The sequence below is a fragment of the Blennius ocellaris genome, assembly GCF_963422515.1.
Source record: "Blennius ocellaris genome assembly, chromosome: 1".
NCBI classification, from domain to species: Eukaryota; Metazoa; Chordata; class Actinopteri; order Blenniiformes; family Blenniidae; genus Blennius; species Blennius ocellaris.
In genome coordinates, this window is record NC_137650.1 from 29,477,858 (window position 1) to 29,612,611 (window position 134,754).

The 134,754-nt window shown below is 41.4% G+C and overlaps 7 protein-coding genes across 9 annotated transcripts; 2 read left to right on the forward strand and 5 right to left on the reverse strand.

The window, feature by feature from the left end:
* Positions 1 to 250: 250 nt before the first annotated feature.
* On the reverse strand, positions 251 to 22,250 carry pla2r1 (phospholipase A2 receptor 1). 2 transcript variants are annotated; one of them, XM_080498360.1, is made up of 30 exons: positions 21,929 to 22,250; positions 20,472 to 20,852; positions 20,206 to 20,379; positions 19,245 to 19,409; positions 18,798 to 18,911; positions 18,333 to 18,482; positions 17,812 to 18,006; positions 17,561 to 17,724; positions 17,306 to 17,416; positions 14,418 to 14,530; positions 14,131 to 14,300; positions 13,834 to 14,042; positions 12,838 to 12,983; positions 11,864 to 11,948; positions 11,624 to 11,759; positions 11,498 to 11,533; positions 10,201 to 10,361; positions 9,119 to 9,183; positions 7,795 to 7,901; positions 7,571 to 7,707; positions 7,170 to 7,287; positions 6,899 to 7,038; positions 5,728 to 5,869; positions 5,043 to 5,278; positions 3,754 to 3,940; positions 3,517 to 3,651; positions 2,742 to 2,864; positions 2,468 to 2,644; positions 1,517 to 1,552; positions 251 to 1,234 (listed from the first exon to the last, which is right to left on the reverse strand). In XM_080498360.1, the coding sequence occupies exons 1-30, from the start codon at positions 22,056 to 22,058 to the stop codon at positions 1,017 to 1,019; spliced, it is 4,461 nt and encodes a 1,486-aa protein (XP_080354486.1). In that variant the 5' UTR covers positions 22,059 to 22,250; the 3' UTR covers positions 251 to 1,016. The 2 variants fall into 2 exon arrangements, with proteins under 2 accessions (XP_080354486.1, XP_080354487.1); XM_080498361.1 differs by lacking the exons at positions 20,206 to 20,379; positions 20,472 to 20,852; positions 21,929 to 22,250 and having other exon boundaries at positions 19,256 to 19,393.
* Positions 22,251 to 25,096: 2,846 nt separating this feature from the next.
* On the reverse strand, positions 25,097 to 34,934 carry itgb6 (integrin, beta 6). The gene is made up of 15 exons (XM_080499796.1): positions 34,794 to 34,934; positions 34,435 to 34,514; positions 34,054 to 34,252; positions 33,714 to 33,960; positions 33,459 to 33,624; positions 33,182 to 33,343; positions 33,003 to 33,098; positions 32,615 to 32,704; positions 31,212 to 31,346; positions 29,362 to 29,782; positions 29,040 to 29,262; positions 28,466 to 28,560; positions 26,374 to 26,490; positions 26,125 to 26,291; positions 25,097 to 25,688 (listed from the first exon to the last, which is right to left on the reverse strand). The coding sequence occupies exons 1-15, from the start codon at positions 34,846 to 34,848 to the stop codon at positions 25,590 to 25,592; spliced, it is 2,352 nt and encodes a 783-aa protein (XP_080355922.1). The 5' UTR covers positions 34,849 to 34,934; the 3' UTR covers positions 25,097 to 25,589.
* A 6,317-nt stretch (positions 34,935 to 41,251) lies between these two features.
* LOC308141616 (RNA-binding motif, single-stranded-interacting protein 1-like) lies at positions 41,252 to 58,857 on the reverse strand. The gene is given in 16 exon segments (XM_080511823.1): positions 41,252 to 43,428; positions 44,502 to 44,576; positions 45,046 to 45,114; positions 47,089 to 47,190; positions 48,016 to 48,066; positions 50,361 to 50,451; positions 50,546 to 50,595; positions 50,879 to 50,924; positions 50,926 to 50,977; positions 51,113 to 51,192; positions 52,282 to 52,396; positions 52,399 to 52,438; positions 53,544 to 53,635; positions 54,621 to 54,679; positions 56,113 to 56,255; positions 58,572 to 58,857. Coding segments are annotated over 15 exon segments (1,110 nt in total). The 5' UTR covers positions 58,623 to 58,857; the 3' UTR covers positions 41,252 to 43,428; positions 44,502 to 44,507.
* A 5,767-nt stretch (positions 58,858 to 64,624) lies between these two features.
* psmd14 (proteasome 26S subunit, non-ATPase 14) lies at positions 64,625 to 68,585 on the forward strand. Its single transcript, XM_080496555.1, has 11 exons — positions 64,625 to 64,740; positions 65,644 to 65,699; positions 65,883 to 65,954; positions 66,041 to 66,160; positions 66,585 to 66,655; positions 66,905 to 67,055; positions 67,162 to 67,269; positions 67,571 to 67,645; positions 67,750 to 67,875; positions 68,146 to 68,208; positions 68,411 to 68,585. The coding sequence occupies exons 2-11, from the start codon at positions 65,652 to 65,654 to the stop codon at positions 68,507 to 68,509; spliced, it is 933 nt and encodes a 310-aa protein (XP_080352681.1). The 5' UTR covers positions 64,625 to 64,740; positions 65,644 to 65,651; the 3' UTR covers positions 68,510 to 68,585.
* A 15,596-nt stretch (positions 68,586 to 84,181) lies between these two features.
* fn1b (fibronectin 1b) lies at positions 84,182 to 105,768 on the forward strand. 2 transcript variants are annotated; one of them, XM_080495828.1, is made up of 46 exons: positions 84,182 to 84,477; positions 84,759 to 84,884; positions 85,179 to 85,316; positions 85,659 to 85,790; positions 86,182 to 86,319; positions 86,411 to 86,557; positions 86,658 to 86,840; positions 87,591 to 87,773; positions 87,914 to 88,090; positions 88,984 to 89,139; positions 89,275 to 89,403; positions 89,499 to 89,642; positions 90,718 to 90,839; positions 91,541 to 91,709; positions 91,803 to 91,979; positions 92,151 to 92,279; positions 92,378 to 92,467; positions 92,549 to 92,743; positions 93,820 to 94,098; positions 94,187 to 94,450; positions 94,538 to 94,632; positions 95,279 to 95,447; positions 95,653 to 95,739; positions 95,961 to 96,152; positions 96,997 to 97,275; positions 97,480 to 97,671; positions 97,791 to 97,880; positions 98,090 to 98,356; positions 98,459 to 98,575; positions 98,662 to 98,823; positions 98,910 to 99,065; positions 99,164 to 99,280; positions 100,057 to 100,326; positions 100,412 to 100,599; positions 100,691 to 100,778; positions 100,867 to 101,046; positions 101,128 to 101,217; positions 101,890 to 102,078; positions 102,230 to 102,319; positions 102,723 to 103,177; positions 103,268 to 103,406; positions 103,838 to 103,999; positions 104,092 to 104,217; positions 104,315 to 104,421; positions 104,532 to 104,624; positions 105,038 to 105,768. In XM_080495828.1, the coding sequence occupies exons 1-46, from the start codon at positions 84,342 to 84,344 to the stop codon at positions 105,113 to 105,115; spliced, it is 7,392 nt and encodes a 2,463-aa protein (XP_080351954.1). In that variant the 5' UTR covers positions 84,182 to 84,341; the 3' UTR covers positions 105,116 to 105,768. The 2 variants fall into 2 exon arrangements, with proteins under 2 accessions (XP_080351954.1, XP_080351955.1); XM_080495829.1 differs by lacking the exon at positions 96,997 to 97,275.
* A 525-nt stretch (positions 105,769 to 106,293) lies between these two features.
* On the reverse strand, positions 106,294 to 114,929 carry atic (5-aminoimidazole-4-carboxamide ribonucleotide formyltransferase/IMP cyclohydrolase). The gene is made up of 15 exons (XM_080501058.1): positions 114,793 to 114,929; positions 114,488 to 114,614; positions 114,253 to 114,396; positions 111,910 to 111,998; positions 111,646 to 111,797; positions 110,359 to 110,515; positions 109,748 to 109,873; positions 109,548 to 109,655; positions 109,387 to 109,472; positions 109,221 to 109,310; positions 108,390 to 108,515; positions 108,217 to 108,309; positions 107,943 to 108,125; positions 106,797 to 106,952; positions 106,294 to 106,652 (listed from the first exon to the last, which is right to left on the reverse strand). The coding sequence occupies exons 1-15, from the start codon at positions 114,809 to 114,811 to the stop codon at positions 106,533 to 106,535; spliced, it is 1,776 nt and encodes a 591-aa protein (XP_080357184.1). The 5' UTR covers positions 114,812 to 114,929; the 3' UTR covers positions 106,294 to 106,532.
* Positions 114,930 to 119,891: 4,962 nt separating this feature from the next.
* On the reverse strand, positions 119,892 to 122,756 carry mnx2b (motor neuron and pancreas homeobox 2b; the record flags this gene model as incomplete). The annotated part of the gene is made up of 3 exons (XM_080499049.1): positions 119,892 to 120,320; positions 121,013 to 121,170; positions 122,321 to 122,756. The coding sequence occupies 3 exons, from the start codon at positions 122,754 to 122,756 to the stop codon at positions 119,892 to 119,894; spliced, it is 1,023 nt and encodes a 340-aa protein (XP_080355175.1).
* Between the last annotated feature and the right edge of the window lie 11,998 nt (positions 122,757 to 134,754).

Here is a 134,754-nt window from a genome sequence, read left to right on the forward strand (position 1 = left end):
AAAAAAAAAAAAAAAAACTCAAAACTGGTTGGTTGTGTAAAAGTGTTGACGATTGTATCCTGTCATGGCTTGTTTTTCTCCTGAGACTCTAGGTGTGACACTACTATGGGGAAATTTGGGGGTTTTTTTGTGTTTGTGTTCATACAGAAGAAAAATGTGTGTAATATTGAGCAAACAAGCGACTCACAAACTGAGAGGACACATCATCTCCCATATACCACAGCACGACTGAGTGGTGAAACTTAAATGATTCAACCTAAAATTACTTTAATAAAACAAACAATTCCCTTATTTTGTTCTGCATCAGCAGACAAAACTATAGTTTTAAGTCTAAACATAAAAAAAAAAAAAAAGAATCCATCTGTCAAACCTTTACACATCTTCAGACATTTCTGAAAATCCAGACATCTCTTGTATCAATATACAGTATTGAATGTAAGAAAAAGGAAATAAAAAATATTGAAATAATACTGACAAAACTGCTACTCCACATAATTAAATGGAGCAGCTCGTGAATTCAGAATAAAATCTACTTAATTATATATTCATATGTGGCCATCCATGTACCTCTTGTTCAGGACATTGAGTTTATATGTGACATGTACAAAAGTGTCAAACTTTTCCTTCACTGGTTGGAATTTTATATAGAAAAGCCCTTTTCATAGAACTTCAATGCTTTTCAAAGTTTAGAACTGAATAAATCGAGACTTGAACAAACTGCTTCCAACAAATATGATGATTTCTGATCCTGTTACTTCAAACTAAATATATTGGAACGCGGCTCTTCAGTGTCCCCACTTCAAATCGCTTCACACACCACTTCAGTAATTCAAAGGTGTACGGAGACACTAGAATCCTTACAACAGGTCCGATTTGAAACGCCTGCCTCCGCTAATTGTCCCGAGGAGTCGGCATCACAGCTTTAACGAGAGTCCCGTGGCGTTTGGACGCCCCGGGCGGCGAGACGAGCGCCCGGGTCGGAAGACGTCGGAAACGGAGGCGGGACCCGCTGGGTGCTATTCCCCCGAGTGAGCCTCCAGGTCGGTGATCAGCACGTTTCCGTCGGACTCTGTGGTCTGCGAGCCGGTCTGTCTGTAGTAGGCGCTGCCGAGCGTCGGGAGTCCGTGGAAACGTGCGGCGCTCCTCCGGTACAGGAACCACGTCGCCCCTGCCAGCAGGGCAAAGATCAGCACGGCCACCAGAACCGCCGCGATGATGACACCGTGATGCAGACCTGAAACGCCAGACAGGAGAGCTTTTCTGTAGCCTTGTTGCTTTTCTTTTTCTTTTTCTTTTTTAAATGTGCGGTGAGATGATCCTATTAGTGATTTACATTGGACAGGATTAAATAATGGCGGCAGTATCGACCATGCAGTGGACAAGTCACACTCAGTGGTGTGAGCATTTCCTCACAATATGAAACAGTCGTCTCCCCCCCCCCCCCACGGCGGTCCCGACAAGACACGCCGCGACCGCTTAATGTTTTCAAGTTATTTGATATAAGGGTGCACTTTACCGTTCAGCGGTTTGGCCTCCACCTCCGTAATTACATCTGCAAGAGAACCACGCACAGCGAAGGTCAATATCACTCATCACGCGTCGTCTCGGGTATTCAGATCACGTGATACAAGGAGCGGAGGAAAATAATCTATGCGGGCATTGCTTCTTGGAAATTCTTCCCGTGGAATGTGATCTTGTTAGGAAAAAAAAAAAATTTGTCAAAACGATTTGTGTGAACAGAAATTTTCTGATTTCTCGGCGAGTTTGTGGACGCCACGCTCATCACTGTGTGCAGGTTTCTGGTTGGCCGGGAGAAGTGAAGGTGTTTTCATGTTCCATATCACTCCTACCATCTACCTTTACCCCGGTAAACTAAGTTTCGTATTTCACACGTGTGCCTCGCTTCCTCATTCGATCCGATGAGCTCACAGGCCACAACGTGTGTGGGTTTCAGGCCACGTCATGCCATCGTGATCTCTGAACGGTGAAGTGAATAAATGAGGATCTCTTTTATCACAGCACTCTTCAGTGGAGGGGTTTAATAGAAAGCAAATTAATGGTTTTCTTCTTATAGTTCATGGTTAGAGGAAAGAACAAGAAAGTGTCTCCAAAACTGGAGAAGAACTCATGGCCGACTCCTAATTCACATTGTGTGTTGCAGCATTCACAGTGACGCGTGGGTTCAAGGTAATGCTTGTGTTCCCGCTGAGAGATGCATTCCACGGATAAAACATCTATTATTTATCCAAAGTAACGTCAATTTGTTGTCAACAGTTGTTTGCAAATTCAAGCGTCTTGCGTTGAAAACAGATTTCATTTCACGTCATTTCATATCTTATGGCTACAGGGAAGAAGTCAGAAGGGGATAAAAAAGCATAAAAATCTGAAACTGGAAGCACATTATTCCGGCGGGTTCTACCGGTGTCAGGGTTTCCAGTGACAAGCCACGGCGCTTCGTTCTACCTACCTGAGATCGTTTTGCAAATAAAGCCGAGCCTTTCAGTGCACTGTGACAGGTGCCACGCGCCGTCGCGCACCTTGGCGGTAACACAGGTATCTGCCGTCAGCAGGTGGGGGTCCGGGGCTCTGCCGGGCCAGTTGGTGTACGATATTGGTGAAGCGTCCACCCAGGCCATGGAATCAGCTGAAGTCAGATGGATTGGTTTAGTTAGACGAGTATGTGGGTGTCTGATGTGCACATGAGAGAGAGAGAGAACTAAAAAAATAAAATAAACTCTCACTGTCGATGTTGAAGTACATCCCCAACCACAAGGTCTGGTGGAAAACCTCCAACGACCAAAGCTGCTCCAAAACAAAGCGGTTCTCCGTCTCGCTCTCGATGGTCAGGACATCTGACGTGTTGACTGGAAAGTGACAACAGCAGGACAAAGTCACAACAAAGCCTCCGCACAATTTAAAGTAGAAGTTGAAAAAAAAAAAAAAAGAACTCGTAAAAACATAAAAGACTGATTCTCTTTAACGATTAAATATTAAGCAACACGGGGAAGAAGAAAAAAAGGCTCCGTCCTCAATTTGAGGTTTCCTGCTGAAAATCTGTGACTTGGTCAAATAGTATCATTAATAGAAGAAAACACAACATTTAGAATTCAACACATCCTCATTCAGAATTTGAGAAATTTGATTAGTAATGATTTCTCATCTTGTTTGAAATTATATTTTTCTAAAATGTTGAACTTGTCCGTTTTGAAACTTTAAAGTAACCAATGTAAAGATTTTCAAAACAAAGTAAAGTGAGAGTACTGGTGTCAAATCAAGAATTTAAATCACCAAGTTGTTTAACATCAGCAGTCTTTGCACGAGAATTGCACATTTCAGTGCCGTTCCTATGTTTCACATATAGGGGGCGTCTGCATGTCGTTGAGCAGAGAAAACGATCAAGGACTCAGATACTTTCCTTTTTGTTTTCTTTTCAACATTCCATTCACGATTGACAAAGACAAACATTTGGCATGCAAGGCAGGGTAACACATCTACACATTCAATAAACGGCATCACCTTTACGCCTGCAGTGTTCCCGTGACTCTTCAAACGTGAGTTTCTCCACAACGGGCTCGAAGTTGTAGCAGCCTTGTCCAAATTTCACCCAAGTGGACGGACATGCCAGCTCATACGAGACAAACGGCTTGTTGGCTGTGAGCGGGGGGGGGAAAGAAAAAGGCAGACCATTTGGAAGTGCTGTGACATATTTCATGTGAAGAGCAGCTGAGGGGAAGACAAGCGTTTTGCACTGACTTGGCGGCGGGACGTGACACAGGGCTCCTGTCAGCTGAGTCTCACAGTCCGCTCTGCGCCAGCCTCCGTTCACGTCCATGTACGCGCACTCCCCGGTCACAAAGTCGTCGTCGTCGTCGTCGTCCGCGGCGTCCCAGTGCGTGTACACCGTGTCGCTGCCGTCTGACCACTGGTAATTAATGCCACTCTGAAAGAAAGCGCAGTCACCGTGTGAGGAGTCAGAACGCCATGACCACGGCTGAAGCAAATCCAAAAAAGCAAAATGTTGCATTCATCTTCACAGCATATTGCCATTTGAAACGACCGTGCCAACTCAGTCACGACTAAATGTTTTTATCGTTTTTTTCCCCTGAAAGTTTATGCGATGTTTGTTTTTCTAAAAAAGAAATCTTAATATAAAAAATGGAATTAGCGAGCTGTGAATGTCTGAATTCATCAAACGATTCACCAGTGTGTTTCACAGTATCGTGGCTTAAGTAACTCGAACATGTATGAGTTGGCTGGTATGTGTTAATAAGATGGCTTTATTCGGGTGAGGGGTATGATGAAGACTTAGTGCCTCACTTCCTGCGTTTATTGCTTTCTATGAGCAGGACATTCCTCAGAGGATCAGCATTGCTTGAATTCAGAGTGTCTGTCTGCTCGTAAAGCTCAGGGCTGGGATTAGAAGCCCTGAGATTCATCAGAGAAAACACCGCCACTGTGGATTAAACCGCGTTCGGTGCTTCAACGCTCATTTAAAATATCAGTTTTCTGTATTTTAGAGTCATTCTTTTGTTCTTTTCTTGAATTTGTGAATTTTAATTTTAAGCTCATTTGTTCTAATAACTATGTGCAAGACCAATGCAGCTAAAAAAATATATACCACATGTATTAAATCCACAATTTTCAGTCAAATTGAATAAATTCAAGTGTGAAGTGTCTGAAATTCATTTAGATTGATTTTCTGTAGGCATTTTTGTTATTGTTTTGCACCGTTTGAAGATTTTGTATAAGAGTGAAGTTCAATTTTTTAATGCAAATGGGTTGAAAATGTTTATTATTATTTTGGATTGGAAAAGACATGTGTGTCTGCTTGCGAAGATTATCTTCTTGAAGAATGATGAAGTTTTCATTTCTGACATTTTTTGCAAAAATACATACAAATCAATGAAAAAAAAGTCCTGAAGGCATTTCTTAACAAGAACCAGCAAAGTCCCAGATTTAAATAGAAATAAAATAAAAAATGTACATGACATCCGTGACACACAGACACAGCACACACAGATATATTAGAGAGGGATACATACGTCATGGCTGTACAGTCCGATCCAGTGGGGAGCTGCCAATCTATTGACAAGGACAGTAAGGAAAGCCTGGTGGTAGGCATCTGTAACGCTCACTAGGTCAGAATCATTCTCGATGCACATATGCATGGCGTCGTACCAGCTCATGTTGCCTGACACAACCCTGTAGCTGCGGCTCCTGTACTCAATATTTTCAGGCAGAGGGTGGTGATAGGAGTGTGTGGGAGGTTTGGACGTGTCTGTGAGGAGACAACACAGGAAATGAATCGGCTGTTCGAGGAAAAGTTAAGATACCGATAGGATGGTACTCGTCTTATTCTTATTTGAAAGAAAGTAAATGAGTCTTGATATAAAGTGAAGATTCAGAAGGTTTCAGGTTAATAAAAAAAAATTAAAAATAGAGGAAAAGCCGCACGGGAAGAGGAATTTGAAGTGATTTCAGTATGTGACTGACAACTGTCAAAGCGGTGTTAGATTGCAGCTCGAGAAAGCGAAGCGACTATTTCTCACTCTCTGACAGGAGAAAAAAAAAGAAGAAGAAGAAGAAGAAAGAAAAAAAAGAGTTTAAAAGACCATTGAGGGTTTGAAAAGCTTGAGTGGTCTGACAGCAAAGGGAGGAAATGATGTGCTGGAAAAACAGTCAGGGTAGCAATGACAGACAGAATAAAACCCGAGGAAAGGCCTTTACCTTGAGGTTTTTGACAAACAAAGCCGTACCCACTCTCGCTGCATTTCTCGTCGTACCACTTCCCAGTCAGGTGGAAGTTGTGGTTGTTGGACAGAACGGTGCACAGGGGCTCATCCGCAAATCCACCGAGCCACTCGTCCTCCTGGAGAGCACAGATTACATTTCATTACACCGCACACAAAGCTGCCGGCGCCGACTGAGTTTGTCTGCTCGCTTCAGACCTCCTCATTTTGACACTCAGTTCAGTTGTGACGTATCGTTTGAAATTTGTTCATAATATGGGATAAAATAAATAATGGCACCTCCTCAGACATATGATAAGTTGACCCCATTCAATTTGCTTTGAAATCCCATGACTTGTTTTAAGTTGTAGCTTTGCGTCAAATCAATGATCCAATGATATTGAAGACCAGTAACTACACTAAATGTGTTTTTTTTCCTAAATAACACTCCAAATAATTAAAGTATCGTTCATTAATGAAAGAATATAATCACACTCATAATATACTTTCTAATGACAGAGTGACAATCAGCACTACAGAAACATTTTGCTATTCCAATACTGAGCTTTTCTGCCACTCTTTACATCTGAGAGGATCGTCTTCCATATTATGTTTAACAAATTATTTTTTTCTTCCTGCAACTGTGAAATGTGATTGTCAAGCTCCATTTTGCTTTCAGAAAATAAAACCCCAAACAATTTCAATACCCAAAGTGTTGCACATGTTCAAATCACTGTTGTTCATAGTTCATCACCAGCAAAATGCACAAACAGTAAACCTGTTTTCTGTTGGAATGGTTCAGCTCAAACCTTGATGGGTTTTCAGTAAGTACGGCTGAAAGATGCATCGAAATTCACTCAATTTAATAAGATATTTCTACCATTTGGTTGTGCTAAGGCTCAGAAAGAAATGCTATTTGAAATTATTTGACACATTCCTCTTAGAGAATACTATACCCTTGTCTGTGTGGAACAAACAAATAACTTTTTTGTTTCTTTTGTGGAACAGAGGAGCAGTAATATGAAACACTATGGCACTGGTCCACTATTTGAAAATCAAGATACAATTTTAGAACCTTTTTAGTCACAAAAAAATAAACACAAGTCCATACAGGCTCATTCTAGCAGCTGACATGGGGGAGATTAAATGTAGTTTTCAGAGTGTCTTACAGTGTGATAGTTCTTTGGTTCGATTGGAGACCAGTTGGTGTAGCTGACTGATTTCCCATTGGTCCATTTCATGGAGTCCTCGTCCCAGAGACCAATCCACACCCCGACAGAGCTTCCCTGGAGCAACATGGTGATGTAGGCTGCAGGAATCGTTACAACACAAAGATAAATGACAGAGCTGCATTGCAGTCTAAAAGAAAAATTAAAAAAAACTACAAAGACCAGCACAAAACCGGAGAGAGCTCCATTTAATTTTTTGTTTTATTTCTACCTTGTTCAATCTCATCTTCTATGGCAACGAGTGAGCCTTCAAATGAGGAGCAAATGGACTGGGCGTCTTTCCAACTCTTCCCCTCTTTTGGGCTGTCGGGGAGATGAAGCAGTAGACACTGCCGACACACACACACACACACACACACACACACACACACACACACACACACACACACACACACACACACACACATGAAACATGAACATCATGTTATGAAATGCAAACGAGTGATTTCACAGATCACCAGCAGGACTCCTGTGAGAACGATCAGGATTCACTGTTAAAGACTTGCAAGAATATAAAGTGTTTTGGTCCTTATAATTCAATTTCATGTGTGTGTGTGTGTGTGTGTGTGTGTGTGTGTGTGGGTGTGTGTGTGTTCAAGCATTGATCCAAACCTTGTGTCCAAAGTACAGCCACTTCTCTGGACATCCTCCGATGTAGTGCGGCTCTCTGGGGGTCTCCACCACAGACACAGTCCTTCTCTTGCACACGTACCCGTGAAGATCGCTGCACTTATTGAAGGACCACCTCCCTGCAACAAAGCCGGAAGACGTCAACCCCGGGCATGTGCAGGCGTTCCCAGGGCGTCTCTCGTCTCCCTGCTCGCGCAGCGGCTTACCTGACGAGGAGGACATGGTCGCGCACATCCTGTTCCTCTTGAGGCCGTCGTCAGCGGCGCTCCTCTCGGCCCAGTTCCCAAATTGTATCTCTGTCTTATCAGTCCACCTGCGAAAGGAAAAAGAAAAACAATTTCAATGGCATGGTCAGTGAGCTTTTATCAAGGTTCCTGGGCCACATCCCCCCCAAAAAATATCTACTCTGGTAATGATCTCGTGATGAGTTTATGTCGGTTGGAAATCTGCTTGCCTGCTTTCTTACAACACTTTTAATAAAACATATTTTCATCGTATTGTAATTACATTTTCACTGATGCACAACAGTGGATCAATTCACGCTAAATTGCAAGTCAGCATCTCCTGGAAGGTGTTACGGGGCCTTTGGATCTTTCATCTGCCAGGATCAGGAACAGTGTAAATGATTCCCCATCGCTGTTTCGTAAAGTCTACGAATCCTCCAATAACCACTATTGCATTACTGTGGAATTATTCAGACTGTACCCAGATAGTCATAGTATGTACATACCTGTAGCCACATATTATTCATATATTCTTTCATAGCATTTTCTGTATATTACTGTATTTATGATTCCTCAAGCACTTCTGGTCAGACTCACTCTGCATGCTGTTGCTTTGTACATGTCACACACAGACGATGACAAAGACGAAGGGTCTGAATTCTAATACAGCTGAAGAAAATGCAAGTTAATATCCATTTCTCGCACGTATATATTTATATGTATTATTTAAATATTTGTATATTTCTTTTCCACATATCTGGTCTGGTAATGAATACATAAATGACAATGTGCATCAAACCAGTGAATTTACAAAGAATTATACTGTTTTGTGTGTTTGCATCTTTACAGATTTGTCCTCGCTTTGTCTCCAGGTTTTGAATACTCCATCTATATGTATTCTCTACTGCTTTATCCATTTCAGTCACAGGTTGCTGACCCTGCACAGGTCAACAGTCTCTAATCTTTTTTTAAATTAACCATCTTCAATATAATTATAAGTTTTGTTTTCCAATGCTTGCTCGTGTGTCTCCTCTTTAGTATGGTATGTTAAAGGCATCATTTGTAATGTATATGTCTGATATATTCATGGCTTATTTTAAGATGAGGCTATGATCAGCACCAATTAGGCAAAAACATTTTTTTTAATCATTTTGAATTATTACTTCTTTGCCAAACAGATAGAACCTAAAACAAACCAACAATTTACTCTGTCCCGTATTAATCGATGAAACAGTTTAAAAACATCCACCCAAATCACTTCCCTCATATTGTTCACTAAAGAGAGCGGTAGAAAAACCACAGTCACCTGGCTTCCTCTCCCGGGGCTCCGACGGACACACCGATCCACCAGTCGGTGGGGCCGAGGGAAAGCTGCGGGGACACAGTGAAAAGAACTGGACTTAGCATTTTAGTGTGCAATCTCACTTTTTTTTTTCTCTTTTTTTTCTATCCAGTCTTCACGGGCTGAAAGATCAGCTTTTCAGAGCCTCGCTGACATGAGCTTCCATTCAGCGCCCTCGTTGGCCCGTGCTTCCCTTCTTTCATTGCCTTGTTTTGTTCCCATTTATCCCCTCACAAGGCTTGACACCACAAGAGACTCCTTTCGCTCTGTCCAAAAAAGCTGCTGGCATTACTCGGGGGGGAAAAAAAACACACACAAAAAAAAAAAACACAACAAAAAAAACAAAAACAGCCTTTTCTGAACTCCCAGTGTGTGGAGGCACTCGAGCATTAAAGCTTCTGTATTTGGGTGTATTTTAGCTTTTCAATGTGTCTGTAAACACTTGAAGTTGTATGAGGAACGAGTGTGTCAATTGTGTTCACACTCTTTGGTTATTTTTTTTTTTCTTCCTTCTTTTTTCCAGCAAGTGTGAACAGTTGAAAAGAATGGAGCCACTGGTCCATTCAGCGAGGACAGACTTTTGAGATTAGGTACATTTCCCGGACTGTGCTCTTTGTGCAGTGTGTGAACAGGGGAAACAACGAACTTTTGCCTTTAAATTCATGTTATAAATGGCAAAAAAAGAGGCAAAAACAGGGGGGCGTCAAATAAAAAAAAAAAAAAAAACTTTTCAGCGGATAAGTCTCTATATCTCACTGAAATCTTAGAAACCAGCTAATGTTACTTTTTTTCAGATTTTCTGAAGAGTATTCAGAATTTTCAATAAATTAATTGATGTACTTGTCGAGCAGAATTTCGGATTTTCCACATAATGAGCGTTTTCCTACTAAATCCTCACCAACAAAAATATGATAAAAAAAAATGTTACTGAATAAACATGATCACAATTGATTTCAATGTTGTTGCCTAAAAGTTATTATGAGATTTTTTTTTTTACTAATTTCATAAGTGGCATCCTGCTGTTTCTGGTGTGGCAGAAAACCGACCCGCCGCAGACGCTCCTTGACGAAATGCAGCTCCTCTCTGGAGTGAACGGACAGCAGGTGGGCTCCCATCATCTGACAGGCCAGAGAGACGGCGTCCCAGTTGAACGGCTGCTTGGCCAGCAGGTACTCGGCTCCGCGGTAAAACACCCAGGGATCGCTCTCTGAGGCGGAGAGCAAAATTTAGTGACAGGAGCCAAAATAATAACAATTGGCTTATACTCTTATCGGTTAACATTTAATAATGTATTCCCACAGTTTAGCCTGATTTAAAACACTTTGCTGCTCATTCACACCTCCGAGGAAATAAGAGTCTCCGATTAAATGCATGATTTATCAGGGAGAAGTGGGAAGTCCAGCATCTTCGAACCGCTTAAGTAGTTAAATGTCAGCTCGTGTTAAATCGGGGGTGTCAAACATGCGGTCCGGGGGCCAGAACCGGCCCGCCAGAGGATCTAATCCGGCCCGCCATGTGATTTTTTTTTTTTTTTTTTAAAGTATAAATATGAAAACTGACAGAGGCTGATCTAAAAACACTGGATTGGCAAAAATGACCGCCCTTGGTCAGAATTAATTAATGCATCTGTGGAGGTCACGTAACACAACACCTTTCACAATAAAGGTGTCCAATTTATGTGAAGTGATACTTTAGACACGTAAACTCAAAAAATATTTCCAGATGATGACAAATTGTTTTAATCCTGAATAAAAATATGACATCCAGATACAGGTGACTGAGGGTTGTTTTTTTTTTGCAAATATAATAATATCTCATTAACTTTAATATGTAAATTTCAGAATAGACTGGAAAATTCTTGCAGTTACAAAAGGATCAAAAGAAGGAAAGACTTTGACATTTGTCCATATCTGCAGTTTAACATGTTATGTTTGACTTGTTCGGCCCTCCAGAGGTCAGATCAGGTTGGATGTGGCCCCTCAACTAAAATGAGTTTGACACCCCTTAAATATTTACACTCCGGATAACGTACAGGCCCTTCAGTTCAGACACAAGGAACCAAAATCTCTGCAGCAACTTGTCACAGGTTTATCCTGTCTTCACTGCATGTATCCACCAGAGGGCAAGAAAACTAGACCGTTTAAAAAAAAAAATTATATATATGAAAAGCAGAAGTCAATGACAACTATGATTGCAGTGCAGAGAAGTAGAACTAATGTAGATATTGAGAAAGATTACTGCTGCTGGGAGCACCACATTTCCTGCATTTCTTCAACTATTGTGTATTTAGTTTACAACTTTTTTTTTTTTTTAAGCTGATATGAATTGTTGCAGTGTACTTACGCTCTGTGTACCAGTAGGGTTTTTTTAGTTTATCACCTGCAAAAAAAAAAAAAAACACACAGATTCAATCAATAATGTTGTGTGTTGATACATCAAATCACTCCATCGACATGTTGGATCGTTTACCTCTGGACACTTTGCAGATCCACTCGTGTTTGGTGTCGCAGGGCTGAGGGACGACCGTGTTGGTCAGGTCACTGAACACGCCGCAATCCCGCCGGTCATCCTCGTCATTCTTATCTTCAATGAAGGACATCACCACCTGCACGGGGTTCAGACACATGGGACGACTCCGTAATCCTTTATATCTTCCCAATATGTGGATTCGAGAAGCTGCCCCCCCCCCCCCCTGTACTGTCCACTTACGGGGGAACCATCGGACCACTCCCAGGATCCAAGATATTCAGGGTCTCTCTTGTTTAAACCCACCCAGAAATGGCGACCCTCTGTTCTGAAAGAAGAGAAGGACACACACTTACTGCAACACAAGTGTTCACAAGCAAGGCAAAAAAAATTTTTTTAAACCTCATGCAGTCAGTAATTGTTATTATCATATTAAATTCAACAATATTATGTTTGGAGCAATATTCTTCACCGTGTTCCTAAAACAGCCACTGTGTAATTAGTACAATATACATGATCTTTGACAAAAAAAACCTAATTAATCTCCACATTTTTGTAAATAAGTTACTTATTTATCTTTTCATTGGTCACTAATGTTTATGTGGAAAGTAATTATTCTTTTATCAAGATTTCATTGAAGGTCCTAACTGTGTCTTGTCACGTTGTGAGTCTGTTGTATAAGACGCTTGATACGACGCTTGATAAGTCAAATCAAAATACTCAAAAAAATTCTTATTTTATTATTAATATGCTTTAAAATGCTAAATAATTGTAAACATAAATTGGGCTCAAATCAGGTCACTCAAATCTGTTCATTTTAGTATTTCCTTATATCTCAACAGACTGCATGACGTGCATTTTATTCCTATTTATTATGAATATGCAACATGTCCTGACGAAAGCCTCTGAGGATAAGCATGAACGGCTTGTAAACCTTCCAAAAGTACATTCGCTTAAAAAAACCAAAACAAACATCTTCATAAATCAAGAAAACGTCTATATGCAGAAGTCTACCTTAGTTTTATTTGCTGTAACACTTCTAAGTGTTGCTTTGACTACATATTTATATTATCCCTGCAGACGTACTCATCTCTGGATCACAATTTATTGGACTTCACTGCGCTATGCACATAAAACTAAAGAAAACATCTCAACTGACGCATTTCTCAGTTCCCATCACATTCCTGCACTGATGAGCCCGGCGGGGCTGTACCAACCCTTCAAACATGGTACTGAGGAGCTGCTTGACAAACACCTGCTCCTCATAGTGATGGAAACTGGCCAGCTGAGCTCCCAGCGCCTGGCAGAAGAAGTCTGCTTCCACCCAGGAGCGCTTCATCAGAACCTTTTCGTCGTGGAACACCTATGGGAGAAAACAGCGATCACTGTTGTTTTTACAATTAGTCAAGAAAACTTGAAATTATTCCCCAACTACTGTGACGAAGGAGTCCATATACAGTAGATCGTTGTCATTAGTCTGAAACAACCTCAGCGTGCCAGTGAAGGTTCTGGGATGTAAATATGGGACTTTTAGAGGCGGAATGACAATCAAATTATTAACAAAAGATCTGTCACAAAAAATAGCTTAATTGTAGAACTTTGAAATAAAAAAATTAAAATAAAAAAAAAATTGTCTTTAAGGATGAAAATGTTCCTACATCCCCTGACTTTTATAGCTGAAGGATGAACAAAATCCTCTATTCAGAGTAATTAAAGTTATTCACCAGCAGATCCAAATTAAATATATCGTCATGTTTATCTTATGCTGATTTGTAAATGTTGGACAACCCACTTCCCGTGTGTCGTTAACAACAACAACAAAAAAAGGACTGTGTTTAATTGTGCTTTACTTTTATACTCCCACATGGAACTGTTTTTTTTTTCAGTGCACCTGAGAAAGTTCCTTTCAGTTCCCGGCATACCGATCCTACTGTATCGTACAATAATGCTCAACGCGTTCAGCGTTGTATCCTGTCCGCAAATAAAATACAATGTTGAATGTAATGCGTTGGGGAATTGGAGCAAAAGAGTCTGAGAAGTTTAGGGGGAAAAAAACAATCATTTCACTAAAAAGCCTCTAATGAGTTCGATTTTCTTTTTGTTCTCATTTTCTCAACTCTCACCACGACTTCTTGCATTTCATTTTGTCCCATTTCAGTTACATTCATGCGAGGTTGGAGATGGATTTAATGGCAGGATTAAGATGGTCTCGCCTTAAAGCAGTGGAGCAGGCCGGAGTGCGATTCCCACCCGGGAGGACAGGGGGCGTAGGCATCAACGTGGTGCTGTGGCAGCTGAACGTCGTGGTAACTGCTGACGCTCTGCTTGCAGACTGAAAAGGCCTTGTGCAGTTTGCAGTCTTTCACCTCCCAGTGGCCCAGAGCAGGACCGCCGGACAGAACGACACAGCCGCCAGCACTGACTGGCGAAAAAAAAAAAAAAAAAAGAGGATCAGGTTAAAATGTTAAACACAATATCATTGATGTGAAAAAAAACAAAAAAAAGAGTACCTGGCTGGTGTTTGTTCCAGTTTGAGAAGGTGAGAGGTAAGAAGGAGTCATTATGCCGGGGCCATGTGTACTCTCCCCTCGAGTCCGGGTCTGAGAGCGCCGTCCAGTACGACGTGCTGCCGTTGGCGCCCCTCGCATTCAGCAAGCTGTTGACGAACGCCTGCTCAAACCTGCCGGCACCAGGAGCGAAGAGACGCCACATGAGGAGATGGGCTTCAATGTTGCCAAAACATGGAAAAGTATATATCTTTTGTTAACAAAATACAAGAGGCCGCTCGATAAACCACCTGTTTTCCACAGTGAGAAGAGGAGATTTGCAGTAATAGCCCCTCTGTGCGAACTCAAAGCTCTGTTCATGACTCGTAACCATGTAGCAGGAGTGGCCGTGCCGCTTCCAGCCCTGAGAAAAAAAACCAAAACAAAACTGCAAAGCCTGTTGCTGTTTAATTGCGTAATACAGTGATCCTGTCCAGGATGTACTCTGGGATCTGCTCCAGTTCTCCGAACTTAAGCTTCATGAAGTGGTGTAAATAAGTTTATGATTTAGAAATTAGCCTGAATCCAACACCTTTTTTTTTTTTTTTTGCAGGAGCTGATAATTCTCTCATTTCTGACGTGATCGCGTCAACGAACGATCATAAAAGTAAAGGACAAGGAGGACAAATGTTACACAAATCATTCCAGAAATTTGGTTTTAGGAAAGTTTTTTTTGTTTTTGTTTTGCCAGTTCAGCAACTTGAGTAGCAACAAGCTGAAGATTGTCTGGGAGCTTGTTGTTGCTCCGGTGCACGAGGATAAATAACAAGGACTTGGAACCAAAGCAGATTGGTAGATAAACATGTACCAACAAATCTTGGGAATCCTATTATGTGTGTGTGTACGTGGATGATCAAATGTCTGATATCGTCATATATATACATAAAATTAACTGAGCGACAAGTACAGTGAGTTGAAAAAGCATTCATAGCCGTTTGAACCTTTCAACACACTGCACTAAAACAATTGAATGGTTTTAATTTGAAAAACAACACAAGGTGAAAACGATTCTAAATCGTTTTCACACTTTCTGTACATGTGTTAAAGTATAAAAATAATGGTTAAAGGCCAACATTTTATACTTCAGTTTCAATATTATTTCTAACAAAAATAAAGGTTCTAAATAGAATCCATATTTTATATAAAGTCCAACCAGATTGTTATGAAATTACCTTTAATAAATAAAGTATTCACACAAGTCGGTGTCCTTCTAGTTTTGTAACTCAAATAAAAGAATTTGGGTGTTTCTGGTCAGGTTTACACAACCGAGGCAGACTTTCAGACTTACCCATCCCTAATCTATTCTGCGTGTTGGACGAGACAATATTTCCTCAATAATGTTCCGGTCCATTTGCGACAATAAAGTGTGTGTGAAGGATGTTTTGACAAGTGTTGCTTCTCTTCACTCCGACATGCCGTCGACCTCCAGCTGCACTGAGGCCTGAACTAACATTGAGCCTGAGCTCGCCACTTTCTTCACAACTGAAATGTGAGTTTGAACAACTGACTAATTCTAAGCGAGGGAAAGCTTTACGCATCCTCGCACCTCTTTACCTCACATGACACGTTTAATAGAGGGATTTTGGAGCATAAAGCAAGAGTTCCGTTTGATGAAACCGCAGCAGGAGTCATCACCGGCTGCTCCGGCACGTCTTCTGATACGACGCCTTCAGGGGCAATTTCAGGCCTCATGTTCCAGGGCACGGAGTAGCCCGATGACTCAGGAGTCTGATATTCTTGTAAACAGTGTCAAGGAGCAACGCGAATGCCAGACAATACGTCAGCGGCCAAGTGAATCAGCTCATTGTGCTTGCGGAGGGGCAGCTCGCTCTGAAGTCGAACTGCAGCGGCGGCGGCAGGCGCGAGGCTCGGTCTGGTGTCGGGCCCGGTTTCTATGGAGCTATTGTGACGCTGAACGTCGCAGCACAGCAGAAAATCTGCCTGGAATAGGTCACTTTGAAAACACGATCGCCGCAGTCTGGTCCAGGAATTCAGACCAGTGAAAATAAAAAATATCTTCTTTTTTTTTTTTTTGAACTTTCCGAAGTATTGCACATTTGTCTCGCCATCCATATCTATTAATTGTCAAAACAATATCGGTGTTCTTTAACATTAAACTATTTTGGTTTACCGACTCTGCCTCCAATACAGATTTCATCTCTTGAATGCATTTGACCTTTATCGACCATTGTGATACATCTCAACAGCACCGTGCTTCCCCTTCTTACTTTTTCCATTATTTTACCTCAATTACATACACGAGCTGAATCGTTTGACTGGTTCAAGTGAAACAGCATTTCCAGTATTCAAAGTTTCGAGCAGAATATTTGGTGGAAAATTGTGAGACCATTTTATTTTTTAAGCAGCTTTTGTCTATAGTCGATGCACTCTGACCTCCTGCTAACAGGCCCGATATGTAACAACGACCTGAATTGTGGGAAAAAAAAAATTGTAATATAACCAAAAATGAAATAACTGGCCAATAATGTCAAAAGTTTTAACAAGAATTTAAATGTGATCTTACTGTGTTTAATGGTTGTACATTATTTTGTACTGATGATTGGACAAATAGATTACAGCTTATAGAGAACAGAAGACTACACATGATTTGGACAACAGCAATCATAAATAAATACTATGACCTGTATATAGATATATTTATAATCAAATAGTCCCTGTAACCTGTAGAACTCATTCTTTCAGTTTTATTGAAACTGAAGCAGTTAAATCTAAATGTCCAATCCATGAAATCTTTGACTCTCTTTATGATGTAATTAAATTATAACAGTGTTAGTGGAAACATATTTTACCAGCCCCATAATGTAACATCAAAACAGTTTCATGTTTTTAACTGGATGTCTTGTTACATTATTGACCAGTTATTACACTTCGGGTTTCATTCCAATATATTGTACAACAATTTGAGTGGTTGTTGTATATCTGGCTCCAACAGGCCTGTTTTTCTCTGAACCAAAACCAAATCCAATCTTGAGGACAAAACTGGAGGTTCCCATGAGAGGATTTGATGCAGCTTTGGTTTAGGGTTAGATTAAGGTTAGTTTACAGCTTCGGAAAGTATTATTCAACGTCGCTGTAACGTCCCTCGGGACACGTAAACATTCAGCGGTCATGAGCCTACCTGAGGACAGCCTTCATCCCAGGCGGCACCGTGATCAACAGGATTCCGACTCTCTCTTCTGCACACGGCGGGCAACCGTTTCTCACACGACGCCAACAACCAGGTGCCTTTCTGTAAAACAGGCCGTCACTTTATTCTCACGAGGGCCTCGGCCAGTATTTAATAAAAAAAGACACAGAGTGACTGATCAGATAAGATCAAATCAACAGGCACAAAAATAAGAAAGATGCATACGTTAAGCCACGGGTTTGCTACCTTTGAGTCCACGCTGACACACAGTGCCGTGTCCAGCGCAGGATGAACAGGGTGGTACTGCTGCCACAGGGTGAGAGTCACCGGCGATCCGTCGGACCACTCCACGGCCGCCTGCGACGGCCGTTTCCAAAGACCAATCCACACTTCCAAACTGTCCCCGGAAACTGTGAAACACGGGGACGTCCACACGCAAATGTTCAGCCTCTACAATCTGTGTTTTGGTTTTTTTTACATTGCGTGCCGTCCCTTACAGTTTGCCAGGACGTCGAGGAGCATCTCGACCTCGGACAGGGAGTGGAGGCTCGTGAGGTTTGCGCCCAGAGCGCTGCACGCCCGGGACGACTCCTCCCAGGTGCCGGCCTCCGTTTCCGCGAGCGTGCCGTAGCAGAAGCCGTTGTGAGGCCGCCAGCCGTCTGCGCACTCCGTGTGAGAATACTGCCAGTTCTCTGGGAGAGCGCAGAGTGGAGGGTGGGGAGAGACGAGACGAGAACAGAACAGAATGACACACATCCGCAGCAGACATTGTTTTTGGTCGAGCCGCCAACAGTGCAGCCGAGCGGAAGGTCAAAAGGTGACTCTCCAGGTGCAGCCCAGCTGTTGAAGCCAAAAATTACAAGCCCCGCCCCTAAAAAAAACCCTCCAGTTTTGCACTCGGACACCAAACATATCTATATATATATATGTGTGTGTCTGTGTATAACATTCCTTTCAAGGAGCAGGAAAGCAGTTTATGTGAATGCAAAGTAACCGTGTGTCTCCCGGAGGCTCTTACCGAGCGGCTCAGCTCGACGGCTGTCGTTCGGTGTCTTCTTGCAGATGTAAGGCAGAGCAGACTCGCAGGAGAGACTCTGCCAGTGACCACTGGAGGCCGAGTTGTACACGCCACACTGTTGGTCGGCCTGCAGCGGGCTGGAAGGGAGAGCTGACGAAGACACAGTGAAGTAAAAAAAAACTTTGTTTTCTCATCATTCGGTGTTCAAAAAGCCACAAAGAAGACTTTTTTTTCTTCTTTTTTCAATTGATCCCCAATAACTTACTGTGAATCCACTTACCATTATCACTTTCATTACCCTTTGTTTCGTGTGCAATTTTTTCATGTTTTGGTTGAATGAAAACTTTATTAATCTTTAATAAAAAAAAGTATATGCACGTGATTCTAGTATTATACAAACATGGCCAGGAGTTCAAATCTCACAGAATAGACATTTCCCTCTAAAATAAACAAATAATTCTCTACCTGCGGTGTAATTCACTAAAGATAGAGGCGCTCCATCAGACCACTGCCACCCACGTCCATCTTTCAGGTGATTCAGCCCGATCCACACCATCGCTCCAACACTCGCCAGCCGATCTGTCAAAAAAACATCGAGATACGAGCTGAATGGAAGTCATTGTTAAGTTACTAGCTGGTCACTTTAAATATTACAGAGGAGAAAATAAAAATAGGGTGATATAAATATGTCAGAAATAACCTAACATTGAGATAAAGTACAAGTTAGAATGTTGTGGAAAAAAATACAACAATCAGATTTTTACCTTTGATTTGTCCTCATCAGGTTTACTTGACACTTTGTTTCAAAAATATGTCTCTTCTGAAAATTAACATTCATTTTAACTTTTTTTTTTTAATTTTAGCTTTTTTTTTGCCACCTGTATGTGTTTTTTTTTTTTTTTTCCGTCCTACCTCTGATGTACCTGTGCTCCGCCAGGCTGGTGATGCTGAGCAGGTCTCCGCCCTGAGCCTGGCACGTCGACAGCGCCTGACTCCAGGTTAAGATGGTGTACAGGTTGAACTGGTAACACGCCCGCAGCTCCTGGTTGGACTCCCAGAATCGATCGCAGCTAGAATCTACAAAGAAAATCCACGACAGTCAAAGTCAGACCAAAGAAAAAAGAAAAAAGAAAGAGCTCATTTACAATAATTCAATCAGAACCACCTGAATCAAAACACTTTATTAATTCACAAATGGTGAGCAAGTAATGGGTGAAATAGAAAAGAAAAAATACAGTGTTCTGAGAATGTCTAAAACACAGAAAGAAGGATTATGCTTTGATATATAAGGCTTTTCCCTTCTGTTGCTTGTATAAGATGTTTGAGTTACATTTAAAAGAGCCTTCGTTCATTTCAAGTGGTCAAGTGCTACTCTGTCTGGATTCGCCACGTGAACTTTTCATAACCAAAACTGCAAGGTCACTTAAAAAGTCAAACAAACTAGCAGAAAGCAGTGAATTAGACCTTTGAGCTCACATACCGATCATTATAACGGCCACCAGGACTCCCACAGTATAATCATCCCATCACAGACCAGATTCACCAGTGAGTCATACACTTGTAACGTGAGCTTCTAACCAGATATTCAAAGTTGCAGTCGAAGAAAGGAAGAAGAAGTCGAAGCACTGACTCACTGAACATTCTGACAATTCTATGTCATAAATTAAATACGGGCAGATTATTAGTAAATCCATAAGAGTGTTATGGTTTAAAAACATAAGCTTGTTACCTTTATTTGCTTTGAAGACAATGTTACAATGTAACACCTCACAGTTGTATCTTACATTACTGTTACTTTCAGCCTTTTGTAATCTACATTACTTCCGTTACTTCCGTGCACACACAGTGCTGTTTCGCTACGCATTCATTGTACCTGGCACCGGACAGAAGCCCCATCTTTCAGCGTCATCGTAGCGGGTGGTGGTGGCACACCACTGAAGATGGTCCTCCCGGCCCTCAGTCGTACACTCGTAGAACCATTTGTTGTTGTACTTAAAAGGGAAGGTGCACGGCATCCCGTGTGCGTTTCCCAACAGAGTGTGAATATCTGTAACCAAAGCGATCCATGACCGTGACGTGAAGGGACTGCGTGGAGCCGAGAAGCATTTTCAACCGACTTGCGATGTCTTCAGCGCTTACCTTCATACGGATACGAGCAGGGCCCCTCTCTTGGACTGTTGTACCTTTTCCACTCGTGGTAAATGTTCTTCTTCACCACCACCAGACGGCCGGCCACGGCCACCCTCCAGTGGGACGCCCCGTACAGCATGTTCCTGCTGCAGCGCCACCACAGCAGCGGGAGTTCCATGTCGCACTCGAACGTGCCGAGAGGCTGCGTCGTGTCCGAAATGTTGAGCCCCAGGCAGGTGCTGGTGCCCAGGTTGAACAGGCGGTGTCGGGAGACCCACTTCCACAGCATGCGCCGCGTCGGGCGCTCGCAGTCCTCCAACACCAGGTTGGAGCGATCCACCTTGACGCATCGTTTCAGAGGCTCGCTCTCCAGGATGAACAGACCCTTTTCTGTGCGGACAAACGTGGAGGCGTAGATGAGAAGAGCAGACACAGGAAGAGAAAGTGGAAGGGATTGATTTGTGTTGTGTGGGTGAAAAAAACAAAATGCATATTTGGATGATATGATATGATAGTTTAACATTTCAATAGGTGCAAAAAGACACTTTTCCAATATTTGCCTATGGTTGTGGTTTGTCTGTGTGGCGTATGCACGTTCGCCCTGTTCATGCATGTGTTTTCTTCAGAGACTCCGATGTCCAGACAAAAGGCCCAAAACCTGAAGCAACTTGGTGATTCTGCCCATGAATTCATGACTGTGTTATTCTTAACATGTCTGATCTCTCTCTCTGTGTCCAGGACCTAAACCATTCTTTGTGCTGAATTTAAGTAATGAGACAGATTATTTGTAAAAGGTGTTACTGTAAACATCCAACACAAGATCAAAAGGGTTATTTGCAGTTTCCGGATGTCCTTCCTCTGTGTTTTGTGAACACAGTGCCCCCCCCCCCCAAAAAAAAAAAAAAAAAAACTAATATAAACAATCAGTCTTCACTTGGGATTTAGACACGAGTATTGTGATGATGAAGATGAGGAAGAGGAGGATGTTGCAAGATTGCAGCTGATTTCTATCAAACATAATTGGCTGTAATAGTTTCAAAAATTCAGAGTTGGGAAATACAGCTTTGTTTGTGTTTTTCGATGAATTGTTAAACATTTTAACAGTTTCTACTGATTTTATTTCGAGATGACTTAAGTAGCAATGTCCACCCTGTTATTGTCATAATTACTGTCTGGTCTGAATTGAATGTTACGTTATTTTTATTTTTTTCCCCATGAGTTAAAAAACACATTTTGCTCCACTAAAACAAACCTACCCTTCACTACATGATGATGACAACAAGGCTTGTTCACAACTTATTTTGTGATGAGACAATTCAGCAAAAAAAAAGGAAAAAAAGAAAAAAAACAGTGAAAACGATCATTTCAAAGCAGTTATATAATTCTATTGCCACGTTAGAAGCATAAAAAACAACTGGGTTTTTTTTCTTTTCTTTTCTTTTCTATTTCAGCAGCGGATAACTTACTGTAAAACTCCACGAGCTGTTTTTCCTCCAGCACCTCATCGTCCTCACACGCGCAGCTTTGCGCCAACAAGACAGTTACGCAAACAATCGCCACAAAAGAGTCGATGCGACGACGCAACTGCGTGAACATTTCGACGGCGGCTTGTCGTGTCGGAGCGCAAAAGTCCGCACATTCCGATGCGAGACTATTTCGGGCTCGTCGTGTGTGTGTGTGTTTCTTTTTTTTTTTCCTTTTTTTTTTTTTTTTCCTTCCTCCCGTGCAGAAAAAACTTTGGGGGCCGAGTTGCGTTTTTTTTTTTTTTTTTTTGTTTCCAGCGGGGGAACCGGCGACGTCACGTCTGACGGAGGAGCGCTGCGTCCCTGCGCACCAAAACCTGTACATTTCTCCCCCCCGTTTAACAAAAAAAGAAGAGAGAGAGAGAGAGAGAGAGAGAGAGAGAGAGAGAGAGAGAGAGAGAGAGAGAGAGAGAGAGAGAGAGAGAGAATAAAAGGTTTGCAACAGACCGAGGGACTCGTGATACATTATGTTTTGCAAATGCAAAAATCTCAGCAATGTCCAGAGAACCGGACCTGGACATGTGTAAACCGTGTGTGTTCAGCTTTCTGGAGCACATCGAGGATAAAGCATAATGTTTCAACGTGACACTTTAGAAAAACTCCATGTAAGAACTCTTTAAACTTAAACCTTTATATTAACCTCAGACTTGAAATGTGTGTTTATTTGTAATTCACGGATTTGTTTGACCGTTAGAAACAAACTCCTGTTCTTGAAAGTGTAGATAGACATCCACCCATCCATCTTCTATCCCACTATATTTCAATTTCAGACAGTTTTGGGAGAAAAGGTAGTGTACACCCTGAACATAAATAATGACAATCCATTTTATTTAGAGGCGCCTTTCACAACACCCGAGGTCAAAAAAGTTGAATTCACCAAGCATTGGTTTGTTCACCCACTAATAGAGAGTGTGAGCCAGGATTAGACCACAGTGAGACAGATTAGTTTGACCCTACTGGTGATGTGTTGTTGCAATAGCAATCCTCCTGTGACGGTCCATCTCAGGCAAACAACCACACACTCGCATTCACTCACAATTGCACTGCAATACACAGTGACCACATTTATATATCTCACGTGCACAAAGGAAACTCTAGGAGCACATGCAAACTCCACAATGAAAAGTTCTAAGAATGGATTGACTGTAGTTTAGCCAAACAAGATATATGCTTTAAAACTAGACTTTGGACTTGTTAAAAAAAAATGCACTTGGACTTTGCGCACTCTGAGTTTTTCATCCAGACCCAGATTCTCAAAAGTTACAGTACAGACTCTTTTAAAATCAACTTGAAAATCTTGACAACAGATCTGGACTCTTTTGACACAAACTATTTGAGGATTGTGGATTTTTTGAAATTTCTTTTACACAAGTGAATTCCTCAAGGTTGTGGTTAACTGTATTATTGAATGGCATGTTGAAGGATTAACGTCATACTTAAAAAAAAAAAAAAAAAACCCACAAAAGATTAGATAGATAGATAGATAGATAGATAGATAGATAGATAGATAGATAGATAGATCTGCTCTTTTCACTTCATATACCTGTTGACAAAAAGCTCCCACCCACTTTTTTTATTGGCCAACAGCAGTTTTAGAATTAGACAATGTGGTTCTTATTGTATCCCAGTGATTGTCTGTTGGAGTCTATCATGCTACATTTAATAAAGCTGAATAAATCAACGCATGCAAATTTCTGTGAATCAAAACACCCTGTGAAACAAAACACAATCTCTCAGACTCTCTAAATGGTGGTGAAAACACTTTAAATATGCTTGTTTGAGTGTTTAGGCAGGTTCACTCTCTTCTTTTCGCCACTGAATCCTTATCTAAAACACCTTTCTTAACACCAAACAGCACTATGTCATGCTCAATAGCAAACATAAAGTTACCGGCCTGGCTTGTGTCTCAGCTTGAAAGTTGCAAAATTCACTTAAAAAAAATGCAGGGACCTGAGAGGCCAGCCTGAGGTGGAGCCAGAGGCTCAGTGCTCACACGCCTCACATGAAACATATGAACAAACTATATTACGCATATACAAATCGAATTACATGGCATATTTTAATATGTGCGCGTAGAACATCTATGCAAGTATAAAAAGTCTGCACAAATCCAAATCTCATTACTGAAATACCAGCAGGCAAATGCAGAAATCGAGAGACTCACACAAGTCTCTACATGCATACATCACTCATTTCACGACGATAACAGCCCCACGATAATATTGATGATTTCGCATTTAATCAGAGTACCATAATTCAATTATCTAATAGATTACGACGCAGCACAGAGAAGTGTTAATTAAGAAAAATGTGTGTGCCAAATATTGTTGATGTGGAACCATATTTGAATGCAACTTTTGTCTATTTTCCCCCAACATTAACAAGTTTTCTGTGGATTGTACCTTCAATTATAATATTTGACATGGTGCTTGGTAATGCAGATGTTATATACATATTATAGTTGTTAATTCTTCCGAGTTGGATAATTTTTTTGTCTGCATTTCTTGAATTGTCAATGTTATTGTTAAACAAATTACATTTTAAAAAAGCATCAGAGGACACAATCAGCGAGAGTCGACCAGCAGCTTCACCCATTACACATTGAGCAGCTGCCGATGGTAGGAAGGGCTTGTGATATTTCGTTGGTGCATTTTTGTTCCCATTAAACTGCTTTTTAGTACCTTGGTGATATTTTTTTTGGCTTGTTTTCCACACATGAGGGGATTCGATGAGCCGCTCAGCTGCAGTGGGAGCACCATGCAGCACTCCACTCAGCACATCAACCAACAGCTCAACTATTACAGACCCAGCAGCAGCACTTCGCACAATATCAGGTCCATTTATCAGGGAAGATGAGGGGATATCAAGCACTGTTCCGAGGGTCAGTGCACAACACGTTGGCCTGCACACTTACAAGACACTGATTTGGTAAAATGTGTGCGTTGTGGACCATTTACAGAGACATCCAAGTTAATTTATTCCTGAATTTCTAATAAAATGACAATACAATACACACCGACATGTAGTTGTGCATTAAAAGTGTAGTAGGTGATGCGTCATCAGTGACTCCAAGGTTTGATTTGTACTTCAATAATATCATGATTTGTTAAATTTCCACTTTATTTATGTGCCGGGTGCCACTAAAAAAAAACCTCAAAACAGTCATTAACACCAAAGGCTCAGCCTTGCTTTACGAAAACAATATTTATAAAAAAACAAAAAAACAAAACTCCTGTATATTTACATACATATTCACAAGAAGATATTTTCAGTAGTAGATCACTTGTAGTGTAGACTTCTCCTTTCCTGGCTGCGTATGACAGAACACAAACACTTGTGTAGGATCACGCAGCAGAAACATTCAGTGTTCAACAGTGCATTTAAAATAGTGCACCGTTACAGCAGCAAATACATCATGTAGTGTCCGTCTGTTCACAGTGTTCCCTACTGCGTTACAGCATGAATAACATCCCCCCCCCAAAAAAACAACAACAAATTTTAGTACAAAAACAATGTTGTCTCATCCACACAAACACAAGCACACACACACACGTACGCATTTAAGTGCATTTAGCTGTTGGTTTGCATTGACTCTGGTTTATCCTCAGTAGTGATCCATTGTGATGATTTTTTCTCTTTCTGTGTTCTTATAAGTTACATTTTTAAACGTGGAAGTGGAGCTTCTGAACAGTGGGTTGGTTCCCTGAGGACGAGTGAAGAAAAGACACAAAACACAAAGACAGCGTGAAGATCGGTGATACACTGATACAATGCTTGAATAATGTATTTGTCTGACACAATAAAATGCAAGATTGCCAGCAATTCCCAATTTTAATCAAAAACAACTTTCAATAAGTTGTCAGGGTTGTTTGGCATTCAGTTGTCTTTTAAGAAAGTTACAGTTTTGGTCTTAGTTAAAAACCTCGCGTTAACTTATTTTGTTTTTTCAGGCTTTTATTTTGTTACTCTTACTGTCACCAAGATTTTCTTTAAATGATTGCACACAGTCTATTATTTTTAGGGATATGTTTGCACTTTTTTTTTTTAGAGTCTACTTCATAACCTTCCCAAATCAAAAACTTTTTACCTGAATTTTATTGCCAACGTTTTCCTTTACAGAAATGTAAAAGAAATCTTACCGTCTGCCATTTCGCCTTCGCCCTCTCCGCCTCGAACTTTGCCACCTCTTTCCGATCGTGGACCGACACCAGCACCTTCCACACACCCAGCAGGATGAGGCCGATGCACACGATGGAGAGGGAAACCCCGAGAATGATCATGGGGATGTTGGGAGTCCCCGGGCATCCTGGGAGACGACAGATTACGACATGAGGCTCACAACTTCCTAGAAGCAGTTCGAATGTTCATCACCTTGCTGTAAAACTTACCATACATTTGGAGATTGTACGCCGTGGTCCCTGTCTCACCTTGCAACGTATTAAAAGACACCCAGCACTCGTTTTCCATTATCAGCGTGCAGGGCAGCGACGCACTCTTGTCATAATCTGCGAGGAAATATGAACACATGCATCCATAAGGTGGGAATCTTTTGCATTTCATCTTCCCTTTTAACTCCGTAATGAGAACGTAAAAGGATATCCCCTCCTCTATTGTGCTGTCAGCGTGATTTCCATATCAAAGATTACCATCTGGTGTGTGTACCACGCCATTGTATTTCACATCTGAAGCCTGAAAATCCTCTGTGATAATCAGATATACCTCTCAGCTTGCACAAGTACCACGGGGTTAAAATCAGCTCTTCTATAAAGGAAGACCAGGTCCTTGGGCTATTCACATGCACCACAATAGCTCTGCCTGTACAACAAGGTAAATAATATGTTCCCCATTGTCCCGCGCTACCCAAAAGGACGAGGACGGTGTTGTGTTAGAGAAAGGGGGGGTGCAGACTTCTGAGAGACACCCGAGTCGATGGAGGTCGGCATTCCTCTCAATCACTGACCCACGCTGAAAACTTAGCATGGCTCGAGATTGATACCGCTATCGAAAACACCGGGCTGGGAGCGCGAACTCTTGTGACAAGGAGCGTATACGGCACAGGGAAGTGGCTGCGCCACTAATGAGCTTCCTATCCGTTAGGATTAGAGGTTTCACAGCAAATAAGATGGATAAAGCCCGACACTGACTCACCAAAAGCAAAAGCAAATGTAAAACACGCAGTCACATCATGCAACGCATCACAGGTACTGGTACTTCTACTAACAAGAAACCTGGTAACAGTAGAAGCACGGAGTTACACCGAATGATGTGAAAAAGGCTTCCTGACACTGACATTTTTTTTCAATTATCAATGAGTAAACTTAATCTATTCGTGACAGCCGTGACAGCTTTGTGTGGCTATCTGTTTAATTTTTCAGACATGTGGCTCTGCGGCCTGCTCTCCGCTTTGCAGACGTCACATTCAGTAAATGACTTTCTCTCTCCCTCTTATCTCTTCTATCTGAACGACAGGTTTGAAAGTGTGGGAGGATGAGTCTCTCCCACACACACAGAGGTTGAAAGGCATTACGAACCCAAAACTCTCACATCAACGAGTCTATTTTTTTGTTGTTGAATGTTTTTTTTACACAATAACTCATAAATGTAAAATTTGCTTTTAATCTAAATATATTGTAGTGTATATTGTGTTGACCTGTCACACTTATTTCTACTTTATTACCCTTACAACTAACTCAGTTCAATATAAAAAACAACAACTCATTTATACACGTGAATTGCTTTGATTTCTTTGCATCAACCAGGGATTAAATGTATTGATTTGTAGCTGAAATCAGCAATGATGCAGTGAAAGCACAAACTGGTGCCAAGAAACAAATTCACACTAAACTACACTCATGTTTTATGAAGTACCAATTATTGCGTTAAACTAGTACAGGCATAAAAAAATAATTTCAAAGTAAATGCCCAAGTAACTCACAGAAATCTCAAAACTGGATCCATGATTGATACCAGGGAATCACAACAGTCAATGTTCACTAATGTGAAACCTGCTTGAGATCCTGTTGGATGAGAAACAATGTGTGGTTTTGTGTTTTTGCTGTCAGTGTGATTCCAATATTCCCGCAAGAAGAGAATGTTTTGTAAATTCTTCTTTGTGAAACACTTCCAAGAAAGTCTGACAATCCAGTTTGGATGCCACTTATCAGTCATTGTGTAAACATGTGTGCATGTATAAACAAAGGTCCCATGCAGGCACAAAATTCTGAAGCTGAAAAGCATTTAGGTGGGGTTTTTGTTGTTGTTGTTTTTTTTAAATCAGCCTTGTGTTTTTGTGTGTTGTTTTAGTTTTGTGTAGACAATCAGGAAACGGTCTGTGAGTAAGGGACGCACAACGCCCGTCTTGCAGCCATCACTGAACAGGCAGTTTTATGGTTTTATGGGAGGGACTTTGAACGCCGAGCCGTTTCTCGACGACTGCTGACTATTCCCAGACACAACAGGTGGAACGGACAGTCCCTTTACCTGCTGTTGTGTTGATGGATGTTTTAGAAACGCTGCAACTTTCATTGCACGAATCGACGTCGTCCTTGACTTGAAGATGACACTCGACGCAGGTCCTGTGTGGGAAAATGAGCAATAAAACACAAGCTTGAGTTCAACACAGAGATAGGACAGAAATCCCCAAAATTTTAATGAGGTTTCCATCACTGACACGGAGGGGGGGTCACAGAAAAATGTCAGAGCTGGTCACTTATCAGCACTTTCCCAAGGCTTCATTCACCCTTTATCACCCGGATCCCATGTAACAGTGCTATCGAATGGCACTGACAGTGACAGCTGCTTTACAATCAAGAAAGGAAATCTCTTGGTGCTGTGTTGGGGACATTAGTGTCTTTTGATGTTACATGGAAGGTGTAGACACATATGAACAAGAGGACTCAAACCCGATATGCCTGAAGTTAAAAAGAACAGACAGATCATGTGGTGCCACGAGACAACATTCTACATCTGCCCGTCGAAGACGCAGTCGTTATTAAAAAGTGCGGCAGAAATCCCTGAAGTTGCGCTCTCAACTCAGACGCGGCGTGTTCCCCACCTTGCTGAATTGCAGGCGTCTCCACACGTCGGGCACTTCTCACACTTGTCCCCAGACGCCCCGGGCACGGAGCAGACGCAGCGGCCACACTCGCATTTGCCCCTGCCGCTGCAGAGCGTGCCGTCGTCCGACGTGCAGGCCTCGGTGCTGGTGCTGCAGTTGCAATACTCTCCTATCCAACCGCTCTGGCAGTGGCACTCCCCGCAGTCACACTCCCCGTGACCTGCAAATGTAAAAAAAAAAAAAAAAAATCCTTCAAGAACACACACTCTCACCACAAAAACATGTGAATAATCCATGACACTGGCGTGTCGTTACTCACCTCCGCAGAGCTCCCCGTGGAAGCGAACACAGGAGTAATTGTCACACTCGCAGTAACGCCCGTAGATGCGGCCGAAGCTGGACGCATGACACACGCACTGGCCACAATAGCATTGGCCCTGACCGTTGCATAGCTCAGCCCCATTGTTCTCCAGGCAGTTGCTCAACAAAGCGCTCTCCTCATTGCACTCGCACTGCGCTCCCAGGAAGCCCGGCTGACACACACACACGCCGCACTGGAAAGTCCCCTGGCCTTCGGCGCACTGGCTGCCGCCGGCGGACTGTTGGGGCTGCCGGCAGTCGCAGGAGCAGAGGGACTCCAGTTCCACCTCCAAGGTGTCCTGTAAGCCCACCGGTTTGAGGGAGAAATGGCGAACACCTGACAGGCATCCAGGAAGCTCCACAGTCACATTGAACACTACCTGAGGAGAAGAAGAAGAAGTGTTGCCATCAAACTAGCATTTACTGTAAACGTGAATCTGCTCCACTTCATGATATTTCACCCTACTTAGAAGAATGGGGCAGGCATTTATCTATTCATCTTATTTGCCACATTATTATAAATGCCAAAATCAAATGTGTTTTTAACTCGATTTTTCCTTACGATCACCCTGCATTTTTGCTAAGTACATATATTTTTCTTTTAAATGTCCAAATGACCCTTAAACCATTGCGACTGTCTTCCATCTGAGTTTGACTAAAACCTCAGCATGGGATTATTGGGTCTAACACCCCTATGTGTCCATATTTGGTAGACTTTCTTTGTGCTTATACATTGAAATGTTCAATTTTTTAAATCTATAATACCATTTTCCTTCCTTTTTCTTGAATTATTACTTTATTTTGTCTATTTCCACATCATTTTTCTTTTCTTTGTATAATCTCTTATCTGAATTGTTGATGCACAGTACATGTATTGTAACTATAAATAATGTATAGTTATATGGGTGTTATAAAACTAGAGACTGAGTAAAAAAAAAAAAGAAGTAAAAATGACACAGAGGCTTCAAACCCATGAGCGTCAGGGGTTTGTTTACTAAGCATACTTGAGCAAAATGAAAAATAAGGGAAACTTCCAGCTTTATGAACTAGATTAAAAATAGGCAAAATTGATATTAAACCTCCCCAAAAATGTTTGTTTTAAACAAAAATGAATTAACAACTAATAATAACGAGATGGCACTCATGCAACATATTGTTGTGTTGGATGATTTTACACTGGACTCGATGTTTTTTGCTTCTTTTTTTTCCCACAATTTGAGCAGGTTCAGACCGAGGTACTACGGCTCAGACAAATAATATGTCTTTACAACTCTATTCACTTGATAAGTGATGTCTTCTATGAATTAAACATGGACCTTAGGGCTTAGGTAGGGGATTAATCAAATGATTCACATTTTTAATCACCTGGAAAACATGACTCAGGTGTGACTACATTTCTTTTTTTGGCTGCAGTGCCCAGCAGGATTAATGAGTGTATCATCCCTGCTTGTTCTATCAAAAAAGACCGATTGATCTTTAAAACTGACTTAAGTATGACTTAAAATGGTCTCAATTTGGATCCATTTGAGCTTTACAAGTCGAGCGACAATGGGTAATTCCAAGTACAGAAAAATCCATTTGTCTAAACAAGGATTCACACGGGAACCTTTACATTCCTGCTCCATGTGGTCCTGAAATCATCAAAACTCAACATACTTGGTTGTTCTGTTCATGCCACGTCCTGCAAGACGTTGCACTAGTCTGAGTGCCTTAATGTAAAAACCAGATTTGATTTAGCTTGATCTGAAGTGCAGATAATAAACCTGTGGTGAAGCAAAAAAGAAGCAATTTGAAGCTGAAGCAACAGACCGTCTCTCCTGGTTTGATGTTGGAGCAGTGTTTCATGTCAGGGACGATGGTCCCGTTTGGGCAAATGGACGTAAAGGACATGTGGAGTTCCTCCGTGTCTCCGACAACCTCCAGTTCAATCTCTGAACGCAGTTCCTGGAAAACAGTTCATATATATACATTACTGCAGCCTGAAGGGGAAAGCTGACAAGCAGTACAACTTCACACTGAGGGTTTTTTTTTCCTTGCTAATGTCAGAACTCACAAAGACCAAGCCGTGAAAGGAATACTCTGACTCGCCTGTCATTAAGTGGGATTTCCAAGGCTACGGGTGGAATTATGCTTTCACCCTGCACTGACCTGCCGTGCGCCGACACTTTAAAGCTTCCTTTAATTCTCGCTTTTTAGGTGAATCACCGTCCCAGGTGTGCTGGGCTGCACAAAAGCACCCGAGAAAAGAGTGACGGCTGACCTCAACTCGGCGTTTCACTTGACTAATGAACTCTGTGACGAACTGTCTGCTCGCTGGCACGGCACAAGGGTTAATTGTGTGTTCCTGGAGTGTATAAGTGTCTTCGGTGCAGGTGAGAGGGGAAAACAAAGACGCTAAAGAGACACACCCAAAGTCAGTGGGAAAAACCGCTTTGAAATAACTGTCTATTAGTCCCTGCACGGGATGCACGGCATTTTAAAGTAGGGTGGCTAAAATATCTATCCAGAAGCATTACTTCCAAATTGCAGTCAAGTATAAATACTAATCATGGAACAGAACCAGTAAAAAAAGAAAAGAAAAAATGTGCTTTGCATATTGTTTAGCCGCCACATCTGCTATCAGTGTGATAACAGGGGGCTCTTCTTTTGGTGCGGTTAACGTGGCCATGAATAAATGAAGGTGTAAATGACATAACCCATAGATTAATTAAAGGGCCGCGCACCAATCACCATCTCCAGGTGGGGATTATCTAAGACAACAACAAAAAAAAACCCGACACAGCAACATTCAGGATATAGTCAGATGCGAGAGGGAAAGAAAGCACGAGTAAGGAAGGAGTCAAAGTCAGAGACGAGTGGATCAAACAGCCGGGACAAGCACGAACTTGCTGTCAAACATGCTGATGCAAAGCACTGGGTGTTAGAGGGAAAAATGCAATGGAGGGAAGAAGGAAGGAGGAAAAGCAGGAGAGTGAAAAGGACGGGGGAAGGCAGAGGTATTGTCTATTAGCTGTCGTAAAAAATGATAATGAACAGAGGGGAAGCTGGGTGCGCTCCTGGTGTCTCCGGATGCATTCTGAGCTCAATACAACACAGTTTAAAATAACACGGGTAAATCCAGCTTCCATGCTCTGGTAATAGCAGGTGTTTTTCCAGCCTCTTCCGATCACACAACTCCACTAACACATCCAGCTCACTCAAAAAAACTGTACTTTGTATGCTGTCACAATCAGCTCCAGGATGTTCCTCGAGTCTTTCGCCACGACTCCGACTGTGGCACCGGGAATGAGGTTTGCATAGTTCTGGAGAAGGTGGGAGGGAGGAGATGGGGAAAAAAAAAAAAAAGAAAATCATAAACATAAACAACAAAGTCACTGATATAAATGTGGGTAGACTTGGCTCGCAGTATGACAAACAGTGGTGAGAAGGAGCGGGCTAGTTCTAACAGGCTGAATGTCAATCCTGCTCAATAGACTGAACGCTGCACCAACCTCAGTCAAACCTTGTGCTCTCGCAATCATTTCACGTTCTCTCGGTTTCTTGGTTCACGCATACTTCAACGTAAAGCGAAATAACTTGGAAAACGGGAGATGCGGCTACCTTGTAATTGTGCTTCTGCTCTTCTGTCACAGCGAAAATCAGCAAGATGTTGTTTTCCACCACCTTATCAACCAGCTGACCCAGAGTTGGATACTCCTGAAAAGCAAAAGTTCAAACGCCAATCATTACCGGCCCATTGCATGGCATGAAACATCAAGACAAAACGAAAGCTGGTTTACTTGTACTGTGGACATCGAGTATTCATTGTTGGCATCCAGGTGACACTGTCCGTCATTGGGGATCACAATGCCGGCCATCTTACTGTCCATCCCGAAGTGCGAGTCGGCATCACTGACAAACACCAACAGACGCATCGAATCATTCCTCCAGCCAATCTTGTCCTATCAGAAGGCAAGAAAAACAAACAAACAAACAAAAAAAACCCAGCCCTGTAATGATGTTTAATCGGAACGAATCGGACGTTGATATCTAAGTTTTACAGACATTTATTCTCACCCCACAAACCGAAGCTTGCATGACGGCGTCAAAGCCGCACTCCGGCACGTCAATGTTTGCCGACACACGCTGTATGGCGATGATCTCGTTGAACTTGTCAGTGCTGCTCGTCAGCGACAAGACGTGCTTGTAGCCAAATGTCGGCAGGCAGGTCGCGTGCATAGTGCTGCAACACAACGGGAATATAGAACAAGGAGCAGTTAAGTCTTGTCTGAAGTTTCGCGCCAGGACGTTCTTTTAACGTTCGTTGTATACCTGCAGGGGTTGTCCAGCTCTTCTTCTGTGACTTTGATGAAGGGGAGAACGGGCTTCTCTACAAATGAGCCGAAGCCCATTCGAAATTTACTGGTGAGTTTGGCCATCTCTTTGGACAGAGTGGAGCCTAAGTCTTTGATCATCTTCAGGTCGTCGATCATGGACGCAGACAGGTCCATCAGGTAGTAGATGTCCACCGGGTAATCCTCTGTGTGCTGAATCTTAACCGGAAAGGTCACCTGGCTGCCTGTGCACAAATAAAATCAACGCCTTAGTTCTCTTGAACTGTCCTTGTGGAGGTAAAAAAAAACATTCATTCAAAACACTTTGGACTCTGTACCAGGCCGAAGCTTGAGGGACATTTTCTGCGGATATATCTGGGTGCCGTTAGCGCTGGCCGTCTTCTTCCCGGGTGGCCGACCCTGAAGGACTTCCCCTCGGGAAACAGGGAAGTGAAGCTGGTCCCTGGCACAGCCTTTATCCAGTAAGATATCCAGTGTGTCACATCGTTCGCTGACAGAAATCCAATCTGTGAAGTTCTGGAAAAGGAAAAAGAAAAGTCATAGTTTAATCATGAAGGACAAAAGAGATCAATCATAATGCAGTATGTTGTTCTGTTACACTGAAACTACACAAAAGCCAAGCCAATCTTCAATACATGTAAGAGTCAATCTTCCTACATGGAGTTGTTGCTTCTTGCATGTCCATGCTGGCTGCTTACCTCCTGTGTGCACCAGGCACAGTGAGGACTGAGCTGCAGACACTCATCACAAGTCACAGCACCGCCGGCTGAACATGATCCTGCAGCACACATGAAGGCACAGTTGGGAGCAAACTTGTCAACACTGATCGGTGGATCCCTGATCATTTTCAAACTCATTCCGCGAGTCTGATCTTCTTCTTTTTTTTTTTTAAACGTCACAAGTCAACTCTGCACACTTAAAAAACCCTTTTACAATCTCGTTTCCTTATAAAACTTATCAAGACCATGTTGATCTCCAGTGACTATTTGCACACTCTGATGACTATACACTTGATTTCTTTACTTTTTTTTTTTTTTTAAGCAAAACTCCAGCTTACCCTCCACGGTATTGATCCAGTAGCGGAGAATCAGGCTCAGCAGAATAAGCCCCATTAGTCCGCGAGGTTACTGGTTTGGTAGAAACACAAGAAGACCAGTTGAAGTGTTTTCATATTTACAGAGCTGAAGCTGCGTCGGTGTCTCCTCTCTTGGAGCGAAAGCAGAGCAGAGGAGAGCGACGAGCCGCAGACACCTGAGAGGAGACGGAGTCTCTACCTGCACCGCCTTATATGTCCACTTCCGTCCAGGTGAGGCGGCGGGGCGGGGACAAATCACACACACACTCACCTCCACTTCATATATGTGCTCATTTAATCGATAAAGAAGTCGATGCATAAATGCAATTAAAAAACAAAACAAAATGGAATGTATTCATTATGTCGGGTGCATTAAAAGATAACACTGTTAGGATTCTTCTATTAACACTTTGTCCCTTACTTTTTGTCTGTGTCGTGTACGTAGGAGTTTTATTATTGCTGTTCTTCATCTTACCTGCACAGGGGCCAAGAGCAGAGGCACATTTTAAGTGCTGCATGACTATGAACGAGGATGCGTGTGACAAATTAACCCCTTCAGTCTTGAATTTAAAGGTAAACTAATGATAAACTAACCGCTGCTCCACTATTTCATTGTTTTAAAATGAGAGTTTCCTTCCTATCTGGAGATTCTGCTCACCTGTGGATGCTTCCAATGTCATGTTGTGCAAATGACATGTGATTTTGATGATTCAATATGTCACCAAACAACCCATAAATGTGTCATAAAACTTTATTTCTTCTATTCTCTTTTAGTGAATTACATTTTACACTGTTGTACTCAACTCACTTGTTTATAAAGAACTCAAAATAAGCTATTTCTGCTACAGAAGGGGAGTTAAGGATTTAGAAATCAATTTGTGTATATGTAACAACAAATCTTCAATCTAACATTGCAGAATGATTCATGCACTGCATTTTGATTTGATTTGACCTTTATTATGACATTTCTTTCGATAATTCTCACATGCTCCTCTTATTACTGTTCTTTACTGCTTGTGCATAATCAGGGCATATGGAAACATTTTTGCTCTTATTTAAGATAAAGTCGTAAAAACCATCAATCATTTAGTCTTCAGTAGACAGACTGATCACTCTTTATCACAACAGAAACATTTTCAAGACAACACTAGAAACAATGTTAAATAAAGCCTGAACACAAGTGAAGCTCTTCACCACTGTTAGTCACGTGGAAGGAAATGATACTAATCCTGACTTTTTTTTTTTTACTATGTGAACTGTACTTTGACACATTTACATAACTACGGTTTTACTTAAGTATATTTGCTTCCCCTTGAAGTTCCAACAGAGTGCTGAACCTGAACACCTGTGATGCTCCTTGAAGTTCTCTTGAATTAAAGATAATACACTGACTTACAGTACTTTCCTGACTTGTGTTCCCACAAACTTTCTTGTGTGAGGCTTCTGTGTAAAGTTGCTCACATTCTGAACGCTGTGCGAGGAGGATTCAGAGACAACAGACCGACCCGCCATGAGCAAACATAGCCTCTTAAGTTGATAATCCAGACACCATAACAGAAAGACATGTTAATATTTAACAACACAGGAACATGATTCATTGGCATTGACACACAAGATTTTTTCAGTTTGACTATTAACTCTCGGCAAAAACAACCCTGCTTGACCTATCACAAGATATGAAATATGACTGTGTGTGTCTACGTGTGTGTCTGTGTGTGTGTGTGTGTGTTTGTGTCTGCGTGCATGTGTGTGTGTGTGTGTGTGTGTGTGTGTGTGTGTGTGTGTGTGTGTGTGTGTGTGTGTGTGTGTGTGTGTGTGTGTGTGTGTGTGTGTGATTCAGGGTCTGCGTAGGTGTTGAACCATTGACAGCTGCAGAGCAAATATCCATGCTTGCCCCAACTCAGAAGAATCTCACAATTCAGCACCACACCCCTCTGTATCTGGGCGAGCTCCATCTGTCACCCCAAACCAGGCCACACCTCCTCAACTCCCCAACTCTCGTTCCAGGCCCTCTAACCCCTCGCATGCACGCCCCTTTTCTCCTTGTAGTGACAGTTTTCTGTCTTCAACGTTCTTCGATCCATCCTCCTCAGTTGTCTTTTAGATGGGTCCATCTGAGACGATTATTCTGTACATCATTTTGTTGATGTTGCTTCAAATTCTGGTCAGTCTGCCTGTTACTATCTCCTCCCCTCTCCTCTCCTCTCCTCTCCTCCCCTCCCCTCTCCTCTCCTCTCCTCTCCTCCCCTCCCCTCTCCTCTCCTCTCCTCTCCTCCCCTCTCCTCTCCTCTCTTCCCCTCTCCTCTCCTCTCCTCTCCTCTCCTCTCCTCTCCTCTCCTGTATTTCTTAAAGATTACCTCAAACTGATGCAATCAAACACAATTTTTTGTAACATCTAATTTTTAGGGGATTTTTCTCGCCCTGGATGTGAGCATGATTAAGTGGATCGGATGCCTCGGGTGTAATAATGCATCATAGTTGCATCTTACTGTCTCAAGTGTCATCTTGGCTTTACTTTAAATCTAATTTTGTTTGGCAATAACTGACAGGTTTTTTTTTTTTGTTTTTTTTAAAGAATATCAGGTTCAAAAGTGATCCTTCAAAATAAAAAATAAAAAAAATCCATAACTTATTCTCCAAGATCTCTCTGATGACTATACTCAGTTACTATGCAGATTAAAAGAAAGCTATACATTGATTCTGCAATGAGCCAACTCACCTTCAAGGCTGTCCTCTGATAACATGCTGTCCTGTCTCAGTCTTTCTTCCTTGTCATCAAGTGAAAAATGGGGAGAAACGGAGACGCATCAGGCCAGCACATTCAGTCCTATTGTATCCCTGCATTCGTCAGAGTAACAGTAAACCTATTGTAACGGCGCCCTTTATGAAGCATGGCGCTAGGGTGACCCTGCTGCCCATGCTCCTTGGCTCGTGTGTGTGTGTGTGTGTGTGTGTGTGTGTGTGTGTGTGTGTGTGTGCGTGTGTGCATTGAAAATCTGAATGTGGGTGAGTGTGTGCGCATGCATACGAGGGTCATGTGTGGGTGTTTGCACAAGTTCCAACGTGTCCATATGTGTGTGCATGTGCGTGGAGAAGGGAGGGTGTAATGATAATGAGTGACAGTAACAACTGCTGGCTGTGGGACCTCCACAGGAGTGAGCCTCTTTATTAAGAGACAACCTGACTGATGTGCTGGTGTTGCACTCTAGAGGCAGAAGCTGGTGTGTGAACTGCATTACAAACACTCTGTTTCGTGTGTGTGTGTGTGTGTGTGTGTGTGTGTGTGTGTGTGTGTGTGTGTGTGTGTGTGTGTGTGTGTGTGTGTGTGTGTGTGTGTGTGTGTGTGCGCGCGTGTGTTTTTGTTCAAGTTCAATTACTTCCTGTGGGGGGGCTGCAAAGCTGGGAGAAGGAGTGCCAGTGCTGTTGATACAGCCTCCTTCTATAACGGTATGGCAGGAATGCAGGTGTACACATTCAGTTTGGGAGTGAAACAAAAATATTGGAGGCCGAGGCACACACTCGAAAAGAATTCAGAATGATAGCCCACCTAATTTGTTCCGTAGGCCATTGATACCTGTACACCATTCAGAAATCCCCTCTATGAAAATCGACCAATAAGTGGAATCCTCATCGACGTGCCACCAATCAGGGTGACGTTATAATTATGTGGATGTATGTTTGCCAAATTCATAATCGAAGTCAGATGGGGAAGCGGGAATCTGTAAAAAGATGTAACTTCAGGAAAAAAAGAACCTTCAGGCGGAGCTGCCTTGCTGGTATTTTATCACCTTTTGAAGCAATTAAGGGTTCAGTGTTTTGCTCGACACTTGAACACAAACTTACCAATTTAAGACTAGAAGAAGACCTACTGCAACACCTGAGCAATAGGTGCCCAGTGCAAGCCCTCGCACATATTTACACATTCACTGGTTTATCTTCAATTGCAGTAAATAGACGGGCATCCCTCCATCTGTCTTTCTTCCTGCTTAGTCCTTATATATGGGGTCACAGTAGCATTGGAGACTGCAATAAAGCACAGACATCTCTGTGCCCTGCAGCTTGCTTAGACACTTTTGGATGCTCCCCAAATCACTCCCAGACAAAACCTCTCCATATAACCTCTCCTGGGCCGACCTTATGGCCGCCTCGTTACAATCCGAACAGCCAAAGTTCAAGCTCTGACCTACAAAACTGCAATGCAGAGTTTCATCGATGGACTTAGTAGAAATACCACAACAGGATAAAGGAGAAATTAAAGAAAGCATGAAAATGATCAAAGCAACCATAATATTATCATTCCTTTCCTCAGTTGTGATGAATCAACCCCGATTGAGTAAACAACATGCATGTACTGAGTAAATATCCATGTTTTGAAGGGGTTCATACCTGTCGCTCGGTGTAGTTTGAAAGTCTCTTCATTGGTTTAGTATCGACAAACAGATTGAGGATGAGAAACTGCGTGTGATACTGATAAAATATCAGGAACCAGTAATGGGAAGTTAAAACAAGGCAGCCTTTTATTGCATTGTTAAATGACTGTGGTTTGGCTTTTACCTTGCCTTTACCTTATGTAAAAATGACGTGGGTACTTTCACTCAACAAATGTCCCTTCTCATAGTCCCACAGATAGAAATCTATTTAAATATGGCATAATAAATGTAAATAAACAGAGAAACATTGGGTGGCAGGATCCGTGAACATTGTATTCAAAACTTAATTCAACAAAAGCCAAGATACATAATCTGTTTAAAACCGTTTCATCATCAGGTTATATTACAAATCAGACAATGATTGAGAAAATATTCACATCATTTAGTTTAAAAATGATATCATCTATTTAAAAAGTCCTCATTACATAAAAAAGCTGCTTATCATGGGATTATAGATTGGGGATTCTCATGTTTAATGGATTGATGCGACCTTTCAAGAGCCAACAGTTACACCCATTTCACCCAACCAGCTGTCTTATTGGCAAGTTTATTCATTTAATTGCAGTTCCTGTTTAAAATATTTTGAGCGTTGGCCTTCACCTTGAGTGTACATGGGCAGCCACGGTTCTAATCCTGGTTGTGGCAGGAACCCTATAAAATACAAACTACTGTGTAGACACTCATTACATTATTTGAAGCATAAAGCCACACATTCTAAAATGTGAAAAGCTGGAGTCTTTTTGTTGTACGCACTGTGGCGACTGAGGCTCAGCTGGTCAACTTCTAAACCAGAGGTTTATGGTTCAATCCAACATATTGCCCCGTGCATTACATTTAAAAAGCCTGTGGCCAAGAGCTGCTCTCAGTCGTATGCAGGCGTCTTGTATGACAGCTGTCACCATTGATTAGTGTGCAAATGAGTGAATGGCACTTATCATATAAATAGCATAGGGACTAGAACAATAAAACGCACTAAAATACACTGTAAGTAAAGAAAATTCACTGTATTGTACTGAAAACAAACATTTAAACCTTTTCAAGGAGTTTTTTGTGTTTATGAACAGTCCATGTTGACATGACAAGAAAAAGTTGACAGATTCGTAATTATAATACCAAATAGAAACCTTGGATCCTGAATATCTTATTTTTGGACACTCTTTGACGTAAAATAGATCGTAAGACTCGGCAGCTTTCCGTTGCGTCAGATGCGTTGGATGTTTTTCACACTGAATTGAATGACATCGGATCCCGAAGCGAGCCTCGTCTCTCAACGTCTGTGCCCCGATCCTGACCTCGGTATTTCTCTGGGGATCAGTGCCATGTGGCCCTTCAGCTGTGGAGAATTAAAAGAAAGACAGAGAGCAGGGGACAGGAAAGGGAGAGAGACTCTACTCCGGCTTGTGTCTTATGTTCAAAGATCTGATGCCCTTATTATGTACATTTGATTGACACGAGTGTGTGCTTGAGCTGGAAGGGACGTGTATTCTTGGAGTCAGGGTTAGATGGGTGGTGAGAGTCAGGGGTGGGGGGTGGGGGGGTGGGTTGATGGCTAATCTTGCACCCAAGTGGTTTTGATCCCTTTGACTGGTAAGAGATGTGGGCATGGTGCCTTTATGTCTCTGGGATCAGCTGTGTTAAGTCCGAGCTTAAGGAGCGAGATCCGGTGTGAGTAAAACTACAAAGGCTGTGTGCCTGAAATAGTGCAGGAAAGGCCCGGGGCATGAGCACACATGTTACACTTGTTGCTCATCCGATCCATCACAAGCTGCACACACAAGATCAGACATAGTGGTACAAAAAGGAAATTAGTTCTGGATTGAATTATGGTGGAGAGTTTTTGGCTCACAGCGCCCTCTGCTGCCAGGTGATCAGTACAGTGAAGAAGCGAACACATTGTTGGGTCATTTCAAAACATCCGAAAGACAAAAAGCAACCAAGAAAAAAAAGAAAGAAAGAAGGAAAACACATCCAATAAAGAGACAGCAATCCCATCTGAGAAAGAGTGTTTTATTTTCGCACTATTTTTATTCCAATGTTTTCAAAGGAGAGAACGAGGAGAAGATTTTTCAGAATGAGAATCAGTAGAAGGTGAGAGGGGGGTAAGCAATGAGGGTAACCTTTTTTTTTTCTTTTCTTTTTTTTAACCATTTTCCCAGCAAACGAATGTTCAAAGAATGGTAAAGTACACTCAGTAACAGCCTGGCTGTATTTTTCTGGGTTGAGCATTTGCTGCTTCAGCACTACTGATCAGGAGGAAGCATTGCGACCGAACCTCTTTGACCTTTTCTCTTGTTTTATAGTAGTGTATAGAGGTCTTACAGTACAAATCAGAAAGTTAAAAGAAAAAGAAAGCAAAGCAAACAATAAAACTCACCTATTTTCACTTTTGGCCCTGAAAGTTTGTCATTTACAAATCGTATTCGTTCAGAAATACATGGTCTCCGTCATGTAATTCCATCAAATTGTAAAGAAATATTGCTGTGTGTGATGTACATACATGATTGTTACACATAGTTTGCCCAAGGCAAGGTCTGACTTTCCACTCATCCAAATAGTTTGGCATTTACAAAATTAAACCGCTGACCAAATCATGGCTGACTTGTCGCTGTGACTTCTTGAGGAGCTTTACAGTAGCAGTTTGAGTCACATAAGACCTGTTGAAAGGCAAGAACAATACATCAAATAAATGCACGTGGCGCGCATTAATTTTCTTTTTTTTCTCAAGCGCGCAGTAAGCCAACTGTTTCACAAAGAAGCTGTCTAACTTTGCATCTCTAAAATGGAGCATCACAACTGAACAACAGTAATGTTGAGGAAAAAAAAGAAAGAAACACCAGAACCGAAGCAATGACAAATAAAAGTTAAAAAAAAAAAAAAATCATAAAAAAAATAAAGCACAATGTTTTTGTTGGGTTTTTTTGTGTTGGTTTTCTTTTTTTTTTTTTTTTTTGAAGATCAGGAAAAGTAAACGCTGCATGTGGGAGACAGACGGCAGAAGTCCTGTTTAAGCCGGCTCCTGAGCGGGCTTCTGTTCTGCTTCGTCCGCTCTGGTGAAAAGGGGCTTTACCTGCAAACCCCGCAGCACCAGCAGAGTCCAGCAGAACCATGAGGTAGATCACTGGTCACAGGGACCACAAGAGAGAAAAAAACAAAACAAAACACAAAAAACAAACCAAAAAAACAAACCCTCCTAGAAGATGCCCATTGGGTGTAAAACGTGTAACTTCATAAAAGTACGGCTCTTGTTTCATGTCATGTCTTGACGTTTTCTTTATTTTTTTAAAAAAAGGAAATAGGAAAATAAGGAATTACCTTGCTCTGAGTTTGTCACCGTTCTTTTCTCTCAGTATTGCCGTGGGACTCTCATTGTCTTTATTGCTACCAGACGACTAGATAGCGAAACACTTGATGGTTATATCCAGGATTTCACGCACACATTTGATCAGTCAAATAGAAATATGACACCTGATCAAGTTTGATGAAGAATTGTGGGATGTTGGATGTCACGTAAGGAAGGCACCTTTTTCCAATGATAAATTCATTATTTCCTAAAGAATTGGTCTTCTGTATTAGTTGTCAAGTGCAGTTGAAGTGGAAACTGATCTCGTAAGCTATTCTGTGGCAGCTTAAAAAACCAAAGTGAAGTTTTCCTAAAACTTCAAATTTCAGTGCAAACGAGGTCTGCAAGTTTTTTTTTTTGTTTGTTTGTTTGTTTTTTCTCCATATACCACAAATAAAGGAACTATAAAATCCATTGACACTTTGAAGGGGGTGGGGATATCTCAGTCTCATGCATTTTAAAGTCACATCATACTAGAATGGGGAGGTGAGGGGAGGAGAGGAGAGGAGAGGAGAGGAGAGGAGAGGAGAGGAGAGGAGTGGGTCCTCTGGCAAATGTTTGAGAATCCTTGAAAAAGAGAAAAAAAAGAAGAGCATGTTGTCTTTTTTTTGTTATTTTTTATCAAAATAAATCTTTTTTCTTTTTTTTTTCTTTTTTTTAAACTTTGAGATTAACCAACTGCTCGAGTCCATTTACACTGTCCTCATTTTTCCACTACAAATGTTGGGGGGCTGTGCAAATAAGTTCATGTATCTGGTCCAATCAGAGCAGGCGGTGACTGTTATTCCTGGGATGCAACTTCAGCAACTTCCCACCTGCCCTCTGGCTCACAGAGCAGTAACGTGGCCTGGAAGTGAAGACAGCAAACAGACACACTGTTGTGAGAAAAAAAAAGAAAAGAAAAAAAAAGCAAGTAACACAAGCAACGATGTCAGCAATGTTTTACCCACAAGCGGGTTTCAAACACAAGTGTATGTGTAATTATGAGTTATTTACTCTTTTTAAAAAAAAATTTTTTTTTAGGTTTCCTTTCTAAAATTTAATTCTTCATTCCTACTCTGGCCTTGCTCACGTCGAAGAGTTGGGGTTTATTCTATCTATTTGGCCTAAAATGTGATGAGACGGCTGTGTCACTGGCACTTTATAGATAAACGCAAATATTCAAATACTCAAATTGAAGTTTAGTGATGAAAAAAACGAGTTCACTTCAATTTAGTTTATCAAGAAGCTTATCTGCTTATGGATTATAACTTAAGTTCTGTTCCCCACACTCAAACAACAGAAACATGTTCCCCTTCCTTTTCTCCTCCTTTCCCTGGCAATGCCATAAAACACAGTGACTGACTGAATATTTAAATGAATCATAAACAGTCGCCCTGCTCAATATCACTTGTTAAAAGGATGAAACTGTTGTTCCACTGACCCATATTAACACCTCAACCCATAGCACATGGTTTGGAATAATATTGATAATAAAATAATTCATCAAATTTGCGTGCATCACCAAAGGTTTTTCACAAAAGGAAAATGTTTTCAGCTGTTTAAAAGACAGACCACACCCAGTGTGTCTTCTTTCAGGAAGAAAGGATCTCTATAATCTCGGGCTCTCTGACTGCAAAAACCTCGACCCCCTTCACCCGATGCTACCCTTGGGGTCACCAGCCACTTCCACCAAACCGTAAAAGGCGTGAGGGCAAATACCAGGACGTCTCAGGGAGATTTAATGGTGAAAGAAAGCCCTTGTTTGCTCCAATTTCAGCAAAGGTAAAAGTTTTGGGTGAATTATAAAGAGGAAATCATTGGCGTACTTAGAAGAAAAAAAAAAAAACGCTATCATCGAAGCCCGCCTGTCATGTGGTCGTAACCCTGTTGGAAAAGTCGCTGGCATTAGAGCTTCTACATGCAGAAAGCGAAACGTACCTGTGATTACTTGCTGAGTTGACTGTAAGGAGACGAGTTGTTAGAAGAATCCACTTGCTGCGGCGTGCCGTTTTCCTGCGACGCACAACAGCATCTCTCATTTACAATCTGATAATAACCGTCTTCACTGTGTGCACACTGAGATAATTGATAGTTTGGAAGGACAAACACTTCAAAAAACAACTCAGAGCCTTTGATTGGAGGATGAGATGAGTAGACCAGCATGGGCTGATAGGAAATTTTTAAATCACACTGACGACTTAAAGCATTTTTTTTTCTCTCCAAAAGACAAGAATGAACAATAATACCGCAAAGGTAACAATAGAAGTGTAGAGTTATTGAAAAAAATCACAACAGTAGGATAATACAGTACGACGGCATGATATTTAAAGTGTTATGTTTGAAATTGGCCAAAGTGGCGGTAAAGATCGTCAAATAGGATTTCTTTTTTTTTTTTAATCCCCAAAACACACACAATTATACTGACAACATGTTGAAAATGTGTGTCGTGATGACGAGCAGAGTGAAGCAGAGGTAGACTTACGGGCGCTTGCTGCACAGGAGGATACTGAGGCATGTAGCCGCCCTGGACACCAGGGTTGGCGGAAATATACTGAGAAATAACGAGAAGCAAAATTAGCAACACATTATTATTTAAAGTCAGGACTAAAAGATTCTTCTTCACGCCGACATATGAGATTTTTTTTTTTTTTTTATGCAGACAATCAAACGTAACCCAGCTGATATGAAGTGCTTTACAGTGCAAATATCTTTTGATTTGTTTTGAAAAATCTGGAGACAAAAATAGCGCTATAGAATTGAATCATTTTTAAAATTGTGAATTCACTTTACTGGTTAATAAAATAAAGTAACTCTACTCTTGCTTTATTTTTAGGAATGTCCTAATAATGTGCTTATTGTTATATAACGATTGATTTTAAGGGGTTTCCAATTTTTCTATTTATTTTATAATAGGTGAGTCTGCACTTATATCTTTATACTGGTCTTAACTGACGAGTACACTATTTTACTTCTAATTTTATTCTTATCTGCGGGTACTCTTGTTCATATTTATATATTTATTCCCTGTTTTTACATTTACATTTTTCATTTTTTCTTGTGCTCAGTACAATTTAAATGACAAATAAAAAAATCTTGAATCTTAATTCATTTGTGTCACAAAACCAAAAAGTTTTAAGTGTTTACATTAAAAGTGTACATACAAAAATGTGTATATATACAAGGTAAGCAGCAGGAGAAAACAATATGGAAAAGCGTCAAAACTCAGTCTGTCAAAAAGAAAAAAATTAGACGCCAAGAAACGATGTACAATTTTTTTTAATCTTGTGCGGTGAATCGCCTCGGTTTCCAATGGTTACGGTTTGAATCCCCCAGGAAACACAGATACTATGGAGGTCGCCCTGTTTCGTGCTTCAGGGTTTTGTCAGAAGGACTGAGTAAGTTCTTGACCAATGAGCTATTTCTTCAGTAAACAGGAGCTTCGTGAAATAGCAACGGCTTCTGCTGATGTTAATGGTCAATGAGCAAGGCAGTGAGAGCTATCAGCCCAACTTTTTTCACACAAAAGTCCACAGTTTACCTGAATAATAAGCAGCAGAAATACGATTTTTCATAGGAGTAAATAGTTATGAAAAGAAGGGGTGTTGAAAGAAATGTGAAACTTTATAACTGATTTATTTATATCACTACTTATTTTGTCCTGAATTGAATGAACCAGTGAAAGTTGCCCATATGTACATTATAACACTGTGTCCATGCAATTCTGTATAAAAGACCGACACTTAAAGCTTTGCTTTTAAATAATCATAATGAAAAAAAAAAAATGTCTATGGCACATGTGACTGTCTTTGGTTTGGTTTAATATACCACAAGTTTTTTTCATAATCACCTATTCAGAGAGCTCAGTCAGATGATTATAAAAATAGCAACCCCTAAAATTAATCCGATTATACAACATAAATCATGATTCTAATCGAACATAATACACCCTGACCGCATTTCCTCTTCGGGAAAGCAAATCTGTAAATGTGGAAGCGGAGGCCAAGACGCTGGTGAAGCAAGCTGGCAACCGGAAGGTCTTGTTGGTTTGACTCACTGGACAAGCAAGAAGGTGAAAGCCACCATTTGTTAACCTTTAAAGATCGCCCGGGCTTCACACAATGGCTGCCTGCTGCTCCTGCTTGAATGCAAGGGGGCAAATCTCGCTATACTACAGTGAACGCATGACGAATGAAGCAGAGTCTCTTTCCACAGACTCTGCACTGTTATTTGTCAAATAGACATGAACAGTCTCTCTTTATACTGATCAGCAGAACGCAATTAACTATGGAAATGCACAAATCAAAGATGTCAATTTATCTCACAGCTATTTTGGAAAATCCACCGCGCCGAAAATCCCTCCGTCAAACCGCCGTCCCTGCATGATTTCACTCTAATGGATAGTTGTTGCAAAGATAAATGAATCTGACACTGAGTCATGATATTTGTGAGTGTGGTCTGCTCAGTCATTCTGTTCAGATTTAATTTGATCAATGCAGTAAGAGATGGATCCCAGACTTCCACTCACCGCTCCACTGTTTCCCAGTGACAGCTGGCCCATCTGCTGAGTAATCATGGCTGAGGGGTGCAGTGACATGGAGGGGTCCACAGAGGGAGACATCACAGCAGCCTGGAAGAAAAGCCCCCCTTCAGTATTTTGTGGTATGATAAGACAATATAAATATATTTTGATCAAACACAGAAACCACACGGAGCAGGAAAAAGCAGATATGAGCAGCAACGGGTGTTTTATACTTAGTCGCGAACTTAAGATATACAGCTCGCCAATGTCCCAAAAAACTGGGTGAAATAATAAAAGACTAATAGGACTAATTTTTGATAACACACACTATGTGAGGCACAGGTCAAGTACTCTTATCTTGACAAAATATGTCAAAGGTGCGACATTTTGGGCTCAAGTCGGTTTTCAGATGGCGTGTACTCCTTTAAACATGATGCCTGGAGGGAATAGACCATTTCCTCGCAAAAAGCACGGGGGGGAGGGGGACAGATCAGCAGAGACACTTGTTCCACTGGAAACCATCTGTTGGAAGAGTCAAAGAGTCACAAGACTGTCTCTGCTTCAGGCATTTCCTGCTGGATCCAGAGAGAGGAGGAGGAGGAGGAGGAGGAGGAGGAGGAGGAGGAGGAAGAGGCAGGGGAGGAGGAAGAGGTGGGCAGTGACTGAATGTCTCTCTAGTTGTTCCATTTCTCTTACAATATGTAAATAGACAGCCGTTTCCCAGAACTTGTCTCAGCCTGGTCTGTGCTCTGTGTTTTGGGGAAGTTTAGTTGTTGGATTGGATATGTCAGCAGAACAGGCCGAATAAAATAAGACTCTGAGCAGCAGTGAGCTCACAGTTTTTGGCCGTAGTGGCAACACACACACAGACAAACACACCCATTTCCTGCACACAGAAAAGGAGGCGACATATATGTGCTGCTGTTCCCTTACCGGGTGTTGCATGATGTACGGTTGATGGGCCACCCAAGAATGACTCTGAACCTTCATCAAAGTGAGATGAGAAAGACGGGGCAGAGACAGGAACCCCCCCCCAAAAAAAAAAAAAAAAAGTTATTGAATTGTATTGAGTGAATTGAGCAACTACAATAAGCAGCATTCATTTCACAGCAAGAAGTAGGATAATGTTGACAGTCTAATTGACATTTTGGGGATTTCCATCCATTCAGCTTTACATTTCAAGGACTTTTTTCATGCTCAAAGATTGTGGTTGAAACCCCCCCCCCTCGCCAAAAAATCAACCTCAAAGCATTTTTTTCTTAAAGAGAAAGTTTGCTTCTGCTTTAGCGGACACAGGGACATTTTCAAAGACCTCAGAAACAAAAATGTCCAACAAAATGTAGTTTGTCTTCATGTTCCGAGGCGTATATCCGTCAGATCTGACATTCAGTAAATTCTTTCCTCATCCTCCCCCTTCAATGATCTCAGTATAGGAGTTACTAACAACACCCGGCGGGGTCCTGCCTTCCCATCCTGAGCTTCTCAGTTGATTCCACTCAACCGCCTTCATTATTCATGTAATGTTTGACCTGCATAATTAATATCATGTTTTTTTTTGCCGGTGTTGCCATTTTACAGGCATCATTTTTGCCCATGAGCGTGTGACCTGTGACAACTGCTATATTCCTTTAACACAAGAGATTCAATGCATAACGACGCCTTGTCTCTTCAACAGAAAGACAGAATCGAGGGCATTAAGCGGTAGGAAATGGTCTGGGGTGTGATTACACACAGCAAGCATGTCTCCTAAAAATAGACACGTGATAATGGTACGACGCTGAACTCTATTTTTTGTTTTTTGTTTTGTATGTGGAGCCTCACTTATTTATAATGACACCGCAGTTGTTTACACAGAGGCATACAGAAGGAACAATATCAACCTCCAGACAGCCCGGTGCAATATAGATGCAGCAACTCCAAAAACAATCTGACAACATCAAGCAAAGAGGCGGTCGTGGTAAATTGTGGCTGTGACTGGCTCAGCTCGGTATCAATCAAGGATAATAAACCAATCGGGCAGCAATAACATAAAATACGCAAAAATTAAATGTATTGCCTTCCAATCAACATCTCATAATAAAAAATATCTATTTGATTGTTAATTCAGTATTAACATATATTTCATTGACTAATTAATAATATTTATTTGAAATACAGCATTTTGCTCTAACCCTTATCATTGTTAGACAATTATCTATATAACGATTGATTATTATTTAATTGTACATCAAACAGTTTGTGTCAATCATGTAATTGTTACATTATTGTTGGTTTTTGTTAATTGATTTAATGCTTTATTGGTTTTCTGTGTAATAATCACTGTATACTCTTGTGATTGACTTGAATGTTCCAATATCCTCAAATTATTGATAAAAGTTACATTTCATTATTGTGTTTTGTTCGGTAACATTAAAATAACACAACTAAAGTGTGTCAACCTGCAATTCACTCATCTCCATTAAGTCTGCTTATTCCTACGTGTGAGCAAAAGTCCAACTATTGGCTGCTACTTTACAGTTTTTCATGTCTTCTTGATCAGTGGATCTTTTTTCTATGAGGGCCCCAGATCGCTTTAAGACAGGCTAAAGAGCCCTTCTCTACTCTTTGGATAAATTTGGTGGACTTATTGGAAATACTGTCATTGTCAAATACCAAATAAATGTAGGAACCTGGTCTCTGGATAAACATGAAGAACGAATTAGCGACTTATTACATGACGTGATTTATCACATCTCTGGTCTAAAACACACAAGTAAACACACTGATTCATTCCTCACAAATAGATGAATTTCAAATACCACTTCCTGTTCGGTTCAATGTGTTTCTGCCGCGCAGAAAGCAGAAGATAAAAACTTAGGAGTGAAGCATTAAATAACAGTGAGCAAGAATCTAAATGAGAGAAAGTATGACTCACAGAATATGACCCTGTCTGCTGAAACGAGGAGTTTTTCCTGCAACTTCCTTCCAAATAACGGCAAGGCTTACTGTCGGATTAAATGATTCTTGGTTGACCGAGAGGCTGAGCGATTTCCACTGATAACTCACTCGCCACATGAATCTGCCAAAGAGTGAGGCGGCCCAGAGAAGCTTTTAACACCTATTCTCACGTCTATAGCACCTGAGCAACCCACTCACAGCCAAAAATACACCCTGGGATACATATACACAGCATATTCCCAAATGCAACATGGATGAGAATAGAGAGGAAGCCACAAAAAAAAAAGAAAAAAGAAAATCTGGTTATCTCTGTCCATTAAAATGGTCTTCTGATTATGTACCTGGTAAGCAGAGACTGGAGACATGTAGGGAGACATTGTAGGCTGCACAGTCATTATCCTGTTGGCAACTGGATACGGACAAGGATAGTACCTAAAGAAAAGGGATGGTATTCTTAGACAATGCTCAGAAACAAGCCAACCATTAAATAATGGCCTGCACTGCATTAACAATATGTCTAACTTACCCATTCTGTATAGCAGAAGAGGAGGGGTCATAGGTGAGAGTCATTGCACCCTAGAGGGAAGAAACAATCACATGAAGTCACATATTTTTATCTGTACCACAGCGGGACAGAATAATACAAGATAAGATGGATGGTTGACAATTGAGTTGGGTTTTAAATGGAAACATCTTAAATTTTGAAATGCTATTTTCTCCCCCTCCATTTTGTTTATTGCTTATGATATTGTTTTGTTTGTCTTCTGAGATGCTCCACATTATGTAATAATGAAATCGCGCTCGCTTCGCATGTGGCACAGAGTGAGTAAAGGGTCACAGGAAAAATGTAAAGACATACTAGTCTGAGATCTCCCGCTTGTCCGTTGGGAACAAATCCACCGTGTCATGTTTCTTCCTTGACTATCTGCAAACTTACACAGCAAGGGCTGAGAGGGAGCTGGTGGGGGGGGGGGGGGGGGGGGGGGGGGGGAGCACAGAACCAGCTCATTAACAGCCACTCAACGATTAATCATCAACGCCTCCGTTGCTTCATCAGATGTAAAGTGTACAGAAAGGTAAAATGATTTCCTACCCAGGGCTCCGGAAGCTATCTTGATAAATTTCCCATTGAAGTGGGAGATGACTGCATTACACTGCTCTGTTGTGTCCATCCTGGTAAGAGAGGAGATAACACGGCAGCTGTGACTCATGGTCAGATCACACTGACACCATCTTACAGTAAGATTTCCTTTAACACAGAGTGGCATTGTGTGGCCCGACTGAGATTGCTCTCGGTCTCCGTCATGCAATCGCCATCACTGTTGCTGTGTGTATGTTCCGTATCACCACATCTTAAAAACCAACGCATGTCTGAGCGCAGAAAACAAGGCAGGTTGTCTTAACCCCGCCGCCTTTCAAAAAAAGATAGCGCCTCTTGCAACCGCAAATTATATTTCTTTATGAGAGTGGATGGACCAAGTCGATTCGTGACTGAGTCCAGCTGAGAAGGGTGCAGTTTAGTTGCTCTAATGCAGGGGTGTCAAACATCCGGCCCGCCATGTGATTTAAAAAATTTTTTTTAAAGTATAAATATGACAACTGACAGAGGCTGATCTAAAAACACTAGATTGTCAAAATGACATCAAAACCGCCCTTGGTCAGAATTAATTAATGCAATCTGTGAAGGTCACATAACACAACACCTTTCACAATAAAGGTGTCCAATTTATGTGAAATGATACTTTAGACACGTAAACTCAAAAATATTTCCAGATGATGACAAATTGTTTTAATCCTGAATAAAAATACGATATCCAGATACAGGTGACTGAGGTTTGTTTTTTTTGCAAATATAATAATATCTGATTAACGTTAATATGTAAATTTCAGAATAGACTGGCAAATTCTTGCAGTTACAAAAGGATCAAAAGAAGGAAAGACTTTAACATTTGTCCATATCTGCAGTTTAATATGTTATGTTTAACTTGTTCGGCCCTCCAGAGGTCAGGTTAGGGTGGATGTGGCCCCTCAACTGAAATGAGTTTGACACCCCTGCTCTAATGTGTGCAAAAATTACATGATTTTTTTTTTCTTTTCTGTGTCTTCTTTCAGAAAATGCCACCAAATTATTCACAACACAGTGTCTCTGCTAATCTAGACGATAGCATTGTGAGTGTTTCGCTTGTCTATTTTGTGAAGTGAACGTTTATCCCGCAACTCGCAGGACAAGGAGCGCGTTTCCCCTCACCTCCTGTAACAGACCTGGCGAAGCCCACGCCTCGGCTGTTGCCGCTGTAGTCTCGGAGGATCCGTGTGGAGACGACCTGCCCGAACGGCTGCAGCATGTTCTCCAGCTCCTTCTCATCCACGGAGAGCGCAGGTTGGAAATGTACAGGTTTGTGGGATCTTGCTCCTGTTGCTGCTCCAATTAAAAGAGAATGGGAAAAAACGTGCGTTGAATGTCACGTGCTTTCACAAGTCAAACGAAGGCAGAGCTGCAGTAATTCTGTGATGACAAATTAAGGACTGCCACGATGAATGGATGAAAAAAAAACAAAAAACAACCTTGTCTGTGCAAATCGGGTTTTGAATAGAGCTGAAGTGATGTTAAAAGTTCATAGGAACCCTTTGGTTAAACAAACACTGATGAGCCCTCCTGTACACACGCATACATTGAGACACACTTCGTGTGTACTGTGCAGCAGCTCTGCGCCTCTACGGTCTTCCCTGGAAACAGCCGGAAGATCAGCCGTAGCCTAGCTACCCAAACACAAACCGTGCGCAGCCATGTTTGTTCCAAACACAGCAGCTACATTCAGATCCTCCAGAGAGCAACTGTTCATCAGTGAACTCTCACCCACAGATTTCTAAGCACAAGCCACAGACAGCGGGCTGGGGAAAGGACGGAAAAGCAACGTGTCCTTGCACACCGTTTCTATTGTCGTAGCTGTAAATGTACAAATATGCAGTTTGTTATCTAGAAATATTCTTTAACAATGTTAAAAAAAAAGAAAAAGTTTACTTTCCATTGGTCACGCTGGATCGAGAAAAGCTTAAAGCAGTGGTGCTGCTGTTAAAGTGCTTTGGTGCATGTCTGCCTGCATCAGCATGCATGAATAGTAGCCGCTAACATCCAGTGACGCAGCGATAATGTTTGGCGAAATCTCTAAAAAGTGTGCGGCCGGACCGGGACGGCGCGTTAAGTCTGCGAGCTGGTGGTGGTGGTGGTGTGTGCGGCGTGTCATACTGACAGGTTATTTGGCAGGGAGAGACGCGACATCTGGTTTCTACAGTGAAAGTAAATGGGGTCACAGGAAGAACAGCTTGGCAGCCGAGGTCACGTGACCAGTCTAATGTCATTGTCCAACAACGCATACCGGGGCACAAGCATGCACGCTCTGAAGAAGCACAACCCCAAAGAGATGTTCGCAAACCATGACAAATATGCATACGCAGGCATGCAGGCATTCACACACATGCACACAACACACACACACACACACACACGGTTGTGCCAAACTCACCTTGGCCATCTGGGCCTGTATGCCGCTAGTTTTCAGAGCATGTACTGCCTTTAATGCAGCCGCTGGACTGTCAAAGTCCACGAAACCATAACCTGCAGTTTGTAAAAAAAAACAAAAAACAGTGTTTAAGTCAGCAATGAATGAAAGGAACAACCACCTACTGTGTATTTTGTATTATTGTTACAGATGGATCACATACATTTTTAAATGTTTAATGCTTATTCCTGTGGACGACAGCAAATTAATTAAACAATGTTCAATCATCACAGTGGACTCTGTGACGCTTCAGGCAGGCGACTTAAAGAAATGAGACATTTATGTGAACATTTTAACCATCACAGCTTTAAAAGTCCAGATTTAAAATCGCTCCCCCAGTTGTGCACCGAATATGTGAAATACCTTCACTGAGAATACTCAAAAGGTTGAGCTATCCCTTTTAGAGTCAAACTGACGTCGTCTACTGAAATTCACAACACAACGCTTTGCATGCCTTGTCATAATTTTTCAAAGCGTTACGTGGTGCGTCCAATTTTTCCGTTTTCCTATTATGAAGGCAGTTACTGTTTTCCATTTATTTCCATACGGTGTGAAAATCTGTTTTCTGTTTGTGGAGACTCTCAACCTGCCTGCACTGGCTAATCCATCATAATCGGCTTTTTTTTTCTTTTTTTTTTTTTTTTTGGTCAAATGTTTTATAGTATGTGTACGTAATACATATTACAGTGGCATTTAAATGCAGTGAAGACTGTCGGCTGCAATGTCACACGGAGGCATGAGTTTGACAAACACAAAGGCCGACATGTCCATTGTTTACATTCACAGTGATTGATTACCAAACTGAAGCCAGAATAAAAGCATCATAAATTCATTTTTTTTTTATACTTTATGGAGATGAGTCGAAATTGGGAGTTACTTATATATCATATAAGGAATTACAACGTGGTCTGTTGTAAGAGATCATCTGTCACGAGCTGAGCAATTATTTAAAGTGTCCACTATTCCACTATATGTACTTTATTCTCATTGCGGAGCTCTATATTATCCCAGTTTACCTTAAAAGTGAATAACCTTACTGACCTTTGCACTTGTTAGTTGTCTTATCCAGGATTGCCTTTGCAGACTGGATCTTTCCATACCTGCATGCACAGCAAAATGTTAAAACGTTTGAAAACAAAACAAAACAAATAAATAAACAAGTTTCTTTATTACTCCATCCATATGTCATGTTGTGGATGTCAATGTCATCTGCAGACTTGCTCATGGAGCGAAAATGCAACGCGGCAGAATTTGGGAAACATCACGACGCCGCCACATGTTTTCAAACACAATTAATCAAGCCGATTGTTTCACGGGTTTGCTTTATCTCTGACTTTTACGCCCAAGTTGAACCGTGACACCGACCGGAGCCGCTTTCCAAGCGCGAGCACCATACAGACTGAATGCCTGGCTTACATCACCATTCAGACCTTGTTGCTATGAAAAGCGCTTTCATTTCTGCTTTGTGCTGGCAAACACCATTGGGAACGTGAACAAAACACAAGCAAACAGGACACAAACAGCTGCTGCTGCTGCTGCTGGTTACATGGGTGAATGCCTCTCTCCCGATGCCCGTGGTTCACGGAGGACCGGAGACGAGGCAAAACTCCGATAATTGCGGCGTCCGTCGCGCGAAACGCTCGGACACCCGTCTTGTGCTATCAACACGTAACGAACATGTTCGCGAAGAAGCTCCGACACGATGGTCATTCTACTGTCCAGTTTACATATCAAAGCTGGACCATTAAAATAAGAGACAAAATAAGCAGATAATTAAAAGTGTATCTTCCTGGCGTGAGTTAAATAGTTATATATACATATAATATGCTCCTCTTTCATTTTTTTTTTAGAATTGTAATGTTTGCATGTTTGATTTGGCACAAGTTTTAAACCAAACGGATTTCCTCAGGTAACCCTGAGCAGTCAGAGGTTAAGGACGTTTCTCACGGGAAACACGTTGGCCACCGATTGGCAGTGGGATTTGAACCATCTACCTTTTGATCACCAGCTTGAGATTCACTGTACTCCTTTCAGCAAATATAAAGGATCACCTGTTAGCTTAGCTTAGCATTGGGAATGGATTCAGCTGATACAGTTGTTAACACACAGCCTAATGTTAGAAACCCTTTAAAACTGTTTTGTTGTTTTCTTTTAACTTTCATATGTGCAATAATTAAGTGTTTTTTTTAGTCCAGGCTGTGCCTTTTCAAGTGGAGTTTGTATGTTCTCCCACTGCATTTTCTCTCGGTATTCCGGTTTCTTCCACCAATTCAAAGACATACATTACGCATGCATCAAGCTTAATTGGAGTCTTTATCCACAAAACTGCTGCAAAAGAGCAGATACTTCATAAAATACTAAATCAACAATGGGGCCTGATGACGTGTGGCTAAAAGGTAAACGTATTTTCTTTACCCATACACACTACAGCCAGTGTGCGAGCTTTATCAAACCAAAGTGAAACGGTATTCTTCAAACAAGGACGCTCGGGTATGGTAAAGTGAGGTAAACGTGCTTGACGGCATGCACTCACTGATGACAGAGCTTGACCAGGTCTAGGTCTGTAGTGGCAGGAGGCAGGCCTCGGATGTAAAGGTTAGTTTTGCTGAGCTGCTCCAGGCCTGTGCTGCTGCTGTTGCTGCTGCTGCTGGGACTGGACGGAGTCATGGGGTAGGACTGCACACAAGAAAAACCATTGTTAGGAACTGTATGGGAACTAGATAATCTAATTTAAACCCTGGTCACCAGCGATCACAAGAACCCGTCGTCTCTGTGGAAAAAGGAAATGCAGAAAGGGCAGAGGTGGAACAATTTCACTTTCTTGTTTCGTGTATAAACTTGCTGATGTGTTCCTCCTGAGATGATAAGCAGGGCTCATCAATAATCCGCACTGCAGTTAGGTTTCCACACAGTGACATGACAACGACAATGATGAGCAATAAGTGTAAATAAGTGATTATTTGCCTTACTTTTTGATGAGTTGCTTCGTTGACCTTCTATATCATACATGTTACAGCTAAATGTGGAACCAAACAAACGTTCTGAATATTGCAATGTTTTAACAATTAACTACATGTCAGGGACAGGGATGTCGATGATGCTCAAGACATTGTCCTGTTTAAAAAATATACATGATACTTAAAGTAAAAATGTTTCATGCTATTTTTCTTTATTCAAAATGCTATGTGAACATGTTATGCTATAGATTACAGCTCAGCTAAGAAGACTCCTCCCACTTTTTAGAGTGTAAGAGCATGAAATCATAAAACTGCAAAAGGCCCTCTTTCGAGCCAACGTTAAGGTGGTTTGTTCTATTTGTCGGATAATGGTGTATCACATAAGGAAAGTAATTATACGACATGATAGAAGGATTTGAATATTCCATCACTGTCCAATTTTTTTCCCGAAGACAGATAAGTTCGACCTTCAAGCTCCTGATAGTGGTAAAAAAAAAAAAAGATGACTTTGTACTCCCAAATATCAAAGACTGCATTAAAAATAGGTGGATTCCTGTCGGTGCTCCTTTATGAATCACTGGGCGATTAAATCTGCATCCAGGTTTAACATCCCGCTGTAGTGTTTGTCAGAAACCTCCCAGTTTGCTTCAATAGTTGTGAGTCGAACCACTTTGCACTTCCCTGCAAAGCATTTCCTTCCCCTTACTCATTCATTAAAATCGCTCCCAGCAAAACCCCAAACCCCTCGCCAGATCAGATCAAAGACAAGGCATGGCAGAATCACACCATCTGTCCATAACCAAAGGACAATCTACTTCAAGAGCCAAAGACATGCATACATGGCCATGGCCGAGAAAAGAAGAAGAAGAAGAAGAAGACGAAGAAGAAAAAAGACACTGAGCTATACTTCCACAGTCATGTGATGTTTCAATGTTTGTGGATGTTATTTCTGTTTTACAGATGAAGAATTGATGGTTGTGGCAGGAACATCTGTTTGGCCTGTTCAAGCAGAGGCCTTACATTAATGTCGGCATGCAATTCCCTCATTGACTTATATGATAACGGACCATATTGGAGGGCAGCTCTGGTATATTTCACAAGGCCTCCTCATGACAGATTAAAACACCTACACGGGGAAAGTCATTCTCGCCTGCAGGGATTCATATGAGGACGGGCGGTCACAAATTCCCCCTGTCCTCCTTTTACCCCCCCCCCCCCCCCCCCCCCCCCCCGATGGATAATGATTACAGTTCGGTCTGAAATGAGGATATTCTCATCCTCTGCAGGCAGAAAACCAACTCCTCAATCCTCTTCATCTGACACTGGTCTTACATTTCCATCAGCACACGTTAAAAATAACAGCTGCTTCTCACCTCTGCCTCCTTTTTTTTTTTTCCTTTTTCTTTTTTAATATCCAATTTTCTATCTAAATCAAAAGGTGTGACGGGGAAGCTGAGGGGCAAGGCCTTCAATTACCGTTCTGTTCACCTGAGAGGTCAAAATGAAGAATGCAGCACACTGGCATACAGTACATTACATTACAGCTCCCTGCCTCTCTCTCTCTCTCCCTCTTTCTCTCTCTCTCTCTCTCTCACCCAGAATGCATTAACCTATAAAGAGAAAAAAAACGGACTACATTTACCGTCATACATATTGACCAGAGTTGGCGAGAGCCCGGGCAAAACAAGGTTATAGGGGCATAATAATTAAAGTATCGGTTGTACAGCCATAGATCGAGTCAGCTGCTGGGTTTTTATCTCTCCATGTAGCCTATCTGAGGATCAGCTTCCCGTTTTGCAAGTGCATAAAGCAGTTGTTCTATTTTTTTCCTCCCCCTGCAAGAATTTAATTAAATTGGGATTATAAAAGAGGCAGAATATTCCATCTGAAATCCAGAAAGGGCTTCCCAATGTCAACGTGCGGCCGCTATTATTCAGCCTATTTATACAAGTGTGAGGGGGAGAAAAGTAGGCAGGGGGGAGGAAAAAAAAAAGAAAAAAGAAAAAAACCCCAATGTGTGTGTTTTTGGCCTTACCTGCTTACGATTGGCTGTCTTCAGCGGATTGCCCGTGTTTGCAAAGATCATCCTGGAAGGTTATGGATGTATTTAATTCCCTTAAAATAAAAAAATAAAATAAAAAAGAAAAGGGGGAAGGAAAAAAAAAAAAACCCCGCAACGATGATCCAAGTATAGAAGACGGAGCGGTGGAGAGGAGCCTGTATAAAAGAGCCAGCCGCGCTATAACATCCGCATACTGAACGGGTTGGTTAGTAGTTTATAAAATAGGCTCTGTCCTGCATAGGTATAACTGATACATCTATACAGTCAGATGCACACCAGGCGATGGACCAACCCTCCGGTCCGGTTCATTGATCTACGACGTCCTGCTGCAGACCGCTCGGCAGTCCCACCTACTACAGACCAAACCATCTCCGCCTCTGCAGGGTGTTTCACATCAAATAAACTGCGTGGCCGCCCCGGAAAAACGCGCACCGGCGCCTCGTTTCGGGGCGACAGAGGCGCAGCGAGACGTCTGCCGTCCGCCTCTGGGTTTATAAGTCGACACGCGGTGTTTTGGGGTTCGATTTGCACGCGCGCGGTCGGTCGCGTTCAACGCTCGCCGCCTTTCATGTTGTTGTCGTCCGCACATACCAAGCATTCTTCACCCCCACCTCCTCCAACCACACACACACACACACACACACACACACACACACACACACACACACACACACACACACACACACACACACACACACACACACACACACACACACACACACCTCTTCCTCTTTATACCCTTCCCCCATCCAACATACTACATGTCAGAGGATCAGGATGCAGTGAAATATAAGCAGCGACTGTCCTGGACGGGAGGTCACATTCTTCTGCAAATATTTACAAAATAAAGCAGGGATTAAAATAATAATAACAATAACAATAAATCTTTACTTCAACCTTCTGCAGCTTCCTGAAATGCAGTCAGTATTTTTCAAATCGCCAGGAATAAAGGCTTTATTATTGACTTCAACCCGAACTTATAAATCGCCAGAATCATTGATGCTTTCACTTATGACCCCATTTACAAGATTCATTTCTCCAAGCCTTGTGTGTGGAAAGTGTAAACTAAGCAATTCCACATATGGCATAAAAATAACCTACACTGCTGAATTAAGGGGGAAAAAACAAGAACTACAAGAACTGCCGCCTCCTCACTTATGTCCCAATCATTTTCAGTGTTTTCAAAGAAAATAGCCTTTCGAAAAATAAAAAATAAATAAATAAGGAATGTGTAACAAATACATTTTGCATTTTTGGATCTGGATTTAAACATCACTTTGGAATAACATTTGATTGCATTAATCAGGCTTAAAGATGCAAAACCATACTGGAGTATGTACCATCTCTTGTCCCATAATGTATCTCTCATAGTTATTTTCATATTGATGACAAACAATTTAATAGTGTGTTTAATATATTAACTATATCATTCGGTGCTACTATATACAGTATACACTGTGTTATTATATATTTAATGTATAGTATACACATGCACATACTGTACACCAATGTTTAGTACAGTATGTTGAATGTAACATTTTACATTATGTATCTATTGCCTTATTGCCTTGTAAACCATTTAATATTGAGAACATATTCTAATACTACCAGTCGCTGCTCCAACACCTGAAACGTTTCCACACTGTGACCAATGAAACAAGACATAATCTATTGTAATCTAAATACAGCACATGTTATTAGAACTGTTCTCTTGTTGTTTGTATGCCTGACAGTGTAAATATCCTCCAGTAATTCAGGAAGTAAACCTCACACAACAGGAAAGTGCAATAGTTCAACATAATATTTTACAATACATTAACATATCATTACTTTAACTGCTTGACAATTTTTTTTATCTTAATTTACCACAACACAGTTACCGGTACATATAATTTTGTAAATATATTTACAACAAAGAATCTATTTCTCTGATTGCAGATATTTTAGATATTTAGGTGCTTCATGTCAAAGTCAAATTGACACGAACTGATACAGTGAAAGTAAATTATGTTAAAAGGATGTTTCTGAATATGACAATGCTCGTGGGGGAAAAGATATTACAACAAGACAAAACAGCTTCATCAGCAACAAGGCAATTCAAAGAGGAACCTTGTTTTCATCCATGAACAAACATAAAGATTGCACCCAATACAGATAATAATGACACTGAAGGATGAGAAGTATAAGATATATAGTTGAAGATATCGAATATCAATAAATAGATGAGTTGTCAGAAAACAGACAAAACGTGCTTTAACTCTATTTTGAGTTTAAGTAAGTGCTTTGTCACATTAAGACAATCTAAACAATGTGATTCAATGTCACCCACTCTCTTTTTCTGTTTTCTGTTTTACTTTTTCATGTAAAAAAACAAAACAAAACTACAAGGCAACACATTTAATTCATGGCAATGTGGTACAATCTGATGGTTTTAATGACTAAAAAGGGAAATCAAGATGATTCATATGAAGTATTCAGTGATAAGGAAATTCAAAGTACTTTACAGGTGCATAGAAATGTATTACATGAGACGATGTCACAATAGCAGTAAATTATATTTTGCATCTTGCATTTCTATAAAAGAAAAGTAAAATCATTAAGAAACATTAGAATATTTGGAATAAATTCAGGTTTGAAATAATGATTAAATAAATATATAAGATGGAGTACCACATCAATGAACAAGAAGCTTTAGTGACTTGATTAAAAGTTACAGGCAACAATATTGTTTAAGTCCTGCAGGTTTGTTTGATAGTTTATGATTATGGGTTATTATTATGTTATAAGTAACTATTGAAGCTGCTTCACTTTTAGATTTGAACCTGCAAACACTGAGTTAACGTGTTCATGTACATCACATATCATACAAGTATGTTATAGATGTATTTGATGCTGGGAATATTAACTTTTTTTAATCAAGTTAAGAAATATTATTTAATGTTCGGTCCATTGCTGAACAGAAAACAGTTAAAGAAATAACAGAAAAGTGAGAAAAGGCTATTATTAAGTGCAACACACATAACCTGACAATATTAATGTCCAGATTCTCATCGCATTGTAAGGGGCAAATTTTATTGTGCAATCTTTATATGGATGTAGACAAATAATAGACACTAACTGACAGCAATTTGAGGATGAGAGTACACACGCATGTGTGGTCCCAGATTTATTTGGTACAAATTGTGTTTATTCACATTTTACTTTACGTTTTATCTCATTAAACTCATTTTATATTCATATACAAACACTTACAGGAGCTCAAAGCAGAGCTTGCCACTAGCCGCCATGCCTCTGCAGGTCCTGCTAGAGATTTATAAAGCGACAGTAAATCCAAATCCCATCAGGGTGCGAGGAAGCTCTTAAAGCATCAAATTTCTTTCCCTTATTTCCACTGCTGGTAGGATTAAAGTTTCACGCTGGTTTCGTGTTACAAGCTGCTTCTGTGCCTCGAAAGGTCCAGTCATTTCCATCTGAATAATTAGCTGCAGTGGTTTCTGATGCTCTCTCTCTCTCTCTCTCTCTCTCTCTCTCTCTCTCTCTCTCTCTCTCTCTCTCTCTCTGTTGTTTTCAGTTAGATAAAATAGGGAAAATATTAAATAAAATGCTCAATTGCCATTAAAAGATTTCCCAGTGGATTGTCCGTGTGGGTCTATTTCATATTTCAAAGCTGAGGCAGTATTGTTGGTTATTTTCTTTTAGTTTAACTAAATCAAATATTCAATAGGTCAAGTGATTTGTGGGCCTTGGCTCATTTATCCACCTATTCATTGACCGTCGACAATTCATAACAAAGCTTTAGGAATTGGTTTTCTCAAATAAGATTTTACATCAAACCCAGAGAGAAATTGTCAATCAATCATAAGCAGAGCTGCTTACAATGAATAAACCACATCAGCACCAATGATTCAATAAACAGGAGAGTCTTTTGGAAGAAAAGCAAGTACGGTTTCCTGTATCGTATTGACCCCGATGAAGTTAATGCTCACGTAAGATCCTTTAATGATGGATGCACCTTTGCAGAAGTGGTGTCGTTGCAGAATAGATCTAGACTGTGGGAATCAGCAATAACCAAACAGAAATGAGATAAACCGGAAACAACTGATGTCCGAAGAAACATTAATAATTTAAACTTCATTAATGTAGGTTAACTCTGAATCTCAAAGGTCAAAGAAACTGATTCAGCCCTCTATGTGAAAGTGCATCCTGGTTTAGGGAATGTATTGAATTGTGTGGAGGTAGCAGGGGGTCCTGTGTATTTGAAGAGGGAGGGACTGTGGAATGTAGATGATTATCTTCTGCGTCCACATCCACCCAAAGAATTAAGGAATTTGAAAATTCCTCTCAGCAGGCGGAGTGGCCAGTGTGGCCAGTGGCGCTGCTGGGTGAGACCGTATGAGTCGTTCCAGCAAAACGGGCTGCGGCCTGGCTGGAACACATGAATCTGAGCAGAGAAGCTTTTCCTGTGAGCCCAGAGATGGCGTGGTTTGGCCCTGAGCTGGTGGCTCCTCTGGGAATAATGAAATGCTTGCAAGCTGAAACATGAGAAACCACACAAACATCACAGCTGTTCCCATTCGTTTTACTATTAAAACAAAGACCCTCCTTATCACATTAGTGGAGTTTTTCTTTTAGTCATTATGATACTACAATTGGCGTTAGGGTGAAAGTTTGTGACACTGTCACTTTCAATTGCATTTTAAAAATGGGAAGCCAACCAGAACAAAAGAACAAGATAATTTACCAAAATGAACAAATAAACAACTATGAATCATAGTAAATCTACCTTAATTTTATGTGAACTAACTTAAATAAAAATGATAGGTTGATATTCATTTAAAAAAATAAAAGAAATTGTTTTTGATATTTTATAGACTGAAACTCAAGTGTTTTGATCATGTGAGAATATTCCTTTTAAATAATAATTCATCACGGGTGTTGAACAGCACATTCATGGGTCCTTCATGTAGCAACAGCCTTTCTTGTACAAAGGCTTAGCAGGGTTTCTTTGGTTCAAAAGAAGCAAAAGAAACAAACAAACAACCAAACTGATACAATTTATAGTTGCTTGGCATCTCAGTGTTACGGATCATTTTCAACAATGTTCTGACATCTTCGAACATTTTGTATGTGGTTGCTAATTTTCACTGTGTACCGTCCTCATCAACTACCTTTATGGTCTTTTTGAGGCTTGAGTAGGAAATGATGATGATGATGATGATGATGATGATGATGATGATGATGATGATGATGATGATGATGATAGGGACATTAGTAATTATTAATATATTTGATATTATTGCTGTTATTATAGGCCATGTTGTAGGATGGTGGTGCCATGGTTACCGGTCTTGTCTCATGGCACGAAAGCTGACTGGGTATTTCTGGGTGGAGTTAACATGTTGTCCTAGTGTATGCATAGTTTTTCTCTATGTTTCATCCAACAGTCCAAATAACATCCATGCGTAGGAAATTCATCCATCCATCCAGTTATCTTCTATATTGCTTAATTATGTTTTAGGGTAGTAGGGCACTGGAGCCAATCCCAGCTCACTATTGACGAGGGCTGGGTACACCTTGGACAGGTTGCCAGTCGGTCACAGGCAAACATAAAGATACAGACCACCACCATAATAATAATAATAATAATAATAATAATAATAATAATAATAATAATAATAATAATAATAATAATAATAATTATTATTATTATTATTATTATTATTATTATTGTTTATTTATTCAAAAACAATGCCGTTTGGTTTTTATTTTCTCATCCACCAGTATAAAATCATGATGAGTACTTAATTTGTTAACTTTTTTCCTGTCATTTGTATCTTATTTATGAAACTTGTCCTGATTTCACTTGGTTTCATTGTTATGCTGATAAATAACGTTACATTGTTATTTCGGTGGATTATTATCCTGAAAAGAACCTCCATATAATTGCCGTTCTTGTTTTTAAGAAACATGTTGACGCCCTCTCGTGCCACTTTTGGTCATTGCCAGTCGCGTGGCAAGCGACGTCACGAAAGCGACGGAAGCAGTGAGCGTGAATCTGGCTGATTCATTGTCGCTCGTTGGAAGAATTCGACAACCCACAGTTAAACTTTATCGCTGAGACAAGCTGAGGATTTCTAAGCAGGTAAGCATCGACACAGCTTCTAAAAACTGTCACAGCGTCTTTGAATGTGACAAGACTAAATCAGCGTGAATTATTTCTGGCTATTTTCCCGATCTGAAACAGTGCGGGCTGAGTTAGCATCGGCAAGCTAACGTATTGGCCAATGAAACGAGAATTTCAACCGATACGTTTTGATATAAATCTTGATTGTAACAAATATATATTCCCACACTCACGTCAGTTTAATGTAAATCGTTATGGTCAACGTGTTTTTTTAGTGCTTTGTTTACTTCCCGTGAGTGTGCAATAATTTGCTAAGCTAACAGTTATTAGCTCTGCTATGTTTATCCTCTGGATAGTGGATCACCTGCCTTTTTTACTTTAGAGACATCTGACCTGTAGTATGAAGTTTATTGTGGTGAATATCTCCACTTTTAACATTAACACGGCACAGTATTTTTCCGGTTAATTTGGCGTGTTCACCAAACGTGTCACAAACACAGAGTGAAACATATTCAACACATCTAAATCAATTTATTCACTTACATGATAGATTTGAATAAGTTGTAAACAATTAGAATCTGAGATTCCTGGGGTCAGAAATAGGTCAATGTATTATAGTTGACACAGTTAATGTCGAGATAGAACAATAGTTTCCGTGGCCTTTCTTGCAGAATTACTTGAAATGGTGTAATGAGATGGTCATTAGCATCAGCTTTTTAACAGTTTAATAAAGCACATCTTCCTTTGTGGTACTTTTCATGTATAAGACCATACGTTACTCCTCTTCTTTTGTGTGGTGAAATCTGTAGATCACAATCGCACATGCATCTTCCTGATTATAACACTTTGTGGGTGAGAAAATTCTTAATTCTTAAAAAAAGCTTAATTCTAAAGATGTATTTTTTTTTTTTCGCCCCACAGATCTCATTATGGACCGACTGCTGAGGCTTGGAGGTGGCATGCCCGGGCTTGGCCAGGTAATGCAAACAAAATGATTAATGTTTAAGAATTCAAATAACTTACTATGTAAAGGCTTTATGAAGAAAACTCGATTGATTGTGAGAATTTAATTTCTACGACTATTGCCAGGTTCATTGTTTGCTTCCTTGGTGTTTGAAAGCCCTGATCACATGAGTACAATCTGCTTTGACCACCCCCAGGGCCCACCAACAGATGCACCAGCTGTGGACACTGCAGAGCAGGTGTACATCTCCTCCCTGGCTCTCCTCAAGGTAACCTCACTATCAAAGGTGTAATGATTGATTTCTTTTCAAACAGCATCCTTTGTGACCCCTCATGCTCTTTGCTTTTTTGTTAGATGCTGAAGCACGGGCGTGCTGGCGTGCCAATGGAAGTTATGGGCTTGATGCTGGGAGAATTTGTTGATGACTACACAGTGCGAGTTATCGACGTTTTCGCCATGCCCCAGTCAGGAACAGTACGTATTAAGAGTGTTTTTGTAAGCCACGTATAACTGTGGTTTCCAATACATTCTAAAATCTAGAGCAGACATCGAAAACATCAATTGGTGTAGTCACTGGTCTGTTGTGCTGGTTTTTTTTGCAAATAATGGATCAAGAATGAGGTTTGCAACCTTTATCATGGGTTAAGGTTAGTTTTATTTCATTCATTGACGAAAGAGAAAAAAAAACTCATTCAATACAAAACAAAAATTTCCAAACTTATGTAATCTGCCCCTTTATATTCCAAAATCAGCTTCCAATAACAATAAAAACAGACAACAAACGACAAACAATATGGTTCAAGGAAAATGTGATTTTCTTAAAATCACATTGTTGTGACACTTGACTTGTCTGTTTTGTCTGTGTTCATCACAAAAACGCCATTTCTGCTCCTGACAGGGTGTGAGCGTTGAAGCAGTGGACCCCGTGTTCCAGGCCAAGATGTTGGACATGCTTAAGCAGACGGGCAGGTAAGACTCTCAGACGTATAGCTAATGTTGGATAACAATTACTTCAGTCAAAATGTGAACAATAAACACATCCTGACATCTAATTTCAGTTTTTCTGTCAAATTACAGTTTATATTACAAATGAGATGTCAGCTCCTGAGTGTCTTTAGAAGACGTCTACTTTTTTGATGAAGAGACCAGCTTTCCAGGAAAAAACTTGACCAACTGTTGTTTTTCTTCCCCCCCCCAAAAAAAACCCTCCACCATCAGACCAGAGATGGTTGTGGGGTGGTACCACAGTCACCCTGGTTTTGGGTGCTGGTTGTCCGGGGTGGACATCAACACACAGCAGAGCTTCGAGGCTCTGTCAGAACGAGCCGTCGCAGTGGTGGTGGATCCCATTCAGAGTGTTAAAGGAAAGGTAAGTAGCTCCTATGTGCCCGATTGTACCCGATTCTTTAAATGTGAATCAGGGAGCATCTACTCCCGAGTCTGCTGTTGTGACCTTCTGCCCCTGCTGCGTTCAGGTTGTCATCGACGCCTTCAGATTGATAAACGCCAACATGATGGTGTTGGGTCATGAACCGAGGCAAACCACGTCTAACCTGGGTCACCTGAACAAACCCTCCATCCAGGTAACGCCTTGTCCACTCCGTGTGTGCATTTCTCTTACAGCCAGGAGATGACACCATTTTTATCCATTTGAGTTCCATGAAACGTCTAATCCAGTCGCCAATGTCTCAAAACTAAGAAACCACGCACATTGTGAAAGTCCGTATGTTCACAGCGGTTCAGAGTGAAACTGATCGCTTCCCCTGTGAGAAAGCACAAAGTAGAATTAATTAATTTCCAACAAAGCAGAAGGCTGCAAGTCTCAATATTTGCAAAGCACGTAAAGAATAAAGATGTTAAATGACTTGAACTGTCTGTTTTCAGGCTTTGATTCATGGACTCAACAGACACTACTACTCCATCACCATCAATTACAGGAAAAACGAGCTGGAGCAGAAGGTTTGTGTTACAGGCGTTTGAAACGTCTGTTATTCTTATTGGTGTTTTTTGTTTTTTTTTTTTTTAATAGAAAGTAATGAACACGGCTTGTCTTCAACCTTCAGATGCTGTTGAACCTGCACAAGAAGAGCTGGATGGAGGGTCTCACCCTGCAGGACTACAGCGAGCACTGCAAGCTCAACGAGACCATCGTCAAGGAAATGCTGGAGCTGGCCAAGAACTACAACAAGGTTTGGACTTTCAAATAGAAATATCATTCTTTACTTCATGATCGGTTTGTTTTTAACGCATTTATATAAGAGGTTGACTTTCTGATGTTTTTGTTGTAGTTATTTGACTTCTTTGATTGTTGAAACATCCATTTTTGTTGCTTCTCATACTAATAGAATTTATGAAAAAAAATAATCAATGCTGTTATATCATTATATATTGGTGGAGTGATGCATACTTAAGAGCGCTACTTACCTGAATACTAAGACACTGTTGTGTTTCCCCCTCAGGCTGTTGAGGAAGAGGACAAAATGACCCCAGAGCAGCTGGCAATCAAGAATGTTGGCAAACAGGTAAAAAAAAATAAAAGGTTTGGGTTAATTATATGTTGTCAGGCAGGTGTTTGTGATGTTCACAGATAAAATAAAAGAGTCAGACGTTACAGACCGACGTGTCGTCACAAGCAGATGATTTACAGCTCTGTTGGGAATACTGCCGACTTGAGTTGCAATTATAATTTTCCCTCATCAAATCTTCTCGTTCTTGCCCTTGCAGGATCCCAAGAGACACTTGGAGGAGCACGTAGATGTTTTAATGACATCCAACATTGTTCAGTGCCTAGCTGCCATGTTGGATACTGTCGTTTTCAAGTGATGGCCCTCTGTGTATAACTGTTAATATTACAAGCCTTGTTTTCTTTTATATAAAATAAATGTATGTATGAAATGTTCTTGTGTCTGGCTTCAGTTGAACACCTCTGGTGTGGCTCCATCGTCACTGCCTTCTTAAATCTTGAGGATTTTCTTTCTTCGGGTGCTCTTATTTCCCCAAATTGCACAAACACATGATGGTTCTTTTTTTTTTTTTTAATTGGCGACTGTAAATTGGCAATAAGTGAGGATGTGGTTATTTCTCTGTTCGCTCCGCAATGGAGACCTGTTCAACGTCAAGTTCTTCAGCACCTGTGAAACAGTACAGAACATTTCTTAGTATTGTTTTTCTGGTAAAGGTTCCTTGTAAGATGCATTACCAACCCTAACCACTGGGAGGGGCCATTGTCAAATGTTAAGAGCTCAAAATGGAATTCATGAACTTTTGTGTTGCTCCTCAATTTTCTGAAAGTTCTTGCAGCTGTTTAGGTTTTCTTGGATTACTTCTTACAAATGAAATTCAACCGATGTTCAGGTCTAATTTATCAATGACGTCCTATTCACAGCTGTTGATGTTCCTCTTTTAAAGGTCATTATGTTGAGAAACAACTTCCAACAATACTCCCCCCCCCCCCCCCCCCCCCCCAAAAAAAAATTGAAAACACAAGCACACAGTCAGCTTAACTGGAAAAAATGAGTAATTCTATATATGTATTTTAACAATACTCAATTGGGCTTTAGTTCTGCACTATGCAGTGAATGTTCAGCTACATCAGATAATGACACAATATAGAAGAATGAACACAGATTGCATGATTTAGAATGGAACTGTCTTTAACATGGGAGGCTGAGCTGGAGGTGGCAGACATTGTGTGATCCATGTGGGTGAGCAGGATGGACAGAGTAGTTTTTTTATTCATTTACATTTATTGTTTGTTTTTTTTAAAGGTGATGATTGGTTACAATTGTCCCCATAAGGTGGAGGGTTGAAACTTTGAAGTGGCTCCTTTATTTGGCTTCTTTGTAGATTTGTGAAGAAACTATTAGGCTGTTAAACCTTTTTCAACTTTATTATCTTGCACAGGTAATTCTTTAATAGTACAAAATACTGCAATACAGTAGTTTGTCTTCTAAAATATACATCACATCCAGATGTGTCAGGAATGGCCAATGTGGTAAATGGATGAAACTACGGTAATAAAATGGCCATAAATGACTTAAAGGGCTAAAGAGACGGAGGCAGAGCATCTCTGAAAGGTGAAGAAGCACTCATTCTTTCATGTTGACCTTCCTCTGAGTTGTCGTCATCACTGGATCACCTGTGTTTCTTCTGACCGAGGAGGACGACATGTTCAGCATCTAGGAGAACATGTGCCGATTATCAATCACAGCTTATCTGAGTTTCAGTCGGGAGAGGACTGATGTTCTCATTGTGAAAGTTCAACCTCACAGCCAACATCCATCCAAGTTTATTACAAATTTAAGAGGGGGGGGGGGGGCGAGAAAAATGTCTATATGGCTTTACAGGAAATCAGCCAGAGTTGCAGCTCATATTGCAGCATATGGTCTTCTTCTATTCTAACTAGGCAGATAGTTCAGACACACATGGGCCCCCTGCCATTATATTGACCGTAAGAGGCGTCACGTTACATCATCTTTCTTCCCGAACAAAATCTTTGCAACCCACACAGGAGTGAAATGTTGTTTTTTTGTCTCGCTCTCCTTGTGCAGGCATGGAAACATGTTACGATATCAGGCTGTGAAATTAAACCCTTTCTAGCCGCATGGGAGTGATAAATACAACCCCGCCATGATCCATAAGGTGAACTCGTTAGAGCCTTATAGAAGAAATCTTCTGGGTGTGGGATACAAGCTGGCTGGGATGCATACATTTATTCTTTCAGCGTTTTTTTTAATTTTTCTCATGTACATTCTGTATGTTTGTGTGTTGAGCTTGCGCCACACATTTTATGTTGTTAAAGTGCTGAGTGGACTGTTTTCCAGGTTCCTTGCCAGCTGAAATAATGGAGGCATGTTCAGACTCAGTGTGACGTATCCTTTTTGGAGATGTCTCGGCGAGATTATGCACTCAAACAAAACCCAAAAGCCACACGGCGCAGCAACAACAATGCTATCTCTCTGGACCGCAATGAGAGACTTCCCCTCTTCAAGAAGCTTGAACCAGCTGTTTTTATGTGACAAACCACTTCTAAGCACATGAGCTAAAGGATGGAGGCTGTAAACAAGCCAGGGGCTTTAATGGAGGCTGGTGAGCTTTGGTGAGGTTTAAGGGGACCGATGACGCCCATGAGGTCTTGGCAAAGTGACAAACCAGTTAGAAATCAGACAAACAATCTCACGTAAAGTTTGATGTACAAGCTGTCGTTAGGTTTGATTTTCTTACATGATCTTCACATGTGGTCCTGAATAAAATATATATATATATATATATATATTTACATTTGATAGCTTTAGATATTTATATATACATGTCAATCTGTAGGAGACTTTATGAAACCCTGATTATCAACTTAGGATCATACAAACCGATTTTCTTTCTTCCTGTAAAGCATTTTAACATCTGTTTGATGGATCGGCACAAACTGTTCCAGAGACGAACATCGATCCTTAATCATGAGTTCAAATGTGAGTAACCTTTCATCTCAGAAGCCACCGTGTACCTGTTTCACATGAGTTGAATACTCTCCAGCATGCAAACAACGATAAATAACAAGAAAAATAAGAAATCTACTAAAGGGCATTTGTATTTTTGTTCGAAAATAATAACATGCTCTAAGCTTCTACTCTAATGTGTTCACATAAGGATTTTAACTACATGCAACCAAAGCTGAAGCAAATGCTGGTCCCATTATTATTCCATAATATTGCCTTTTAAACTACAAATAGTGCATTTGTTTGTTTGTTTTTCCTAAGAGATTATCTTTCAAGGTCCATAATTGGATATTGTCAGCCATTTTGTATTTTAAATTAATAATAAATCATTCTCAAATGGTAAACATGTTGATCATTATAATGTGGAAATCTCAGAGCAGACTCCTTGGTCTGAAAGGAGTTTTTTAGGACCGCGAGAACACACCGAAGCTGAAGTTTCTCACAATAATTTTTTAATACCTTTCATGGCAACCACCTCTATTAGGTGCATGAATGCGACTAACGGTGCAAAATACTTTATGGCTGTCGGTTAAAATGCATTTGACGTCTAATTTACTTGAACTACTCAAGAAAAAAGTTTCCATCTCAACACCCTCCTTTTCAATATGAATTGCAGACGTCACCTGGTGAGGATCATCATGTCATATGATTGAAATCTCCACAGCAGCTCATATTTTCACATGAACCTGTAAACTCTTTTTTCTTTTCTCCTCTAACACACTTTTCAAGTAGGAAGACTGTAAAATCGACTGCAGGTGTGGGACAGACAGCATTTCTGCAAGTTGCAATTGCATGTGAAATCTGACATATAATATATATATATTGCTGCACATCTGGAGGAGCATCTCTTTGGAATGATTAACATCCCCCACCCCAACCTCCACCCCCAGGTCTGTTTCTACATAGTCTCCATAGAGCACATTCTCCAAACCCCCTACATTAAAAAAAAAAGTTTTTTATAAACCATAAATTTTACTGCGAATCCTTTTGGTATTTCAATGTAATGTAATCTATCACACAGCTGTGTCATATCATCCTGAAGTCTTGCCCTGGCCCCAGTCAGTGTGCCCTCAACCTGTGAAGACCGTTGCTTTTACAACTAATCTCTTCAGGCTGTGAATTAACAAATTTGCAGTATCGCATGTCTATGTTCTGTTTGTCCCTGCCTGGACTGTTTAATACTAATGTGTACTAACTGTGATGAATTGTACCATTGCATGCGGGAGGAGCCCATCAAGTGAGATGTATGTGAGCTGATATTTAAAAAGAAAATGTTGTTTTACCCCGATGAAACACTGGGGTGGGCTGAAATGTTCTTCTCAGTTTCTTCTTTCTATACACAGCTGGTTGTAAATGTTACAGATCAGTTATTATTGAGGTTTGCCAGCAACAGACTACTTAGTTGTCATATATTAGCTACACTCGCCTTTTGTTGATAATCTTCTGATCTTCTCCATCCCAATTAAAGTCAGCCCAACAGAAACACAATATATACTCGTGCAATAAAATGGAAATTAAATTTTCTATTTAGTCATTGGCATTGATGTTGTCTGGAGTTAAGATTGTGAAATGTTTTGCACTCTTCGTAATTATATTTTGTTATTCTCAAATTTCTATCGTCTTTATTCCAGTCACTGTTTGTGTCTTTTTGCTTCACACACACCCCCAAACCGGCTTTGAAGAATTCCTGAATTATTTTGACATCGTGCTCCTGCAGATGCAGCGGTGTGTACAAGGAACACTTTGTCCTCTGAGCCGTGATAAACTGTTTTTGCCTGGAAAAGGAAACACTGACTAAGACCCCATTTGTTTTTCAAGCATGTGCAAAAAAGATCTGTTTCTTCAGGGAGGGCTGCTGGTCAAAACGGTCGTTCACGCAGCGAGCCTGCCGACCCGCCGCTCCTTATAATTACGTGAAGTCATTTCTCCCCGTGTTTGCCTTCTTGGTTATGCAATGAAGCCATATGCTTCCAATCCACGGGAGAAAGTCAGAAACAAATACGCACGAGAATTTACGAGACGCTCTTATCGCCCATGGAGGATAAACACATCGGGGAATACATAGCTTACCCCCACCATAGTGTTTGTCTAAACGTGCACTCTTGAGATATTGGATGGACAAATGATGGAGACGAACGATAGAAGAGCGAGCGAGTAAACAGACGCCATCCAGTGCATCGGTGGTGATTCAGTGTTTTCATCAGTAATCGGAAGTTTTGGACAGCAGGGAATATTTTAACGAACAAAGCAGCTGCATGATTCTCCCCAGCTGAGGTTTCTCTGCCCGTGTCGGTTCTTTTGAGTGGATTTCCACCACTTGTGCATCCTGCAGACTCGACTTCCGTGGTTGTGGCACAGTAATGACAGTGAGCCGGTGCTGCGGTGTTGTGATGGTACCCGTTGCCCCGGGGGCCGGATTGAAACGTTACACAGTGGCCTCGGAATGATGATGTCACCGTCCACAGTGTTTCCACCACAGCCGAAGGCCTGCACAGATCAAGCGAGTGGGTGGCGTGTGACCAGCAGAGAGGAGGGTCTTTCTGAAGCACAACCACAAAAGAGGGGCGCTGTGTTCACTCGTCTGGTCTTCAGGGACTCACTGTCTGGCTCGGTGTTATTTAAGTCAATAATGAACGCGGCATATTCCTGCACACACTGGAAATCATGCGCAACCTTCCCGTATATTTACTCTTCCTCCCTCAATGTATGAGGGGGACAAAGATCGGTATATTATTCTACAGTTCAGCCGCAGTTCTTTACAGTTTTGAGTTAACTTTGGGAAAGGTTAAAGCCTTGTGGAAATGTTGCAGGGAAGCCTGCATCATTTATGTCATGCAGGAATGTGACTGAGGAAATTTGAAGTGGATTTATTGGTTTCATGGCAACAACTTGTTGAATTAGCTTCTTTAGTTGTTAATTGTTTAGTTTGAACTTTGTTGTTAATTAGTTGAATTGACATCAAAGCTCATTGGTTCTGACTTTACACTTTAAATATTATCATGTTAGTCAATAAAAGCTGCTAAAATATGTTTCTGGCTTTTCAACAAAAATAAATAAAAAGATCTATGCGGGAACTTGACTTCTCCCTGGTCACTTTTCTTTAAAAACCACTACATTTCCTCTTTGGTTGCAAGACTCTCGTTGCTGACCAAAGTGTCTCCAAAAACAAACTCAAACTTTCTCAACACTTCGCCATATCACCGTCACTGCAGAAGTCATATTTAGATTGCACCGTATATGATTCAGAAGTCTTTGAATGCACGTCTGCAAACGCAGGTCAACTATAGTTCAACCTTGATTATATTGTATCTGCCTAAATATCAGGAGAGAAAAAAAAAACGTTTGTTTTACATACAGGTGGTCAGCTGATATGTTACTTCCTTTACCTTTAGGTGTATTTCTCAACTCCTGTTGTGTCACAGTTTCCAGTGAGTCAGATGCACAGCAGATCAAATAAACTGCTTCAATAAGTGAAGAAAGACGTCGTTCCGACTATTGGAACTGACTAAATGACATCTCTGATATCACACGCTACATTCTTGGAGGACAGAGCGAGCGTTTAATCATATAGGAGGCAAAAACATCAAACATACACAATCAGGCAGATGCATGCAGATGCACACTCCGATGATGTCAGACTAATTTTACGGCGACGTTGATACATCACATTAACAGTCTTCAAAGCTGCGGCGTGAGACAGATTACCCTCCAGTTGACAGTTTGTCTAACAAACTATTGCAATGTCAGCCAAAGTGAATGTGAGGCAAGGTTTTAATGTTTTATTGAGATCTGGCTCAATTTTGAGCCGAGTGCCGTGTTGGATTTTTTTGCACGCACAGCTTAGATTAGAAATTTCAGTTACGGGCACTGCTGAGTAATGCAGTCACAAGTAAGAAAGCAAATTACTTTGGTTTTATTACAAGATAATTCTGTTTTACTGGGCTTGTAACTCTTGCAGTGGTGAGTTCTAACACGGGATACCAATGGGAATCTCCTTTCAATACAAACTTGATGTTTTCTTCGCGCACAGATTTTCTTTTCTGCTGGGAAATAATGCAATAAGGTTTGTCAGTGTTCCCGTCCGCAGCCTGTGAGTCATTCTCTCACCGCTCGGCTATGATTTTTGTCGCGCTGCAGTGCCATGTATGTGAGTCACTGGCAACCTGAAGTATCAGAGTGATAGTAAAATGAGCCCACGCTGACTTATGACAGAAAGTGCCCTTTATTTGTTTTTCAATCCGAGAAATCAGAAAGGTTGGAAACACTGAAAATAGAGAACATGGTGAAAAATCAACATGCTGTGGTTGAAGAAGCTGGCTCTCTCTCTGCCAGTCAGTAAAACATCCTGGCATTTCCCTCAGAAATGACGCTGTGGCAAATGGTCTGAGAGAGGCTGCAGTTGGCCTCACATGCAGCCAAATGGAGAGAGGAATTCAGACCGAGACCAAAAAAGGTAGTGAAGAGGAAGGAGGAGTGTGGGGGGGAGATGGTGAAGTGAAAGAGAGAGAGAGAGAGAGAGAGAGAGAGAGAGAGAGAGAGAGAGAGAGAGAGAGAGAGAGAGAGAGAGAGAGAGAGAGAAGAAACAATGGATAAAGCTTAACATGGAGGAATAATATCCTCACCCACATGAAATTACTTTTTGATGATGCAGCTGTAAGATGCAACTTTCCATTTCCCATTTCCAATATGAATCATTGCCTTTGTGTCTCAAAGGCACTATTGTTTATGAAGCTGATTAGCACTTCATATTATTTTTTGTGCACACATAGGAGGTTATTTTCAAACTCAACTATAGATGATGAGATTCCCTTTTGAACTACATTTCGAAACAGTATACGAGGCTAAAATGGTGTGAAAGTTTGAACAACTCTCATGAAAATGCATCAAAACTATGAATCCTGTTCAAGTCAGCGCATTGAATCCTATGTCATCACTTTATTGTGTAACTTCTTCCATAGTTATATGACTGAAATGCAGCCCTGGCAGTTGCATTCAGTGTCTTAGAGCTGGTTTTGCATTAATTGTACAAAAGATATTGCAGTATAAAAGTCTGGGGATGTAGAGACGCCCCACATCATGTTGTTTCACTTATTCCATAATTACCCAATGAAACAAATATGCTCCTGCCCTATTTACAGGAGCTGAAGTCCTTCAGAATTAGCTGAGCTTCCAACATGGAAAATTAGTCTCTACAATATTCCACTGTCAAGTCATTGACTGATATTAGTGGAAAGTGGCTATGCTTGAAAGGACAAACAAGAAAAAAAAAACCAAGGAAAACATATTCAATCTACCAATCAGAAATATGTTTGATTTTGTATGAGCATATTGAGTATATCTTTGGTTAATGGTGGATTCTACTACGTGCTGTACAGATTGATGATTTAAACGGACTCAATCTGCTTAATCTGAATAGATGGAAATGTGAATTCCTTCATGTAGCCAGGAAGAAGAGTGTTTGTGATCGATCCACTCTTGGCTGAACTGACATTTGCAATCAGCAAGCAATTAACTGTAAAAACAAAGTAACGCCAGTGCATCAGTTAATCTCACTCCCGCTTTGACTGTATTGCACCTATGGTTCCCTGTCGTGGTCTTAATATATTGCCCAGACCCAATAGGGTGAAATTATCTCAAGACCATTCCTACGAATATAAAATAATTACCTGTATATTCCTCCTGTGAGTAAGAACTATCACTCAGCAACCTCCAGCAGATCACTCACCAGGCCTGCTCTGCTCAGTTTGGCCCTGCTGATTGGGAAGACAGTGTGATACTTCAGCTGTTGGTGCCAGAACAGAGGAGAACGCCACAGTTTCTTAAGAAAAGAAAAGAAAAGAAAAAGACAGAGCCACAGCTGTAGGATTTAAACTTCAATTCATGTTTCATTTACAAGATACTCAGTGTGACTCCATGAAATAAGCAAATGTGTGGGAGGCTGAGGATGTGCTCCGACTGTATTTGCTGAGGTGTCTGTGTGTTTCCATGCATATTTGTGGAAGCGTCTGAGTGTGTGTGTGTGTGTGTGTGTGTGTGTGTGTGTGTGTGTGTGTGTGTGTGTGTGTGTGTGTGTGTGTGTGTGTGTGTGTGTGTGTGTACTTAGATTGTATGTCATTGCACCTTCCTTTATTCAAATTCAGCAAATCATTTCCAGTCTGCAGTGAACTCTTTATTTAAAAAATATTCATTATTTATTGATCGAATATTCCAACACTGTCATGCTATATAAGACAGATGTTGTTGTTTTTTTAAACACGGTGACTTCACCTTTGACGAGACAGCGGGCAGGTAGGCCCACTCCTTTTCCACACAGCCTCAGGTGAGCTGGCATGTCCCCGTTGTCTAGACAGGAGTGAGTAATGGTGATTCTTTCTGTTGGGTACATAGTTAACGATATTTCCCGTCACTGGTTGGCAAAGTGTTTTTGTATCATCGGGATCCAGCCAAAATAAAATCCACGAAAGTCGTCTGAAAAGTGCAAAGGAAGTCAAGCACTCCAATAAATCACTGGTGAAACAATAAATAAATAACATGAAAATGGTAAGATTTGTGAGCTAAGTATTAGCTTAACTGTTTTCAGCTTCAGGCCATCGTCTAAATTGGATAAAGCGGTACAGAGGTTGGATGGACGCTGATATGTAACGTCTATGAGCATGGACACAGGACACAGGGTTTTATTCTGGGAACAAGAAGATCCTGATTTGATTCTGTTTGGAGTTTGAATGTTATTTCTATACGTACATATACATAAACATCAACTATTGTCCATCTCTTTGTGTCAGAGTGTGATGTTTGTGATGGTGTGCTGTGTCGTTCACTTACTATTTCTTATTGAATTCATGTCTCAATAGAAAGCACAACACAAACTAAAAGTCCGACAAGCAAGCAACAACACTATTTTACACTTTAGTACACTGATACTTTAATTCAAATGGCTAAGGGTGTTTCGGATTAAACTTTACAGAGGGCTACAGTTTGTGGAGCACAAACTAGGTGAACTTCAACCAAAGGCTTTAGCTGTGGGAGGATAATAGCTGCATTTATGCTGGTAAATTGGAAATTGGCAGAATACAGACAATGGGAAGAAAAACACAGCAGCAACACGAGACTGAAATACATTTTTTGCTTGCTAAGGTCTGGCAAACCGCCGTTTGTCTTCCCTGCGGCGTCTCGGTGGTGAAAGTCTGCTTTACGTCGTCAGGAGGATTCAGAAGGCTGCAGGAGTGCTGGAATGGTCAGACCTGCTATATGTTATGGCCATTTTAGTCTATGGTGATCTGGAGAAACAAAGGTGTGACTAATAAAACACATAATGAAGCAGAAAGTCATGAAAACTGCTCGTTCATTAGGGCGGAATGTTTAAAACATAAAATAGCTCGGGCGAATATCCAAAGTTGCTCAGCAGTTTCCCCAACAAACACCTTTTTACTGCTGAGTGAAATAAGTACATTTATCCTCCGACAACATTGTTTTGTGTGTTTCTGTTTGTTTTTTGGAAACACTTTTCCTGAATATCTGCAAACGATCTTCCTACTAGAAGCTCTTCATTACTTTCTCCCTGGCAGAGCTTGTTCAGGACAACCTGCTCACTGAATGGTGACGCTTCAGGCGGGAGGGTCACGCACACAAACACTCATCACAGACACACACCAACAGTGTGAGTAACTTGGTCAGGGCTGAATGATTGTGTGCCCCGGCTGCCTTTGGAGCTTACTGTCAGTCCTCTGGAAATGTGCCCTGTCTGTGTGAATATCAGCACCTTTCCACCGCCGGCCGATTCAGGCGTTCATTAACAAGATGAACCGTGGCCTCAGTTTCATCAAACGATCTGTCTGAGTTGGTGTGACAACAGGAAAAGGGACAGACTCTTTCACACGGGTCCCAAATTCTGTGCATGTCTGCAAGGCTCCTTTTGCTGCACAAAACCAAGTGTCTATTTTTTCTTTCTTTCCTTTTTTCATTTCAGTGGGTAAACAAGATGCAGACATGTTTCCTGCTTTGCCCTGTCGTCTCATAAAAACTGGGCACAGTCTGGAGAATTCACCACAGGGGAAAAGGACAGATCCTCTTTAATAGGTTGATTCACCACCAAGGAACTGGGGACCGAGTGTGCGAGGGCACAGGTTAAAGAAGCACACAGCCCACATTTTGCCGACCGCACTTCCTTTTGATTAAGTCTGGCGTTTCTCCGCAGCTCACAACACACACACACACACACACAGCGTCATTCTTATGTACACCTGATGTCATGGTTTAAATACACAGACAGAACTTTCCATGACTCCAACTGGAGGAAAAGTGTCGCGAAAGACTACCGTCCTGGAAATAGCATCGCAGCTAATGTCAGGTTTGACTGATGGAGGAATAAACTGTGAGCAGCCTGAAGAAACAGAGCTCTGTGTCGAGTTCAACAGAGCTCAACTTTCACAAAGATCCAAGAGCAAAGTGCTGCTCTTGAATCCGGATGGACCTTTAAAAATTAGCCAAGAGAATGAGGAGGTTAGAGTTACTCATTCTCCAGAAGTTTCTTTTTGAGGTGAAGGTCACCATTTAATTTAATTCTAAAGTTCACGATACAACTGTACAAAGTTAGTCACAAGGGTCAAGGCTTTTAAACTATCATTTATTTATCGATTAGGAACATTGGAGAAATAGATGAGCCAACATGGTAATAACAAAACATGGCTGCAGATCTTGAAGTTTATTTGGCTTGTCCTGATTTTAAACCTGTTAAAAACACAATTACTGTCAGCCTGAATTTGAACAAAACAACTTAACGAGGATTTAATTTCCACATGCACATGGCTTGATTTGAACTTCCCTCTTGTATACAACTTGTGACTTGACTCAGATAATGTGTGAAATATTTTGTCTGGTAACTTTGCTCCTGCGGACTCCGGACACTGATGGCGTGTGAGTGTCCTGTGTGACTCAATATATAATTCAGTTGATGAAGCTCCGCCATTAGCACCCCTGTCATCTCATACCCTCTGCATCCCTCCACGAATGACCACACCCACTCCGGTTTCCAGGGTAACCCTGTCATGTAGCACTGTGTTGTGGAATCTTTGGTAAGTGCTTCGTCAGAGCGTTCGTCTTCGGCGACCTCCAGCATTTGTTGCCAGCGGAGCAGCAGATGCTCTTCACATCCTGTGCATAAAAATTTGGACTGATTCAGACTTGAGCAATGACGAGGACCAGTGAGACTGCTGACAACCTCAAATTCTGTTGCTCAACTGTCTCAAGTATTCACCCAGTGGCTGTCTGGTTCATGAACTCCTGCATAAGTTATATTTTTACATGCAACGTTTTAATGGTCGGCACACGTTTTTTGTGTTCATGCTTTAGTGGCAGCACGACAGATCCAGAGATTTTTGCCACGGCAAACAGCAGCAGATCGGTCAAACGTGGGTGTGAGGGGAATACAGTCACAGGTTTTGCTCATCTCTACCCACCGAGTCCACAAAACTAGCTACCAATCACCATACCCTCAAACTTTCAGCCTCTGTCTTCGAAGTCTTCCAGACTTACTTTCCACCTCTCCATCACTTCACACATCACAAAGCGTTTCCTTCTTCGTCTCCCAACTCTTCCATTCAGCTGTGTTGTTTTTAGGTCTCATTCACCAAATAGCCAGTTTAAAAGTCTGGGATATTTTAGGCAGAAAACCACATATACATAGAATCAAAAGACTTGTTAAAGTTTAACACACTTTGCAAAAGCTTCTTGTTAATTGGAACATTCTTATTTTCTCTATAGAACATCTTCATGATTCACAACGTACCTACCCCTGTGACCACAGACCCTGATATGCGCAATTCACCTATTTATTAGTGACATGGCCAAAATGTTAAAATCAGACTTGTGCTAATTGGAAACTCTGAAAAAAAGATGCCAGGTTTGTTGATTTATTCATCTTTAAAGGAGATTGTGAAACATTTGTTCACCTCTCTTGTTTATTGAGCATATATCCAGTGAGCTGATAAACTAAATGTGATTTTTTGTGACCTTCCATACCTCCATAAGGTGTTCATTTAAAACTTAATGTTTTATGTATTACTCATATCCATGAACAGTAAATGTTAAGACATAAAATGATTTCCCCCAGGATTTTATTAAAGATATTAGACCGCTACTTCTCTCAACCACATGTTTTTAGACTTTGGAAGGAAACTGTAGAAAACTCAACAGCTCACATACAGAAAACGTCCCCAGAGACGAAGGATCTTTCAGGCAAGACTGCAAACCACTTGTCTTAGTATTACATAGGGATGCAAGTGCCTGCATTAATCTTCATCACTTTTTTGCTCCCTATACATATTTTTTTTTTAAATTATTTAAAAAAAATCTCTGGATCCATTCTTAGGCGTATTCTATAGTTTATAAATCATCGCGCAGAAGCAGTTTGTTTTAATAGCCCAAATCTGCAGACTGTTTTTGTCAAGTGCACACTGTTGCTTGGTAATATATACCAAACAATCCCTCATCAACTTACAGCTACATTCCTATAAATCCAAATGCAACAAGTTATGCAATGAATTGTGTAACACGAGGCCTGTTCCGTATTGTTTATGTATTATGGAAAGTAAATGACATCAAAGTGTGATGAAATAAAATCTGAAACCAGCCATCGGGCTCTATGAAGCACTCCCCTGTAATGTCACATTCAGTTCTCAGAAACGATAAGATCCACTAAGGCTTCATCAAAGCAACGATCCTATATACAAATCACTTGGGATCGAAAGATCAATGTAAAGGTGCAGAGGCGGAGTTTATCTTTGTTGAAATATGGAGGTTATCTATGTAAAACATAGATATAAAGAAGAAAAGACACTTTGATATAAGCCAGGCTGCTTTCCAGAAAGGACTTTGACAGACAGCTCATAAATCTAACCGGAAGACCCAACAATAGGATACACCCACACGTCATACCTAAAAACACCATTATAATGGAAAGTGAAGGTTTCTTTTATTCAAACATTTGGGTATACTGTTCCTTTGTGCCAGTTTTTCCACTCCTCCCTATTCTGCACAAGTGTATATTCAGGAAACCTGCTGTATATACAGTAAGTGAATGTGGAAGCCGCAGTTAGGTAATACTTGGGGTTTTTGTAACTGTTTGGCATTTTGATGCTGCACAATTCACTGGTGGAAAATATATCAATGCAGCTTCCACATGGGAGAGATCGGCAACTTATTTATTTATTGCCTATTTTCATCTTCCCCCCCCCCCCCAAACTGTGTCCTCACTGTTTTATGTCTCTGCCCTCTGGCTCGTCTCATTCATTGAGTGCAGTGAGAGAGATGGCTTGACCACAGTCTCACACGCAGTTTGCCTTGCAGCCCAAGTCTATGAGTAAGTTTAGTGGAACCAGCCGCTCCTGCACATGATCTGACCAAAACACCATACTGTGGTCTGGTTTAATACTTTTCCCTCTTTGTGCACATGGAGTTTTGGAAAACATTTAAATTCTTGGCAGATTCATAAACTTCCCGCAATTCACCCACACTGACTTGTGATGGGAATAAAAGCCCAAAATTAAGTTAAGAGACATGATCTTTGTTTAATCCTGCAATAAACTATGCTATTTTGAATTTGAGTACAGTATTTATCATAGTGACTACAAAGCTTTCACTGATTAAGTGAGAAACTAAGAAAATTCACATTTTAATTGGTAAACATTAGTATTTTGAGTTTACATAATATTATTGCAAAACCTGCTGCATTTTGCACACACTGTATGTGCAATGAATATTTGCATAGTAGATAATCAGCTTTATTCAAATCGGGGTGACATGATAGTTAGAGATGATCACAGCATAGTTTAAAAAAATTTATAGACAGTGTTAGATTGTATGCTCTATCAAGGATTCATGTTAAATACTAGTGAATATGAATGAATATGGGGGAAAAACGTATAAAACATAATAAACATAGTGAGACAAATTAGGCTCACTGATGTGTTATGCTTTGAGACTTTTGCCCAAGATGTTTCAGGATCTTTAAGTCATTTATCTCTAAAGTATTGAAACACTTCTCTTAAAATCTTTATGACGGCTGTTCAGCAATGAGTCAACATTTCAAATGAAGAAAAAAAACATGATGATGGTGTTGTTTGACATGGACATTAATAGACATTCAGACTGGAGAAGTTAGAAAGTTCCACTTTTTGTATCCATCAACAAGAGCCAAAATATACTGTCAAGGTTTCTTTCTGCTTAATGCAGCAAAATACATAGACCGTAGTGCAGCAAACATCTGGCACAAGAAGCGAAATAATCATTATGTTCTTCAGCTGAACTTTAGTTATCATTTGCTCTGACAAATGCCCAATTTATTTCAGCAGTGTTTATATTATATGTATTGAACCATTTGGACAGTATACATCTATCAATAATTAATTTTATTAAGGCTTCAGGAAACTTTATCACATTTTGACTCCTAACCTGTAAATCAATGTATTTTTGTAATACAAATTGAATAGGGAAGGCAAGTACAAACTTTACCTTTCATATAATAGATCAATCTCATGAGCAGTTATAAACCTATATGTCAATTCAGATCATGAGTGCTTTTATCGTGCATTATGAGTTATTGAAGTTGATCATTCTGAAGTTTTTTAGGGGAACATCATCTGTTGTATTCCGAAAGATTTTTCATTTACATACCACGAGTTCATTGTCATTTTTCTGATCTTTCCTGCACGTGGCCTCTCTACTTACATTTTAAACGTAAAAAAACAACAAAATATCAATGTTTTATAAAACTCGTTTGTTTAACTCTTGAAGGTTGCAGCATTTTTTATTATTATTATTTTTTCGTTAACCGCTAAGTTTTCTTCATGAAAGTGATTTGAAGAGTTTTATCATTACTCACCCCCGGGTGGGTCACCCACGCTCCAGTTAATCCCTCCCCCCGGATCCCCCCCCCCCCCGCCAGTGCAGAGGTGCCGATGCGGGTATAAAAGCGGTGCGCTCCCCGCTCCTCAGTCTGGCGCACCGGCTGCAAGGCGGCACACTGACCCGCCTGGAAAAGCAGCGGTTTCAAGGGACAGAAACCAGATCTTTCCAAGCTTCACTATCTTCTTATTTCGCATTGCTTTGTTGAGTTGGTGTTTTCTTCTTCATAAACATCCTTATTTTTCCCCCCCCCACCACACAAAATGACCGGTGGCCCATTGACAGGGTTGCTGGTTGCGCTGTGCGTCAGCAGCGCAGTCCACGGCGTGCCAAGCAAGACTAAAAGACAAACCGGCCAGTATCGCATGTATCCTGAGCTTCTTGATGCTGTCGCTACAGGTTGGTACAAGGACCTCCAAATTCACTGTTCAACAATGTAATAATCAATTAATCTGTGTTGCTGTTCAGCACAAATGATTTGTGTATTGTTTTGTCTTCTAAAGTGTTTTTAAAATATCCAAAACCTTGCCTAATAATTTGATAATTGTGAAATAATTCAATTTTTGCATTAACTTGGGAGGATTTTCTTCCAAGATGAGCCGAATCAAAACCAATTTAATAGTAATTCTACTGCGTTCAATGACTCTTATGTGACAACATTGTTGTTATGATTTCTGTAGTCGGCTGTGAGGAAAACGGTCGCTCATTCAGACTGAACGAGCAGTGGGAGAAACCCTACCTTGGTAGTACTCTGATGTGCACCTGCAATGGAGCAGCAGGCATCAAATGTAAAACTAAGCCTGAAGGTCAGTGAGACACCGACCGGTGCCTCTCAGCAGTGCAGCAGCCTGGCACTTCTTCCAGAGCTTTTTGTGCTTGTGCAGAATTAAAAATAAACAACAAAAAAACCTAAAAACTAAGCAAAACATCAAAGCTTAAACAAAAGTAAGAAATGAGCATCACACGCAGACTTGAGCCACTTGATATAGTGCTTTCTGGACACGCTATTTGCGTCTTTACGCAGCAAAAGAAACATATCGCAGGAAGTACACAATACCAGCATGGTGACCTTTTCGGCATTTCCTTTGTTTCTCTCTCAGTGGAGGAGTCTTGTTATGACAAGCACAATGACCGGACATACCGAGTCGGCGAAACCTACGAGAGACCAAAGGACGGGATGATGTGGGACTGCACCTGCATTGGTTCTGGTCGGGGAAAGATCAGCTGCACCATTGCAAGTGAGTCAATAAACTTGTCTGCCTTTACAGAATCTTCTTGGGAACATGGGTGGTGGCCAGTGCAGCTCAGGGTGTGTGTGTGTGTGTGTGTGTGTGTCCTGTCACACTCTGAAAACCGCTGCCATGTATTAATAATATGTGCTTTTTGTGTTTGAATGCTGTAGTTTGTAATAACATGGATGTTTAGGTAATTTCTCTGCTTCTGGCATGCACAGGCAAGACTCGTAATTGGAAATTTGTTTTATACGTGAAAGTACTGAAAGCGTAACATGTCAACAAGAAACTTGGCATGTGACAGATGTGTCTTTAACGAGCAGATCTTTCACTCTTCATCATTCACAGATCGTTGCCACGAAGGTGGGAAGTCTTACAAAATTGGAGACACTTGGCAGAGGCTTCATGACACTGCTGACTACATGCTGGAGTGTGTGTGTCTCGGAAATGGCAAAGGAGAGTGGACGTGCAAACCTGTGGGTGAGTTAAAGTTTTGGACCTGGAAACCTGAAGTTGCAGGGCAACCAGGGCGTCAACATTTTCCCCACGAACTCTGAAAAGACTCAAATTAAACGTTCAAACTTGTGTTCATTGCACACTCACATGCATGCCTGCTCATACCCACCAATGTGGTAATTTCTCAGAAGCATGACTGTTTGATACCGTTGTAAATATTTGACATCAGTTCAGACAAACAAGATAAGTAAGTGAGAGAGCATCTCTCTGATTTGACCCTCCACAGCTATTGATTTTCACAATTTTTTTTTTTGGTGTGTGTGTGTGTGTGTCCCGCAAACATCTGATTTGTTTTCAAGTCGTATCTAACAACAGTCGGTGGAAAATTAAAGCAGCGTTATTGTTTTCTGTGCAGCCGAGCGTTGCTACGACACCAACGCTGCGTCATCATATGTTGTGGGGGAAACATGGGAGAAACCCTACCAGGGCTGGATGATGCTTGACTGCACCTGTCTGGGAGAAGGAAATGGACGCATTACTTGCACCTCAAGAAGTAAAACAGATGTCACACGTTCACACATGAACAGAGTTTTAAACGCGTGATGCAGGGACGCCTGCTGACCTTCTTTTTGGCCTCCAACCAGACCGTTGCAACGACCAGGACACCAGGAAGTCCTACCGTATTGGAGACTCTTGGAGCAAGACTGACTCCAGTGGACATGCTGTGCAGTGTCTGTGTCTAGGAAACGGCCGTGGAGAATGGAAGTGTGAAAGACACAACGCCGGAAGAAGTGAGACTCAAATTGTCAATGGAGTTCCAAGTTTTTATAGTCTCTGTTTTTACAGTGTTGGTAATGACTTCTCTTTGACTCTTTAATTCTTGTGTTTCAGCCACAGGGGCTGTTGTGCTGACCCCCACCCGCTCTCGGCTGCAGCCTGAGCCAGTCGCCGAGGGAACCTGCCGCACGGACTCTGGGGCCACTTACTTTGACGGGCAGCGGTGGATCAGGACCCAGGGAAGCCAGCAGATGCTCTGTACCTGCCTGGGTAATGGAGTAAGCTGCCAGGGGTGGGGTAAGTGCAGGGTGGACAGACGAAAATGAAGTTTCTCTGGAAACAGTGCGAGTATTTAAAGGTCCCATACTATGCAACAAACCAAAACGTTTGTTTTAATGGTTTTAAAAGAGTAATATGTGTCCCCATAGCCTGAGTGCCCAGAAATGAAGAAAGCCTGACGTCTCCCTCACTTGCTCGCTTCACTTTTGAAAAAAAAAAATGTGCTCAAACAGATAAATCGGAGGTTTTCCCTTCATGACGTCAACTGGAGAAATAACCACTCCCTCTGGTGGTGGATACTCCCTTTGAGGCTCCCCAAGGGAAATGAGCTCTGCCCTCTAAAATTCTGAACGGGCGCCATTTTGTTCTCCTCGCAAACGCTGGTATGGTTGAGAGTAATGACTGTATCGCGTGGAGTGTAGGCGTGGACAGACACAGCTCGTTACAGAAACAGCCTGTTCTCAGTAGAGCTCACTATAAGATCTTTTAGACTGGATGAAATTCAGGACCAAGGCTGGATTTTGTGGAAACACACTTTGATTACATTGTGGTTTGACCTCTAACAACGGTGCGAAATTGTTGAAAAATCGTATAATATGGGCCCTTTAAGATGAATCTATTTCGACACGATTCAGAGATGTGTTTTGATTGTGGTTCTCATTCTGTCATCGGATTTCGTTTCAGAGCCTTTCATCGTTTTCAGATGCACATTGCTTGGTTTTTTTTTGTTTGAAAGATTTCTCAGTCCTTCCATTTTTCTCCGTACAGAGACCAAGAAACAGGTATATGGCGGCAACTCCAACGGTCAGCCTTGTGCGTTTCCCTTTGTCTTCATGGGCAAGACTTACTACTCGTGCACCTCGGATGGACGCCCAGACGGGCAGCTCTGGTGCTCCACAACCTCCGACTACGAGAGAGACCAGCAGTACTCTTTCTGTACTGAGAAGAACGGTGAGACTTGAGCGTTTGTCGGCCTGTTGAAAACACTCACCGCAATGTTCATATCGTATTGACGATGAAAAAAATGAGTGCAAATCTCATAATCACCAGTCAGAGCCGCGCAGCAACACCTCTGTCATTCTCAATTGCAGCCATCGTGGTCTCACGAGGCGGAAACTCCTTCGGCTCGCTCTGCCACTTCCCCTTCCTCTATAGCGGCCGTAACTACACCGACTGCACCTCTGATGGGCGGCGCGATGCCATGAGGTGGTGTGGTACCACTCACGACTATGACAACGAGCAGCGCTTTGGGTTTTGCCCCATGGCCGGTGAGTGTGTGTCTGGTTTCCGTCTTCACCAGTCTGAGTCAAGTAATAGACGAAATTATTATTGGACGACTGAATGTGGGGGTGTTTTGTTTACCTTGTAAAGATCAGTAAAGTCAGTAAAGATCCAAACATAGTCGATACATCTTTTTTGTGAGTTATTACATGTGTGCAGTTTGATTTGGTTATTGGAATTAGCCTTGTATCGAAGTGACTTGCAACTACTTTTTTGCCCATCTGTTTAAATACTATAGAAAATAAAGTGCAGCATTAATACATGTGTGTTTTGAGTTTTAACTTAAACCAGAAAGTTACACTGTGGTGAAACGTATCACTGATCACCGACTTCCAGTTAAACTGTCGTACGATCGACGTGAAGGTACAGAGAGAGGACAGAATGTTAGTGACATGTAGTGGTGACGTATGAAAGAGTCTCACATCCACAATACAGAATGTAAATACATTTTTAGGAGGATGTCAGAAATGATTTGTTTTCCTCTTGTTTAATTACTAGTCAGACATAAGGATCAGTATTACCTGACATTGTTTTATGAGATTCTGAAGTCATGAGATGGTTAACTCTGGTTAACTCTGCATCTCTTGCTTTCGCAAAAGTGTTTACTTACACCCAAAGCCTTTGTGTTGATCTCATCTTGTTCTCACAGTTTCTAATGACTGCTTATTTGCGAGGGTCACTTGCAGACAACTGGGGAGTGAACGACTGGCACTTATTGCAGTCATGGGAGAGTAATGGCTTTATGGAGGCTGTTACACAACAGTTAATTCACATCCCCAAGTCTGACCACACACTCACGCAGCGTGGGAATGAGCCAAAAAGCACTCATGAAGCGTATGGAAAAATGTCCTGATTGTTTCTGGTCTTTTTCTTTAATTAGCTCACGAGGAGGTGTGCACCACTAATGATGGAGTGATGTATCGCGTGGGTGACAAATGGGACAAACGCCATGAGGTCTTGGGTCACACGATGGAGTGCACGTGCCAGGGCAATGGCCGTGGAGAGTGGAGTTGCATTGCCCACTCACAGCTGCGAGGTCAGAAAAAAAAGTCCATATTGAGAATTAAATCGATTTACTTCCTCGAGAGATTTTCTTGCACCAATTTCATACGCCTTGACTTTGAGGCACAAAAAGTAAACGTGTTGTTGTTTATTACCTCTGCACATTCAGACCAGTGTATCGTTGATGGAGTGACCTATGAAGTGAGCCAAGAATTCCCCAAACGACACGCCGAGGGCTACATGATGAACTGCACCTGCTTCGGGCAGGGCCGAGGACGCTGGAAGTGCGACGCCGTTGGTGCGTGCATGACTTATTTTGCGCAGCAAGTTCACGACCCCAACCTTTTACTCTGTCCCATCAACTCAGCTCTGGTGTTTCTTGTGTTTTCACAGATCAGTGTCAGGAGCCACAGACCAGGGTGTTTTATCAGATCGGCGAGACGTGGGACAAAGTCAGCCATGGGATCCTCTACCGCTGTTACTGTTATGGCAATGGGGTTGGAGAGATGAGATGTGAACCACAGCAGAACTCCCAAGGTACAAACATCCACTTTCCACCATGAATCAGTTTTTGATGTTCTACTGTAGTGCCAGAAGTCTTTTTTCAATTTTCTTTTTTTTACAGTTTTCTCCTTTAATGTTAGATCGATGATGTAGAATCACTGGAGCCACAATAAAATTGTTGACTTATTTAGAAAATGAGGAACAATTCTAATTATGCAAAATGAAACTGGAGGTCTCAAAACGGAATCTTATTTATGCATTTTTTTGTAGTTCAATGAAATACGTGCACAAATAGCATGTGATTGCAATTTTAGCGTTTTACTATACTGATCTTCAAATCTATTTGATATGAGAAAAAGGACTTTTATTCAGGATTCAGGAGATTATATGTAGCGCTTGTGAAACAAATATGAAAACCAGTAATGAAAAATCCAACAACGCTGAAAGGAAAAGTTGAGCCTTGAGATTTCTGGAGGTTCAGGTTATAGCTTCATGGTGAAGTCAGAGACGAATTGGCCTGTTTCACTTTCATTCCTGGCTTACTGTTAAGTGATACATGAATTCTCCTGTCAAAGACAAAGCGATGCATTTATGAGTCAGGAGTGAGGGGCGATCGCTTTCTGTCCCCAATATCTCCTTCAGTTGCCTAATGTGGCACTTTGTCCCGTAGCTCTGTGTGGGAGTACAGAATCAAACATTCACCGAAAGACAAAAAAATAAAATTGCAACATCTGTCATCAGTGCCAGAGGAAAGTGTGTGTGTTCGGGAGAAGGGAGTGAGAAGCCGTGTATGTGTCCATGCACGGACAGAAGGTAGATGAACTGTGATAAATATGGTGCCGAGGTGTTACTTCAGACTGTGAGATGTCAGTGGGTGTTTGAGCCGGTTTAGCACCGTCTGGTGGTTTTGGTTTTTTGGTTTTTTTTTATGCCAGAAAGATGAATCTTTAAAACAAAACTCCCCAAAAAGTAGCCAACTTTCACCCACACTCCACTCCTTGCAGGTAACACTATCATGTTAAGTGCACGTCATTGCCAGTGCTGGCTTGTCTCCCTTCTCTTTTGATGTCTTCTTCTCAGCCTCTTCGTACATCTTTCACCCTTTCAGGTGGCCACAGACCTGTCCAGGTGATCATCACAGAGGCGGGAAAACAGCCGGACTCCCACCCAATTCAGTGGAACCCCCCGTCATCCGTGCACATCACCCAGTACGTCCTCAAGTGGAGAATTGTGAGTCTCATTTTTGTTTCCTTTCTTCGAAAAATGACTTTTCAAAATGTGCTGAAAGCATCTGAATGAGGCCGGGTGGTTCTGACGATGTTATTTGAAGTGTGAGCAGGAACAAACAAGTTGACTAAAAGTACATAAACTCCCTTTTCAGTCTGTGCACACAAGCAAGTTTTTTTTCCCAGGGTAAATATCCCTTTCCCTCAGATTTTTCTTCTCATTTCTCACACATCTTTTTCACTTTGAACACTTCAAAGAGAGACCAGCTGGTTGCAGCATGTATTAAATCACGCTGAATTCAAACACATTTCCTCTTAAAGAGTTTGTGCTGTATGTTTTGGACAGCAAAGCCATTTTAAAACTTTCGCTTGGTTCGCCTGCCTGTAGTTTTCCAGCAGTACAAAGCCAGTCTAAATACTTTGAATGCAGGATGTGGCTATTGATGGGTTTTAGCCAGGGACACAGTGCAGACTGTTTAAATAGCTGGAGTCAATGAACGATTCCTGCTCATTTGTTTTGCAAGTGAATAAAATATAAATGGGACAAACTAATGCTAAAATAAATATTGGATTTTTTCATATTCAACACAAATAAATAAGGAATTCATTATTTCTCAAGCTGCTTTCAGTCACATTGACGTTTTTGCCATGAGACAAATTCACATGGCTTTAATGAAAACTTAGTGCATCTTCACCTTCTTTTAGAAAAACGCTAATTCCCCCTGGAGGGAGGTCACCATCCCTGGCAACATCAACTCCTACACCATCAGCGGGCTGCGTTCAGGCATCACTTACGAGGGTCAGCTGATCAGCATGCTGCGTTACGGGCGCCGCGAGGTGACACGCTTCGATTTCACCACCACCCCTCACTCTCGTGAGTAAACCAGCGGTGTGATCATGAGCTCAGTCCCATCGATCCATAAAGAAATCGTCATCAAAACATTTCTATCTCTCTTTATCTATCAAGTGGAAACGTCAGAGGGAGAAACGTCTCAGCTTCCTCCAGTGTTGGACACTTCCGAGTCCGTCACGGAAATCACCTCGAACAGTTTTGTTGTGTCCTGGACATCAGCGTCTTCCACCATCTCAGGCTTCCGGGTGGAGTATGAACTCAGTGAGGACGGGGCCAAGCCTAAAGTCCTGGGTAAGACTCTGCATCCATCACGAAAACCTCCGCGATGGGCTTGTTGCTGTTCTAGCTGATGCATCTCATGGACGCTTTCTTAAAATGCTAAATATTTACATAATATTCAACATGTATATATGTCCTTAGATTTAGTTTTTTTGCTAAGTTCCACTTTAAACTATCCTCCAGATATTCCTCGCACATCCACGTCTGTCACCCTCGCCGACCTGCTGCCGGGACGCAGATACAACGTCAGTGTCTACGAGCTCCCAGAAGGTGGACAGCCAAACCTCATCCTGACTACCTCACAGACCACAGGTAGAAACATATCTGTCTTTGTTCAACCATCAAAATCGTAGTCATTGAGAGTTGGAATACTTATGCATATGTCTCTTCCGTGACTTTTCTCCTCTTAGCCCCTGATAAACCTACCAAACAGGTTGTAGACGATGTCAGAGAGACCTCCATCCGAATCAGATGGTCCAGACCTCAGGCACCTATCACTGGTAGGAAATGTTCTCATTGATTCAATCCTGATTGATTCAGTTGTATTTTGATTTTGTGGAAATGCATCCATGTGGCCCCAGGTTACCGTGTGGTGTACACGCCGTCTGTGGAGGGCAGCAGCACCGAGCTCAACCTGCCTGACTCAGAGACCTCGGTGACCCTGGTCGACCTTCTCCCTGGTTTGCTCTACAACATCAGCATCTACGCCGTGGAGGAGAACCTGGAGAGCGAGCCTGTTTTCGTACAGGTCAACACAGCTGGATCTCCTCAACAAGGTACCTTTTTTCTTCTTCTTATTCCTTGACACAAACTTAGAGTGAATAAAAACCTCTGTAGAAATCATGTAACTTACCATTTTAAAAAAGGGCTATTTTTTTCCCCCACACCTTAATATTTTTGATGCGACTTTGAAACTGTTTTCAGATTATTCTTTACCCTTTGACCGTCTGTGAAAGCAGAGCCTTTTCTGCAAGTTCCTACTTGCAGCTGGAGATTCCTCAGGGGGTCACAAGGCTTAGGAACGGTCTGTCTGCTGCTCAGTTAAGCCTGTGCTTGTCAAAACATTACCTTGTCAAGATAAGGTTCTACAGCAATACCCCCGTAATATTCTTTCGTCTGGTTTGCCTCAACATGCAACCCCTGGGTGACCTACTGAATTCACGGTGAGATGAGAACCAGCTCGTCTCATGTAGTTAAAGCCCTTTGCAGGGGAAGCAAGCCTGTGCTCCCAACACCCATATGGAAACTGTCACTGCATATACTCAGTGTTTTTTTTCAATTTGCTGATGGAAAGGAGAGGAATTTGAGAAAGTTGCAAGTTCAAAATACATTACAAGAACTTTGAATTCCATTACAATACCACATTATTAAAGGAGCATCAACATTATGTTTTAGATTTGTGAAAACAAGCTAAAAGTGAGACAATAAATATTAAAAACATTTCAGAATCGCATTTAAAATGTAATAAAAATAAAGTAGAAAGCGGCAGAAATAAAGCCACAGTTGAGCCTAAAAGTTAAAACAATGATAACAAAGATAATCAGATGCCTTGTAGACTTTAAAGCTTTGCATGAATTGTATTGTTAATTTTAAATAAGATCTTTCAACAGCTAAATGTTTTATGGGAAATTGGAATTGTTAAATTTCTTTTTATTGCATTGATTTTCAGTAAATGTTTAGAAAACGAGGACGAGATCTGCAAGTCTGTTGTATTTCATGTTTTCGTGTTTCCCCAAACGCCACATTGCATGCGTCTTTATGCGTCTCAGTGTATTTTCCTACATCTGCTATGGAGGTCAAAACCTCCATGAGCTGGAACTCCATCTTAACTCCATCCCCTTTCTATCTCCAGAGGTGGTCCAGGCCCCCACAGACCTGCAGTTCTATGAAGTAACAGACTCAAAAATCACCATCACCTGGACCGGCCCCCCCAGAGACGTGAGTGGCTACAGAGTGAGCTTCACCCCCGTGAGCCCCGACGGCGTTGAGATGAGGCACCTGCCGCTGCCCATCTCTCCCAACGCGTACGCTGAGATCACCCACCTGCAGCCTGGCATGCTCTACCGCTTCTACATCTACGCCATCAGCGGTGGAGTCGAGAGCGAGCCGCTTGTGGGAGAAAAGTCTACCAGTAAGCGACATTGGGCAAAGTGACACGTACACACGGTGGGGTTGCAGCATAAAACAAAACAGATGGTTCTATTTTGTGATCCCTACAGAACCCGATTCACCCACAAACGTCCGCTTCACTGACATCGGCCCAGACAGTGCGCTGGTCATCTGGGAGACTCCTCGCACCGTCGTCAGCGGCTACCGTCTCTTCCTGAGCCTCGAGGGCTCCAGCCCCGTCGAGAAGAGAATCCCCGGCGGAGTCACCCAGTACTTCCTGAGAAACCTGCGTCCGGACACACAGTACACTGCCGTCCTGCACTCTGAGCTGGCCAATGAGCTGAGCCAGGGCGTCACTGAGTATTTCACCACTGGTGGGTATAAAGAGAAACAAAACACCATCAAATAGTAAAAACGAGGTGAATTTAACATTTTACGTTCTCATTTTGTCACCTTTGCAGCTCCTCAAATGGGAAATGCTCCTACCTACAGCACAGAGGTGACTGACAGCTCCATCGTCATCTCCTGGATACCTCTCCGCAGATTCAGCTACAAGGTTTCAGCTACTACCTTCCTTCGGCAACAATTCCTCATATATATGCAAAATTAAAGCTGTACTCATAGAAATGTTTCAATAATCAAAGAGTAAAATCACCCTGTTTGGTAGCAATAGATCCAAAAAGCCATGTCTCAATTCTTTTACAGCCAATAACTTAAAGAGGACTATTGTTTTGTCATGTTTTTGCACGTGTTTTTTTTCATTAACATGACCAAATATTAAGGGAAACGTGGAAATGCAATTTCTTTGACAAGGAACACAGGATTTGTATTGCACCTTGCATCAAATTTATTGACCTTTAACATTGGATTTAACAAAATGTGTCCTTATATGATCATCTCCTTAATGCGCAGAAGCAACTTTTGTAAAAGTGGTGAGGCTGGTGTGAAATTACAAGCATTTGATGCTGCATTGAAGCTCAGGAAAATCAGGAAAAAAACGACTTTTCAGAGAGACTTATTAGGAGGTTGTTTCTAAAACAGCTTGTTTTAACAGAGGCTATTTCAACTGTGCTGAATCTCTCCTGCAGACACATTTCTAAATCAATTTTAATGTTGGTCTCTGTCAACAGCATGGGAAAACCATTGATTAAATAGATAAAAAATAATCTATTAAAATGTCTGCATTTCTGCCTCCTTTCCAGCTGTCTGTGCTCCCCAGCCAGGTGGGTGAATCTCCCAGAGAAGACACGTCGGACACCGGACGTTTGCTTGTGGACGGTCTCATTCCAGGAACTCAGTACACCTACAGTGTTCAGCCCATCTTCAACGGACGCAACCGTGGAAACCCCGTCACCCGCACTGCTGTCACCTGTGTGTACTCACTCTCACAGACGAAAAAGACTTTAAAACTTAACAAAAGGCACAAAAGAATCAGTTGTATAACCGATATTGATTTATTAGGATGTGAGCTGACGCAGTGCTGGTCATGCCATCTGGCAGGAGATTGTGAAAGATGGTACTGCTGCAACAAATCCACTTTTTCCATGTTCAACGGTCCACTTTTCTGTCCTCACAGCTCTGTCTCCTCCCACTGACCTGAGAGTAAAGTCCAATCCCACCACAGGAGATCTCGTAGTCCACTGGGTAGAATCCAAAACACCAGGTAAATATTGACTGTACTCCCCACGTACTGCCAACTCATTTTATCATGCCAGGCTTCAACCTTGGCCTTAAAAGTGTGATCTTTTTTTTTTTCTTTTTCTTTTCACCACGACAAATGACTCCAACGTGTATTTTATTCTCATTTCTCACAGCGAATCATAAACCTCCTGACATTTTATTCCCTCTCCTCCGTATCTGTCGCTCCATCCCCTCTCATCACAGGCATTACCAGCTACAAAGTGACGAGCACGCCGACCAATGGGCAGAGGGGAAACATTGTGGAAGAGTTCGTACCGACCGGTCAGACCTCGATCATGCTCGACAATCTGAATCTGGGCGTGGAGTACAACGTCAGTGTGTTCACCATGAAGGGCCATGTTGAAAGTGTGCCTGTGTCCACGATCGTCACATCAGGTAGGAGCCATCGTGAAGGCGTCAAACGCACAACTGCGTGTCTGCGCAGGAGGGGAGAATGTAGCCAACAGTAGCCAACTTCAATATCATTACTCTCTGTCAATGTTATTTTTCATTATTTACATTTTTGGAGGAACAAGTCTTAATTATCAGCAAAAGTTGCTTTTCCAGAGTAGTTAAGCTCAAATTGCAGCTTATAAAAAAAGTCCTTTTAAGTATTTTATGAAAAAGACCTTTACTCCAACTGGAGATGTGTTGTTTTTATCAGTCTGAGTCCACTCCACATGAGCAAGCATGGAAAGTAAGAGCTCACTATAGAGGAAACGTACCGCTTTCTGCTGTTTTGGTTGGGGTGAAAAGGACAAAGACGGAAAGCAACAAGCAAACATTGAACCTTAAGGCTCATTCAGACAATAATGGTTGGGAAGCTTAGTGCACCTGCACAGCTGGGAACTAATTCTCTGTGGTGTTTATAAAAAAAATTAATAAAAATTGCCATTTACCATTTGGTTTAGAACAAAACAATGAACTTTAATTAACATTATTTACTACTAACATGAACATAGGCTAACCTTAAATTTGCATGGAGATCAGGGAAATTACATGATGATGTCAATTTTTGTCAGCATGCTCAACAGTATTAATTGATGTTAATCATTGCTTGATAGATGTTCTTCATTTTAATTGTAATTTCCTAATGAGTGTTTGTCAAGCATGCACTCTGAGTTCCTGAATGCATTGAATGAATTTAATGAGGAATGAAATGAATGTTGTTGGTGTAAATAATCATTTATTCTGACTGTTTAATTCTGCTTGCGCTTTGCAACTGGCCTAACCCTTTCAGACTTCCCCGCTCCGAGTCATATTGAGTTTGTCGACATTACTGACACCACCATTGGCCTGCGCTGGATCCCACTGAATCATGCTACCATTACTGGTTACCGAATAACGGTGGCAACGTCAGGCCAGAGCGTGCCAATTTTCCAAGACACGGTGGAGGATTCTGCTGGTTATTACACGATTCGTGGTTTGGAGCCGGGCGTGGACTATGACATCAGTATCTTCACTTTAACAGAAGAGGGCGAGAGCGAACCGACCACTCACACAAAGCAAACGCATGCTGGTGATTTATTATTTCACTCAATCAGTGGGAAGGGTTTGGGTGTTGATTGAAGAACTGCTAAAGGCATATCTATATTAGATGCATTATCTTTTTCACAAGTTTCATCGCAGCAGCTACTTTAAGTTCTCTTAACCACAGTTGTTTTGGTAATCCCCCCTTGGTTCTACAGCACAGGTTGTAACTTGTAACTCCTAATTTTCCCAGCCATTCCCACTCCCACTCACCTGCAGTTTGGAGGGGTGGGCCCTGACCAAATTAGGGTGACATGGACAATCCCACATGTCGCCACACCGAACGACATTTCTCGGTTCGTCATCCGGTACCACCCTGCAGCCACAGACGACGACATCAAAGAGGTCAATGTTGGCGGAGCCACCAACACCTTCATGCTGCAGAGTAAGGCAACGTGAAGGATGAGTCTGTTTTGTGTCTGACGGGATTTGAAATGATTTGTTTTGTTTGACACTGCTCCATGTCATACTACTCTCACCATACATCCTACTGTTCCCCTAAAGACCTGCTGCCCAACACCGATTACCGTATCAGTGTTGTGTGCGTGTACGGTGAACGAGAAAGTGAACCCGCCACAGGAAATCAGAGGACAAGTGAGTGCGATTAAAAAAAAAAAAAAAGACTTCTTTGTTTATGCTCCGTTTAGCCACATGCCTAAATATGACTGATTGCAATGGCAATGGTTCCATGCACCTGCTTTACCTGATTTGTCATGATATTGTTTGTGAAGAGACAGATAGTATTTCCCTTTATCTTTGCACACATCCTAAGCCTCATTCCTCCAATCTATGTTTTCTCGTAGCCTTGGACGCTCCGACTGCTCTGGACTTTTCTGAGATCCGGACCAACTCTTTCACTGTTCACTGGCTGGCCCCCACTGCTGTCATCACTGGCTACCGAATCCGCTACCAGAAGACAAGTGGCGGACGGGCTAAGGATGAGAGGCTTCCCCCAACCAGAAACCACTTCACTTTGACTGGTCTCACCCCTGAGACGGAGTACCTGGTGTACGTGCATGCTGTCAGTAACAATCAGGAGAGTCAGCCTCTCACCGGCACCCAGGCAACGAGTGAGTCTCTACTGGCCGCCTCCCAGTCGCCTTTTCTCTCCTGCTCCCAGTGACAACCCTGAATATTTGTTTTTGTACCACTTTCCCTTTCTTGTGTTACAGTCTCTGATGCCCCCACTGATCTTGAGGTGACATCATCCTCCCCCACCAGCATCGCCATTCGATGGGACGCCCCCTCTGTCGCAGTGAGGAACTACAGGATCACGTATGGAGGGACAAGTCAGTGAACATGTTTTTTTCTTCGAAGTTTCACTTAAACAAACGATCATTGTTTAACGCCTGGTCTTTCTCTTCTTTCACTGAAGGTGGTGAGAGGCCACAAGAGTTTACGATCCCAGGCACTCAGACAAATGCCGTCATCAACGGACTGAAGCCCGGTACTGACTACACCATTACAGTCTATGCAGTCACCGGACGAGGAGATAGTCCCGCCTCCAACACCCCTGTCTACATCACACAGAGGACCGGTACAGCAAATCATTCCTGTGAACAAAATGTATTGCTGAGGGGTGACGTTGTATCTAAAGTTTATCCCGACATCGTCTTTCATCAGACATGGAGCCGCCTCCTGACATGAGACTCACTGACATCAGTGACAACGCCATCACAGTTCGCTGGTCACCTGCTCAAGGTCCAGTCAGAGGCTACAGAGTCACAGGTGTCCCCCGAAATGGACTGGGACCTTCCTACTCTGAGGTGGTGCCCCCAGGTCAGAGAATCAGACTGTCTACTTTTGTTTTGAAATGCGAAATGTCATGTTGTCACAATATATTGATCATCTTCTCATGTGCTTGTCTTGTGTTAAAGACCAGACACAGATGACCTTCACAGGTCTGATGCCCACTGTGGAATACGTTGTCAGCGTTTATGCCCTGGGCAGTGATGGAGCACCTTCCTCTCCTGCTGTAGAGAATGCTTTCACTGGTGAGTTTTACTTAATCAAGTAAAAAGACGAACAAACTCTGAATTGCATGCATTCAAAAAGGCTTAGTGACGGCATTCCTGTTACTAAAACTTAATTTTTTTCAGATTTCTAAAGGCATAAGGATTTGTTTCTGTAATCGCTTTGATTTGTAACAGAAAAAAAAGTAATTCATACATGATTACAATTCCTATTTAGCGTTTAAATGTGCACAACAAACATTCTAGACAAGGAAGTATTATTGTGATAACACAAAGGCAGGGTGTAATGAGAAAGAAGAAGCTACTAACATAAATCATTGTACCCTGTGCAGTAAATGATGTTTGCCTTTGGGCTTTTTTATATTATTTAACCTGTGACCTGTGATCACAAATTAATTTCCAGCAACTCACCAGCTTATAATAAAACACCTTAATACACAAAACATGTGGAAAAGTCATAAAATAAAAAAAACAAAAAAAAAAACGAAATAAAAGCACGATTCTTGATTCTGCACGTTCCTAACATGGCTACCAATAAAGGTAATATGCAGAACACATGTGGAATTCAAACAAATGAGATGTATTTGTGTTTGCAAGGCAACAGTTAGTGAATTTAAATTTAAACATCCATGATGTTGAAGCTTGTCTGTGAATAATCATCTTCAAGTGTGGCTGTCAGGATAACTGGCTGCACTTCAGACAAACTAAATCAGAGCAGACGTTGTAAAAATGTCTCGATTGTGTGTCATTGAATGAACCTACGTAAGAGCAGAAAAATATATTTCTTTCATTTGCAGCGATGGACCGTCCCAAGGAATTGGCCTTCTCTGACATTGACTCCACCTCGATGCGCATCACGTGGGACCATCCTGACGGCACGGTCACATCCTATCGCATTTTGTACTCCAGCCCGGAGGAGGGCACCAGGGAACTGCGTCCAGCACCCAGAGGGGACCAGGACACCGTGCTCCTGCGAGGCCTCCGTCCCGGTACTGAGTACACCATTAAAGTCATCGCCCTCCATGGTCTAACGCCCAGCACGCCATTAGTGGGCACCCAGGCCACAGGTAGATTTACACAGAAAACAACAACAACATTCCAGGCTGTTGGACCGGTCGTTGTTTTAATGTTGTTTTCTCCGTTGTGTCTCAGTGATCCCTACGCCCACTGACCTGCTGATCTCAGAGGTCGGTCCTTCCTTCTTTACTGTGTCATGGCGTGCTCAAAACGCAGGACTCACAGGCTACCGCGTGGTCGTCAGTCCCAAGAATGTCAACAGTCCCCGCAAAGAAATGAACGTTGCTCCTGACACGACTCGTGTTGTTGTACCCAGTCTGATGGTAAATAGAGTTATTCTCATTAAATTTACAATAAAAAAAAAGCCATAACCAGGTGGTGTGTGGATATCAGCTGTATGTTTGTGTGTTATAGGTTGCAACTACATACGAGGTACAGGTTTATGCCCTGAAGAACTCTCTCACCAGCAGACCTCTACAGGGCGAGATAACCACCCTGCAAGGTTACGAGATGTAGTATAAATGTTTATACTTTCAGTTCCTGCCAACCATTTTTTTTTCTGACCTGGATTTATTTCCTCCTCCCTACAGAAGTAAGTCCTCCTCGCCGTGTGCGTATTTCCGATGTGAAGGACACCTCTTTCACGCTGACCTGGCGCTCAAAGGGAGAAACCATGACTGGGTTCCTCATTGAAACCACGCCCCTCAGCGGCTCACAGCCCACCATCAGGAGGACCATCCCAGGAGACGCATACACCTACACCCTCACAGGTACGTTGCACCTTTCTGCCTGCAAACTATGAGTTTCAGTGTGCCCATTACATTTTACATTGTGTGCTTGTAATTTTGAAGGTCTGCAGCCCAGCACCAAGTACTCTGTTAACCTCTACACCCTGAATGGAAACACAAAGAGCGCCCCAGTCACTCTCGGCATTGAAACAGGTACGACACAATTCAGTAGTTTCACTTGCAAGACCCAGTACTAACTATGATTCTTTTATTCTGAGAATTAAAACTGATTTCAGTATAGTTAATTTAGGAGAAAACATTAAGAAAAGAGATTAATGGTGAACTTTTCACAATTAGACATCCTGCAGGGAAGGTTGGAAAAAAATAGTATTTCTGGAGTTCAGAGGGTGTCGGTTCTGACAAGCAGAGGGTCTAGTTTAGTGATAATGTACAATACATATCTTTTCAGGTCAAAGTAATAAACAAAATTCATGATGTCATCCTCAAAAATTCAGTACTCTATTATCTAATATCTAGCGAAGTTACAATCTGAATATTCCCAGGTTACCTTTATAACTGCATCTTGTATTTAAAAGTACTTCGAACATAGAGTATAGGGTATCCAGAGTCTGTCTACTGAGTCTGCTGATTTTTAATTTACACCAAAGACTGTAGATTGTATTGCTGAATTTGTTTTCGCATCGAGTTTGAAAAACACAATTTCTTATAAAGAATCAAATCTCTTATTCCGCTGCACAGATTAAAATTTTGCGGTTAATAATAGAATAAAAGTCCAAATGTATTTCACCACACATCCTTTTGCATCACCAAACAGATGCAACAAGTGCTGTATTAAATTGTGAAATGATCCTGGTTGTTTTACAGCTTCAGCAGTGGTCCAGGCTCCTACGAACCTCCACGTTACGTCTTTGACTCCCTCGTCCATCTCGTTCACCTGGCAGCCCCCTGCCTCTCAGATCACAGGATACTACGTCACCTATGAGGAGTCAGGGCGTGCCCCTCAAGAGCTCATCCCACGGCCCCATGCCGGCCAGAACTACGCCACCATATATCGTATGTGCTTCTCAATCAGTCTATTTTCACTTTTTCCCTATGTCACTAAAAGAAAATATTCACATTTAGGTTTAGAAAAAAACTGTTCATACTCGTGATTCAATTACCACCCTTTACTTTCACAATATAATAATGTTTTTCCTTTTCCAAGGCCTGAAACCAGCTACGGAGTATGTGATTAAGATCATCGCTATCCAGAACACGCAGAGGAGCACACCTCTGGTGGGCAGGGTCAGGACTCGTGAGTATTTCGAGAGTGTTCCGAGATAAAGTCTGATGACGTGTTGATGCCTTCGAGTACCAAAATTCAAAGTTAATGTAAAATGTGAGGGCCGGAATAGCATGTTTAATCTGCTCAGCTGCATTGAGCATCAAGATGCAACAGCACAGGGACCTTTAAAGTCAATCAACATTAGCCTAATAAACCCTAATACGCCCTCGTTATTTTGAATGCCTCCACAAATATCATTCAAAATATGTCGCGTGTGTGTTTGCAAAACTGCTCGAAGACAGACTTTGCCCTGATTTAGAAATGCTGCATATCTGTTGCCTCCTGTTGGCTGAGATATGTTAGCGCAGCTCTGCTTCTCCTCCCCTCCCTCGTCTAACCTGCTGGCTTCCCTAACCCCATCTCTCCCGCACAGAACCAGACTCCTTCCTCCCCCTGCCTTTGCCACAGCCGCATCGCCCCGGAGGCCTTGACGACAAGCTGGATGTGCCTGAAACTGACTTTGACAATCGAGTCCAAGTAGTTGGCACCAATAGCCCGGACGGGTTTGGTGATCAGAACCAACGTGTGGAGTACACAGAGTACAACAACAATGGAGGCAACAACCGGTTGAATGGGAACAGTGGCAATCCACAGTCTCCCTACGGGCAAGTGCGTGAGCCCCTGGTGTTTTTACCCCTTCCTGATGCAGAGGGTCGCAGGAAGCCCATAATTAAGATGATGCCCATCGGATTACCGTTTGGTAACGAGACGGGAACGCCGCAGGAGGCCCAAACTCGGACCACGATCTCCTGGAAGCCGTACAAGCAGAGCGACAACTACCTGGTGTCCTGCAACCCTGTCACTGAAGTAAATGAGAAGATGTTCCAGGTAAGCAATTGAAGGGCCTCTTGTTTCCCAGGTCCGTCTATCAAGCATCTGAGCCGTATTAATTTCACAGTTACGTCTTTCTCTGTTTAGGTCGAACTGCCTGGCTCCGCCACAACTGCGACCCTGATAGGACTCACTCCGGGAGCAAACTACAATGTGCTTGTTGAAGCTATGTTGGGGGCGCTGAAACACAAGGTTCTGGAGCAGGTCGTCACCGCAGGAAACACAAGTAAGGCTCTTACATCAAGGCCTCGGTCCAAGTAATAAATAGAGGCTGGTATTTGGGATAAAACACTTTTGAGCGTTGATCTTTTTTTTGATAGCTCCATATTTCCCTGAGCTAAATATAGGCATTTGTGAAATCGTTAACATCTTCATCTATCTCAGTGTTATTTTTTGCTTAGAACATTTGTTGTCCATGTTTTCTTAAATGGTTTGGAAAGAAAATGCAGTTTTTCTTTTTATTTAAATTGTTCTAACTAAAATCTACATGAAAATCCAAATGTATCCAAAAGTACAATAAAGTTACTTTATTACTACTTTTAGATTTCACATTTGAGGGATTGTTCTAAATGAGTAACCGAATTGAACATGTTTGTGAAAAACTGGACTTTAAAGAGGTTATTTAACATGTTATTTTGACTTGTCATCTCCATTCAGTTGATAATGGAGTTCCCGCCAGTAAGGACTCTTGCTATGATGCCTTTACTGGGACGTACCACGACGTCGGTGCTGAATGGGAGCGGATGTCTGAAACAGGCTTCAAGCTGTGGTGCAGGTGCCTGGGACTGGGCAGTGGCCACTTTAGATGCGATTCTTCCAGTACGTTTTAGGACGAGTCCCTCACTCGAAAACATGGACGCTTTCACGGAATTTCTTATCGATTTGGGTTGTTGTTTTGTTCAAACATTCAGAGTGGTGCCACGACAACGGCATCAACCACCGCATCGGGGAGAAGTGGGACCGTCGGGCTGATAACGGCCACTTAATGAGCTGCACTTGCCTGGGAAATGGCAAAGGAGAGTTCAAGTGTGAACCACGTAAGATCCCGTCAATACACAAATCTTTCATTAGTGTTTCTCACACTTACTGAGTGACATATGAACTTTTTTTTTCTTTTTCAACGACTTCACACAGATGATTCCATGTGCTACGATGATGGCAAAACTTACCAGGTGGGCAACCAGTGGCAGAAGGAGTACCTGGGTGCCATCTGTACCTGCACATGCTTCGGAGGACAACAGGTAAGACAACGCAGCCTTTCTGCGTGATTTGTAATGTGTATAAATCGTCACTCAAAGATGAATGTAGTACGAGTTAACGCACGCTTGTGTGTACGTCTTGTCCCGATCAGGGCTGGCGCTGTGAGAACTGCCGCCGGCCAGGCAGCGACGTCGACGCCAGCGTGCTGAACCCCGTCAGATTTGGCGACAACCTACTGCGCAAAGTGAGTGGAAGTATAAGAGTTCAAGTATCAGTCAGTATACTTTAAAGGGGTCATATTCAACAGCTTTTCAACACTTTCACATGGGTCTCATTGGTCCCAAGACTTTGTATCAAAAGGCTTTTTTTGGGGGCTTTTTCATCCATTTGAATATTGGATCATATGAGCTGCATTAAGAATCTGCTGCGTCTGTGATGACAGACTTTCTGCACTTCTGGGGCATCGTTCCCAGATATGGGAACGATCATTACTGTCGGAAAACCACTAGAAAGCCAATTCTACATAATATGACCCCTTTAAATAATTTTCGCTTTCAACTTCAAAATTTGGTCAACATTAAATGGTTCAAAGAAAATGTTTCGTTCAATTTTTGGTCATATAACCATTTAAAAATATTACCGCTCCTCTTTCTCCAGAACATCCACTGCCCCATCGAGTGCCTCCGACCGGACCTGCTTGCAGACATACACGTTCCTCAAAACGCCCATGAATAATGGGTTCAGTCCGATATCCGCTTTGCGCCGTCACCATCCAGTTGCTGCACTGTTTCCTCTCGTTGACGCCACGCTGTCTGTGACTGAACAGAACTAACTGCCTTGTCGCTCTTCTGACATGTTTAGTTGTTTCACTGCTGCCTGAACAATCAGTATGGTTTTCTTAAAACGGTCTTTTCACTGTTTACCTAAAAGTTCTCTGGATTGGCTTTCCCAATGAAAGTTTCCAGCCATTTTCTTCTAGACTGGAGTGTGATCCTATAATTCTTTAGGACTTTTGACAGTCAAACTGGCATTTGTTTTCCGTTCAAATGTAGCGGTGCATATTTTTAATCAAAATGCAAAACTGAAAGAAAGCACTGTGTTAAAGAATGTCAATGTACTTATTGTCGATTAAATTGTCCATGTTTTTTTTCCTCTTCCCTTTTCTGGAGCCCTTCGTTCATTGCAGAGGGTTCACACTGTGTGTGTGACTGACACACTTTGAATTTTTCATGTCCTACTAATTTATCCCTTTAATTTCAGTGTCTGAAAGTGTGAACTAGGATGCAAGATTGTGAACGTTTCTATTTTTGTACTGTCAGTGCCAAAGATGTTTCCACCTTTGACAAGAAGTCCCTTATTTTAATAAAGCTGGAAAGATCCTGATACCACCTCTGGAGCCTTTTTCTTCCTAGTTTTGCTTTGTGGTTCACTCCGTAGTTCTGCTGAAAGCACAAAACATTTAGAGCCCAGTATGTTCTTCTAATGTGTTGTTGGAGCTCCTCTATATTGTTTATAAGAAAAGACTCTTTCCAATCTGATTTGTCAACATATCACAATGAAGTAAAACATTAGTGAGCACATCCACACATAAGCCTTCAAAGTTTAGGGATGCTACATTCTAGAAACAAGCACCTTGTAGTTAATTCTCCCTTCTCCAGGCTCTGATATCTGGCATCTCTTTAAGGGAACCAGTGTGATAGATCGAGAAGGTAATCATGTTGACCAGAGACACAAAGCGACACAGGTTTTTAGTTTGTTGAAAAATTGTCAATTAAAACTCAGAAGGGGGACAAAACCTGCAACATATTGCAAAAGTTTGAATACCTTTTCAGCAATTCAAACGTCACTAAATTATGAAAACTTGCAACACTTCTGCCGAGACTAAATAATGCACATCACACGTAAACTGCTATTATCAGTTTATTCCAAAATGACAAGCGACTGACCGACAATGAAGAATGCAGGTTACTCTAAACACTAACGGTGCGATCTCAAGTCAGGAATGTAATTAATGCGGTAGAAAACAGTGCATGTGTGTCCTTAACATCTAAGCATAATTAAGGTCGGAATGTTCGAGCAACAGCAGTGTTAGAAATGCAGCTTTCAGCTCTGCAGTGAAGAACTACTGGGAAGACGCCCGGAGAGGCTTTCCTCAGTGGTGGAAGAGTCGGCGGTTGGTGTGCACCAGGGTGATGCCTTGCTCATTACAGGCGTTGATCACGACCTCGTCAGCGGCGGAGCCGGCTGGAGCTGCAATGTACTCGACGCCACTCTGAAACAGAAGGAAGAAATGTGGGTGAAAATGTTTAGAAAGCTGATCCAAGTGCAACAACATTTATGCATGCCAAGGATTATGGTCTGTTTTTTTCTTTTTTTTTTAAAGCCATTTCTGCAGAGACATCTAAACAGTATTTACCCGTTTGGCACGATCTATGTTATCTCTGAAAGGAAAGAAGGCGTCAGAGCTGACGGCCACAGCCTGCAGGGAGCTGATCCAGTTCTTCTTTTCAGCCTGGGACAGAGCCTCGGGCACCTCCTCATACATGGACTTCCAAACCGCCAGATCTGGGCCCTGCGAACACAAGAATCCATATTAATACGGGGTTATTCAAGTCCAATGTCTCGAACTTTGTGCTTCGTGATGAGATCGGACCAGTTGACTATTACTGTGGGCACCGCTCAACTTGAAAAACCAAAGAGGAAAAACCAAATCCAAGTATAAAACTGCAGACTGCCGCTAAACTTTTGGTGGACTGCGAATTCACATTTAATTTCCGAGAACAAAAGAGGATTCAACACCATTTATTGATGCCGAGCTGGTCCTCTTCACTCCTCAAAGGGTTTCGTATACATGCAATTGTTTTTATTTATTTTAGAAGATGCGGAGAAACAAGAAGCCTTCCTCTGCCTGGAATATGTGCCGAGGCTCCAAAACCAGGGATAAATGAGATCCCTCTGGGCATTTGTTTTATGGAGGAAGCAAAAAAAAAATAATCAAAAAAAATATTGCTGCTACTTCCATTTACTTATTTTCCACATGAGTGGTCAAAAAGTGTGAGCTTCACTGAAAAACAAAAGGTTTTTGTTTTTCCAAAGCTTTGTGCTCCATTTTGCATGTGAAGAGACTCATAAGTCAGTTTGCTGAAATATGGATGAAAAACTATTTGGTAATGTGAAGTAATTACCGTTACAACAACAAAATATAGTTCTACATGTTCAAATGTTCATTGCACTATTCCTGTTCTCTAGATTTCAATATGACCAAAACATATTTTTATACATTTAAAGGTGTTTGAACAATTGATATGTTTAAAAATCTACACTTATCTGCAAAACTTTCAGGCATTCTACGATTGTGCACCCACATTTTCATTAAAGGTATTTTGCATGTTATATTATGCAATTCGACCTGCTAATTGAATTTACTTTGTCATTTGTGTTTTACACTGCCGACTTGCATGGTCTCCTTTCCCATCTATACAAATATGTATAGCAGGAGTTACTTTCACAAAGTGCAAATATAAAAAAACACATTGCGTCGTGGTCCCCCCTGCCGCCTCACCTCTCCGATGGTGTCGCTCACATACTGATCGATGGCGTTGGCCATCTCTGCTCGCTTCACGCCGCTGCGAAACTTCATGTTGAGGACGCGAGGGTGGTGTCTTAGCCACCAGTTGTCAGCTTTATCACCTGCCAGACGTGTGCAGTGGATACGGGACTGCTGACCGGCGCCGATGCCAATGACCTGGAAAGCAAAGGAAACATTTGAGAAAAAAAAAAACGTGCAGCTTCATGAGGTTTTCCCCTCTTCCTCTGGTGACCTGCCCCGCCCTCACCTGGCCGTCCTTAGCGTAGCAGACAGAGTTGGACTGGGTGTACTTGACGGCGATGGTAGCCACGGTGAGGTCACGCACCGCTTCCTCGGACAGCTTGTGGACACAAAGAAAAATGGAAAAATCAGAATAAGGGAGGAACAGAAAAAAGCTAAACGCACACGACGGCAGCTCACCGAGCCTTTGGAAACAACGTTGGTGAAGAACTCCTTGTCGACCATCGCGCCGTTTCTCTTTTGTTTGAGATAGAGTCCAAACAACACTCTCACCTCCGCGTCGTCGGGCTCGTAGTCCGGATCCATCTGGGATGAAGAGACACGAGGTCAACAGCATTATTCTCATTGAAAACACAAAGAGTCGATTCAAACTTTCAAATTAATTCAGTAGGAATTTTGAAAAGGCAAGTATATTTGGGTTACGTGTGTCACTACAAAAACGTTTTTTTTTTTTTTTTTTTTTTTTAACAGCGAAGCAGAAATGATACTTTCATATTGAGATTTATTGTGTCTCGCAAGTGCCGTGTTCCACTTCACCTCCTTCGGTCATTAGTAGCAAATAGAAGCAGCCACACATGAAATAGGCAAGATTACGGTTGATCAAAGACGGAATCTCTTCCCACTCTAAGACATAAAGCCACAGATTTTAAGCCATGACGACATCACTTTCTGATTTTGGAGATGTCAGATTAAAGACGTTGAATCAGAGTTGAGCCGCATTAAGACGCACAGGAAAAATACTACAATAATACCCCCCCCCCCCCAATGTCATGTGGATTCTGACATTATGTAAACAAGAATATTCATCTAATAGCCTAATTGTTGAGTGTTTTTTTGACATTAAAAATAACAGAATTGTTGTAGAAGGCAATTTAACCTGAGGATTGCTGAAAAGCAACTTCCTTCAAATTTGATTGGACACACGCTGTCTCAACTTTCAAAAAAAGACTGTAGGGGATTTTGGCAAAACTACTCTGAGGCACACTGTTGTGCTTCCTGACACCGACTCACCTGAAGCACACAGTAGTTGCCATTCTTCTTTTTGGAGAGGATTTTGAGCGCCTCCTCATCGTAACCAGGAGCAATGATGCCATCCGACACCTGAGATTGATCAGAATAAATCACTGTAAGCACGACCAATAAAATGGACATTTTTGCATTTGTCTTCGTCACTGACCTCTCTCGATATGATCTTGGCGGTGGGAACGTCGCAGATATCCGACACGGCAATGAAATCTCCAAAAGATGACATTCTGTCTGAACCTGGAGATTGAAAACACAGTTACGACTTTTCCCATATAAGAATAAACAGTGTTTTTCTAGTGCGTAGTTTCCCACCTCTGGCGCGGGCATAGGCGGTAGCGAGTGGCGTGAGATCCTTCAGCAGGTCATGGACCATGCAAACTTTGGCTTCCTCCTCAGTCAGAGGAACTCCAACAGCAGCTCCTGCAAGGTGGGAAAAAAACCCCCGCCATTATCCGATTGACAACTCCATTTTCCACATCTACGCTGTTGATGGCGCACTTCTTCGACGTTACCTGCGGGGCTGACATGTTTGAAGGAGGCGGCTGCAGCCAAGCCCAGAGCGCTCTTCAGCTCTCGGACCAGCTGCCAAGCGTTCAGAGCGTCACACAGGTTGATGAAACCAGGGGAACCGTTGACCACTAGGAGTAAAATAAATTTAAAAAAACCATTTCAATTAGAAAAACCGTCCTCATTTATTTGCATTGAAATTCTTCAATGGACTTCACTGAAGAATTTTTCCTCTCCTGCTTCATAAAAATGTATTTATTCCTCCATAAATTCTGTCAATACTAACAGCAGTTATCTTTACATTTTTACTGCCCTCTGCTGGATGTATTGCTTAATGACCACGCTAACATAAGGGATGCACAGGAGTATGAGGGCAGTGGCACATGGAGCCATTTCAGTGTGTAAAGAAAGTATATTTTAGAGGATTTAGATGAACTCCTTCAAATGAAAGCAAACCATTTGCTTTCTATACCGCCAGCAGCCTTTTAACTGAATGATATTTAGACTTTAAATTAAGAAGACTAAAACAAAAATAACCAATTTTTTTTTTTTTTTTTTTTATAAATCAAGATGTCCAACAATTCATAAGTGGGCTAGGAGAAAAAAAAAAAAGTACCTTTGAGTGGCAGAGTTGGACGCAGGGTGTAGAGCTGGGCAGGTGCTTGGTGAGGGTTCATGCCATAACGTAGAGGCAGCTGGGACACACCGCGGCTGTACTGCCCGCGGAAGTAGTCGGATATGGCCTCGTCATACTGGGCCGTGTGTGTGAAGGCCTTAAATAACAAAAAACACATAAAATCTTCATGGAACCTTTGACAAATGTCCACACCAGGCGTGACTATTAAACCAAGACTTTTCATAGCTGTATGTCAGAAATACACATAGGCAACATTCTAAGGCAGTGGATTACGTGTTAAAACATTTCACACATTGTTGATAAATGCAGCTTTAACCTCTGTAACCTTAACCTGAATTTCAGCTGTTAACCTCAACACTGGACTTTGTCTTGCACTGATGTTTATCTCCAAGTAAACATGACTAGATCATAGCAAACTGGTGCAAAAGTAACATCTTTCAAACACACGGAGGAGGAATCTAGAATACGTTGAATAAAATTTGAGTGTATACATGTTTAATCTATCTATATCCACCCACACGGAATGGAAATTAATTGACGTTTCATTCTGGGTGAATGAAACATGTTGAATGTTTGCTCACAAACTAAACTCAAGTCTCCGATTGCAAAACTAAACAGTTTCCTCTGAAATGAGATTAAAGTGAAACAAGACCAAACAGTGAAGAGGTGAAGGGTTGGGTTAGTCACATGAACAAGTATTCAAAAAAACAACAACTTTTGAGTCTTTCTACTTGGGATTATTACGGCACAATAAGTCATTGGTGTTTTAGTCATTGTGAGGCTACAGTTAATGATCGATCAAGCATGGTAAAATGATCAGTTATAATACCGATCAAGTGATTTCAAAAGATTGAAATATCCAAAGCAGCTCATTTTATCTGACTAATGGTCTTAAGTCCCAAATTATTCTGTTTATCTCCAGAGACGACAGCAATACAATCTTTAATTTGGCAGAACAACATCTTTTTTAACGAATGTTTCTACTTGTAAAAGCTCTGCTGGGCTTTAATTTACGGATGAATGACCAAAACCTCCAATAGAGCCACTGTCAAGACATTTAGATATCAAGATTCATTAAAAACTAAACAGCCCAGAATTATTGGTTGCATTTCTAAATGAAAAACTAAAAGAAGACAGTGAAGAGATTGTTTTTCAAACAAGACAATAATACATAGATAAATGAGACTGAGGCAATTTTTGTGTAATTATCCTTAAAGTGCACACATTTGACTCGTGTATATAAAAGGAGGTAATGAAACTGCATACTTTCAGAGCCAGCGTCTTGCGTGTCTCCAGGTTTGTGTCTTTGTCCGCCGAGCTCTCCATCTCCTTGGCGACCAGCGAGTAGTCGGCAGGATCGCAGACGATGGTGACCTGAGCGTGGTTTTTAGCTGCCGCCCTCAGCAGGGTGACGCCGCCTGAAAGAAAAAGAACCCCTTTCAGAAAAACCTTCATTTCTTTTTAATTTACCCCCATTAAAAAACAACCTTCAGGGATTTTCTAGATTCTTCAAGCATCAGCTCCACTTACCGATGTCAATCTGCTCAACAGCGTCCTCTACAGTCACATCGGGGTTGGAGACTGTCTTCACAAACGGGTACAGGTTGCAGACCACAACTCTGAAAAGGAAACAAAGAAAGATAAACGCATCCTGCAAAATCACAACGTGTACGTGAGCGTTTTAACTCCTATCAAGGAGTAAGATGAAGTTTTGAAAATGTGACTAGTAATATTTGGGTGTCAGTGGATGACGGACTAAAGTTACGAACAAATGGCTATAAGCAGACATGGGTTTTGTCCATGATGAGGCCAGGCCAGACCGCCACACTGCAGTCTCAAAATAACTATGAACCAGGCTGTATGTCTACTAATCTGTTACAGAAGTCAAACAATAAGGATTCCAGAGGAGAAAAAATATTATGAACACGAGGTCCAATTTACACTCATGTGCAGCTTTTTTCTTTTATTTGTTACTTAGCTTTATTTTATTTATTAAATTTTTATTAAAAAAAAGAAGACATTTTAAAGTGTCCCTGAAATGTTTATCATATTTCATCTTTAGAAAGAAGAATAAATATGCTTTCGAAAGGTATATAACATTCCCAGATAAAAGTCCAAATTCCGACCCTTTTAATTGACTTTACATGATGCAGCAGACGACGGTATATTTGCGGGCCATAAATGTGAGCCGCCTGAGCTAGACCGGATATGACGTACGAGGGGTTATATGTCCCAGCCAAAACAACATCAGCTGATTGAAGAATGGAGGGGTTTGGCGATACAGAAGCACCTAGGAGCGATGTTAGCGAAGATTTAAGTGACGTATCGTTGGTTTTGGACGAAGATGAAGGAGAGGAATCATCGGAGGAAGAATTAGAAGAAAATCAAGGCGTTCAACCATACATGTTTGAGCCGTGAGTACATATTGTGCGTGACCGGGTATTTACCCGTGTGCACATATTGTGCGTGACCGGGTATTTACCCGTGTGCACATATTGTGCGTGACCGGGTATTTACCCGTGTGCACATATTGTGCGTGACCGGGTATTTACCCGTGTGCACATATTGTGTGTGACCGGGTATTTACCCGTGTGCACATATTGTGCGTGACCCGGTATTTACCCGTGTGCACATATTGTGTGTGACCGGGTATTTACCCTTGTGTCAGAGTGGGTGTTTTGCAAAGTTTATTGGTCTATTTGTCTTAAGTTTTAGCAGGTTTTAAAAAGACTTACTGAAGGTTGGGTTTAAAAATCCGTTAAAAAGCCGTTTAAAAATGGTGGGGACAGAACCAGGTTTCAGGATACGTTTCCTCTTCACAGCAAAACCAAGTGACTCTCGGATTGCGGGTGCTGTTTCGTAACAGTCATCTGTGAAATGTTGACTGCAGAGATAGGAGGCCTCTGTTGGTGTCCAGTTGGAGCGAGTGCGCTGCACTTGTTTTGTCCATAATCTCCTCAAAGTTTGATCTTTTGGGAATTTATGGACACTTACAGACGGACTGGGCATTTGGGAACACCCAGCCGCAACACAACGCTTAGGCATGACTCTAAAAAACTGCTAAATAACGCGATAATGCAGAGCACATGTAAACAAGACGCTACGATCAGCTGTTGTGGGCGGAAGTAAATAACCCCTCATACGTCACAGCGCAAAACTACGGCAAGTTGGGAAAACTAGGTCAGATTCACAGGGCGGGAGATTTAAAGGCATATTTAGACGTTCGGCGCTCAAGAGCAAGATAGTGGTGTGATTGTCATTGGTGTGTCATATATCATTCGAAAGGGGGAAAATAATGCTAAATACTGGTGTATTTTAATAGAATTATTTCAGGGACACTTTAACTCATGTACAGCTAACTTTATTAGAGACCATCTTCTTTGACACAAGCATGAATGACCCAAACAGTTAATTTGAGGTCTTCAAATTAAATCTCTGATCCTTTGAAGTCAGTGACTTCCAACACTATTTCACTCCTTCGTGTCTCTTCTCAATCTCCTGACTTCACCCAATCTTACCTTAGTCAATCATAAACTAATCAACGCTGTGACTGGAACCATACCTTTCACCCTGATATTTGCCAATGAAATCACTGTCAACTATCTGGGGGAGTCAATATCTTCTATTCCCAGAAAAAAAACCAGAGTCACAAGACAGGCATGCAGGAGCAGCAGTTTCCCAATTACCAGGCCACTAAATGACACGTGCTTCTCCATATGAAGCTGGTCTCTAATCAAATCAGCCTATAGTCTGCACGACAGCAGCAGCTCCATTTTCAACTTCTGGAAAGTTTTTTTTTTTTTAACTTTCTTTTAATTCATATTGTTCACTTCCGGCCACCTCAGAGCACGCGACATGGTTTGCAGTCCTCACCTGACCAGGCTGTAGCCCAGCTTCTCCATGTCTGCGGTGTCGGAGGGGCTCCTCCTGGCCAGGATGCCCCCGTGCACGGCGGGATGGAGGGTCTTCACTCGGCCGCCCAGCATCTCTGGATGTCCGGTCAGCTCGGACACGTCCCTGAACGCACCACACACGCGCACACATTGTTTTTAGACTACTGCGTGCAGTCCACGTGGTTAAAACTTAAACACGCGCGCGGATGACACACCTGACCGCCAGCCCAGCATCACGCAGGGCTTTAGCCGTCCCACCCGAGGCCACCAGGGACAAACCCGCAGCCACCAGCCGTTTGGCGAAGTCCTGCAGGCCGCTTTTGTCCGACACGCTCAGAAGTGCTGCGCGTGGAGACGCAGGAGGAAAAAAAACAAAACAAAATGCAAACGTTTGACCAGAGAAGCTCAGTCATTCCGCTGGCTCGTGTTAGCCTGGGAAGCTAACAGCCTGCATGTGGCAGAGCGAAACTTCACCGAGTTCACACTCACATAGTTGATTAAAAGTGCAGCAAACACTCACCAAGCTCCGAGGAGGCCATGTTCTCCACTCACGGGGGCGGTGCGCAGGTTTGTCCGGGTGTTAGCAGGAACTTCTGGTCCTCCGAGGTGCTTCACTGCTTCTGCAGAGATGAAGGGGAGGTGACAGGGATCACGGAGCTCTTCATCGATTCTATCATGTGCTTAAAAAGTGGAAAGACCCGCCCTTCTGAGACCAGCGGCCCGCCCCGGAAAAAAAAAAACAAGCGCACCCAAAAGATTCACCACGCGCACAAAATGCGCATTTTCGTCAGAAACAAGCGCAAGACAATCAAGAAACTCAAGTAAAACAATGCAACACTACAAATACAGATACTATTCTTTGAATGTTGAGTCTTTATCCTTGCCACGTGCACGTGGTATCTGATGATCACGTGCACATGATGCCAGTTTTTAAACCTTTTGCACTTTGAGTGAGACCAGATCATGACAGTGTATGAACATAGATATCAGATGATTTGCTCTCTAAATCTCCGAGTCGCTATTGATGTGAATATTTTTGATTTATAGCACACAATATAGTTTAATCAAATCTAATCTAATCCAATCCAATCCAATGTATATGTATATGTATATGTATATGTATATGTACACACACACACACACACACACACACACACACACACACACACACACACACACACACACACACACACACACACACACACCAGACATACATCAAGTTGAGGTATCGATAAGCGACTTTCTTTTTCCCAGCGTCTTCTTTCACTTTGCCACGAGATGGCGTACATGGGCCTTGCTCATAAACAGGTCTTATTAATAAGTTCATTCATTATGTTGTGTTTCTTAAACATGAACAAATGACACATGATGGATATGTACTGTCATATAATAATGAGAAATAAAAGAAATATAGAATATATTGTCTGTGCTATAACAATTTACATTATAGCAGTGGAAAGATTCAGTGACAAAATCCACCAAGTATTTGTAAACAAACTGAACCTTCAGTAAATGCTATGATTTATACTGTGACTGAGGAACATTTCACTTCTAATTAGTTGGTGTTAAAAAAAGAAGAAGCACAATTTACCAAAAAAATCTCAAACTTGTAAGTTCATCTGTAATCGCTCTGCCTTACTGTGATTTAGTTCTTTCTAAAATCCATCTATAAGCATCATTATTTTGGCCATAAGACGTGTTGACATATGGTTTTCAGTTCTTTCTTGTGTTTGTTGCAGGTCAAATATGTTCTGATGATGAGCACGAAGGTCACAGTGACATCACGAGGGGCCTCGACTGGCAAAACACTTGTAACATACACTTCCTGCAACAATAAACGTCTCTCATGAATACGTTCACTTTGAGCTTGCCTTTATCAATAAACTTTACTGGCAAAAAAAATAAAAATAAACGGGGCCTTTTTCTTGCTTTAGAACAGCATTTTAAGTCGGACAGATGTGAATTTATTGGGCCCCGTCGCTCACGGCCTCACTTGTCCATTAGTTAAGTGACAGGACGGGGCCTTGGAGAACCAGCAGCAATACGTGTGATTACGTTAAAAGATCACACAATCTGTTCATATTTACGTAATGAGGCCGACATTTTGCTGATTGATTAAACTACAGGGTGTAAATATTTTAAGGCCCCCCCACCACCAGTTTATAATCCAACAAAAATAAAAAGAGGCCGATTTATTTGTCTAACTATGAAAATGGGGGGTTTCTGGTAACTGCTCCGGCGTTGGAGGGCTGCTCTGACATCTCAGGGATGACTTGAGTGATTCAATAGACAGTGAAACATTTTTATGGAAAGACACAGACTCACTATACGTTATTGGTTAAAAAATAGAAAGAGGTGGAAGGTACGTCAGCACTTTCGTCCAGGCAGCCGCTGGGAAAACTGACAGCATTATCAGCAATAACTGTAATTTACGCGGGGAATTTTTAATCAACATGACTGGTGTATTCGGATTAAATTAGAAGAGAAACAGAATCAATGACCTCCATATATTGCTCCACTGCCTTATCAATTAGCTGTGATTTTTTTGTACTGTGTCAAAGGGGCCTTTGTCAGAAAATGGGCCAAATGGCATTTGTCAAACAGCTGACAAGTCACACAACTAAATGAGCTCCTATTGAGTCGCATGATTTTTCATCAGCCAAATTAAAAGCTGCAGTTTCACAGAGGTTCAGTCTGCAAGCTTGTTATGCATTCTGTTCACTCCCATTAAATCAACTCTCAAAAGTGCAATGGAAACCTTGTTGGCAAAGTTAAACAGGAGTTTTATTTTCAGCTTGTTGGTTAAAACTTTGTTGTCACACACACACACTCACACAACTTTATCTTATCACATTTATTATTATATCTCCAGTCTCCTGATGAATTTGCATGTTTTGCTCCTATATGATCACAAAATTAGCATAAAAGTGTTTTTGGTTTTCTGCGAGAGAATGTCGAGAAGACATCTTGCCTGAAATCACTTTTATGTTACTGGAAGAAATCTGATAACATTTTAAAGTAAAAAAAAGATTTATATGTTCATCGGAAGTGTGAGGGCATCAAGCCCTTTTCTCAAAGTCAATGATTTTTTTTAATTTTCTTTGACAAACGCTGTGGAAGTGAAATGGAAGTGTTTATTGTTTCACGAGGAGAGCTGGAGTCACTGCAGCCAGTTAAGGAAGCATTTAATCACTATATAAATATGTGCCTGTGGTCTGAGAGAGGACTGAGTGACATCACACTGCCTGGCCTCCAGGCTGCTCCTCCACCAGATCCCTCACATAGGGGCCCTATAAAACGCCCCTCCAGTTGCACACACTCATCACGCTGTTGCTACCCGGAGATTAAGACGTGCCTGTGTGACCACGCACCATCAGGCGTTTGATTGCTCTACATTAACTTAATTATTTGGCTATCAGTAAACCCTATCCAGTAATTAATATCTGGCAGCTTACGTAATAAATTAAACCTGTAAAATGGCAAATTACTTCAACTTTGCTTCACCGCTGGAGGAAAACTGCTGGTTGTGAAGCAAACAGGGTGGATTTGAAGGTGGAGTCACAAAATGGTCATCAGTCCTTTAATGAACTTGAGTATTCTAGCTACATTTACATCACGTGATACCAGCTTTTCAAATTTTTTTTTTATTATAACAAGATGAGGCTGAGTAATCCAACACTTTAACCCAAACTGAAAAATCTCAACAGCTTCCAACTGATTGCACTGGAAAAGAGGAGGAACGTGTCCAGATTTGCTTCAGATTACGATTGCACCATTTGGAAATATCTTATTTACAACGCATCTGATTCCTCTTTCACTCATCTGTGACTGTGAAACATTTAAATATTGTACATATATTTACAGTTCGCATACATTTATCCCAGTCTTCCCATCCCAAAGTTTATCATTATATAGCACCAATAAGGTAATCACAATCTAATTCTTCAACTAGTTATACCACATGTGGGCCGGTTTCTTTTCAACAGCTTGTCGTCTTCAAAAGGTTAAAGTAAATTAATGAATGTGGTTCTGAAATCCTGATATCTGTGCATCTCGACTGTCAAAACTTCTTTGCCTAACCAGTGTATTCCTTCATTACTGTATTAATGTATGACTTTTTTTTGCTTTCAACAAAGCATCTTATTTGATTGGGAATTTTGTATTATGTCATATTTTGACAGTTGTGTGTGCTCTAATAAGCCTGTAGGACATAAATGGGTAACTTGAGAGCGAGTGCAACAAAAATGTCAAAGAAATCTCTATTAATTATAAACTTTCAAGTATGAAGCCAATGGTGTTACATATTTATTTCTAGGAATCTTCTTGCGAACTGCGATGGGATGCAGGTAGATGGTGGGTTGGGATCTATGACCAGATTGTAATAAATGTTCAGGTCTCTGGACAATGACACTCATGGGGGATCGTAACTTTTGCCAGCTTGAAGAAAAAAAAAGATTCACATAGATTCAAAGGTTATGTTGACTGGACCAGGATTGGAACTGTACCTTAATGCAGTGATGCTTTTTTCTGATTTTGTCCACATTTTTTGTGTTGCCATGCAGTTGCTTAATAATAAGTGTCATTTTGAACGGTGGGAACTGTAATCTGAAAGAGTTGAGCATTGTTATATAAACCTGTGTGTTCTTTTATTAGACTACCATCTGACTACTTCATCATCTTCATCAAAATTTCTAAATCAGATTTCAATGTTTTCTTTAAAATTAGGAAGTAAAATCTAGCAGTTCATTATCGTTTATGATTCCTAAATGGCTGCTTTTGGTTTGACACGTCAATCAGGAATATTAATCATCTTATTTTGCCACTGTTGTTTTATTTTCACAATTACACCACAAACAAGTTTGGGATAAATACATGTAAGATCCATCTTTGTAATCATTCAAATAAATTAAGATACTTCATTTACAATAGAGAGACAACAACAAATTCATAAATTATCAGAAGAGTGAAACATCGTTTTTCCACATGAAATGCACAAGAGTGAACACAGGCTGTTCTCTGGAATATCGGATTAAAAACATCCATAAACAGCACATGCCCCTCGGGCTTTTATCGTCCCTTCGCTTCGCCGCTCCACCCACGGCTCATTTAAGGTTTGACTCGGCGATGTGTTTGGAGGCTGCAGAGGCTTCCTCAATCTGTCTGCACACATGACAGTTCATTTGTCTTTACTTCACATCCTTCATTCAAGGAATTAAAAAAAAAAAAAAAAAAAGCACGTTGACTGGGTGGAGCTCAGGCTGTCAAACAACAAGGTCACCACAAGGTGATGGGCAGATACTCATGACAACAGCAAAAAATTTCGAGGGGGCGATAAACCCGTTTCTGTTTAAATGCATGCCACAAAAATGTACAGTACTTTAAAGATGATTTTATTCACAGATCAAGACAGAAGAGTCGCGAGGTTGGTCTGCGTCCGGTCGCTGTGTGGATGATCAGTGATTCCAACAAAAGTCCTGATTGGAAAAAAAAAACAAAAAAAAGAAAGAAAACATCCACAAAGCAAACCAAGCAGTGTCTTTCAAGTCCTCCCGAGAGAACGACAGACTCAAATATCTCCTGATGTGAAGTCTTTTTGTAACACCCGGTGAATCAGTGTTCTCACAGTCCTGCCCCGATCTTCCGGTCTCCTCCGCCCACTTGAACCCCGTCCAGCTCGTCGTCGGAGAAAGAGCTGTGGGGGTCGTAGCCGACGTCGGTGCTGCGCTGCAGGAAGTCCGTGGATCGTGGCATCCCAACTCTGTTGCCCATGGCAACTGGAAACCCTTGCCGGGGTTCCTCTTCCTCTTCCTCCTCGTCCTCTTCCTCGTCCTCCTCCTCCTCGTCCTCCTCTTCTCCGTCCTCCAGGCTGAGGTCTATCCCCGTGTCGTCTGGATTCACAGCCCGCCTGCTCTCCTCAGATTTGTCACCGCTGGTCTTCCCTCCGCTGCGAAGTCGCTCGCCGTCGGGCTGGGTCGAGGCGGACGCCTGCTCCTTCGCCTTTCGGCTTCTCTTCCACTTCATCCTCCGATTCTGAAACCAGATCTTCACCTTCCGATGGAAAAAAAAAGGACAAGAACATGAATATAATTCAAGAACTGTAGTAAAGAAGTGTAATTTCTGTCTGAAGATTGTAAAACTTGCAACTTTTACTGATTTGTAGAATAATTTCATACTTGTTTTTACATATCAAACCAGCATTGGTTAAACACAAAGAATTACAACATAAATAAGTCATAATATGAAGTAAATAAAGCAATTACTTATTTCTTTTTTAAAAAGATTAAGTTTTGAGTTGAGGCATTTGTAAGAAATGACATTAAATGTGAACTCAATTTTAAGGACAATAAACAGAACTATTTATGATGAAATTAAAATTTATAAACAATAAAATGTTTGTTTTATGAGTCAATTTATTTTAACATGTCTTGTGATTTAATTATGACACATTTATTATGCCAACTGTTTCACTCTGATTTTGTGACTCACATTGTGTTATTCATCTTTTTGTCTTTGTGATGTTTGTAACTTGGTGCCATTATTATTTTTTCTCAGCAGCATCAGTTTTTCATTCATTATATCCACATAATGTGCTTCATGTCTGAAGTGTATTTAAATCACAGTTACAATGCTCTCTTGCCGTGATAGTTTTTTTGTTTTTTTTTTAAAGAAAAAAACTGCAAACTGGATTTTGGAGTGTTCATCGTGATGACTTGTAATTCTTCTGAGCTGCTGTGTCTCACCTGTGTCTCAGTCAGCATGAGGGATGTGGCCACTTCAAAGCGTTTGGGTCTGGACAGGTATTTGTTCAGTTTGAACTGGTTCTCCAGCTCCAGCAGCTGCTGGCTGGTGAAGGCAGTGCGGGGCCTCCTGCATTTCCCCAACAGGCCAGACTGTGGGCCTGCTGGAAGAAAGAAGAGCAGCGTTATCAGCCTGTGGCTCCTCTTCAATCACGTGTAACCATCACATTCCAATTTCTTTTTGTTGGAGAACCTCACAACCGTTTGCTTTAAAGAAAATATTTTATGCCGCACATAATCTAAACATATGTGGTTTAATTATTTAGTTGAACTCAATTGCACACGGTTTTAATCAATGTATTTTCAGACATTATCTGAGGCAATAAGACATTGGATTTATTTATAAAATACCAAGGACATGAGGAGTTCAATGCAATGTTGTGGGTGGCAACATGCGCACATATGCCAGCACTCTGTGGCCATCATTAACTATAATAGCTTTACTCCAGTTTATTGTTGACGGGGGACACGGCAGAAGCGGGCGCAGAGGCCATAAAAACACAGGCATGCCATTAACTTAATGAAAATTCAATGAAGGCTTTTGGGATTTTATTGATGAACTACAGAACGTTTTAGGTGTTTGTTTATAGTTTCTTCGTCACACAAAGACAATCTCCATCCGGTTGGCATTTATAGAGAAATGAATGGGCCAAAATTAAAATATGACACAGAGATAAGCTGCAAGAGGCCACTGCTCAGCGTGGGACGACGCGTGGCTGCGAATAATGCATCACACTTTGTATGAAGATTTAGACACTACCTCGAGTAAATTACACAGAGCACCTTGAGAAATGTTGTTGTAATTAATAGACATGCTGCTTTCTGTGTGATTCATTACGAAGGAAAAAAAGGGGAAGCTGCATTGGTCACTATAGCTCCTTTTGCGATTTTTTTTTTATGACGGAGGAAAAAAACTCATATTTGCTGAAAAGAAATGGATTCAGTTAACATTAGGCACTAAAGTTGTGTTAAGTGACAGCTTAATAATAACGTATTAATAATAATATAGAAGAAAAAACAAGATAATAATAATCATTATTATTATTATAATTATTATTATTAACAACAACAATAATACTAATGCTAATACTACTACTACTAATAATAATGTTTGTTACAAGAATTTAAATCATTCTACTTCCTGTGTTGATAGGACTTACTGGTGACTAAGAATTTACGTGGAATTTATTTTTTCTTGTATTTTATTTTATTGTTTTCTATTTCTAATTAATCTTTGCAGGAAATACTTACAGCTGTAGTCCGGCAGTCGCGGCATCATGATCCCGGCGCGAATCCAGTGCTCCAGGGGCAGAGATCCCGCCATGGCGGCCGCCTTCAGGTGCTCCGGGTAGGACTGACCCAGCTGCGTAAAGCCGCCGTAGGCGAACGCTGGGTGCTGGCCGCCGAGCGCAGACAGCGGGTACATGGGCGCCGGGTACATGCCGTGAATCGCCCCCTGAGTCAGTGAAGCGAGTCCGGGGTGCGTGAGGTTCAGGATGTGATTGGGTTTGGGGATAAGTCCGGTTTGGAGTTGTACGGCCCGGGGAGACGGGGTGTCCGCTCGGCGGCAAGACACCGGGCTGCCCGCCGGGCTGTCGCTGCTCAGACCCGGGGAGAGGTCCCTGCCGCCCCGGTTGGTCTCGTCGGCCAGCAGGGCGTCAATTCGGAAATTTTTCGATTTCTCCATGCTTCTCGCTGGAGTGAAACTTCAGTCTTTTTTTTAACGGTACAATCGCGTGAAAGTTGACGGGTGCGCACCTGTGCCGCGCGTCAGCGCGCGGACCGACTCATGCGCTCTTCCTGTGAAGTTCACTCTAAGGGGAAAAAAACAACTTTCTCGTTCGCAAACATATATCAAGAACTAACAGACCCCCCACAAAAAACGCCAGGTTTTCACAATCTCTAAATTGTTCTATTTTGCATGTTGCGCCCGTCTTTCGTTTGCAGTTTCAATTGCGCCGCACGTGTCACTCTGCACCATGACGCCCCTCACAAACTCCAGATGTATGTCTTGTTTCTCCAGCAGCAGCAGCAGCAGCCGTCCGCCTCCACCCTGTCGGGCCCGCTGTGCTCCTCCTGGATTGGCTGGAAGCTGAGTTGCTCTGACGGGCCTCTAATCAGCTAATTACTCGCTCGTTTCTCCCCCCAGAAAGCATTCAGAGTGAGGTAATGTCCAACCCCTGTCCCGCCCGCAAACACCTTCAACTGCATCAAAGCGCCGAGGTACATTAGAAGATTGGGCAATTGTATTTTCAGTATCTATCTTACTGCCAGCCCGTCAGATTGCAGCTATACCTGCCATAAACAAAGAATTATATTCGCTGATTTGATTGTCCAAACTAATTATTAGTGCTGTGAAACATTATCCACACTTCAGCATCCGAATATTGGCTGTTTTTCAACAATACCGTTAATGGGCACAGCCTCCAAATGGGTGATGTTAACAAAAACAATGTGTCCAGAATTTAAATCAACATTATTAACGATTGGCGTCGTTCTCATACCAAGGCCACACCAATGCCATTAAAGTTTACGATTAAGAATTGCACACAAAACGTATAAAAGCGTAATGACTTGGCGGGAAGAGGCCGGAAGTTAATTGTCCTTCTGTTAAAGTGGATTAATGCCATTTTTACACCTGGAAAAGATTAGGTGCATCAGCAGAAATCTCACTTTCTCTTTATAAATGACAAGAAAAGTCTGACAAGCATTACAAATATTATAATGTTAGGGTGCTTTATAATAAACCAAGCTTAATTGGTCTGAAGATAGAATTTGGGAAAGATACAAATAAAAACAGCAGCTACCACCTTATCGAGGATTTATTACACATTTCAGGCCCAGAATTGTGATATCCTTGAATATTTTACAAGAATAAGCTTCCATACCTCTTATCGTTGTATTTTTAATAACGCAATATTTCAATCATGTAACTCCTGACCGAAAAGGTTTTTTTTTTTTTTTTTGCTTAACAACTCAACATCCTTTAAATAATAAAATACCTCTCTATAATATATTGGAAATGTTTTATATATGCTGAATGAAGCAGAATTAGAATCATAAAGCTTTTGGCTTTTCATTTAGTACTTTACAGAAAAAATGCAAGTTAATCAGGAATAAAAAGTACATAAAACACTTTCAAAAATGTAAACACGAGTTTTAAGTTATAAAAATGTTTGCAGGAGGACATTTCCTGAGAGATCAGGCAGCATGAACAGGTCCTTTGCATTTATGCAACTATTTTTTCATCACTACTTATTAGGTTCTTGAATAGTATATATACTAGGCTATAGCCTCCAAAATAAGCATAATTACTTCAGATGAATGCATTTGAGATCCATTAGTTTGAATTATTCACCACAGCACATTGAGGTAAATTGAGCCTGTTTTCTCACAAAAAGTCATTGAAAAGAGCGAACATCTGACATTAGATCTGATGTGAGGGTTTCATAATATGTAAGGAAAATAACCCTGTGAATTACAAGTGAAATTTGTTTGTCAGACCACTTAACTGACATTTTTCATCAGCAAGTTGAAGCATTGCTCCACCCATTGCGATAACAATGGATATTTCTCTCTCTATTTTCATTTTTGTGCCAAATAGGGTTGTGGCAACACTTAAAGATCGGTTGCAGTCATTGGATGTCAGGATCTAAAAGGCCGGGAGAATCATTTCACCGGATTTGCTGATGTTCTGCTTCTTGGTCACTTCTGAATTCACTGCTTTTCACTTTTAGTGACAAACAGTCGATCTGTCAAGGTTTTAGTTTGGCCTCCATGTTTGAGTTGAATACAAAATGTTGTTCAGGCCTCCTCCCAAAAACATTATAGGGGCCTGTGGTGCTTGAAGCAGTGTCCACACTTCGGCAGTAGGCCAACTGTGGCCCATAATCCATTTTAATGGATCCCCAGCAACAACAAGGCACTTTATTTCGTCTTTACACACTATAAGTAAAGCGCTCTAGTAACTGGCTTCACGTATATTGTTCTGTAAAAAAAGAAAAAAAAGCTTGAGCACCCCTTGCTCGAATGAACTATCAATGGATTTAAATCTGCTGATATAGATAAGCACTGCATCAGCAGCAGAGAACCTCTTTATACCTTGGACTTGTAATTGGCCTCTACAAGCGCAGTGTGCCTGTGCCTGTGGTTGAACTCCAGGAAATTGGAGCAGATTTGCAGATCCGCCCACCTCTCCCCCTCTGCTCTCTATCTGGCAGATTACCGCCTGTCTCCGCGCTGATATAGAGGTAATCTGCGCCATGGAAATCAGTGTAGCTCTCTGACTGTTCCCCCTTCCGCAGCTTCTTCCCCTGCTTTTATGGTTTGAAAGTAATTTAAATAGCCAGGGCCATGTGTGAATCGGCCCTGCAGAGGAGCACAAATGAAATTGAATGGATGCCTGAAACTGTGACCGGTGGCAGCTGCTTTGGAGAATCTGAATATTTAAAAAGGAAACAACTTTACATCAGACAGCACTCAAAAACAAAGCTGAGATGTGATTAAAAGTCACCCAAGTTATTACAGAAGCCAGTTTGATTTATTTGTACAATGTTGGACCAAACAGAAATAAAAAATATGAGAAAAAACAAACAGTGCAAAAATAATAATAATAAAAAAAGAGTCCGGGTGTATTTCAGTGCTTACAAATAGTGAATTCCTCAAATTATTAATCTTGACTGAAATGCAGCTATTGAAGAAAACATACTTTCTTTGCAAGATTTGCTTATCCATGGCTTGTACGTTTCTTGTAGAAGCTTCAGCCTATTATTCCCAATGTTGTTTGATGAGTCCAAATAAATTCATTTGTGGCCTTTTAACGACTCTACATTGTGTTTGATTGTCTTCTCTTTCTCAAGTTATTATTAATGAGGAAGACAGACGGTTTAAGACCAAATAACTGTCAAGCTGCTGATATTCTCAGCTGTACTTTGCATCCATTTCCTACCAAGGTAAAGAGTCACAAGTAATAAAAGTCAAAATTATATTTGAAAACATTAAAATGTTCTGACACAGCTGGTTTCTCTGTCTGGAAATACGTTCCTTTTGTTTTTACCAGCCATATAACCAGCGGAGACATTGATGTGACCTTGCGATCAATTAGGAGACGGACCTGCGAGGGGTCAGGGCCGCGCGCCGCGCGGCACAATGAGACTGTTATTATTTACGACTCACAACACTTGAGTCTGGAACAGTCCAGGCTGTGTCATCAGATGACTTATCTGGCTGCAAACGCAACCGAAAGGGTTTTTTTTTTTCCCCTTTCTTTATCTCGGTGGAAGTCTTGTTGATACCGAATCTGACTCTCATTAGCCCCTTTTCATTCGTCTGTTACACCCGTTCTAACATGCACATGCCCTCTTGAACCCTCTGCAGCGCTCTCAAAATGCAGCGCACACCCTTCAGACGCGGAGGACAAAGACGTTCAAAGCGGCCGCCGGCCCTCAACTACAAAGCCAGAGTTTATCGAGGAGTTGTGCGTCAGTAAAACCTGCGGCCAACAGGGGTTTACGGAAACATTAAAGAGCTTATCAGCAATTACGGGCATATTTTTCAATCATTACCACAGCTCTGAGACAGTTTGCCCTGTCCTTAAACTAATCCGGGTGAGCTCCCATGCGCTCTCCGTGCTGAGCCACATAAGTACTTTCCTGACACCCAGCATTCTCTTTGGTTTGTTTAACCTGTTGATAAGATCCTTCGCTCTGCTGATAAATGAGATCAAAGAAAGTTCAGGAGCTGAAATGAAAAAAAAATAAAAAAATTCAGATTCTGCTCTGGATTGTCAATCCGATTGCATGGAAATATTGTCCATGAATTAATAATGTCTGGTACTGGTTCTTACAAGAAGATTGCTTCTCTCAGTGCCGTGGCTACGTTTTCAGGGACGCTGTCCAAAAAGCAGCGGCCTTCCCAGCAGGCAAAGAGTTCAGACGCTTGGAGCTCAGGTGTGATAAATGATTCAGGTGCACAATGGGCTTTCTGTGAAGCGAAGATCGACTCACCGTGCTGCCGGTAATTAGACTAATTCCCACAATGTTAAAGGTAGATGATAAATTAGCTCTTCTTTTTTTTTTTCCTGCCAGACCTTCAGACCAAAAATTAATGTCATCTCATTAAGGAGATAAAAGTAATTTATTAAACTTTTACTTGTCCTCTCGGTTTCTGTTCCCTGTACCCGTCATTTATTAACTAATATTTAGCTTCACCACATGACTTTTAGCCCACAGGATGTGAATCTCCTTTTGTCTGTCTTCCTTACCCCACCTCACTCGTACTCTCCCCTCTCCCTCTCCCTCTCCCTCTCCCTCGCCCTCTCTCTCGCCCATCAGCCCTTTCATAAGCTGATGTTGAGGAGATATTGCAGCTTCCCTCTGAGCCTGGCTGTTGTGTAAATTGCACAAGTTGTCCTGTCAAGTTACCTGCAAGAGGTCCACAAAAATTTATCTAACTACTACAGCAGCATACACAGCATTTCAAGTCACTCCATCCCTTTACCATATAGTATTGTTCACTGTGAGTTATTATTTTCTGTGTTACTGTAAAGTAGCCACTGCTTGTTTGGATTGTATTTCGGTCATCAACAAACTACTCCATGCATGTTTAACAACAAAAGTGAATTCCAATCCAAGCAGTGGACATAACTGTCTTCTGATTAGCAATAATGGGACATTTCTTCCTCAATATACCGATATTGAGAGGAGATATGTACAGACTAATGAAGATTTTCCACCAAGTTAAAAAAAACAAAAAACAGCTCATTTTTGGAAGTAACAGAAAACAGTTACTTGTAGAGCAGTGACACAATGGTCATCATTCTGATGAAAGAAAAAGCTTCTGCATTGCCCGAGTTTCCCAGTGCAGTTTGCATTACGAACATGCGAGTAGGTGCATGTGAGGTTTCCCGGTGGCTGTAAATTGTCTGCAGGTGTGGCTGTTATGTGCACACGTGTGTAAAGAAAGTATGTGTGTAAGAGATGGAAATGTTCGATTTGCAAACCTGAAAATCGTTTCCGTGAGACAATAAACATCAGCCACATATTGATGAACAGCTTGTATGTGATGCCTCGTGTTTTCACAATCACTCAAATTTGAAATGAATTAAAATTCAGCTGAATAATTCCTTTGTTTTTATTATGAGGTAGAATTCACAGGCTTTTCTTATTTGGGAACCATCCGTGAACTAACAAGTCAACGTGAAAACAAAGAGTTGCAAGCATACGTAGTTATGAAATTGATATTACATCTGCATAATTTCATTGTTGGAATTTGTATCTTTCTGGATTGGTGACACTTGGTCAACTTATACAAGTCTGTTAACACAGTGTGTCTGGATAAAATGATCAACAATTCAAATTGCAGAGGAATTAAATAATAAATATTGCAATAATGTATTTACAGCTCGGCTACACCTTCCAAGTTTCATCTCATAAATCGAAACTTAAAGAAGTGGTCATATCAAATAAACCACAATAGAACAAACGAAACATCTTAGATTCAGAGTCTGACTAAAGTCTAAATTGGGGAATTCCAACCTTGCGACTCTTCAATCTTCTTCCCAGCTGACCAGTTTCTTCTTTTCACACTGGAAACAAAAGCTTCCTTTCAACGTTATCCAGCACAGTGCAACTTTTATGACCACTTAATGGGTCCTTCCATCTAACAGAACTGTGTTTTATTATCACGCATACAAGGGCCCCATTGTGCACCGACATGGGAGATAGTAGATATGTGCACCTTATCAGTCACAACAAGACATCATTACTTTCACCCTGCTATCTCGCTGTGCCTCACCACCAACATTATCTTGCCACTTATGAGGATATTCACAGCAATCAAGTGCTTTGAAGACATCCGCCGGTTAGCTTTTTGCTCTTTCTTCTTTCAACAGATTAACCCAGCTTCAACTGTCGCGCATGTTATAAACTTATCATTGTTCCCACAGCGTGAGTAACACTCTGTGGTTTGAAAATGGCATTTAAATCTAAAACCAACAGTTATTTTTTTCAGCTTTTTGGACTCTTGTCATGCTATCAACTATCTGCAGCCATTAGTTCTCAGGTAATGCCTTCTTATTGCCCTATTTACCAGTTAACACTAACCAAAGGTTACTGAGGCGAGAAGGGCAGACAAACGGTGAGATACAGTGATTATAAGACACATGCAACTTCGTCTTTCGAGAGGCATTCTGCAGAAAACTCGGTAAAGAGAAACATAAAAATCAACGCTACCTAAATGCTAAATTTAATCATGTCCGAGAGGGAAAAGGCCATGGGCTGTTAGAATCCAGAAACATATAGAGAACACCTCTTTGTAGAGTAAAAACTGACAGGATTCTGCATCAGTGGAAGTTGTGAAATAGTTTGGCTCCTTTTTGTGTGACTTGATAGTCTGGTGTTTTATTTTTTGGTTTTGTGATAATGTTTTACTATTCAACTGATCCATGGCATATTCGATTCTTAGTCTAGTTTTTGAATCCAAGTTACCGACAGTGCCTTTCAGACTTTCACCAACTTGCACTGGAATTTTGCTATCTGCTTCTGTGGCCTACTATAGCCCGACTTGGATAAATCAGCCGAGGAAGTAAATGGATGGATGAATTTGTCACCTCAAACTACAAGATAAGTCCCTTTGAAAGATAGCTGCCCTGCGACAAAATGCAAATGAGAAACAAATGTTTATTTAAAACACAATCTTGGGAAAAGACCAACCACAGAGGTGACGTGGAGCTGCATTGAACCCACTTTGAATAAGTGTTTCCTGTTTCCTTGAAGTATCTTTAAACACCATTTTGGATGCTACGATCAATCCTTCCAGTACCAGAGTCAGTCTTCATAACCGTTGCTTGAACTAGCAAACCTTTCGGGTGTATTTAAATCATATTTTATCCTAGTACCAGAGTCAATCATCAATGTAAATATTTTAATATATAACATTGGAAGCAGGGGTGAATTATGGCAGGTTTTTACCATTTTAACATATAGTTTTATGGGACCTGGTTCCAACAGAAAAGCTAATCTCAGATGGAGATTAAACTCCTCCTTCCATCAACCCCCGCCTGTCCCAAAATCCTTCATGGGGCTACTCTTCTCAGCAAATTGATCTTTTTGTAGTCGCGTTAAGAGTAGTCAATATTAAAAGAATAAATAAAAATGAAATGAATTGACCAGCCACTCGACGTTGTCAATAGACTAATGGAGTCCTGTTAAAATTTGTCATTCCATGAAATAGAGGCAGAGGTAAATCATTGCATTGTGGTGTATTTTAATGAGTTTCAATTGATCAAAACATCATCAGAGGTGTGACAACGTGTGGTCAGGCCGACTCTGCACAGATCTGATGAAGTGACAAAATAGTAAAAACACAACCGCGAAAGATCTGGATTCATTTACCTTTCTCTTGGCAGGTTGAACAGATATTAAAATAACATCGAGCAATAAAATGAAAAGATTTTATGTTTTTTATTTACCCTTAAAAACTTTCTGTATATCAAGGTAGTCACACAGACTAATAATTTGTCACTCAAACTACAGGGAGGTAACAGTAAAATTCGCCACATCTGACTGGGAACAAATAAAGTTTTCCACTTTAACCGGTTTAAACGCAAATGCTTCCGTCTCAGACTTATTCACTCATCTATTCCTCGCTCTTTGCACATTATGTTTGTTGTATTTACGGCTACAAGGGTGCAGAGGTCAGGGAAGTCGTCCCTCTCTGTCAGTGTGCTAATTGGTTTGAATAGGCAGCCCCTCCTCTCAATAAATTACACGTGCTCGATCTTTAGTGTTGCCTAAATCATTTTTAGTCAGCCTGTCACAAATAACCGGAGAAGGACAAATTCTCCACCTTGTCCCCCCCAAAAAAGTAACCTCAAGATGCAAAATGAACAACCTTTGAATTCAATTTATCCCTTTCAGAACAAAAGTGCAAAAAGTTTCATTTGAGGCTTTTAATGAAGCCTCAAATGAGGCTGAAATAAATTATTCTACATTGTCGCTTTTATCAACAGTTTTAACTGTGAGATAATGAGAGACATTCACACACACTCATGTTTGCATCCAAATGTGTCTGTTTTTTGTGTATTTTTTAAATTTTTGCGATCAACTTTAACATTTGTCTTGTCTTGGAGTTTAAAAAACACACCATAATAAATATAAAAAAAAGAAAACAAGCAAATATAAAATTGTAAAAAGTGGTGCCTAAGGGTTAGTGTGTAGCCATTTTCTCCAGTTTCCGAATACACAAATAGAAACTCTTGTTGACAGGATTGTTTATTTGTGGTGGGTTTATTCCTGTTGTCTGATTGTTTTGATATTGATATTTTTCAACCACAGAGCAAATGTTTTAATTTCCATAAGCACGATAGTGTCGTTTCAAAGCTTTTGTAGTTGGCATTAAAAAAAAAACCATTTCCACAAATTAAAACAAACTTAAATATGATAAAGCATAATGTGTTGCTTTGTTATGGTGAGCTCAGTAACAATTGCTGAATATAAAAATTCAGTTGTTTGTGGATATAATATTTGATTCTACACACCTCAGTTACTATATATTCTATATTTACTATATATACTATATTTTATTGATATTTGGTGTTGTTTAGATATTCTTATGAGATTAGCACTGTTGGTGAGATGGCGTAACTTTTTGGTGCGATGGCGTGTTGAGTTTCAGGAAGTGCTCCAGATACGCCAAGGCCTGACTGGCTCAGCGTGAACTAAGTGAGGAATTATCAATTCCATAATTGGCCGTTCTGTCAGAGGTTGTGACAAGTGGAGATGATGAATCTGCCACCGGGTGATTTGTCTCGGGTTCTAGACCGCATCCAGCACAAAACCTTAGCCTGCAAGTCAGAGGACCCGCTGCGTCCTGTGGCTGAGGTCATTCTCTGTCAAGCTGTGATTCCAGAAGGTTTAAATGGAGAATATTATAAACTCAGCTTAAACCCAGGCAGACAAGCTGAATAATATCTGCTGCCATCACTTGTTTGTCATTTCTCACTGTGATACAATTATTCTAGATCAAGATGCAAGAAGATGAGCACTCCAAAAGTGTGGATTATATCTATCAAACTGACAACCCACCAGAGTAGCATAGCCAAAATTAACATACAGTATTGTATCGTAATGGAACAAGACCTGATGATGATGTGACTGAGTGTAGCATGACGTCACTACATATATCCTAACATATCATAAAATACCGTCGTATGTAACATGATGTAATGTGACCTAGAAATGTGACGCAGTTTTAAAGTGACGTAGCTGAATGGAACATTTCAGAACAAAAGATTACACAGACTACAACATTGTAGTGTGACGTGAAGCGACGAGAAGTGAAGTGACAGAGCTTAATGTAAGGTATCATAATGTACTGAATTGTGACATAATATTATGTGACATGAGCATAGCGTGGTGTTGAATTACTGTGGCATGATATTCAATAATTATTCAAATTTCATCAAACTTCCTGCACTAGATTTCAGGCCACATCCACCTTGGATTTAGGGTTAAATCAATCTGCAGATTTTTTTTTTTGTGTGAATGTGTATGAATGTATGAACTTTGATCAAAAACAATACTGACCGACTCCAATGTGTTGTAAACTGTCTGTACAGTTAATGTCCTTCATCATTGTCCTTTCTGTTTTCTTACAGAAGCTTTCTCTCTCTCTCTCTCTCTCTCTCTCTCTCTCTCTCTCCTCCCCCTCCCTCCCACGGCTGTGTGCTTGCCCTGACAATGCAGCATTATGGAAATAAATAGTTCCATTAGGTGCATTGTGTTCTGCCATCAGGCCAACAGCACTGAGTTATTAACAGACGAGGCCTGCGCTTTGATCACGACCAAAGATTTATGAAAAAACGCCCGAGGGTGGCGTTTCCCCCAACATAGTTACCTTCTCTCACTGAGGTGTGTTTGCAAAGAGACACTCCTGTAAGAGGTGACCTCATGACCTCATGAACACTGTAGTGTATAGAGTGGTGAACTACCACAAACAATCTCAATATCTCTGTTCAATTTCTCCCTGAAGCCGATGATTTTGACATGTATTGAGACTGACAGTGTCATTTTATCTGTTGACAGAGACGTGACACACTCAGACCATGCTCAGGTTTACTTTGGTGTTGCAACATGCAAGCTCAGCTTGAGTGTAAAGCAAAAGAAGCAAATGGAATACCTTAAATCAAAACCTCTAATCAACAAAAACTCATTTTAATCAGTTAAAGTAAAGTTAAAAAGAAAATTCCAAGAAAAATGTACAACCTGGACAACTTAAGTAGCCAAAAATTACACTGATTTGTTTGGTGCATGGACTTTACTATCGAAAAGTAAAATAAATTTTAATAAAGTGTCTCCAGCTGGCATAATTTAATACAAACATCTATAAGGCCTCATGAATAAGCCAAAGCGACAGCCAAACTAGCAGCCCTGTGAGAATGTAATTCAAGGGTAATAGCTAAACACGAAACAAAAACACACTAACACACTGAAAATGATGAAACGAACATCTTTTGCATGACATCATACTATGCATAACATCATTTGTTGTTTTTTTTACCGCTAGTGCAAACTTACAAAGTTAAACACTGGAGCCAAAGCATCAGCAGGTATGGATAATTTGACAGGCAGGGCAGCGGTGGACTGGAGATGAGAGTAGTGACGCTGTTTCATTCCATTGCCCCAAATCAAAATGATCTCTGGTTAACTCCCTATACGAGAGCCGTTAAAAGGCCATCTCGCCGACATGACAGTGGTGACAGAAAGAGGTTTAACAATTCGAAATTGTACAGTATAGACATGGAAATCAATATAAATCTTGATTTCCTTCTAGTCCATTGCTGCTGCATCACAAATGTAAATCTCAACCTGACAGATCAACCTGAAAGTCACGTGGAGTTTAGAGTAAGGAAGCTCAATCATTTATCTAGAAGTAATTCCATATAGTTTTATGTCTGGTCCATTTCTCAACATAATTTAGTCATTTTGCTATGAACACCAACTCCAACCCAACTTCAGTAGCATTTATTTTTCTGGTTCTGGGAGAAATGTCAATATGAAAGAACACTAGAGGCATTAAGCGACATAAACCCAGTGATTATGGAAGGCTATAATGCAAACGCATTTTCTGAAAACTGTGCTGGAATTCCCTCTTCAGGAGGAAGTGAATACATTAAATCCGAAAGCAATGTCTTCAAATATCCTTCAAATGTCATCTTAATGCGCAACAAAACTATTAGCGAGATTAAACTCGAGCAGGATTTTCAGCAAGCCGTTATGTTACTGCCGTGATGTGAAGTGCAGCGTATGAGATCACTGCATAGCAGTGCACCGCTGCTTCAACATCTGTAACTTCACCCTTTTTTGTTTGCGTCGCGCAGGCCTTCCTCCCTCCCTCCACACAACACGTGTGTTTGTGTGAGTGTGTCCCTGTGTACAAGTGTGACTGATCCCATTTATCAGGCCAGTTAACCCTTGGCAGCAAGTAGTAATTCGGAGCAGGACACCAGAGGGGGATGCAGGCACTCGCTCTAATTAAATCCCCCTCCACGCCCCCAGCAACCCACCCGCCCACCCCCACTACCCAATCCCTACAGCGGCTGCCTTCCCTCCTCCGCCAGGAGTGATACTGACCTTCCAACCCTGCTTTCCCCTCTGCTGACTGCATCTCCACCCTCGGCTGTGCAG

Excerpts from the sequence above, each read along its gene's own strand:
- psmd14 (XM_080496555.1), top strand. The coding sequence starts at position 65,652 with ATGGACCGACTGCTGAGGCTTGGAGGTGGCATGCCCGGGCTTGGCCAG. Across the intron at positions 65,700-65,882 it reads GCATGCCCGGGCTTGGCCAG|GGCCCACCAACAGATGCACC; the intron begins GTAATGCAAACA and ends GACCACCCCCAG. Across the intron at positions 67,876-68,145 it reads TGGCCAAGAACTACAACAAG|GCTGTTGAGGAAGAGGACAA; the intron begins GTTTGGACTTTC and ends TTTCCCCCTCAG.
- atic (XM_080501058.1), bottom strand. Across the intron at positions 111,999-114,252 it reads CTGGGCTACAGCCTGGTCAG|AGTTGTGGTCTGCAACCTGT; the intron begins GTGAGGACTGCA and ends TTTCCTTTTCAG. Across the intron at positions 109,473-109,547 it reads CGCCTATGCCCGCGCCAGAG|GTTCAGACAGAATGTCATCT; the intron begins GTGGGAAACTAC and ends TTCAATCTCCAG.
- itgb6 (XM_080499796.1), bottom strand. The coding sequence starts at position 34,848 with ATGGGGCTTATTCTGCTGAGCCTGATTCTCCGCTACTGGATCAATACC. Across the intron at positions 33,961-34,053 it reads GTCCCTCAAGCTTCGGCCTG|GCAGCCAGGTGACCTTTCCG; the intron begins GTACAGAGTCCA and ends ATTTGTGCACAG. Across the intron at positions 25,689-26,124 it reads CGAAGGCGAAATGGCAGACG|GGAACCAACCCACTGTTCAG; the intron begins GTAAGATTTCTT and ends ACTCGTCCTCAG.
- pla2r1 (XM_080498360.1), bottom strand. The coding sequence starts at position 22,058 with ATGTTCACGCAGTTGCGTCGTCGCATCGACTCTTTTGTGGCGATTGTT. Across the intron at positions 18,483-18,797 it reads TTTAGTGAATTACACCGCAG|CTCTCCCTTCCAGCCCGCTG; the intron begins GTAGAGAATTAT and ends TGTCTTCGTCAG. Across the intron at positions 1,235-1,516 it reads GGAGGCCAAACCGCTGAACG|GTCTGCATCACGGTGTCATC; the intron begins GTAAAGTGCACC and ends CTGGCGTTTCAG.
- fn1b (XM_080495828.1), top strand. The coding sequence starts at position 84,342 with ATGACCGGTGGCCCATTGACAGGGTTGCTGGTTGCGCTGTGCGTCAGC. Across the intron at positions 98,357-98,458 it reads CACCGGCACCCAGGCAACGA|TCTCTGATGCCCCCACTGAT; the intron begins GTGAGTCTCTAC and ends CTTGTGTTACAG. Across the intron at positions 100,600-100,690 it reads TTGTTGTACCCAGTCTGATG|GTTGCAACTACATACGAGGT; the intron begins GTAAATAGAGTT and ends TGTGTGTTATAG.